At 42.7% G+C, this 126309-nt stretch overlaps 2 protein-coding genes across 3 annotated transcripts; one reads left to right on the top strand and one right to left on the bottom strand.

The window, feature by feature from the left end:
• The first annotated feature begins 65638 nt into the window (after positions 1-65638).
• On the top strand, positions 65639-98593 carry Nufip2 (nuclear FMR1 interacting protein 2). The gene is made up of 4 exons (XM_038326367.2): positions 65639-65977; positions 70927-72645; positions 87271-87303; positions 90568-98593. The coding sequence occupies exons 1-4, from the start codon at positions 65707-65709 to the stop codon at positions 90618-90620; spliced, it is 2076 nt and encodes a 691-aa protein (XP_038182295.1). The 5' UTR covers positions 65639-65706; the 3' UTR covers positions 90621-98593.
• A 1021-nt stretch (positions 98594-99614) lies between these two features.
• Cryba1 (crystallin beta A1) lies at positions 99615-106082 on the bottom strand. 2 transcript variants are annotated; one of them, XM_038328366.1, is made up of 6 exons: positions 106052-106082; positions 105188-105252; positions 104130-104248; positions 102425-102566; positions 100084-100226; positions 99615-99762 (listed from the first exon to the last, which is right to left on the bottom strand). In XM_038328366.1, the coding sequence occupies exons 1-6, from the start codon at positions 106080-106082 to the stop codon at positions 99615-99617; spliced, it is 648 nt and encodes a 215-aa protein (XP_038184294.1). The 2 variants fall into 2 exon arrangements, with proteins under 2 accessions (XP_038184294.1, XP_038184295.1); XM_038328367.1 differs by lacking the exons at positions 99615-99762; positions 102425-102566 and having other exon boundaries at positions 100100-100226.
• Positions 106083-126309: the final 20227 nt, after the last annotated feature.

The following is a 126309-nucleotide window of genomic DNA, read 5'->3' as shown; positions in this document are numbered from 1 at the left end:
TGCTACACAGGATTGAAACAGAAACAGCTGGCTATCAAAACATAGAAAAGCCAATGTTTTTAACACCCTGGAATTATTGTTGGGCTTTGTTTATTTGTTTGTTTAAGGTAGTTTCCTGTTGCCCAGGTTATCTTTGAGTTTGTTATGAACTCAAGGAGGACCTTAAAGAAAATTCTCGAACTTCTGACCCTCCTGCCTCCACTGCCCAAGTGCTTCAATTATAAACGTGTACTGGGAACCAAAACTGGGGACCAAAACTTAAGACTGTTTCCATGTTGGACAAGCACTCTACCAACTGAAATACATCCCCAGCCCCCACTCCAACTTCTGGTCCTCCTGCCTCCTCTGTTCCAGTGCTGAGATGACAGGAATGTTGCTGCCATGTTTGCCTTAGGATTATGTCATTGTTACTGCTTTTTAACTAAGTAGTAATACTGAACTAGTAAGAAATCTTTTTTTATTTTGATTGAAATTGGCAGTTCATCCAGGTATAGTAGCACAGCTATAATCCCAGGATTCTGGAGCTGGAGGCCAAAGAAGGATCAGGAGTTCAAAGTTTTGAGGGCAGCTTGGGTTACTTGAGCCCTGTCTCAAAAACGGAAAAAGGAAAAAAGTGGCAATTGGAATCAAATAAGGGGGTACATATTTATTCCACCATGAAAAGTCAGTCTCCGAAACTAAAAGTGTTATAGAGGTCAGGCATAGAGTACTGACCCAGCGTGGAGGAGGGCCTGGCTTTGGTCCCAGCATTTTGGAGGAGACGGAGAGGTGGAAAATTCTACTCATTTGTTCATTTGCTTATTTTTGCAATGCTGGGGATTCGTGCATACTAGTCGTCTGCCACTGTTACATCCCATCACTTCCTTTTCTCTTCATATACACTATATCTAGCTCCCAATACCTGGGTATGTTCCTCTATATATGGAATTTTGTTTAAAAGTTGTATATGTCCATGCTAAGAACAACGGTACCACTGATTCTTAGGTGTTTCCCACTCCCACCACTTGTGCCATGTTCTCCAATTCTGAATATTGTCATTGATACCATACACACGCAGGAAATGAATCTAAAAGATTTCCGGTATTAGTCTGCCTCCAGAGTGCTGGGATTAAAGGTGCGCACACAATTCCTGGTGGTGGTGGCACACGCCTTTACACTTGAAAAACAGAAACAGAAACAAAAAAGGCGTACACAATCCATTGTCTGATAGGGTGTATTTTTTTTATTTTATTTTAACTTTGTGTTTATGGGGGTTTGTCTGCATGTGTGTCTGTGAACCACCTGCAAGTAGTGCCCAGAGAGGCCAAAAGAGGACATCAGAGCCCCTTGCAACTAGAGTTACAGACAGTTGTGACCAGCCATGAGGATGTTGGGAATAAGACCCAAGTTCTCTGGAAGAGTGCTCAGTGCTCTTAATTGCTGAGCCACCTCTCCAGCTCCAGGATATACTTTTGAATATACAGTGAATGAATGTGCCTACTAGAAAATGCTTGGTTCATGTGACAGTTGTAGCTGTGGCATGGTCAGTCCATGGAGAAGCATTCCAAACATTCCTAATGCCTCAGACAACTCTGCAAACATCTGGCAAGAACCCAGAAACACCCCCAGGTCAAACACACAGTACCAAGGTAACAGCAGTTTTTGAGGACTGCAGTATGTGAGTCTGTCGTTGCCGGGAGCTCTCTATCCGCTCATTTCACAATAGCTTCTCTCTGTAGACTGTAGGTAAATGGCATCCATGCACTCAGTTTGAATCCTACTTTCTACACCTACCCAGCTTCTAGCACAGCCCAGAGAGCGTTGTGGAATGACTGAACTGGTAGATAGTACTCACTGAATGTCAGCTATGTACATTATGCCAGGCTCTGGATGTAGAGATGAGTCAGACAATACTCCTATCTTCAAGAGCATAGCCTCATGGGAAAGAACTCTTTGGTTATAAATGATGCAAAACCAGACACAAAGCAGCTTAGGAAAAACAAGAATATCTTGGCTTACATGTGATTTTAAATTATTTTTAGGTGGGAAGCAAATGGGTAAAATTACAGTAAAGCGCTGGCTGTACAAGCATCAGAGCCTGAGTCTGGATGCTCAGAACCCATGGAAAAGTCTAGCACTTGTAGGGAGAAAGCAAGAGAAGGAAGGAAGAAAGGGAGGGAGGGAGGGAGGGAGGGAGGGAGGGAGGGAGGGAGGGAGGAAAAATGGGAGGGAGGGAGGGAGGGAGGGAGGAAGGAAGGAAGGAAGGAAGGAAGGAAGGAAACAAGCTGGGCTCGGTGGCGCATGACTTTACTCTCTGAGTTCCAGACAGCCAAGCTATGTAGAGAGACACTGTCTCAAAAGACAAAACAAAAAACAAAAGAAGGTAGAGAGCAATTAAGGAAGATAGCAAACTTTGATCTCTGTTCTCTGTGCATACACCCATGTACACAGATACATACATGTACACACAGAACTGAGAACAACTCAGTGCTTGCCTATACAATGTCTTGGGTTTACCTCTCAGAGCTTTAGAAAACGCGGCACAGAAGAATATACCTGCAGTCGGAGATTCTGAAAAACAGTGACAAGAAGGCCAGGAGTTTGAGTTTAAGGCCAAGGTGGAATACAGGAGACTTCCTTAAGGAAAACAAAAAGAGGTCCAAGCTGAAGGCTGATTTAGGCAGTTCCAGAGTTTAAATAATCTGGTTTCAACCCCGGGACAAGTCTTCCAATGTGTTCACTTTGGCTTGGGACTTTACAGCAAGAGACAGCAAAAACTGAAGTCCTTACATTCCCTCATGCCTGTAAAAATACATTTGATAGCTAGCTGACAGCCGAGACCTTGGACAATTTAGTCAAGTTTTTTGTGCCAGGCTGGCAATGGAGTCCAATGGTGAGTTACACATTCAGCGTGCATGAGGCCCTGGGCTAGAGCTCTCTCTCTGCCTCAATTCCACCATTTATAAAAGGAATAATAATCATACATGCTTAATATGGTTATTGTGAACACAGTAAAATAAGTCCAGTGTTTCTAACTCTCCTTGATACAGAATTGAACACTCAATAAATGTTAACTATTTCATTAGTATTGTCACGTTACCAATGCTCAAGGAAAAGAAGAAATTATTTCTCTCAAATGCCAGAGAAAACCTTATGACATCCCTGGCACTGACTGAACCTGAAGGAATAGCTTGCCAGACACTGGTTTACTCTGCTAATGCATCCCATTCCCAGAACACACAAACTCAGCATTGCCATCCCCGGGTAGCCTATGAATAGAGGAGGGCTGTTTCCCAAGAAGAAACTAATGTACAGTGGCCAGAAAGAAAGACAATGGTTGCTAGCTAGCAAAGACAGACATGAGCAGCATGATCGGCTTTGTGGCACAGTCTGACTGGCACCATGATCAGGATAAGCATCAAAGCCAATCTGAGGAGCTCTGACCTAGACAGGGAAGAACTGAAGACCTGAGAACACACACACACACACACACACACACACACACCGCTGCTTGGGCTGACCTCAGAGCTCTCAGGCCCAAGCTATCCCACTTTGGCAGCTCCTAGTTTTTCCACATCCTTGTCCCTGGTCAGGTTTTATTTGAACTTTCTCTTCAGCTTTATCATTCAAAACAGCCAGAAGGGGCTGGCATTGCAGTGTGGAGGTAGAGCTCTGGCCTAGCCAGTGCAGTGCCCTGGCTCATCCCCAGCATTGAGAGAAAAGAAGCTCTATCAGCTAGCATGGCGGTTCAGCCTACAGCAACAGTACTCAAGAGGCGGAGCAGGATTACAGTGAGTTTAAGGCCAGCCTGGGCTACAGAAGCGAAAGGTCTGGAGAGACAGCTTAGTGAGCAAGGCACCTGCTGACGAGCCTGACAACCCGAGTTTAATCCCCAGGACCCGCATGGTAGAAAGAGAGAAATGATTCTGGCATTTGTCCTCTGATCTCCACACAAGACTGTAGCAGTTACATGTCCTGCAGGCACACACAATAAAAAATATATATTTAAAAAAAAACTTCAGGTAGGCAGAGGGCTGGGGAGATATAAAGTGCAAGGATGAGAACAACCTGTAATATAACTCTCAGATTCTGCTTAAAAGCTGGGTGTAGATCCCCGCGGTGGGGGCACGCCTTTAATCCCAGCACTTGGGAGGCAGAGACAGGTGAATCTCTGTGAGTTGGAGGCCAGCCTGGTATTAAAAGCGAATTCCAGGACAGCTAGGACTGTTACACAGAGAAATCCTGCCTCAATAAATAAATAGTTGGGTGTTAAGGTAGGAGTGAAGGTTCAACAGATGAGAGCACTTGTTATTCTTGCAGAGGACCAGGGCTTGATTCCCAGTACCCACATGGTGACTCACAATCATCCATAATAGCAATTCCAAGGGATCTGATGTCCTTGGAACTTCGACAGGCACCAGGCATGCATGCAGCACACATACACACAGGTAGACAAACACTCATACACATGAAATAAAAAGAAATAGATCTGCTGGGCGGTGGTGGCGCACGCCTTTAATCCCAGCACTCAGGAGGCAGAGGCAGGTGGATCTTGGAGTTTGAGGCCAGCCTGGTCTACAAGAGCTCCAGGATAGCCAGGGCAGACAGAGAAACCCTGTCTCAAAAAACAACAAACAAACAAACAAAGGCTGGGTGGTGAGGAAAGCCTGGAATGCCAGCACTAGGGAGGGGGGAACAGGAAGATTCTTGAGGCTTGCTAGCCAGTCTGTCTAAGTCTATCCAATTTGGCAAGCTCCAGATTTAGGAAAGACCTTGTCTCAAAAACTAAGGTCATTCAGAAAGACACCTCTGGCTGCCACATGCATGTATACACATACACACAAACATATAAGAATAAAATAAGAATTAAAAACAAAAATTCCAACAAACTCTATTGAAAAAATTGTTCTGGATTGGAAATATAGCTCATTTGGTAGAGTCCTTACCTAGCATGAATGAAGCTCTGGGATTAATCTCCAGATTTCTGTAAGCCAGACATGGTGGAAGATAGCTGTATCCTAGAATAGATGGAAGCAGGAGGACTGGAAGTTCAAGATCATCTTTGGCTACAAAGAAGTTTCAGGTCAGTCTGGGCTACATGAGACTGTCTCAAAAACAAAAACAAAACCAAAAAAAAAAAAAAAAGAAAGAAAGAAAAAAAAAGAAAAAAGAAAGAAAGGAAGGAAGAGGATGCTGTATTAAATCTCATATTCCCCTGCCATTTCTAGCTTTGATGACTCCGATTCATTACCAAGCCACAGAGTCAGCTCTCACGCACACAAATGCTAAGATTTCCCATGCCCTGTCTGCTTGGGATCTAGAAAGTGCATTGAGAAAGCTGGCCTTCCTCTCAGGTCCTGCTCCCCAAACAATGGGAAGAGTACAGGATTGAGACACTCTGGTTTCCTGGGAGGGAACATTCCAGCTGTGAAAAACCCAAAGTTGTAAATTGTCAGATGGTGACTGCCCGTGAAACCTGTCAAGATCCCTGACAGCTCAGCTGAGAACCTAATTACCGGTTACAAAGAAAGACAGGAAAAACGTGTTGCCAGAGAGCTCCTGGCCAGATAGAATGAGGTGCAGTGTCCTGGCCTCATCGCCAGCTCCTCCTGCTTCAACTGGAGCAACACACATTAGTATAATTGACACCGCACATGTTTACCGTCTGAACAAAGAAACCATGTCCAGCCACAGCCTGTGTCAGCTGAGCCTTTGGCAATCACATGAATTCAGCAGTGGCATTTGCACTGACAGCACAAACACTTCTGGTATTCTTGATGCCAAGGACAATACCATCCTATACTTAACTTTTCTCTGCGGTTCACAGACTTCAACCAATCCTCCTTGTTTCCTGGAGTGAAGAAGATGCTTCAAGAGGGATGACAACTTACTGAAGGTCACACAGCCAATCAGCAGCCCAGCATCTATCTTCCAAGGACTATGAAAGCATTACAAGTGAAGCACAGTGGGTAGAGACGGCTACGGCCAAGTTCGATAGCCTGAGTTTGAGCCCCAGGAGCTACCCGATGAAAACAGAGAGCACCCACTCCTACAAGTTGTCTTCTGATCTCTATACTATAAGCAGGCAGATCTCTGTGAGTTCGAGGCCAGCCTGGGCTACAAGAGCGAGTTCCAGGACAGGCTCCAAAGCTACAGAGAAACCCTGTCTCGAAAAACAAAAGAGAGAGAGAGAGAGAGAGAGAGAGAGAGAGAGAGAGAGAGAGAGAGAACAGATTCCCAAAAGTTGTCCTCTAACCTCTTCAGGACATGACATGGCATACATGTAGACACACACACACACACACACATGAATGAGATGAATAAATAAATATAATCAAAAAGAAAAGGTCAGTCAGGTAGTGGTGGCACAGGCCTTTAATCCTAGTGCTCAGGAGGCAGACACAGATGTATCTCTGTGAGTTCGAGGCCAGCCTGGTCTACAGAGGGAGTTCAAGGTCAGTCAGCTACAACACAGAGAAACCCTGTCTCGAAAAACTGAGAGAGAGAGAGAGAGAGAGAGAGGAGAGAGAGAGAGAGAGAGAGAGAGAGAGAGAGAGAGAGGGAGAGAGAGAGAGAGTCAAAAACCATCAGGACATCAGGAGGAGTGGAAGAGGAAAAAAAGGAGAAAGTCAGTCATCAACTTTGATCAAGAATCTTCAAGTTAGAGAAAAGCAATGTTAATCCTTCTCTACACAATTGCTTCAGCAGCCCTGGAACATAAATGATATCTTTCTTGGTAGGAAACATCTCCCCTTCCCACCCGAACACAGAGACCTGTCACTTACAGCAACGGGGAGCAAAGAAAATACTTATTAGTGACTTTCTGTGTTCCGTACCTAGATCTAATTTCATCTCTAAACCAATTGGTAAGGTATATCTTAGAGATGGTCAGATTCTTACCTACAGCCCAGGGAGGTGAGACGAAGTGCCTGAGCTCAAGTTCCTAGTGACTGGCACTGCAGTCATTTGTGGTAGCTCACACCTGTTGTCCCAGCTACCTGTGAGGCCGAGGTGGGAGGGTCACACGAGTCTAGTAGTACAAGGCCCTGCATTTGGCTTCCAGATAATTTTCTTTTAAATAGCCCAGTACACACATATGATTTTTTCCCCCAAAGACAGGGTTTCTCTGTAGCTTTGAAACCTGTCTTAACTTGCTCTGTAGACCAGGCTGGCCTCCAATTCACAGAGATCTGCCTGCCTCTGCCTACGCAGTGCTGGGATTAAAGGCGTGTGCCACCACTAACAGGCTATATGAAAAAAAATTAATGATAATAAAAATAACTAAATAAATAAGAAGTGACTGGTTCATCTAAAAGGCATTCGGGCATCTCTGAGAAGGTACTCCATCTGATTCAAAACCACAAAGAACAGGGAGCTGGGATGGAAAATAGGGAGAATGAAAGAGAAGGAGTGGTCAGGAGGAAGGGACCAGGAAGGGGATAGGGCTAGGAAATTTAACAGACGGTGAGAATCCTTCCCAGAGACCTCATACCGGGACCCAGGAACAAAGCTTGTAGACTCTGTAGAAGCTATGGTCTTTCCCCCCCCCCCCTTTCCGTTTACCACTTATTTTCTCTTCTGTAAAAGGATTAGCAGGATGAACTCAGTGGGAAAGGAGGCCCCTGTGGGATCCTGTTACCAGCCATCTGTGTTCTGTTCTTTACTTCTGAACAAGAAGGCTCCAAAACTCTGAACTGGAGAGGGAGTTGGAGCTGCATACAGATCAGCGGAGCTGTTGCTACCCGCTCTGATGCCTGCAGGATGACTCAATCCTCTGTGCCTGGAGGAGTCAGCTGTGGTCCCCTGGAGCCTCCTACTCTAGGGAGGAAAATCAGAGAAGTGGGATAGTGGCCTGGAAAAGGGAAGGAGGACCCTAGCTTTCGGGCAGAATTCGGGCTGGAAAGGTAGATGGAGACACCCTGAGACCTCGGTGAAGAGTTTCAGCGGATCGTGGGGGAGGGATTTAAGATACCAGCTAGCAGTCTTCTGTAGCTTTTAGCTGCTGCCCAAGAAGGGTATACATACAGTGTGGAGGATGGCAGTCGGTAAAAGCCATATGGTTGTGTCCCCAGGAACTCAGCTCAAACGCAAACCTCACTCACCTCCCGGGTGGGTTTTATCCAGGTACAGGCAGCTCCCGCTATTTCCTGGCTTTCAGAAGATCGCGCCGACTCCTCCTGTTCCTACTGGGCACCATTAATACTTTAGAATGTGTTTGTGCTGAACAGTTGCTAGCATCAGACCTCTCCCCTGGTCATTCACTCAGATCTCTGAGATACAGGCAATTAGGAAGAGAAACCATACCAGGAAGCCCCTAGGTAGCCTTCCTGTTTGCCCTGCTTTCAGCTGCTTGTGTATCCATAGTGCCAAGAGGCATCTGGATTTACCCTATGCTAATACATAAACACGCTGCTCCACCCCCACAACAACCCCAGGCTTCCCTCAAAGAACTGTCTTTTCTTTTGGCTCCTTATCACTCACCAATAAACAGTCCCCGTCCCGTCCCCCCACCCACCCTGGTTTGGCTTCCAGTTACCATGGCAACTCAAAAGCAACGGGTTGAAGCTGCCAATAAAGGCATCTGCAAGAGCTTTGTACAGCCAGACTCCTTTAAAAACAATAGTACAAAGTGGAATCTCCGCTACATCCACCCTCCTCTTCCACCCCACATACACTCTCCATTGTTGGGTTTATGGAGAAACTGGCAGTATTTGGAATATCCAGGAAAGTGGTTGCTTAGCCCCAGAGGAAAGGTTTTCATGCCGTATACAATGATTTCTTTAGATCCTAGCCTAGAAATCTGACCAACCTGCCAGGTGTTTGCAGCTGTACAAAGACCAAGATATTTACAAAATAAGTCTGTATGTGCTTTCTTTCTTTTCTTTTCTTTCTTTCTTTCTTTCTTTCTTTCTTTCTTTCTTTCTTTCTTTTTTCCTATGTTGTTGTTGTTGCTTTTCAAGACAGGGTTTCTCTGTGTAGCTCTGGCTGTCCTGGAACTCATAGATCCACCTGCCTCTGTCTCTCAAGTGCGGGGACTAAAGGCATGCGCCACCTTTTACTGTATTTCAACTTGCTGTGCTTACAGGGAAGCATCTGGATTTTCCTTATTTCAAGGTAGAACTGCTGGCTGGTTTCACACAAAGGATTGAGAGATGGCTTTGGGGTTAAAACACTGGCTGTTCTTCCAGAGGACCCAGGTTTGAGTTTCCCAGTTCCCACATGGAGGCTCACAATTGTCTATAACCTCGTTGGGTCACCAGGCAAACATGTGATGCACAGACAGATAAAACACTCACACACATAAACATAAAAATAAGAAAAGCATGAGTGAACTCTTGATAATACTCAGATAATATGTATGAAAATGCTCTGAACAAAAGGTCTCAAACAGGGCTGGAGAAACAGTTCAGTGGTCAAGAGCAATTGCTGCTCTTGCAAAGGACCTAGATTCAGTTACCAGCACTACACAGTGGCTCACAACCATCCATAACTCCAGTTCCAGGAGTATCAGATATCCTCTTCCAACCTCTGAGGGCACCACAAACCCACATGGCATACATACATACATGCCAGCAAAACACTCATACATAAAAGACTATGTGTGTGTGTGTGTGTGTGTGTTTGTGTGTGTGTTGTTTATTTGCTTTTTTGAGACAGGGTTTCTCTGCATAACAGTACTGGCTGTCCTGGAACTTGCTTGGTAGACCAGGCTGGCCTCGAACTCACTGAGCTCCACCTGCCTTTGCCTCCCAACTGCTGGGATTAAAGGTGTGTGCCACCACCACCCGGCCCATAAATATATTTTTTAAAGTACTCAATCATATTAACTACCACCCTTGTCCACACTCCCCTGCAGTTCAGGTTACATGACAAAAATTGCTAAGTTCCTATTGTCTGGCACCAACTCAAATCTCTTCTGCTTCTGTCCCCTTTGTTTTTCTTTTTTTTTTTTTTTTTTTGGTTTTTCGAGACAGGGTTTCCCTGTAGTTTCTAGAGCCTGTCCTGGAACTAGCTCTTGTAGACCAGGCTGCCCTTTGTTTTTCAAACCATTGGCAAGACTTTCTCTGCTGCACTTTCCCTGTCTGTAAGATGAGAAGTGTAACAGTATCTCTTCAGAGGACTTTTATGTAGATGAAATAAATCAGAATCTAGAAAGTTCTTGAGCAGTATCTGGCTCTATGTACCAAGTATCTCTGCTATGTCACAGTGCACTGCTGGGAACAGACAAGGTATCCTGTCCTCAAAGAACATACAGGCAAAATGGTGCACACCTTAATTCCCAGCACTCAGGAGGCAGAGGCAGGTGGATCTCTGGGAGTTCAAGGCCAGCTACATAGCAAGTAATGGGACAGCCAGAGTTACCAGTGAGACCTTGTCTGGAAAAAAAACACTAATAAAATAAAATTCCCAGTCTAATATTGTCGTGCTGGAGAAGACTAAGTGACAACGCTAGGTAATGTGACCAGGGTTCCTCCCCATGAAGCAAAACAACAGGGGAGGAGCCAGAAACTTTGCCTTGAAGGCCCTAAGTTTTCCCCAGTCAGACGAATGGCTCCTGTGTCAGTTAGGCATTCTAAGTTACAAAAACTGACTCACTCCATTTAGCTCAGCAATTTTACTCTAAGGATATACATCCCAGAAATTCAGGAGGCAACAGACCAGAGGAGCACAGCACAGCATTTTGGCATTTTTATCCTGATGTTTTATCGATTGAACCCAGAGTCTCACATATGGGAGGTAATATTCTACAGCTGAATTTATTTTATAGTCTTTCTTTCTTTTTCCTTTTTCTTCTTTTCTTTTCTTAAAAGATCCCCAGCTTACAATTTTTCTTTAACTAAACATCTTGTCTCTTGTCCTCATTCTTAACATTGTCTTTCTTGCTTGCTGCTCCGCATCCTTTCTTCCGGCAGAGCTAGGATGGAGCCTAGGTCCTCCAGTGCCAAGCAAGCACTTTCCCGCTGAGCTGTGCCCCATCCCCGTTCTCTTTCAATTCAAATTTTAGAGAGCAGAAGATAGAATGCTTGGGCATGGTGGTTCCTGACTATAATCCCAGAACTGGGAGGTTAAGGCAGGAGGATTGCACATTCAAGGCCAGCCTGTTATTACACCGTGTGTCTACACTGGCTAGTTTTTATGTCAACTTGACACAGCTGGAGTCCTCTCAGAAGAGAAAATCTCATCTGAGAAAACGCCCCACCATATTGGCCTATGGGCTAGCCTGTGGTGCATTTTGGGGGGGGGCTATATTTGTATTAATTTTTTGACCTTCTGAACAAGAATGTACATATATATGTAGTATATATACATATGTATATACATTTATAACATATCTATACATGCATATTTCAAGAAGTGATAGCTTTTAGACCTCGAGTCTACAAAGTTCCACTTGTTCTCCAGGTGGTCTAGTGTTTACCAAAAGGTAATCATCGAGACTCTTCATTAACAAACGATGATTAGCTGGGCAGCGGTGTGGTGCATTTCTTGATTGGGAGAGGGTCCAGCCCATGGTGGGTGGTACCTGGGGTGTATAAGGAAGCAGGCTGAGGAAGCGGTGAGAACCAAGCCAGTAAGCAGCACTGCTCCAAGTTCCTGCCTCGGTGTTCTTCAATGAGGGACCCTGTTATGGAAGTGTAAGCAAAACAAACCCTTCCCCACCCCAAGTTGCTTCTGGTTGTGATGTTTTATCACAGCAATGGGAACCTTAACTAAGACAGAGTTCCAGACCAGCCTGAGCCTCAAGAGACAAAACAAACAAAGCTTGTTGTGGCTCACACATTTCTCCCAGCACCTGGCAGGCAGACACTGGTAGATCTCTATGAAGCTGAGGCCAACCTGGTCTACAGAGTGAGTTCAAGGCTTGCCAAAGAGGTACATGGTGAGACCCTGTCTCAAAACAACAAAAACCAAGTGTGGCAGCACAAGCCTGTAATCCTGGTGCTTGGGAGGTGGAGGAAGGAAGATCAGGAATTCAAGGCTAGTTTTGCTTACAGGGTGAGTCTAAGGCCAGTCTAGGCTACCTGAAATCTATCTCAAGGAAATGGAGATAGGGTGGGGGTGGGAGGAGCAGCAGGATGGCTCAGCAGGTAAAGGTGCTTGCTGACAGGAAATGCCAGCCTAAAAGGATTATCTGACCTTCAGACACATGCCTTGCACACACACATGCACACACACTAAATGAAATTAGAGGAAATGAGGGGCCTGAAAGAGAGAATCTAGCCTACTCTTTCTATGCCAAGTATGTTGTAAGGCAGGTTCTTGATTGTCAGGGCCTAATAATTGTAGCCATCACTAAAGCAAGTCCAGTGCTAATCACTGTACACACATTAGCTCAGCGGTTCAAGACAGGGTTTCTCTGTGTAGTCCTGACTGTCCTGGAACTCACTCAGACTGGTCTTTAACTCAAGTGCTGGGATTAAAGGCATGTGTCACCACTGCCCAGCCTTCATTTAATCCTCCTCTTAATGACTATGAAGTAGAAATAATTTTTGTTCATGTTTTTGGTTTTGGTTCATATTTCCAGGACAGGCTCCAAAGCTACAGAGTTTTATATATTTAGTTACTACATGTGATACTAGGAATTGAAAACCAAGGCATGATGCATGCTAGTTAAGCACTCTACCACTGAGCTATATCTCCAGTCAGGGATTTAGTCATCAGTTTTTGTTTGTTTGTTTTTCTCTTTGTTTTCTCTAGACAGGGTCTATGTATCTCTGGAACTGTCCCGGAACTCACTCTATAGACCAGGATGGCCTCAAACTCACAGAGATCCACAGGCAGAGGCCATGGGTTCAATGTCATACACATAAATAAATCTATAAGCTTTCTTTTTTCTTCTCTCTCTCTCTCTCTCTCTCTCTCTCTCTCTCTCTCTCTCGACAGTGTTTCTCCGCGTAGCCCTGGTTGTCCTGGAACTCAACTCACTCTGTAGAGAAGGCTAGACTTGAAATTCACCTACCTCTGCCTCCCAAGTGCTTGTGCCCATGCCTGGATTAAAACATTTTTAAGAATAGCAGGATATTTGCTCTAAAAGTAATGGAGGGACTGGTAAAAGGGCTCACTTGCTGCCAAGCCTGAAAACCTGAGTTGGATTCTTCGAACCCACATAGTAGAAGGCAAGAACCAACTCCTGCAAATTGTCCTTTGACCTGTGTGTGCACACACACACACACAAACACACACACAAATAAATTAATTTTTTAAAATCTAAAAATAAGGCAATGGGAAACTATAAATTTTAAAGCATAGATTTTAAAGCAAATTTGTATTTTAGAAAAATACAAATATAAAATTCATTCCAGGAACCCAAAGGGCACATAGAGAGACAGCGTGAAATACTAACTCAGAGCAAGGACGAGAGGGAAGTAAGCTGGACCAGGAAGACAAATTCGATGTGGCTGCCATCACTCCCATGCTAGTATTGCTATTATTATTCAGGCAGGGTCTTGCTATGTGGCCTATGTTTCGCGGGCTGGCCTGTGCGTGTGACTTTCTTGCCTCCACTCCTCAGTAGCTGCGAGTGTGCTTGCAGCAGCAGCACACCTGGATTTGCCTATTATCTGCACCAATGAAGATGTCATAGCTTCCAGGAGAAGGGCTGTGCACCAAGGACAGTGAGCAATGTGGGATATGGCCCCTCCCCTCAGCAGAGCTTACTAAGGCGCAGACTAGAGAGGAATTACTGATGTGTACAGTGTGGTGGGGTGGGATGAGTCACTGGCTTCCGACTGGCTGGCCCCAACACCCAGGCTCTCTCAAGCATACTACTTCTGGAGCAGAGGGTAACGGGGTAGCATGAGGATGGAAGACCAAGGGCAGTTTGAAGAGGGTCTTGTATGCCATTCTGATTAGTTCAGGCTTTACTCTGGAGCCTTTAGGAAGCTACTGGAAATGTGTGAGCCAGAAATACCTTGTGCAGATACATTTGTTAGCAAATTCATGACTTCTCTTTAACACTCGGAATCCCTGCAGGGCTAATTAGCCCGGTGGAGGATGACAATGCTACAGTCTTCTTAGTGCTCCCTCTAGTGGTAAGAAGGGAGACAGCGATCGCAGGCGCCACCAGTTCCTAAGGGCTTTCTTTGTTTGCTGCTTTGTTTCGTAAATCTTGAGGCAAAGCGGCTGGAGAGTTGCTCAGCCATTCCCAGCACCTAACCTAACTGGTGGTTCACAACCATCTGTAATTCTAGTTATGGAGGATCGGAGGCCTTCTTATGACCTCCACAGGGACCAGGAAGGCATGTGATGCAGATGAAACATAAAATAAGCACATCATATGTAAATAAGTAATATGTATATGCTTACATACATATTTGTATATATGCATATATAGAGAGATAATACCAGGTTCCTTTACTCTCAACTTACAATCCATCAGTATTTGTCTACATTTTTACATTTATTTGTTCATTTAGTGTGTGTGTGTGTGTGTGTGTGTGTGTGTGTGTGTGTGTAGGTCAGAGGACAACTTGTAGGAGTTGGTTCTCTTTCCACCATGTGGTTTTGGGGATCAGACTTAGAGGGAGCCGGGCGTGGTAGTGCACGCCTTTAATCACAGCAGAAGCAGTCAGATCTCCGTGAGTTCAAGGCCATCCTGGTCTACGGCGTGAGTTCCAGGACAGCCAGAAGTGTTTCACAGAGAAACCCTTTGTCTTCAAAAACAAACAAGCTGACTTGGAGGGAAGTGGCATCTGAACCAACTCTCCAATCCTGCTTGTTTTTGAGACAATGTCTCATTTCGACAAAGTTGGCCTCAAACTCGATATGTAGCCAAGGCTAACCCTAAACTCCCGCTCCTCCTTGCCTTTTATATTCTAGGTGCTGATATAACAGGCATGAGCACCTTACCCAACTTTACACCAACTGATTTGCTCTGAATGTCAGTAACTCCTGTTTCTCTCAGATTCTCTCAGCTAGTTTTCAGCAGAGACCACAGATTCGTTCCAGGTTCTCCCATAGCTCCTAGGCACACACACACCAGCTGGATTTTTAACTGCTCAGTCCCACCCCACCCCACCCCATCTTCCCAATTTTGGATTCTTTTCCATTCCAGGCCTATGCAGAGCCGGAAGCCATGAGCAGTCAGCAAAGCGTAACTCTGCTGCCCCCAGGTGGTAATTTAGTGAAGTACATATTTTTCTTGGAACCATTCTTTAAACTTTGTTGTTTTAAGTGATTGTCATCTCTCTCCTTCCTCTAAATCTGAGTCGCAAAAGGATAGTGTTCTCCTTGGCTCAGATCTAAAGAATGAATGTGGAGGGAAAAAAAGCAAGAGCTGGACCTGGGTAGGTGACTCAGGAATTAAAAACATTGTCTGCGCTTGCAGAGGACCCGGCTTTCATTCCCAGTACCCACATAGTCACTCACAACCAGCTGTTACTCTAGTTCCAGAGGGCTGGATTCTCTCTTCTGGCCTCCGAAGACAACAGGCACACACGTGGTATACATACATATGTGCAAATACTCACAAAATAAAAATCTTTTTAAAAACCCACAAAATCGCGTCTCCCCGGCCCCGTATTCATCCTTATGGGCATTGCTGTTTTTCAGTTATGAGCAACAGGTTCACAGCAGCTTGGAGAAGCATTAGGTCTGCAGCAGCATCTTCCTGCCCCACATACCTTCACCTTCAGTCCCTAGCCCCACAGTCCCTGCGTTTCTAAGACAGAGCGCTGAGAATGCCCACTATGGTAGCAATAAGATTAATCTATGTATGTCAGAGCTGGCAAGATGGCTCAGGAGTAAAAGTACTTGCCATGCCAGCTTGACAGCCTGAGTTGGCTCCCTGGACGGACACTGGGAAGAGAGAGTTGATTCCTCGACCTTGTCCTCTGACCTCTACCTGCAAATTGAGGCACATGTTTGTACAACAGGCATGCTAATCATAAATAGAATAAATTTTAAAAAGGAATCTATGCTGTCTGGAAATAAACATTAAGGTCTTTTCTCAAACCCCAGCTGATTTCAACACTCAACGGCAATGCTCCTTTGGATCCTCACCAGTCTGAAGCACTCGAGCCTCTGTGTCCTTCATTCTGTGAGTCACTTCTCAGTGACACAGTGGCCGAGACTAGGATTTTACCCCACCTCTTCTGCCCCTAAAAGGGAGACTCTGAAGAAGCGCTAATGCGGTTTTCCTAATCCAGCGTATACACACCACCTACAGTGAGTTTACAACAGGATTCTCTCTAAAGCCAGAGGATTTAAGGTTTCTAGTAGGTCCCTTCCCCCATCCAAGCTCTCTGTTCACCCAGGAATTTGTGATGGAAATAATCCTGCCTGCTGGAGTGGAGCTGCATACCAGTGCTGCAGAGGGCAGAATGGCCGTTGCCATGGGCATGAGAGTGTTTTGTCTAGAACTGCCTGTACTGGGTGGTAGCCTCAAAGCTGCTTAGATTCAGAGCTGATGGGATTAGAGCTGAGTTAGTGACTTCATGTCACAGACGAGGAAACTAAGGCCCAAGACCGTTAAAGGATTTCATCAAGACCCTAGGGAGACGTGCAGTCAGAGTTGGATTCTTTGCAATGCATTTTGTACCCTTTGCAGTAAGATACCCACCCCATTAGGGGCTAAAGGCATAATTCAGTGGCAGAGTGCTTACCTAGCATTCCCTGAGGCCCTGGGTTCAGTCCAGGGCCACTATTGCCAGGATGTGATTCCAGGACTGTGAGCCATGGATAGAAGTCCTAGGAATCTCAGACTGGCAACAGTGGGCATGCAAATATGTTTATATGTATATTTCTGTTTGTTCAAATTTCATATGCATACCTGAAAGCAATTATACAGACTGGGTATTTGTATAGCTCTCTGATTTTTTGAAAATTCTTTAAATCTCAGTGCATCTTTTTTTTTGCAGGGAGGGTGGTTCAAGAAAATGTTCCTCTGCATGGCCTTGGCTGTCTTCGAACTGGCTCTGTAGACCAGGCTGGTCTTAAACCCAGAGATCAGCCTGCTGCCGCCTGAGTGCTGGTGTTAAAGGCTGTAAGCCACCACCTGGCTTTGCTTTTGTTTCTGTTTTGAGAAAAGGATTCTCTGTGTAGTCCTGGGTGCCCTGGAGCTCTCTCCCTAGTATAAGCTGGCCTCCAACTCAGATGTCTGCCTGCCTCTGCCTCCCGAGTGCTGGGACTAAAGGTGCAGGCCAGCACACCTGCATTCAGTGCATCTCAAAAGTGACCTTTCATTATAGTATCTGTATCTATCTCTTTGAGCATGGTGCCATAAACCTCCCAGCACTAGGGAGACCAAGGCAAGAGGATTGAAAGTCAAGGCCAGGCTGACTTACATGAGTCCCTGTCTCAGAAATGAAGGCATCTTGGTTATTTTTCTATGCTGTGAAGAGACACCATGACCAAAAAATTTTTTTTTAATTTTTTGAAACAGGGTTTTTCTGCGTATCTTTGGCTGTCCTGGAACTAGCTCTGTAGACCAGACTGGCCTCGAACTCAGGGATCAGCCTGCCTCTGCCTCCCAAATGCTGGGATTAAAGGCATGCACCATCACCACTAGGCCTGCTATAATTTTTTAACATTTAAAAATTTTACATACAACTAGGCAGTGGTAGCGCACACCTTTAATCCCAGCACTCATCAGTCAGAGGCAGGTGAGTCTTCGTGAGTTTGAGGCCAGCCTGGTCTACAGCGCAAGTTCTAGGAAAGCTAGGGCTATTAGACAAACCCTGTCTCAAAAAAAGTACATATATATTTATTGTTTATTGTGTGTGTGTGTGTGTGTGTGTGTGTGTGCGTGGGTGGGTGCACAAACACACATCATGTGTGTGGACATCTTTCAGGAGTCAGTTTTGTCCTTCCAACATGGGGTCTTTGGTATCAAACTCAGGTTGTTAACCTTGACAGCAAGTGCCTTTACCCACTGAGCCATGCCACTGATATCCCAGACCCATTTTGTAAATTTTTGAGGCAAAGTCTCACATAGCCCAGGCTAGCTTCAAATTTGCTATGTGCAGCTAATAACCTTGACCTCCAGTTTCTCCTGCCTCTGTCTCAGTAGTGTAGGATTGGAAAAGTATATTACCAAACAAAATTCATGTCTTTAATCTTTTTTTTTTTTTGAGACAGGGTTTCTCTGTAGCTTTGGAGCCTGTCCTGGAACTAGCTCTTGTAGACCAGAATAACCTCGAACTCGCAGAGATCCGCCTGCCTCTGCCTCCTGAGTGCTGGGATTAAAGGCATGCGCCACCACCACCCGGCTATGTCTTTAATCTTAATAGTTTATATGTCTTGATTACAGAAAAGAGAAGGGATAATTCATCTACTCTGGAGTATTTAGATTTTTGTTAGAATTCTAAATCCAAATATATTAGATAAACAGTGCATGTGCAGTGGGCTAGCCCATGCATGTAAATACTTGTTTGGTTTCATTTTTCTTTTTGAGGCCACATCTTGCATATCCCAGGTGGTCTCTATATAGCCAGTCTGGCCTTGAACTCCTGATTTTTCTATCTTTGCCTTGCAAGTACTGAAATTACCTCTGTGTGCCACCCCACTTAGTTTAATTATGGGGACTTTTGTGGGAGAGGTGGTTTATCTCTGTAACAGTCCTGGCTGTACTGGAACTCTTTGTGGACCAGGCTGGCTTTACTCAGCTCTGCCTCCCCAGCGCTGGGATTAAAGGGATGCACCACAGCCACTCAGCATTATGTTGGTTTTTTTAAGATTTATTTTCATTTATTTTTTAAAATTTATTTATTCTTATTTTATGTGCCTACAAGTATGTCTGTCTGAGGGTGCCAGATCTCCTGGAACTGGAGTTATAGACAGTTGTGAGCTTCCCTGAGTGTGCTGGGAATTGAACCCAGGACCTCTGGAAGAGCAGCCAGTGTTCCTAACCTCTGAGCCCTCTCTCCAGACCCAAGATTTATTTTTGTGTGTGTATGTGTGTGTGTGGTCTGTTTGTGTGTGTGGGGGGGTGTGCAGGTAGGTATATGGACATGAATACAGGTGCCCATGGAGGCCAGAAAAGACAGTCGGATCTGGAGCTGGAGTTCCATGTAGGTACTGGGAACAAAATTCTGGTCCTCTGTGAGAGTGGAATATTTTCTTAACTGTTGACCCGTCTCTCTAGCTCCTAATTACAGTTTGACTTTTTTTTAAAATAGGGATTCTACTTAGACATAATGTACAAGGGATAATTCTCTAATGACTGAAAGAAGTGTTTTCTTTTTCTTTTTTCTTTTCTTTCTTTCTTTCTTTCGTTCTTTCTTTCTTTCTTTCTTTTTATTTGTTTGTTTATTTTTTCAAGACAGGGTTTCTCTGTGTAGCTTTGGAGCCTGTCCTGGAAATTGCTCTGAAGACCAGGCTGGCCTTGAACTCACAGAGATCCACTTGCCTCTGCCCCACAAGAGCTGAGATCAAAGGCGTTCACCACCACCGCCGGCCTGAATGAAGTTTTAATCAATATCCTATTGCTTTAAAATCTGGGCATGGTGGTTCAAGCCTTCATCCCAGAACTCAGGAGACAGAGACAGGAGGATCTCTGTGGGTTCAAAACCAGTCTGGTCTACACAGTGAGCTCCAGTCCAGCCAGGGATGTTCAGAAATGCTACTTAGGAAGTATCTGTTCTCCCAGAACATCTTCAGACGTTAAGAGACAGACACTAAGCATCTTTTCTTAGGAGATAGTCTCCCATTCTAGTTAATACAACCAATTTAGTATCTTCCATAGTTTAACACAAATTATCTTTGGTTACTATATTTCTATTAGATTAATTTTATTTTTAAAAATTCTTTTTTAAAAAATTCTTATTTATTATTATAAGTAATAGTAGTGTGTATGTGTGAGAGAGAGAAAAGGTGACGAAGACTAAGAGGGAAGGAGGGAGGGAAGAAGAGAAGGAGCTATAACCCTGGCTTGTCTGCACTCTGTCATTCCTCAACAGGCCTTTCCATTATCTATCTGCAGCCTCTGAAAATATCTAAACCGACTCTATTATTATTATTATTATTATTATTATTCATCCAGTGCTCTGCCTGCACATGTCCCTGCAGGCCAGAAAAGACACCAGATCTTATTACAGGTAGTTGTGAGTCACCATGTAGGTGATGGGAATTGAACTCAGGACCTCTGGAAGAACAGTCAGTGCTCCCCACTGCTGAGCCATCTCTCCAGCCCCCAAAACTGACTCTTGTAGAGCTTTTTAGTCTCACTACAACTGGAAGTCACACCAGAAATAACCAGTGTTAGAACCTCACAGTCAAAAAGACCCCAAACACTTTCATCTTAGTACTCAGGAGGCAGAGGCAAGAGGATCCCTGTGAGTTCAAAACCAGCCTGGTTGGGGCTAGAGAGATGGCTGTATTTCCAGAGGCTCTGAGTTCAATTCCCGAAAACCACATGGTGGCTTACGACCATCTATAAAGGATGCAAAGACCTCTTCTGGGCTGCAGTCTCTGTCTGCAAATAGAGGACTCATGCATGTAAAATAAATAAATAAATAAATAAATAAATAAATAAATAAATAAATCTAAAAAAACAATAACAAAAAATGCAAACAGAATCCCAACCTGGTCTACATGGTGAGTTCCAGTTAAGCCGGGGCTACAAAGTGAGATCCTGTCTTTTAACTTGTTGCTGTTGTTTTTCCAGACAGGGTTTCTATGTGTAGTTTTGGAGCCTGTCCTGGAGCTCATAGAGATCCGCCTGCCTCTGCTTCCCAATTACTGAGATTAAAGGCGTGCGCCACCACTTCCCAGCCACTTTTAATTCTTAATAGAAGTAATATTTCTACTTCTATAAAAATTTCCCAGTCTTAGTCGGGTGGTGGTGGTGCACACCTTTAATCCCAGCACTAGAGAGGAATATAAGGTGGGATGAGACAGGAACTCACTCTCTTTCAGTCTGAAGATTTCATAGAGGTAAGAGCTCTCCAGTGGCTGGCTGCTTTGCTTCTCTGATCTTTAGGTTGAACCCCAGTATCTGTCTCTGGGTTTTTATTATTAGTCCTACATTTCCAGTCTGAGGGTGAGGCCAGCCTGGTCTACATACTGAGTTTCAGGACAGCCAGGGCTACACAGAGAAACCCTATCTTGAAAAAAACAAAAACAAAACAAAAAACCATGGTTCAGTACTCAAGAGGTAGAGGCAAAGGCAGATGAATCTCTGTGAGTTTGAGGCCAGTCTGGTCTATTATAGTAAGTTTCATACCAGCCAGGGCTACATAGTGTGAGACCCTGTCTCAAAAATCAATATAAATAAGCAAATAAATAAATAAATAAATTTCCTAAGCCTCCTTATTATCTTCTTAGCCTTCTTTCAACCCACTTGCCATTTAGTAACTACAATAATATTAAAACAAATACAGTATTTAGTAGCTACAATAATGTTTACAACATTTAGTAACTACAATAATGTTAAAACTTTCTGCCCAACATTCCAAAAATGGATGCTAGGGGGCTGGGGTGAAGCCCCCAACTAAACAATCCAGACTCTTTGTATAAAAGGGTGCCAGGGAGCCGAGGTGATGCTTTCGATCAAACAAGGGCAGCCAGGGCTACACAGAGAAAAAAGCAGAAGGAAACTTTCAGGGGGCTTTAAAAGTTGCAAAATTAGACAGCAAGACAAAATACATTAGAACAGTAGAGAAAGGGACTGTCAGGGTAGGAAAGACCGAAGAATGAGGGTGTCTCACAAACGACTCCATGAAGTTCAGGATCACTAAGGAAGACAGAAGAAAATTTTGCCAGCTGCTTGGCAATCAATAAAACGACAAGAAAGCGATCAGTTGCAACAAGATGTAGAGTTCAAAGCAAGAACAGCCTGGTTACTTGAGGAAAATCATCACCCTTCCTGAAGATAAGACTTGCAGCTTCCTGTCCTTTCCCTTAGAGAGCAAAGCTTAGGAACAATGTCACCTTCGACTACATATTCCTTATGGTAAACTAGAAGAGAAATTTAAAGGGGTGCTTTATACTGTGCCTCTATAAAACTCGAAAATAGTATAGCCAAATACAGTTCAATAAGACACAGGATTACTGTTAGGCTTTTGTGAAGACAGCTCTCCCCTGATTTCAGCTCTCTGGGATTTTTTTATTTAAAGAACTAGAGTAAAGTGGGGGATAGAGCCTCATGTTGTGGTGCCAGCGTGCCTGCAGGAAGTCAGGGCAGGGGGATTTCTGGTGGAGCAGTGGGTGGACAATCTGTAACCCTAGCCTCAAGGGAAAGGCAGAAGCAGAGATGGGTAACTCACTCCAGTTCACTGACCGGCCAGCAATACCAATGTCGGTCTCTGACCTCTCACCACACACATGCGCACATGCACACACACATACACACGCACGCACGCACGCATGCACGCGCGCATGCACACACACACATATCTTAATGCAAGAGAATAGCATTTTCAACATTCCAGTAACTGAAAGGATGCTAGGATGCTGGAGCATAATAGCAGCATAAAAAGTGAGTGGATGGCCAACAGTGGTGGCGCACACCTTTAATCCCAGCACTCGGGAGGCAGAGGAGCCAGAGTTCGAGGCCAGCCTGGTCTACATAGTCAGTTCCAGGACAGCCAGAGCTCCACAGGAAACCCTGTCTCAAAAACCAAACAAAATTTTTAAAAAAAGTGAGTGGACATGCAGGTAGAGGCCACAGCACTGGGGGTCTCTTCAAGGTCCTGGAAAGGAATTTGAACTTCATTCTTAGAATCATTCTTAGAATAATGGAGAGAGCTGGGCAGTGGTGGCACACGCCTTTAATCCCAGCACTCGGGAGGCAGAGGCAGGCGGATCTCTGTAAGTGAGTTTCAGGATAGCCAGAACTATTTATTTTATTTATTTCAGGTAAAATAAGGCAAGACTAAGGCGTGTAGTTCAGTGGTACAGCACGGATTCAGTATTCATGAGGCCGGCAGATCTCTGTGAGTTCGAGGCCAGTCTGGTCTGCAGAGATAGTTCCAAGACAAAGGCCTACTTCTCGTACAGGGCTGCACAAAGAAACCCTATCACACACAAAAAAAATAAAAAAGTTATGAATGACTCTAAAATCTTTATGTTCTTTGACACAGTAACTACACATCTAAAAATTTAATCCTAAGAAAGTATGGGGCCTGGAGAGATGGCTCAGTGGTTAAGTGCATCTGCTCTTGCAGAGGACCTGGATTCAATCCCTGGCACCCACATGGTGGCTCTCAACCACCTATATAGTTCCACTTTCAGAGGATCCCGCGACCTCTTCTGACCTCCGAGGACACTAGGCACACAAATGGTTCACAGATATTGTTGTAACTTAGAAAAAGCGGCACGCGAGAGAAAGACGCCATGTGACAGAGCTCAAGGGAAAAGGTTTTGTACTGGGGGAAACCGAATGGGAAAAGTGGGGAGGGGAGAGAGGAGACTGGCCTCTGGAATGGGAGTGGCAGAGAAGACACACACACACACACACACACACACGGACGGACGGACGGACGGACAGACGGACGGATGGACGGACGGACGGACGGACAGATGGATGAAGGAGGAAGACAGAAAGAAAGGGAGAGATGGGAGGTAGGCAGGGCCCTTTTAAAAGGGAACATAGTGAACGTGCACAGGAGGTGCTCTTAGTGGCTGCAGCTGAGGACGTACCCTGTCAGGACCCCAAGGTCAGGCCAGTACAGATGCCTGAATATCAACAGATATTCATGTAGGCAAAAAAAAAAAACCCAAAACATACAGATAAAATACAATTAATAAGAAAATTGTTTTTTTTTTTTTTTTTTTTGGTTTTTCGAGACAGGGTTTCCCTGTGGCTTTGAAGCCTGTCCTGGAACTAGCTCTTGTAGACCAGGCTGGTCTCGAACTCACAGAGATCCGCCTGCCTCTGCCTCCCAAGTGCTGGGATTAAAGGCGTGCGCCACCACCGCCCGGCCTAATTAATAAGAAAATTGTAACAGAAAAGAAAGCAAGTCCATATGTGATGATGCATTATACTGTAACAGTGAAAACAGGCTATTGAGCAGGGGCGCTAGACAGTAACTGCTGTCTCAGAGAAGTGTACCGCTTAAGTGAGGTGATGCTGTTATGCCTGTGTTATGGTCCCCCACGAGGCCACCAGGAGTCTGAGTCTTTGCAAAAGCAAAGAGCCTTTGTTGCAAACTCGAGCTTGGCTTTTCCGTCCGCCCTGACACAGTAGTTGGATCAAGCAGAGCCTGGGGCTCTGTTGAGGCAGAGTTTTTAAGGAGTATAGGGACGGGCAGTAGGGGAAGTCTGGATCCAGCCGGGGGTTGAGCACCTGATTGGGCAGGAGTGGGGCAACAGTAGTCTTGTCAAACAGGGATTGGTACTGGCCTTGCTGCAAGGAAACTGGCAACCTATATGCAAGTTATGTAAGGTATCCTTAATGTTCTGGAGCATCTCATACTTGTTTGTCTCAATTCTGATTGGTTCCCCACAGAGTACAGTTTGTGGTTTTTTTTCTGCTTATTGTAAGGGTGAGGCCCGGTTCCAGTATTATTAGCCTGCAGCCTGTCATGGCTGCACTGATGTTAAGTTAGGCCTCGTCAGATGCATGCAAATTTCTTAGCATATCACTCAATGTACAAAGTACATGCTCTTGATACACTGGCTGGTTGGTTTCAATGCTAGTAAACAAGCCATATCTCAGCAACACTGATCCCAAAGCACACCCTTTAATCCCAGCATCCAGAAAGCAGAGGTAGGCATATTTCTGAGTTTGAGGCCAGCCTGGTCTACAGAGTGAGTTCCGGGATAGCCAGGACTACATAGAGAAACCCTGTCTCAAAAGAAAAAGAAAAATGGAAAGGAGGAAGAAGGTTAAATAAAATTCTGTGCTGACCTATGACTGGCACTCCATTCAGCTGAAGTAACATTTACAAAGTATTTGCTCCTTGGCAAATACTGTTTGAAGTGTTGGAGGTATAAAATAAAGCAGAATAAAGTCCTTTATTTCTATTGGCCAGAAAGAATTTGGCAGGTAGAAGAAACAGGATATAATAGTCAGAGATCTTTCATCTACAACAAAAGGTCACTAGGTAGCTAAGAATCATGTGTAGGACTGGGGAACTAGGTTCACAGTTATGTGCTCCAGGACGACCCAAATCTAACGATCCACTGCCTCGCTAAGTACAGATATGTAGGCCATTAAACTGCCAATGCCATTGGAACAGACATCAGATACCAGTTTTCACTGCTGCCTCTGTCACCCAAGAATTCCTTCTTCCTGCAGACGTCTGTTCCACCAAATTTCGCTCCCTTGAATTGCTAGCTCCCAATAAAAAATAAACAGCCCCCCAAAAAACCTGCAAAAAAGCCATGTGTGGTTGTGCACCCATAACTACAACACTTAAGAAGCTGAAGCAGGGGGCTGGAGAGATGACTCAAAGGTTAAGAGCACAGGCAGCTCTTCCAGAGGTCCTGAGTTCAATTCCCAGCATCACATGGTGGCTCACTATCATATAATGATATCTGGTGCCCTGCAGGCACACATGTAGACAGAACACTGTATATATAATAAACAAGTAAAGAAGAAGAAGAAGAAAAAGAAGAAGAAGAAGAAGAAGAAGAAGAAGAAGAAGAAGAAGAAGAAGAAGAAGAAGAAGAAGAAGAAGGACCTTCTGCTACACAGTGAACTCCAGAACTCTGAATCAAATAAACAAGCACACAACTGGGCAATCTGCTGCTGCTGGGTCCACCCCTTACTTTGTGGGAAGCTGAAGAAGCATGTGGTACTCACAGTTTCTTACAAGTCTGCCTTTATGCAGGACTCTGGGCCTGGGAATTCAGGAAGAGGCTTCTCAAAATCACTTTTCCAAAGCAACAACAGAAGTCCACTAGAGAGGAAAGGCGTGGGATGATAAGAGGTTAGAGAAATAAGCAGAGGCCCTATAATTCAGGGTTTACAGGAGAAAATAAGGAAATGATTTTTACCTGAGGACTAGCATGATTGGATTTGTGGTTTTGTAAAAATATGATTGTAGTGACTGCTTCCATGGACAGTAAGAGGCAAAAGCAGAGGAAGAGAGACAAATTATGAGGCCATTGAAGAGTTCAAACTAGACTTCGTTATACCTGGTCTAATAGCCGGGAAGAGAGAATGGAAACATTGGACGTGGGGATCATCTTACAGATAGACCAGCAATGTTTGTAGAGGAGGTGAGGGAAACAAAACAGGCAAATGTTGCTACTTGGCTGCTGATCCTTGTCATCTGCCATGTTTCTTCCCCTCTCAGTTCTCAGGCTTCGTCTCTTCATCTCCACTGTCTTGGTGACTGTAGCTTCACAGGAAAGGTTTTTCTGGGAGAGGAGAGGTGCTGGGGATGGAGTCCAGGCTGCATAACCGACTCAGTGTTTAATCACTGAGCTAGACTCTCATCCACTCTGCTTGCTCTCACTTCAACCCAATGCATTGGCCACAGAAGAGTCATCTCAAATGTAAAGCAGATCATGTTCCGTTTCTTCTCTGTTTAAAAGCTCTTTTTTAAAATTGAGTTTTATTGAGCTCTACATTTTCCTCTGCTCCCCTCCCTGCCTCTCCCCTCCCCTTCAACCCTCTCCCAAGGTGTCCATGCTCCCAATTTACTCAGGAGATCTTGTCTTTTTCTACTACCCATGTAGATTAGAACTATGTATGTCTCTCTTAGGGTCTCTGCTTAAAAGCTTTAATGACCTCTGGGGGGGGTGGAGAGATGACTCAGTGGTTATGAGGTCCTGAGTTCAATTCCCAGCAGCCACATGGTGTGACTCACAACCGTCTCTAGTGGGATCTGATGCCCTCTTCTGGCATAAAGGCGTACATGAAGATATAGCATTCATACATAAATAAAATAAATCAATCTTAAAAAATAAATGACCTCTGTGGCATAAAACAAAATCCACCTATAACTTCAGATACCTTGACTGAGCCCTTCCCTTCTCCGGTCAGAGTCTCACGAGCAATTCATTACCTTCAGCCCTCGGGCTCTATTTGCTATGTTAGAGTCAACTTTTCCTTCAAAGTTTTCCTTTTGAACATTTTTTCCTAGGATACACCTCATGAGTTTGTTGTTTGCCTTATTGTTTTTTAATTTTAATATTATTATTACTGTTGGGTGCCTGTGTGGCTGTACATGTGAAGGTCAGAGGATGAACCATTTGTGAGTTTGGTTCTTTCCTTCGAATTTTACTTGGGCTGTGGGGGTAGAACTTGGGTTACAAACTGAGGGTAGCAAGTGCATTTACCCACTGAGCCATCTCTTTCATTTCCATGGTTGTTTTTTTTTTTTCATTTTTATTTTTTCTGAGACAGGGTTTCTCTGTAGCTTTGGAGCCTGTCCTGGAACTCACTCTGTAGACCAGGCTGGCCTCCAACTCACAAAGATCCTCCTGCCTCTGCCTCCCAAATGCTGGGATTAAAGGTGTGTGCCACCACCTGGTCCATGTTTTTTGTTTGTTTGTTTGTTTTGTTTTTAAGATTTGTTTATTTTTTACTTTATGGACACTGGTATTTTGCCTGCATGTATGTGTGTGTGAGGTGCCAGATCCCCTGGAACTGGAGTTACAGACAATTGTGAGCTCTGTGTGCGTCCTGAGAAATTAACCCTGGGTCCCCTAGAGTGTAGTCAGTGCTCTTAACCGCTGAGCCATCTCCTCAGTCACCTGGTTTTTATTTATTTCCTTTTTCTTGAGAAGAGAGTCTAGAACTCTTAGGCTCTTCTCTACCTCAGCCTCCTGGGTCCTGAGACTAGAGAGAGACATTTACAGAATCTTTGTTTGTTTACTCACTTTTGAGCCAGTGTCCCTGTAGTGGGGGGAGGGGCGGGGGACAGAACACACAAACAGGTAGTCAAGATGACCTTGAACTTCTAAATTTAAGGCCGTCCTTGGTGTTTAAGAGCAGAGGATGTGGGTTTGGTTCCCAGCCCTGGAATGGCAGTTCACAATCATATGTACCTCCAATTCCAGGAGATCTGACACTTTCTAACTTTGGGGGGCACCAGGCATGTGCATGGCACACATACACACACACGAGGGCAAAACACTCATACACATAAAATGAGTAAATAAACCTTTAAGACTCCTGACTGTCCATGCCTCCTCTTTCCTTCCATGCGCTTAGATTATGGGCATGCACCATGACACTCAGTTTTAGGTAGTGCTGAGGACCAAACCTGAGTTCCATGCATGCTGGGCAAGTACTCAGCTAACTCCACTACATCCTCAACCTTTGGAGGGTTATTTTTGTTCTGACTTTTAGGTTTCAGCTCCTATGACTCACTCAAAGAGGCAATCCTTTAACACAGTGGTTCCCAGCAGAGAATATGACTTTACTTCCTAGAGCTCTGGCAATTCAAAAAACTTTTTTCTGTGCTCATGATGGGAAGGATTGTAGGTTACTGGCAGACAGAAGTCAGGGATGTTACTAAACACTTAACAAGGCATCTCTGCACAAAAAAAAGAACTATCTGCAAGGCTAGAAAGATGGCTCATTGGGTAAAGGTACTTCCCACCAGACCTGATGACCTGAGCTCAGTCCCTGAAATCCACATGGCAGAAGGACACCTGTAATCGCACACACACAGACACACTCTAAAGTAATTCACATAATAAAACGGAAGAGGCCTCGTGCAGTGGTGCGTGTCTTTGATCCCAGCACTTAGGAGGCAGAGAATCCAGCCTGGTCTACATGGTGTGTTAGAAGCCAGCCAGAGACATGTTTCAAAATAGTAAAAGAAAGAGCGAACTATCCAGGGCGAAACATGAATCCTGCAGAGGTTGGAAACGCCGTAAACAAAGCTTTGATGAGCACCGCACTGAGAACCATCCTCTTTTATTGCTATATTTCCTTCAAAGTACTTGTCATAATCTGAATTTACCTTATTTTTTGACTTGCCAATTCTCTGCTTATCCTAGAAAAATATTTGTATGTGGTGTGTGTGTGTGCAGTCAAGTTTCTCTGTAATAGCCTGAAACCCAGGCAGGCTTTGAATTTGTGATCCTTCTGAGAAGCCAGGATTACAGAACTTTGTCACCAGATTGAGCTAAAGTCAAGATTATTTTTCTTAAGAATTTATTTTATGTACATTGGTATATTTCCTGCATGTATGTCTGAGTGAGGTTGTTGGATCCCCTGGAACAACTTTACAGACAGTTATGAGCTGCCATGTGGGTGCTGGGAATTGAATCCGGATCCTCTGGAAGAGCAGTCAGTGCTCTTAACCAACTGAGCCATCTCTCCAACTTCATAATGTCAAGATTCTTGTCTTGTTCACTGATAAATAAATAAATGAGTTGCATGTACTCATAACTGTTTAATATACTTTTCCTATCAAAGTTTTAAAAAATTAATGTAATCCATTTCTCGGCAAAGCATTTCTTTTTAATCATTACTTAAACCAATACTTTTGGAGCACCAGCTATGTGCCAATCAATGAGCTAGATGCTGGGAATATGATAAAGAACAAGAAATGATTTTTGAAGGCCAGTAAGATGGCTTAGAAGGCAGAGGAGTTTGCCACCAAAAAAGATGATCTGAGTTTGATCCCCAAAACTAAAACAGTGCAAAGAGTGAATGACTCCTGCAGCAGACCTTTGATCCCACACATGCAGCACGGGATAGAATGTGAGCATTGGCATACACACATGCACATGCACGCACACGCACGCGCACACACACACACACACACATATGCACTAAACAAACAAATAGACCGAATAAAAGAAAAAGGAAATGGAGGAAGAGCTGTCTCTTGATCTCAAAGTGCTTATAGGTCAAGGTTTGGTTGGGAAAATACACAGCCATTTCGACTCTGGAGAGCTGTAGAGAATAAGGGAGAAAACATGGTCCTGGCTTCATCTGTTCTAGGGGAAGGATGAGAAGGAAAGATGCAGGTAAACAACTACAGTTGCCAGAAGAGAAGCAAGACCTCTGCCAGGGCTGCAAAGCAAGAAGACTGTTGGAAGAGGGGCTGCTTGACTCAGACTGCACGGGGTGATAGGTGAGCGTTGGATACACTGCAAGGAGGACAGGAGAGGGCATCTGAGACAAAGGGAATGGTAAGAGCCAAGGCACAGAGTGTGTGTGCCAGGAACACGCAGCCTCGTTTGGCTAAGGCACAGGCGGCCAGTGAGAACCTAGACTGGGCCCAAATTGGGTCAGTTGAAGAATACAAATGACCCAGACCTTGTCCATCTTTCCTGTCACTTAGAGCGGCATTCCCGAAAAGTTTTGAGAAATCTAGCGATTTAGCAAATTGTTAGCAGGACAGTATTGTTTTGACTACCGGGACTTTGGAAGACATCCCTGGCCTACCATACTTCCCAGGAGCTCAATATGACAACACCCAAGGAAAGATGAGATCCTGTCACAATAGGAACACGTTCTTTCTCATTGTATAAACAATTCGTTTGTAAATTTTATTTTCAGTGGAAAAAAAAATCTCAGTGAACTCTTTCCCTTTGCTCCCATGTATGGAAGAAACAAGGGGACACCAGCAGAGAGAGCAGGGAGAAGGAGCAGGGAACTAGAGAACAGGAAGAATAGCCACTTTGTCTGAGGAACAGGCTATGCTGAAGAGCGCATTCACAAACTCAGGTTGACATAGCAATTGGTTGCTGCCCTTTTTATGTCCTCCCTTAAAAGAAATCTGTTCTAGGCTGAGCAGTGGCGTCACACACCTTTAAACCCAGCGCTAGGGAGGCAGCCGGAGGAAGATCTCTGAGTTTGAGGCCAGACTGGTCTACAGATAAAGTTCCAGAAGAGCTAAGGTCTCAAAACCAAACAAAAGAAGTTGTTTCCTACTTAGACATTGTTTTTGGCATTGACCTTGAAGAAGATTTGGGACTGTTCCTTTCTACTTCTTTTTCTCTTCCCTTTCTTTGGTTCAAATCCAGCAGCATATCTGTGGTTCCAGTGATTTCAGAAATGGGGCCTTGGGACAAAGGAGCAGCACCAAGCTTGATCTGACTTTAAATGCCCAGTTGCTGCTTTCTTTTGTTTGGGTTTTTTAAAACAGGGTTTCTCTGTGTATTTTTGTCTGTCCTGGAACTCGCTTTTTTAGACTAGTCTGGCCTCGAACTGACAGAGATTCACCTGTTGCTGCCTCCCGAGTGCTGGATTAATGACATGTGTCACCATGCCTGGCACCCAGTTGCTGCTTTCTAAGGCATCCTGGTGCTTATTTGAGTGAGGAGAATAGAGATAGTGAGATATGACACAGCTTAAAAATAAAACGGAAGTTGACTTTCAGGTTATGAACAAAACTCCCTGAAAGCCAGGCAGTGGTGGAGCATGCCTTTAATTACAGCACTTGGGAGGCAGAACCAGGCGAATTTCTGTGAGTCTGAGTGCAGCCTAGTCTACAAAGAGAATTCCAGGACAGCCAGGGCTACACAGAGAAACTCCTGTCCCAAAAAAAAAAAAAAACCCAAAGAACAAAGAAACAAAAACAAAAACATTAAACTATAACATTTACCTAAATTTGTTGTAGAATATTTTTTAAGATGTCATACATTTGTGCCAGGTGGTGTAGAAAGAAGCGGCAGGCTGTGTCCTGCCACCCAGCTAGCTTTACCCAAAATAATTACACGGAAACTGTATTCATTTAAAATACTGTCTGGCCCCTGGCCCATTATCTGTAGCTTCTTATTGGTTGATTCTCATATCTTGCTTTAACCCATATTTAGTAATTTATATAGCACCACGAGGGGTGCCTTACCAGGAGAGATCTTAACCTGCGTCCATCTCGGAGAGAAGCATGGAGACTCACTATGGCGACTGCCTGAAGTCTGGCCACTCCTGCTACCCAGCATTCTGTTCTGTCTACTCCACCTACCTAATTTTCTGTCTCTTAAAGGGCCAAGGCAGTTTTCTTTATTAATTAACCAATGAAAGTAACATAGACAGATAACTCTCCTCCATCAAGGTGGTGGTGGCCTTTAATCCCAGCACTCAGGAGGCAGAGGCAGGCCGATCTTTGTGAGTTTGAGGCCAGCCTGGTCTACAAGAGCTAGTTTCAGGACAGGGTCCAAGCTACAGAAAAACCCTGTCTCGGAAAAAAAAAAATCTACCCTTTATCCTATTATTCCTATATCTTCCTTTTTTCTTTTCAGAAAGAGATCCTTGAATCTCCCTTGCTTGCTTTCCTCCCTTACCATGACCAGTAATAATTTACAACCAATCCCCCTAAATGATGCCAAACATCCATAACCCATGGAATGACCAAAAACCACCCACTCTACCTCTTGGGAATGCGGGTGTCATTTCTTTATTTTTATTTTATTTATTTATTTGTTTGTTTGTTTGTTTGTTATTTTTTTATTTTCGAGACAGGGTTTCTCTGTAGTTATTGGTGCCTGTGGGATTAAAATGCTGGGATTAAAGGCATGTGCCACCACCTCCTGGCCATTTCTTTATTTTTAATGATTTATTTATTTATTATGTATACAGTATTCTGCCTGTGTGTATGTCTGCAGGCCAGAAAAGGGCACCAGATCCCATTATAGATGACTGTGAGCCTCCATGTGGTTGCTGGGAATTGAACTCAGGACCTCTGGAAGAGTAGCCTGTGCTCTTTACCTCTTAGCCATCTCTCCACCCCAGGGGGTATTATATTCTTAAAATATATCCTGCTGTTTGGGAAGTAACAACATCTTTAGGGGATCCTGAGAAAATTGAGATAATGGTCAAGTACAGGGAAAACTGGCTGTAACATTTGCTGTCCAGTCTCTGTGTAATGGGAAAGTGCAAGGGTTATTTATCTGAAGACCTGGCTGGAGTAGTCCATGAGGCTAGATCATCTTTGCTAATCACCATGATATTTTCCCAAGAAGTTTGCAGTCCAGAGTTGATCTTTGGGTGATGTTTGTCAGCTTAATGACGTTACCACAATCCAGGGTGGAATCATCATTGTTGGGCCCCATCATCCTTGTAGAGACTTCAAAAGTCACTGTTAGGAATAGTCCACTGCAGAAAACTTAAACATGTTAGATGTCACATGCAGCAGATATTGGATAGGCTAAAGGACCCCAATCTAGTAACTACAACCAGGGTACACAAACTTAGTTCCTAGTTACCCGTGTCAGACTCAGCCTGAAATCATTCATGTGCAGGAAGCTAGATGAGGTCTAGGCCTATTTCTGGGATTAGTTAGTACTTTATATGACCATTAGAATCACAACAGAAGATGTGTGTGTGTGTGTGTGTGTGTGTGTGTGTGTGTATGTTAACCTTATGAATTGAGATAATATTTATACCTTAAGAAAAGTTTTAAAGAGTCAAAATAAAATCAAAGAATTATGAGATTAGTGGCAATAGATTAGTTCCTTACTTTCGGTTTTTCTTCTGTCCCATACCAAGTGGCTCTTCTGACATGAGACAGATTTTGGATTTCCTTTAACAAGCTTGCTTGGGTTTAAAGAACTCCAAAGCAAGCTTTAATTTTTAATTGAATTGGGACTACAAGAAGACCATTCCTTTTATATGTCTGTAGACAACAGCAGAAACAAACAAATGCTAACACCATGTTAGCAGCAAAGGTGTGAAGAAATTAATGAGATTTTATCCTGTTGGAAGTGTACTATACTATTAGGCCAATTTACTCTTTTTCTTGTGGCATTTGCTCTGGATGATTCTCCCTTCTTAAGATTTCTCATTTCTCCAGTCATCTTCAGATTTATTTCTTTCTTTCTTTCTTTCTTTTAAATATTTATTTATTTACTAAGTATACAATATTTTGTCTGCATATATGCCTGCAGGCCAGAAGAGGGCACCAGATCTCATTCTAGATGGTTGTGAGCCACCATATGGTTGCTGAGAATTGAATTCAGGACTTCTGGAAGAGCAGCCAGTGCTCTTAACCTTTGAGCCATCTCTCCAGCCCAGGTTTCGTTTTTTTGAGACAGGGTTTCTCTATATAGCTTTGGAACCTGTCCTGGCACTTGCTCTGTAAACTAGGCTGGCCTCAGAGTCACAGAGATCCGCCTGCCCCTGCCTCCCAAGTGTTGGGATTAAAGGAATACACCACTACTGCCTGGCAATTGTGCATATCTTTTAAAGTGCGATTAAATCTTTCTATAACTGTTTGTCATATAAGATTTGTGGTATACCTGTAATATGCTTTATATTGTAACATGCAAAAACTGTTTCATTTTACTAGAGACATATGCTGGAACATTGTTAGTCTTAATTTGTACAGGAATCCCCATGATAGACGTAATTTCTAATAAATATGTAATTATAGAATCAGCCTTTTCAGAACTCAAAGCAGTTGCCCACCGAAATTCTGAATAAGTATCTATGGTATGGTGCATATACTTAAATTTTACAAACTCCACAAAATGAAACATATCCATTTGCCAAATTTTATTTCTTTGAGGACCTTTAGGGTTTCTTCCTGCAGAGAGTGGAGTTTGGTTGTGTAAGAACAAGTAGGATATTGTCTTATAATTTCGTTGGCTTGTTTCCAAGTGATAGAAAAATCTTTCTTCACACCTTTGCTGCTAACATGGTGTTTCTTATGAAATTCTGAGATGGATTCCAGCACATTTCCTACCAATAGCTGATTAACTTCATCATTACCTTGCTAGAGGACCTGGTAGACCTGATGAGATCTGATATAAGCTATGTACAAGATGATTTCTATTTCTTGTAATTGAATAAATAACAAAGTTAATTCTGAATCATATGGAATAAATTCAGTGGTTTCAATATTTAAAACAACTTTTTTGCCTATTGAGAGTCAGTAACTATATTAAGAGATTCTGGAAAATCTAGTAATACCATGAGAAGAGCGTACAATTCTGATTTTTGAACTAAATTATGAGGGTTTTTAGCCACTTTACATACTTTTCCTGACTTATAACCTGCCTTTCCTGATTTATTTGCATTAGTATAGAACATAAGGGCTCCAGAAATCAGTGTTCTCCTTACATTGTGAGGAAGGACCTGAATTGTTCTCTTTATAAACTGCAGTCTCTTGTTCTGGAGATATTTGTTGCTATCTCTCCCAAAAAATTACTGCAAGTTCTTTACCAATGTTTACAGAATTTTCTCTTTGTATTTTTTAGGAGCCTTTTAAAAAAGATTTGTTTGTTTGTTTGTTTGTTTGTTTAATGTGCTCTGTCTGCATGTACGCCTTTATGCCAGAAGAGGGCATCAGATCCCACCATAGATAGTTGTGAACCACCATGTGGTTGCTGGGAATTGAACTCATGACCTCTAGAAGAACAGCCGGTGCTCTTAAGCACTGAGTCATCTCTCCATCCCCTTTAGGAGCAATTTTTAATCTGCAAAATTCTCTTGCTTCATTAAAATTTTTTTTCTAAAATATCTGTGTCTGAATCAGTCAATAAGATATCATCCATATATTAGTAAATTATAGATTGCAGAAACTGTTTATAAATTAGTTCTAATGGCTGTTCTTCAAAATATTGACATAAGTAGGGCTGTCAATATTTTGTGGAAGAATTTTCCACTGATATCTTTTAACAAGCTGAGAATTATAAGTAGGCACTGTGAAGACAAATTTTTCTCTATCCTGTTTTTGTAAAGGAATAGTAAAAAAGCAGGATTCCAGGCTATAAAGAGCCCATTGGCTGAATCACCTTATTTATGGCTCTTTTTTTTTTTTTTTTTTTTTTTTTTTTTTTTTTTTTTTTTTGGTTTTTCGAGACAGGGTTTCTCTGTAACTTTGGAGCCTGTCCTGGAACTAGCTCTTGTAGACCAGGCTGGTCTCGAACTCACAGAGATCCGCCTGCCTCTGCCTCCCGAGTGCTGGGATTAAAGGCGTGCGCCACCGCCGCCCGGCCTATTTATGGCTCTTAAATCTGTTACCATTCTTCATTTTCCAGATTTCATTTTTTAAAGATTTATTTATTAAGTATACAGTGGTCTGCCTGCATATGTCCCTGCAGGCCAGAAGAGGGCACCATATCTCATTACAGATGGTTGTGAGCCACCATGTGGTTGCTGGGAATTGAACTCAGGACCTTTGGAAGTGCAGCTGGTGCTCTCAAACTCTGAGCCATCTCTCCAGCCTTCCAGATTTCATTTAATGGAAAATATAGGAGAATTCCAAGGACTGGTTGGTTTGATATGCTGAGCATGTTGTTGCTCCTGTACCAGCTGTTCTGGTGCCTGTAATTTTTCTGATGTCAAAGGTCATTCATTGTTCCACCCAGACAGGTTTGTTAAAGGTAGGGCCATTGGTATCTTTGAAAGATCAGCAGCTGTTGTGCCCTGTGTATACACAACCCTAGCAGTCTGTGACTGTTCTTGGTAATACCTTTTACTATTTCTCTCAGAAGAATGCTTTATCTTATGGTTTATTTCTGAGACTGGAGGAATGTTAATCTGTGTTTGCCACTGCTGCAACAAATTATGTTCCCATAAATTCATTGCTGTTAACCACATATAATCTGAATTTTCCTATCTTTCCTTCTGGCCCTGTACACTCAACCCATTTTGCACTTTGTTTTACCTGACATAAAATTCCAATCCCAAGAAGCTGACCATTTACCTTCTGAAGAGACCAATCTGGATGCCAAGATTTTGGTCTTGTTACATTTACATCTACCAAATCCTCAATTTTAATGCCATTTATATGTATTTTTTAGCTTTGGTCTCTGATCATTTATAACAGTTTGTCAATATATTTTTTTCTGGTATCTTCTGAACTTCTTTTTAAAGATCTATTTGAGTTTGTTTATGATGTATGCAGTGTTCTGCCTGCAGGCCAGAAGAGGGCACCAGACCCCATTATAGATGGTTATTAACCACCATGTGGTTGCTGAGAATTGAACTCAGGTTAAGATGTGCTCTTAACCTCTGAGCCATCTCTCCAGCCCTCTTCTGAACTTTTTATTGTGTATATAGAAGTTGTTCTGTCTTTGTTCATCTCCAGAGCAGTGTGGTTTTTAACAACAGGATTAAATCATTTAATTGCTCTGTGGATGAGTTTCTCTGATGTTGACAGGGAATGATGGAGCCAAAATTGATATTGGGGCCTGTGGGATGCCCCCCAGGGCTTTCCTGATGGCAAAGGATTACCTGTCTGTCTCTTGATGATCTGCACTCATAGTACAATGTTGTCCTTTACCATGACTGCATACTCCAGAAGATTGGGGCCATAGGTTTGGATTATCTCCAGAAAAATCTTGCTTCTAGGAATGCCTTGCCTACAATCCCTTTTCTAGTGACCTTGTTTACCACAATTAAAACACTTGACATTAGAAAAAAAGAAAAAGAAGAAGAAAAAAAAAACACTTGACATTTTGATTTCTCTTAAAATTTCTAATTTCTAGAAATTACTCCTGCTATCAATGTAGCACCATAAATGTGAGGTTCAATATCAGCTGTATTTCATACCCATTCATCTATGGATGCTGATATTGCTTTTAAAGGCCTAATTACCCTTTTGCATTCTGAATTAGTATTTTCAAAAGTAAAAGATTCAATTAATATTTGTCTAACTTCTGGCTGGGTGGTGTTGGTGTACGCCTTTAATCCCAGCACTTGGGAGGCAGAGGCAGGCAAATATGTGTGAGTCTGAGGCCAGCCTGGTCTACAGAGCAAGTTCCAGGACAGGCTCCAAAGCTACACAAAGAAACCCTGTCTCAAAAAACAAACAAACAAAAATTGTCTAACTTTTAGATCTGATGTCATCTATTTCAGCTGAAGTCAATCTTTGGAAAAAAAATCAGTGAAGGCTTCTTTTGGGCCTTGTATAATTTTAGTAAATGAGTCAGTCCTCTTTCCTGATTGTTCAACCCTGTCTCAAGAATTCAAAGCATAGAACCAATGTATGATCATCAAATGTAGACTGCAAATCAGCATACTGGCCCATACAGGCGGATCTCAGAGTTCAAGACCAGCCTGGTCTGCAGAGTGAGTTCCAGGACAGCTAGTGCTACCCAGAGAAACCCTGTCTCAAAAAACAAAAAATAAACAACAACAAAAAGAAAGGAAGGAAGGAAGGAAGGAAGGAAGGAAGGAAGGAAGGAAGGAAGGAGGAAGGAAGGGCTGGAGAGATGGCTCAGTGGTTAAGAGCACTGACTGCTCTTCCAGAGGTCCTGAGTTCAATTCCCAGCAACCACATGGTGGCTCACAACCATCTATAATGGATCTGGTGTCCTCTTCTGGCGTGTGGTCATACATGGAAGGAATGCTGTCTATATAATAAATAAATAGATCTTTAAAAAATGAAGAAAGAAAGAAAGAAAGAAAGAAAGAAAGAAAGAAAGAAAGAAAGAGGAAAAGAGAGTCAGTTGAATCCTTTAAGTGGGGCTTAATGGGCCATCCTAGTAGGAACGTGATCAATGGTGCTGAAGGGGCCTGGCTCAAGGGGTTTCAGAGGAGAATGTGAGTATGTGGCCTAGACTGTTTTGTCTGCACCGAAAGCATGCCTGCGGAGGCTAGCGGGCATTAGATCGCCTGGAACTGGGGTTGCAGATGGTCGTGAACTCCCATGCGAGTGTGTGCTCTTAACCACTAAGTCGTCTCTTCTCTCTAGCCCCAGTTTCTTTTTTGTTTGTTTGTTTGTTTGTTTGTAGTGCTAGAGGGTAAACCTATGGCTTCACACAGCCTAAGTAAGTACTCCACCACGAGGCTACATCTAGAGATTTCTTTTAATCCCAGAATTTGGGAGGCAGAGACAGGTGGATCTCAGTGAGGTGAGGTCGAAGCCAGTCTGGTCTACAAACCGAGCTCCAGGACAGCCAGGACTTTTACACAGAGAAACCCTGTCTCGAAAAAAAAAAACCAAGCAAACAAAAAACAACCAATAAAAGAGATTTCTTTTTTTTGTTTTTGTTTTTTTGTTTTTTTGTTTTTCGAGACAGGGTTTCTCTGCAGCTTTTTTAGAGCCTGTCCTGGAACTAGCTCTTGTAGACCAGGCTGGCCTCGAACTCACAGAGATCCGCCTGCCTCTGCCTCCCGAGTGCTGGGATTAAAGGCGTGCACCACCACCGCCCGGCTCTAAAAGAGATTTCTTTACAGTAAACGATGAGTGAAAAGAGCAGCATGGGTTGCGCCTCCCAGCACAGGTGAGCAAGAGTGTGGTGAGGAGGAGGGAGAGGGAGAGAAGTGGGGCGGCGGAGAGTCCGCTGTGGGGAGAGGGAGACACAGCAGTGAGCACCAGGAGGACATGAGTGACCTATGTTGCCATCTGAGCCCATGGTGATAACCAGATCTGTGCTGCTAATGAAGGCCACATCTGGGTCCGTGGTCTTACTGCAGCCTGGATCTGTGTTGATGCCCGTGGTCCGTGTTACCATCAAAGGCCGTGTGAATCTCTGCAGTTTGAAGCCATGATGATGTCCAAGGGTTGTGTTGTCTCGTGGGCCATGTTGACATGAGTGGCCTGCGCTGCCACCAGGTTGGTGTCCATGGGTCTGTGCTGCCTCTGGGGGCCTTGTTTGGGTCAGTGGTCCTACTGCAGACAGGGCCGTGGTCCTACTGCAGACAGGGCCGAGTTCATGGTTTGTGCTGTTGCCAGAAAACACACGGCATGCCAAAGCCCATGATCTGAGCTCCTGTTCACTGTGAAGAGCAGAGGAGCTACTTTTAAAGTGATATCAATGATTGCACATGCACAGCTGAGAAGGAGGGTCATAGAAGGCTTCTGTGGCAACCCCTCCTTCTCTATCCCCCCAAAATAACAGCCTAAACAGGAAGCCGTGAAAGAGAACTCTTTCAGGGTTGCTCTGTGTAACAGCCCTGGCTGTCCTGGAGCTCACTCTGTTGACCAAACTGACCAGGAACTCACATAGATGCACTTGCCTCTGACTCCCAACCGCTGGGATTGAAGGTATGCACCATCACTGCCTGGCCCAAAGAGAACTCTTTAAAAGGGTTGTGGGATGCTGAAGTTAGCTCTCCACAATTGATGGCTTTCCGGTGGGAGTGTGGAAAGGGACAGCCCAATTCTATTTAAGGGGCCGGCAATTGAGAGTTTGACCCTGCTCCTGTTAGTATACAGACACACAAACTGACTTGTTTTTTTTTTCTTTTTCTCTTCTTCTTTTGGTTTTTCGAGTCAGGGTTTCTCTGTGTAGCTGTGGCTGTTCTGGAACTCGCTCTGTAGACCAGGCTGCCCTTGAACTCACAGAGCTCCCAGCCTCTGCCTCCTGAGTGCTGGGATTAAAGGCACGAGCCACCACTGCTCTGCTCTTTCTTCTTTTTTTATTTAAAGTCTTTATTTTGGTGAGGGGAGGAGATCACAGGGGTTCAGGGAGGACAGGAAAGGATTGGAAATGAGTGTGATTGGGGTGCATAATATGAAATTTCCAATGAATCAATAAAAATATTTTTAAAATATAAATGAATAAATGCAAATAGAGTTCTGAGATTAGAAAAATCACTATTTGGAAACCATTATAGCAGTAGCTGAATCAGCCAAGAAACATTGCTAAGACCAGTAGGTGAAAACTGGATAAAGAACAGGATGTTTACATGTTCTCAAAATATCTTCCCATAAAATGCTTAATAATTATAAAATGAAAGAAGGCTAGTTTCAAAGTGGAGAAATCCGGCAGATGCCATTTAATCAACGACCAAAGTTAGCATCAGCAGCTAATGGCATGAACCAAAATCATGCATTATCTGATAAGAAGCAGTCAGAATAAAACGTGGTAATTCTCCAGAAATGCATTAGCTGACCAGTCGTGAGGAATCCTCAGATAGACCTAAGATGGGCAATGTTCTAAAATGTCTGGAATCTTCTAAAGCATAAGGAAAAGCCTGGAGTGAAGGCGTACACCTAAAATCCCAGTACTCGGGAATCTTTTTTTTTTTTTTTTTTTTTTTTTTTTTTTTTTTGGTTTTTTCGAGACAGGGTTTCCCTGTAGTTTCTAGAACCTGTCCTGGAACTAGCTCTTGTAGACCAGGCTGGCCTCGAACTCAGAGATCCGCCTGCCTCTGCCTCCCGAGTGCTGGGATTAAAGGCGTGCGCCACCACCGCCCGGCAACTCGGGAATCTAAAGTAAGTTTGAGACCAGGCTGGGTTATGTAGTGAGACCCTGTTTCAATATATAAATGAAATCAAAAGTCAAGAAAAGATTAAGGAAGAACTGTGCTAGATCTAAAGTCACAATTAAGGGGCTGGAATGGCAGTTAAGAACACTTACCGCAGGGTTGGAGAGAAGGCTCAGCAGTTAAGAACACTGGCTGCTGGGTTCAGTTCCCAGCACCCACGTGACAGCTCACAGCCACCTGCAACTTCAGTTCCAGTTAATCTGACACCCTCACACAGACATACATGTTGTCAAAACACCAATGCAGGTAAATTTTTTAAAATAATTAATTAATTTTAAAAAATGCCAGGGGGTGGTGACGCGTGCCTTTAATCCCAGCACTTGGGAGGCAGAGGCAGGTGGATATCTGTGAGTTTGAGGCATGCCTGGTCTACAGAGTGAGTTCTAGGACCCAGTGAAACCCTGTCTCGAAAACAAAAAATAAAACAAAACCCCCCCACTTACTGCTCTTTTAGAGGACCCAGGTTCAGTTGCCACACAACCATCAATAACTACAGTTCTGAGGGACCCAATGCCCTCTTCCGACCTCCCCAGGCATCAACACACACATAGTGCACAAACACACATTCAGGCAAAACACTTATTCACAAAAACATGTACATCTAAAAATAAACAAATAAAAGTTAAGGCACAAGCGAATGCAACAGGTGATCTGGGTTGACGCCTAGACGCGCAGACTTTATTGGGTCATTAGACAGCACTTGGCTAGACAGTAGCAGGTGGCAGAAACCTGCCAATGTTGGCTTCCTGATTTGGAGAGCTGTATTGTGGTTGTGTAGGATACCCATTGGGAGGCATTACATTCTAACCACTCGTGGGTAGTGGAGCACAGTGTTGTCAATCTCATGCATATGGTTCAGACTAGGAGATGTTATTTGTAACGTTCTTGCAAAGAAAGTAAAGGAACGGTGAAGAATGGGTGATGGATTCTGGACATTGTTAGTGATCAGTGTCTATTATGGATATAAGTACTAATGCCTGGGCAGTGTATTTTCTGATCCCGGCCTGTGGGCATGACAAACATCCAGTAATCACTAATTGTCAGTGTTGTAGACACCCTGTCAGTAGTTAACTCTTCCTGTCCTCCCATTCTCTCTTGCTAACACAATCCCAGTTTTATTGAGATGCAGCTACCTTGAGGTGCTTCCTATCTTTGGGAAATGAATTTGTTTCTCTAAGCCAGTTATGGCTTAGGAATGAGCATTTGCTGTGATTCCGACTCATGATACTGAATGCAGGTATGCTGGGGTGAGGTGGAATTTGGAGAAAGGTTGTCTCCTGCTATATAATGACACCCACAGACAAAAATTACTCCTCTTCTGCTAGATGTGATGGTGTCTACTTGTGATAGACCTAAACTGCCACAGCCTGTTTTGTAGGAGACAGTTCAGAGGGTAATTGCCAACCTACTGAAGGTGACAGAATAGAAATAGATAAGGGGGTGGAGCTTGTCCCTGATAATCTCATTTGCTGCTACATCTGCCAACCCAGTAACCAACCTATCTCCTACCTGTAGTTGATTCTCATCATTCACAACCTATATTTGCAAATTCCCTTAATGCGTAAATGTTCTGGCAACTATAAGACCAATACCCATAGGTCTTTGCACTCACTCACTGGTACATGCCCCTGATCAGCCATGTGTCTACACTGGGGGGGGGGGATTAGAGCTGCATCGAGTGGGGAAGAGAGTGAGACTCATTCTGGGTAAAGTCTTTGACTCTACTATCTAGGTACCATGTAGTTCAATGCAAGAGTATATCCAAGCAAAAGTCATGAAGATCTAGAAATGTCACAACAAAATCTTCCGGCTGAGCTATTGGATTTCCCTTGAGAAAGCTTCAAATAGACCATTTCTTTGCAAATAACAGTTTACTTTCACAAAAATAGATGACCTAGCTCATGATCATAATTAGCCTTCTGGAACTGAAAGGCAATCACAAACCACTGGCTCTCTTTCTCTTCACTTTCCTGATGTTGAGGAGTTCCTACTCTTCCCCAGAACATACATTTTAGTGTTAAATACACCGTGTTTGGTTAACCGTCACATTACATACGTATTATGTTACATCATTAAAAGGGCAAGTATTTTGCAAATAAAATAGAAGTTTTACAAAATGTTTAAGAAGGAAAAATCTTCTCTCTCACCCTCTCTTCCTCTCTCTCCCTCCTTCCCTTTCTCTCTCCTCCCTTCTTCTCTCTCTCTCTCTCTCTCTCTCTCTCTCTCTCTCTCTCTCTCTCTCTCTGTATGTGTGTGTGTTTTCCCCATTTGGGTACTGGAGATCAAATCCAGGATCTTTCACACGCTAGACAAGTGTACTGTCACTAAACTAACATCCTTGGTTCCTTTCCCCAACTATTTATTTGTTTATTTGGCCTTAAACTCCAGGTCTTTCTATTTCTATTTTCCAAGTGCTGGGATTATAGGCATGGACCATCACTCCTGGAACCTTTCCCTTAATTATTACCTTTTGGGGTCCCAGTTTACAGCATTTAACCAGAGAAAAGATGAGAGAGGTGGGAGGAGAGAGAGGGAGCATTGTAGTGGTTATTTTTTTGTTGTTAATTTGACTACTTGGAATTAACCCAAGTGGTTGGGTACACTTATGAGGAATTTTTTTCTTTTTCTTTTTCTTTTTTTGTTTTATGACACAGGGTTTCTCTATGTAACAGCCCTCGTTGTCCTGAAATGAAACTCTCTTTGTAGACCAGGCTGGCCTCAAACTCACAGAGATCTGCTTGCCTCTGCCTCCCAAGTATTGGGATTAAATATGTGAGCCACCACTGCCTGGCAGGGGAAGACCCAGTTTTTGTCCAGATATTTTGAGGTGGGAAGATCCACCTTCAATCTGGGCCACACCTTCTGGTGGCAGTCCAACTAAAGGCCATGGAAGAAAGAAGCTCTTCACTCTGCCTGCTTACTCTCAATGCCAAGTCTATTCCTTCACTGGCATTAGAGTCTACTTTAAAATTCCAATGGATGCTGAAGACCAACTGTGACATCCAGCTTCATGGACTGAACAACTACTGGATTCTTAGACCTTCATTTGGTAAACAGCCATTGTTGGACTAGCCGGACCTGTAAGGCATTCTAATAAATAAATACGCATTAGATAATAAGTATATATTCATCCTCTAGAGCACCTGACTAACAGAGTCCTCATACCCTAGCCCTCCACCACTCTCTTTCTTACACAGCATTTCCTTCGCAGCCTTCATCACCGCCTGCACTTACATGCCTCTTTGTTCTCTACTGTAAACCTAGCGCCTAAACCACTGCTACATGCGTAACCAGGTCCTAAATATTAATTGAAGGAGTAAACGAATGAGTGAAACGTGGCTGATCACTAGTCTTCCAGTAAAGAACAGCTTGGGGTGGAAGCAGGTGTTACTAACTTTAATATTCTGGTGGCTGGTGTTGGGTTTATTTTAGTTATTTACTTTTTGGTTGGGGATTCAATTCAGGAGGGCCTTGTACACATTCTACCACCAAGCTGCACCCTTATGTAGGACTTCAGCATCCTCTACCCTCTTAGTGTCTGCTCTCACCCTCAAGGAGCATTGGTTTAGTGAATCTCAGCTGGTAATGCCCAATTTGAAGACTAATTTTGAGAGTCCATTCATGTACTAAGGCTGACTGAATTCACAGGGTTTTAGGCTTTAAAGTTCTTACTGAAATAGGGTTGACTTCATACTATTCTGGAGTAACTCCAGGCATTCACTATTCAATGTGACTAATTCAATATCATTCTGGAGGAATTCCAGGGCATTCACTATTCAAGAAAAAGACATTTGTTTTGTTTTGCTAAAACTGGACTCAAGCTATATGAAAGATAGTGCTGCTTTTGCAGACATTTTTGTGCACTTTGGGCATCCAAGGATGAGCAAAGCTTTTGGATACTTATGTTCTTTCTAGTCTTGCTACAAACTTTGTACTACATATTTTATTGAATGATGTGTTTCTTGACAGTCTCTTTATGTAGCCCACTCTGACCTCCTGCCCCACCCTCCTGAGATTACAGACCTACATACCCAGCAATGACTTCTTTTACTAATTGCAAAAGCAAGCATGTTTGTTGTAGAAATCATGAAAAATATAGAAAACATAAAGGAGACACAAAAAAGCATAAAGAAGGGCTGGAGAGATGGCTCAGCAGTTAAGAGAACTTGACTGCTCTTATAGAGGTCCTGAGTTCAATTCCAACTACCACATGGTGACTCACAACTATCCATAATGGAATCAGATTCCTTCTGGTGTGCACGAAGACAGAGCACTCATATATACAAATAAATAAATCTTAAAAAACAAAGAAAAAAATTACTTAAAATTCCATAGCCATTCCTAAAACCTTGCAATTTTTGTTGTTTATTTCTGTTATTATCTCTATATCTTTTGAGTCAAGGTCTCATTTTGTAGCCTCCAACTCCCAAGCACAGTCCTCCTGACTCCTTCCCAAGGGCTGGGACTACGGGCCTGCACCACTCAGGCTCATTGTTAACACTTTGTTTCTCTCAGCCTTGTTTTTATGCTCATGAGGTAGGCACATGCGTTTTTATAACAGTTATCATGTGCATGCAGATGTGCAGCTATCATCCGTATACTACGGCAGGGACCTTAGTTTATTGTTCATTTGCCTATCAAACTTTGTGTAATTCTCTCAGTATAGTTGTATAAGATGAGGTCATCATTTTCGCTAGACAACTGAGTACACTGATTATGATTTATTTGTCTAAGGCTATATGATTGGCAAATGGGAGATCTAGGGGACATGTGTAGCTCTAATTCTAAACTCCCCAGGCTCAACTACTCTGCTATAGATGTCTCTGTTTTCAATTGAGTTGGAATCACCATAGAAATAGCGTGACTGCTCCTCTTGGAAAAAGTCTTTCTTTCCTTCCTTCTCCTTCCTTCCTTCCTGATGTTCTTACATTTATTTATTTTGTGCGTGTGTATGTGGTATCTTGAATGTGCACGCCACAGTGCATGTCTGGAGGTCAGAGGACAGCTTACAGGAATTGGTGCTTCCTTCCTCCATGTAGATGCCACGGCTCAAGCTCGGGTCATCAGACTTGGCAACAAGAACCTTTAACTGAAGAGCCATCTTGCTGGCCCAAGATTTTTATTTACTTATTGGTTTAATTTTTTGGGGAGGGGTCTTATGTAGTCCAGTTTAGCCTTGAACTCATGATCCTCATCTACCTCTCAAATACTTGTTTACTGAAATTCATAGAATTCCAGAAGAACCCTGTGGGTCACTTGGCTCCATTCCTTGGAGATAAACACATCTTTTGTGTGTGTGTGTGTGTGTGAGAGAGAGAGAGAGAGAGAGAGAGAGAGAGAGAGAGAGAGAGAGAGAGAGAGGATTTCTCTGTAGTTTTGGAGCCTGCATATTATTACAGGGCATGCGTGTGTGTGTGTGTGTGTGTGTGTGTGTGTGTGTGTGACAGGATTTCTCTGTAGTTTTGGAGCCAGTCCTGGAACTCCCTCTATAGACTGGGCTAACCTTGAGCTCACAGAGACCCACCTGCCTCTGCCTCCCGAGGGCTGAGATTAAAAAAAGGGTGTGCCACCACTGCCCAACTCCTCCTTTAGATTCTTGAATGTGTTTTTCTTTGTCTGTGATGCATTTTTAAAATGTCACTTGGTTGAATCTGACTATCAATTCTTTTTTATTGCCGGGCGGTGGTGGCGCACGCCTTTAATCCCAGCACTCGGGAGGCAGAGGCAGAGGCAGGCGGATCTCTGTGAGTTCGAGACCAGCCTGGTCTACAAGAGCTAGTTCCAGGACAGGCTCCAAAGCCACAGAGAAACTCTGTCTCGAAAAACCAAAAAAAAAAAAAAAAAACAATTCTTTTTTATTCACTGACCAGCAGACATAAATCTGCGGGATGGTTCTATTATTGCTATGCCTGTGCTGTGTCCTGGTGTGTCCACTCCACTCACTCAATAAGCTATCATTGAGCAACTATTCTAAAGCAGGCACTACTTTGGGTACTGGAGTTACATCATTAAGGAATAAAAATGATTGCATTTTTTGCTGATATGTTCTCATCTGCTCTCCATATCACCCATATTTTTATCCTCATTTTTCAAAGGAACCTTATTCCTATGGAACTATAATACCCCGTGATTTTTCTCCATTTTTTGTTTTGTTTTGGTTTGGTTTTTGGAGACAAGGTTTCTCTGTGTAACAGCCCTAGCTGTCCTGGAACTAGCTCTGTAGATCAGGCTGGCCTCGAACTCACAGAGATCTGCCTGCCTCTGCCTCCTGAGTGCTGGGATTAAAGGTGCCACCACCACCCGGCCCCATTCGTTCATTTGAACAGAGTGAGCTCTGTGCTTGATCAGCTTTGGTAAATACTAAAACAGGAAGTGTGATGAGTTGATTAGGTGCTGCAGCAGTGGGAGCGAAGCCTGTCCTCACCCGTCCTCTATCCTGAGCAAAAGCATGTTCCTATGACTCTATCAAGAAGATAAATAGTTTTTCAAAGAATAAAATCATGGAACCTGTAATTTTTTTAACTTAAGAAATTACATTTATTTGTGTGTGTGTGTGTGTGTGTGTGTGTGTGTGTGTGTGCATGCACACAGATGAGGTCAGATGAGAACTTACAGGGTCAGCTCTTTCCTTCCACCACTCTGATCGTGTCAGATTTGGCAGCGAGCACCCTCACCTGCTGAGGTGAGCCATCTTGCTAGTCCAAGATGACTAGATAAATTATAGAATTGGAATCTTGACCCAGTCCCTCCTTCTAATTGGGTCTTTCTATTCTAACTAGCAGAAATTCCTCAAAGTTTCTGGCATATGGAAGGTTTTCCCTCTATTTTTAGCCCTTTGATCACTTCAGTGTGGATTTAGGGATGAGTCAATCTAGAAGCCTGTCCCACGAAGACTTCTTATTTTAAGAACCACATAGTAATATTTTTTCCTCTATGTTAAGAAGGGTAGGAGAAAAGTGTTCCAGACTCATGATTATATGTAGTTTTACATTTTTTTCATAAAAGGTCTCCAATCCCTTGGGAAGTTCCATGGTGTAATGAGAGGAGAGAATGAAGTGTCATCGTGATATGTAATTTTCCTGTGGTTTTAAACAAGCTATTTGAACTTTATGTTCTTTAATCTCAGATCTTCTTATGTCATGGTGTGGCGGGGCAAAACAAATGTACATATGTATACGCACACACACGCATATATATAAACGTGTGTGCTTGTGTGTGTGTGTGTGTGTGTGTGTGCGCTCACCGAACTGCTGAAACACACACTGATGAAATCTGAGGTCTCTTGGTTATTGTCTGAATGCTATCATAGCTTTGAGTATTTCCACCCTGGCTCATAAAGAGTCTGCTGAAGAAATAGCCAATGAGGGCTGGGGCTGGGAAACTGGTATGCAAAGCAGTTCCAAAGTGCAGCTAGGGGACACTACTTTTGGACACTGCTGTGTTGCGTAAGGCTCAACAGAGTAGTGAATGAGTCCTGTTTTCCCATTAGGCCAGATTACTACCCAGGTTTATCTGATTAGTTTGCCTCCCCTATTCATGGAAGTAAAGGCCTCTGGGTAGGTTAATTATGGCGTCATAAACAGCTTTTGTATTTCTGGCAACACAGGCAGCAGATGTGGTCTATTTTTGTAGGAGGATCTGAAGTGTGCAAAAAGCAGACATAAATCTGCTATCTCTGCTATCTCTGAAGTTTAAAGAAAGCATCTTACTGCCTAGGAAAACTCTGTAGGCTCAGCCTATTAGGTATTTCTGTGTGGTACAATTCAACTTCTTTTATCTTTTTCCTTTTTTCTTCCTTCCTTCCTTTCTTTCTTTTCTTTTCTTTTTCTTTTTTTTCCCCTTGGGACAGGGTTTCTCTGTGCAACAGACCTAGCTGTCCTGGAACTCACTCTGGAAACCAAGCTGGCCTCCAACTCCACCTCCTCTGCCTCTTGAGTGCTGGGATTAAAGGTGTGTGCCACCACTGCCCAGGCAATATTGGCAATCTGAAACAAGTGAATATTTCTTTTTAATAATGGGATTGAGATGGGAAGAAAAGAGTTTGACAATGTGGAACAACTATATTTTACTGGAAGCCCCAAACTGAGGAGAATGCAATAGGAATACACACATACTGAGCACATGCCATGTGCCAGGTACTTTGGGGATATTTCAGAGGACAAGACAAGATTCAGAGCTTGGAAATTAGTTAGGAGATCTCTGTGAGTTCGAGGCCAGACTAGTCTACAGAGCGAGTTCCAGGATAGACTCTAAAGGTACAGAGAAACCCTGTCTCAAAAACACCAAATAAATAAATAATAAAATAAAAACCCAGGTAGTGGTGCACTCAGGAGGCAGAGGTGAATTGGAGGGCAGTCTGGTCTACAGGGAGAGTTCCAGGACAGGCTCCAAAGCTACAGAGAAACCCTGTCTTGAATAATCAAAAAAAAAAAAAAAAAAAGGGAACATGGGTGCTGGTAACAGAACTCAGGTCTTCTGGAAGAACAGGAAGTGCTCTTAGCCTCAAGCCATCGCTCCAGCACCCCGCTTTTCTGTTTTTCTTTCCTTCCTTCCCTCCTTTCTTTCTTTTTATGGGGGGGGGCAGGGTTGGGTTGAGAAAGGGTTTCTCTGTGTAATAGCTCTAGCTGTTCTGGAACTCACTATCCAGAGATCTGTCAGCCAGTGCCACCTTGTGCTGGGATTAAAGGCATGTGCCACCACCACCCAGTCTATGATTTCCTTTTTAATATGCAACAGTGACTTTGATCTAAGTTTTATTTCATTTTATAATTTTATATTAGTGTGTGAATATTGCTTTAATTCTTTCCTTTTAAGACTTTGTAGTTCTGCCAGGCACGGTAGTACACACTTTCAGTCCCAACAGCAGGGAGAGGAAGCAGAGGTGGGTTTCTGTGAGCTGGAGCCCAGCCTGGGTTACATAGTGAGTTCTAGGCCAGTCAGAGCTATAAACGAGATGAGAAGGAGGATGACTGAGAGTGAGGATGATTATATTTATCGTCAGGTGCGGGAGCACACACCTGCATTCCCAGGACCATAAATTTGCTAATTTAATAACTTGGAAACTTGAGGCTGGAGAGATGGATCAGTGGTTAAGAGCATTGGCTGCTCTTCCAGAGAATCTGGGTTCAATTCCCAGCACCCCCATGGCAGCTCACACTCTGTAATTCCAGTTCTAGGGCACAGAACACTCTCACACAGACATGCATGCAGGCAAAACACCAATGCACATAAAATAAATATAACTCAGTAAAAATTAATTAAGGAATAGATATAGAGACCCACAGCCAAACATCATGCAGAGATTGGGGAACCCCTCGGAAGAGGAGGAGGAAGGATTGTAGGAGCCAGAGGAGTCAAGAACACCATGAGAACATAACCTACAGAATCAACTAACCAGGGCTCACAGGGACTCACAGACACTGAATCGATAAATTACAGAGCCTGTATGGGTCTGAGCTAAGTCCTCTGCATACATGTTATGGTTGTGTAGCTTGGTGTTCTTGTGGGACTCCTAACAGTAAGATTGGGGGTTGTCTCTGACTCTTTCACCTGCTCTTGGGATCCTGTCCCTCTTACTGGGTTGCCTCATTCAGCCTTGATATGAGGGCTTATACCTAGTCTTTTTTATTTTTTATATTTCTTAAAAAGATTTATTTATTTATTATGTATACAACATTCTGCCTCCATGTACGCCAGCATGCCAGAGGAAGGCCTCCTCTGATCTCATTACAGATGGTTGTGAGCCACCAGGTGGTTGCTGGGAATTGAACTCAGGACCTCTGGAAGAGCAGCCAGTGCTCTTAACCACTGAGCCATCTCTCCAGCCCCCTATCTAGTCTTTTTTTAAAAAAATAATTTATTTTCATTTTATGTGCATTGGTGTTTTGCCTGTATGTATATCTCTGAGGGTGTCACATCTCCTAGAACAGTTGTGGGCTGCCATGTGGTTTCTGGGAATCAAACCCTGGTCCTCTGGAAGAGTAGCCAGTACTCTTAACTGCTGAGCCATCTGTCCAGCACATACCTAGCCTTATTGTAACTTGTTCTGTTGGTAACTGGGAGGCCTGTTATGTGAAAGAGGAGTGGCTCTGGAGAAGAGGGGAGGTAGTGGGGAAGACAGAGAAGAATGGAGGGAGGGAAACTGAGATGGGGATGTAACACGTGAGAGAAAAATACAAAAACAAAACAAAACAAAAAAAAAACAAAACAAAAAAATACAGTGGAAACTGGCAGGGGAGGACACTCCAGTGTTGGCCTCTCGCTTTCATATGTGGACAAGTGTACCCTCATGACGAATGACAACGTCATACAAAAGTACTAATTAAGGCCAGGTGGTGGCGGCGCACACCTTTAATCCCAGCACTTAGGAGGCAGAGGCAGGTGGATCTCTGTGAGTTCGAGGCCAGCCTGGTCTACAAGAACTAGTTCTAGGACAGCTAGGGCTATTAAGATTGTTGTACAGAGAAATCCTGTCTCAAAAAAAAAAACAAAAACAAAACTAGGAACAATGCTTTTAATCCCAGCACTCAGGAAGCAGAGGCAGGAGAATTAGAGGCCAGTCTGGTCTATGGAGTGAATTCCAGGACAGCCAGAGCTACACAAAGAAACACTGTCTTCAAAAACCAGAAAGAAAAAAAAAATGGGAACTTTACAATTTGTGTATTCTTTGACCACATATGAAATGAGATTATATTTGGATGTAGCTGGTTAGTGGTAATACAGAGTCTAAGTGTGTATTTTAAAAACATGTTAATATTTTATTATTTTTTATTGTGTTTGATTGCATTTATTTGTTCTGGGGAAGATGGGGTATGTACTGACCATGTGTGGTGGTCGGGGGACAACTTTGGGCAATCAGTTCTCCTCTTCTACCGTGTGGGTCCAGAGATTGAATTTAGGTTCATAGGGCAGAGGCTAGCATCTTTATCAGCTGAGTCATCTCAATGGCCTCTCAGAGTTTGCTTAGACAGGCAGTAGGGAGATGAGCCAGTGACTGCAGCCTCATCATAACCATAGCCTCCAGGTCTCTCCTTCTCATGTGTGCAACTCAGGCTGAATGACTCACTTATTTTTCTAGTTTAATAACTTTATTAGAAAGTGTAATTGATTACACGTAGGCATAAATGTAATTAAATTTTTTAGATTTTTTTAAATGCATATAAAGGAGTTTTACCCACATCTTTGTGCACCACATGAAGTGGCCATGGAGGCCAGAAGAGGGCATCCATCAGATCCTCTTGGACTAGAGTTAAGCGAGTTGTGAACAGCCATGTGGGTGCTGAGATTTGAACCCTGGTTCCTCTGGAAGAGCAACAACTGTTCTTAACTGCTTCATAGTCTCTGAAGTCCAAATGTATATAATATTTTGAATAGTAAAAATCTGATGCATATTATTACAGGGCATGTGTATGAGTGTGTGCATGCAGGCATGCATGTGTGTGTGCACATGCGTGTGTGCGTGTGTGTGTGTGCGCGTATGGAAATGGACATCCTTGTGGGAGGATTTGAGACAGGTGTAGCTCTCCTTGGGTAGCTCATATCAAAATCTTGGTCACCAGTGAGCTTCCTACCAATCTCCTGGATCTAGGAATAATCTTTCCTTCGTAATTCACATGCAAAGAAAGAAAGTACAAACAACTGCTGACAGTTTAGCAGCATTGTGTAGCCTAGTTTTTTCTTTCTTTATTATTGATTGATTGATTTTTGTGGTTTTTTTGGTTTTTCTCTGTAGCTTTGGAGCCTGTCCTGAAACTAGCTATTGTAGACCAGGCTGGCCTCGAACTCACGGAGATTCTTCTGCCTCTGCCTCCTGACCTTTTTGAAATTTCATTAGATATATTTGTTTTTTTGTGAATGAGAGTACACCATGTACATACCTTGTCCACAGAAGACAAGCTGCACTGAAGCCTGGGAGTCATCATGCAGACCCTAGCAACCCAACCTGAGTGCAAGCCCGACATCCAAGTTCAGGCTCTGGAACATACAGGGTGTACAGAAAACAACCAATTCCCACAAGGTGTCTCTGGGTCACCACCCTCACCCACAATACAGGCAAAGAAATATATGAAAATAAAAATATTAAAGTTAAGCTTTAAAAATTATTCACACCAGGTGGTGGTGGTGCATGCCTATAATCCCAGCACTCGGGAGGCAGAGGCAGATGGATCTCTGTGAGTTTGAGGCCAGCCTGGTCTACAGAGGGAGTCCAGGACAGGCTCTGTCTTGAAAAAAATTATTTACATTTTATTTTATTTTATTTTTATTTTTGAGATAGAGTCTCATTATATAGTCCTGGCTGGTCTAGAACTATCCATGTAGACCAAGCTGACCTCAAACTCAGAAATCCACCTGCTTCTGTCTCCTGAGTGCTAGGATTAAAAGCATGTACCAACATTATTTTTTTAATATTTATTTATTTATTATGTATACAATATTCTGTCTGTGTATATACCTGCAGGCCAGAAGAGAGCACCAGACCCCATTACAGATGGTTGTGAACCACCATGTGGTTGCTGGGAATTGAACTCAGGACCTTTGGAAGAGCAGGCAATGCTCTTAACCTCTGAGCCATCTCTCCAGCCCTGTACCAACATTCTTGCCCTCCCCCCAAAATTAATTATATTTCTATACCAACAACAAAAATTATTTTTGTAAAAAATATTTATTTAGCTGGGCGGTAGTGGCGCATGCCTTTAATCCCAGCACTTGGTAGGCAGAGGCAGGCAGATCTCTGTGAGTGTGAGACCAACCTGGTCTACAAAAGCTAGTTCCAGGACAGGCTCCGAAGCTACAGAGAAACCCTGTCTCAACCACGCCCCCCCAAAATTATTATTTTTATGTGTATGGGAGTTCTGCTGGCATATATGTGCACTACATCTGTGCAGTGCCCACAGAGGCCAGAAAAAGACACTGGATCCCCTTTGACTGAAGTTACAAGACAGATGTGAGCTGCCATGTGGGTACTTGGAATTGAATCCGAGTCTCTGCAAGAGCAGACAGGTACTCTCATCCACTGAGCCATCTCTCAAGTCCCAACAACAAAAATCCTTTAAAAAATTACAATGACCAAATTTATAGTACTATCAATTTAATAAAGTATTCGGGCTGGAGATGTGGCTCCATTGGTAGAATGCTTGCGCAGAACTTGTGATACCTGGGGTTCAACTGCTGGCGTTGTCCACAACCAAGTGTGGGGAGAATTCAGACGACCCCAGCCCCCAAGAGGTGGAAGCAGGAGGATCAGAAGTTCAGGGTCACATAGGTTACATAGAAAGTTTAAGGCCAGAGTGAGCAACAGGAGATTTAGTCTCAAGATGAATGAATAAACACACAAAATAGAAATGAATTTAACCAAAGAGGGCTGGAGGGCTCAGTGGTTAAGAGCAGTTGTTGCTCTTCCAGAGGACTCAGGCTCAGTTTCCAGCACCCACATGGAGGTTTCCAACCATCTATAACCCTTCCAGGAGATCAGAGTCTCTTCTAACGTCCATGGACACTAGGAATGTGTGTGGTACACACACGTAATACGTGTATGAGAAACATTCATATACATAAATATCAATAATTTCAAAAAAATTTAAGGATGGGGGTTGGAAAGATGGCTCAGAGGTTAAGAGCACTGGCTACTCTTCCAAAGGTTCCAACAGTCCTGAGTTCAATTCCCAGCACCCACAGGGTGGCTGGTGGCTCACAACTACTTGTAATGAGATCTAGTGCCCTCTTCTGACCTGCAGGTATACATGCAGGCAGAACACTGTAGACATAATAAATAAATCTTTAAAAAAGGCAGAGGCAGGCGGATCTCTGTGAGTTCGAGGCCAGCCTGGTCTACAAGAGCTAGTTCCAGGACAGGCTCTAAAAAAAAAGCTGCAGAGAAACCCTGTCTCAAGAAACCAAAAAAAAAATTTTTTTTAAGGAGTTCACAGTTTTGTACACGGAACACTATAAAACACTGCCAGAGACCTGTGAGGTGGCTCAGCCAGTAAAGGTCCTTGCCTCAGAATTTGATCCCAGAACCCACAAGTTAGAGGAAGAGAACTGACTCCCTCAAGCTGTCTTCCGATCTCTACAGTTGTGCTATGGCACATTGTTAAAGGCACTAAAGTGATTAGGTAAATTATTACAGCACAATCAATAATTAACAGTAGCAATCATATGACTTTTGAAATACTCGGAGAATGGAGAGAGGTAATAAAACCAATAGCTATAGCTTCCATGGTTACACTATTTCCTTGTAGCTTCTAAGACATTCTGACCACACTGACAAATTCTGTGTTGCTAATTTAAACCAGTTTAAGTTGTTTTACTCTCAGGCAAACCTTTAGGCCAATTTCTGTGTGCATCTAACTATAGACCCCAACATACTAAGTACACATTAGAAGCAAAAAGAAGGAATCAAAAGACGACAATTCTTTTTGGTCTTTGGATACAGGGTTTCTCTGTGTGGTCCTGGCTGTCCTGGAAAGCAGAGATCCGCCTGCCTCTGCCTCCCAAGTGCTGGGATTAAAGGGGTCTGCAACCATTGCCCAGCTCATTGTTCTTGAATTTCAATTGCAGCTTTTGCCTGCCCTTTTGAAACTTGGGAAAACACCAATCACACTTTGTCATTATTATGACAAACTGTCTAAGAGAAGCAATCTAAAGGGACTAAAGATTTCTTTAGATCACTGGTCTCTGGCAAGGGGAAACTGGAACCCGTCCTGGACCAGAGCTTCTCACTCCACGCAAATCAGGAAGTGAAGTGAGGGAGAGAAAGGTCAGTGGGCTCCACCCAATGGCTAGTTTTTTATGCTAACTTAACACTTGTCCTCAGCAGGCAAGCCTGAAGGGCATTTTCTTAATGAGTGATTGATGGGGGAGGGCCCAGCCCATTGTGGATAGATAGGGTCTCCCCTGGTAGGTGGTTCTGGATGCTTTTTTGTTTTGTTTTGTTTTTCTGAGACAGGGTTTCTCTGTGTAACAGCTCTGGCAGTCCTGGAACTCACTTTGTAGATTAGGCTGGCTTCAAATTCAGAGATCCACCTGCCTCAACCTCTGGAGTGCCGGGATTAAAAGTGTTCACCACCAACACCCAGCTCTCTGGGTGCTTTAAGAAAGCAGTGGTTGCACATGCCTTTAATTCCAGCATTGAGTTCAAGGCCAGCCTGGTCTAAGAAGTAAAATCCCAGACAGCCAGGGGTACCCAAAGAAATCATGTCTTGAAAACAAACAAACAAACAAACAAACAAACAAACAAACAAACAGAAAACAGTCTGAGCAAGTCAGTAGTAGCACTCCTCCACGGCCTCTGCTATACCTCCTGCCTCTCGGTTCCTGTGTCTGACTTTCTGCTTTGGCTTCCCTCACTGGACTGTAATTCAGGATTTGTAAGCCCTTTCCTCCCCAGATTGCTTTTGTTCCTGGTGTTTCATCACAACAGTAACTCTAAGACGACCTAACTTCCTTTCACTAGGCCCCAATGTAATGGAAAAAATTAAAAATGCTGCAGGATCCCTGGCAGCAGTAGGCAGCAGAAATGCTGTATGTCCCCAAGTGGTGTTAGCAGGCCATGTGGCCGCAGGTGGGGGGGGGGGGCTGAGAGCAGCCAGTCCCAGACAGAGTCCCGTGCAATGGCTGGTCCCAGGCAGGGAGACACGTGGGGCGGGCAAGAGACAGAGACATGGATAAGCACGACATGTAGAATGAGGTTGGATATTTATTCAAGGGGGTTATGGAGGGGGAGGAGGGGGAAGGGAAAGGGGAGAAGAGGAGAGAGAAAGAAAGAAAAAGAGAGAGAACGAGAGAGAGAGAGAGAGAGAGAGAGAGAGAGAGAGAGAGAGAGAGAGAGAGAAAAGCAGGGGAGGAGAAGAGGAGAAGAGGGGAGGAGAGAGGCAAAAGCAAAACTGCTTCTCCGAGAGGAAGATGGAAAAGAGACAGAGCTCAGGTCTTAAACTGAAGATCAGCCTGCCTCAGCAGATAGGGGAGGGAGTGGGCGTGGTTTGTCTCTTAAAGAGATGGAACAATCATTACACCCATGTCCCCAAGAGTCTACCTTCTCTCAGTGGTACCATGTGCTGGTAACTAACTTCCTTTCACTAGGCCCCATGTCCCCAAGAGTCTACTTGGCTCTCAGTGGTACCGCATGCTGGTAATTAACCTTAAGCACTGAGTCTGCAGGGCATTGTTAGGATCCAAACAGAGCCCAGCTATTCAATACCTGTGAGGATAAAACAGCAAGATTGCAAGACCCTTTCCTTGTATGGGGGTGGGGGTACAAACATATAATATTTAACCATCTCATGACATCAATATTTAAAACAGGATCAGCCTGGTGATGGTCACTTGCCTTTAATCCCAGCACTTGGCAGGCAGAGGCAGGTAGATCTCAGTGAGTTCAAGCCCAATCTGGTCTACAGAGTGAGTTCCAGGATAGCCAAGAATGTTACACAGAAAAAACCTGTCTCAAAAAAACAAAACAACAACAACAAAAAAGTTAAAACAGCATCATTTACATTAACAGACACTAGAACTATTTTTTCAGATGAGAAAACAGTTTGGAGCAGCTCAGTAATCTGCCCAATTGAGGTATAAATGAAGCAGATAAGGAAGGCTTCCATCTCAGTGCTGACAACAAAATTCATGTCCAGATCAAGCAGTCAGGGCTGCCAGGAACTGACCTTCCAGGAACCTGAGTCATGGACAGCTACTAGATACCAAGATGGATACCTAGTACAAAAATGGAGTTTCTTCAGCACTCGGGAGGCAGAGGCAGGCAGATCTCTGAGTTCGAGGCCAGCCTGGTCTACAAGAGCTAGTTCCAGGACAGACTCTAGAAACTACAGGGAAACCCTGGCTCGAAAAACCAAAAAAAAAAAAATGGAGTTTCTTGCCAGGCAGTGATGGCATACGCCTTTAATCCCAGAATTTGGGAGGCAGAGGTAGAGGGATCTCTTGAGTTCAAGGCCAGCCTTGTCTACAAGAGCTGGTTCCAGGTCAGCTAGGGCTGTTACACAGAGAAAGCCTGTCTCAAAAAAACAAAACAAAACAACAACAAAATGGACCTTCTTTAGCCATCATAGATGCATGGATAAAACTCTTTCCTGCTAAAATGAAACTGTGAATGTCACTAGTGAGTTGCCTTACTTTGCAACTGTAACTATCATTGAAAAGAAATTCTCCACCTGCATAAAAACTACTTAAACCTATTTCTGATTATCAAGTTAGAACTGGTCATTACATTTGTAAAGTAGAAAATTTCAGTAAAACTTCTTGCTATTTAGGATTTATTATAATAAAAGGGTGGTCTCTGGGAAGAAAGAGCAGAAACCATAGGATGTTAGAGTGGGAAGGAAGTTAGAGGCCATGCTACCTGTCCTACATAACTGAGAGATGAGCAAACTCAGTCAAAGCTCAGAGTAAAAAATTGCTGTACTTCCTAGGTTGCAATAGCATCCAAAGTAAGAGATTAAAGGCGCATGGAAAATAGGTGTTTGAGATGTGATTTTCTTTCTTTCTTTATTCTTTCTTTCTTTCTTTTTTTGTTTTTTTGTTGTTTGTTTGTTTCTTGTTTTTTGAGACTGGGTTTCTCTAAAGCTTTGGGGCCTGTCCTGGAACTAGCTCTTGGAGACCAGGCTGTCCTCGAACTCGCAGAGATCTGCCTGCCTCTGCCTCCTAAGTGCTGGGATTAAAAGCGTGCACCACCACCGCCTGGCTTCAACTCTACTTAATCTCTCAAACTGGGCAAAGAGAAATAACAAAATTCCAAATAAGTACATAATATCTGATAAAGAGAAGATGTTCAATAATTAGCTAGGTGTGATGAGTCATGCTGTAATACTAGCATTTGCGAGCCAGAGGCAGGGAAAAGAGTTCAGTGACAGCCTTGGTTACACAGTGAGCTCCAGGCTACTCGAAATTAACTCCAAGAACGAGTTTTAAAACACTGGGTGTGGTGGCACACGTCTTTAATCCTAGCACTTGGGAGGCAGAGATGGGCAGTGGAGCTCCTTGAGTTCAAGGTCAGCCTGGTCTACAAAGTGAGTTCCCAGGAGAGACTACATCGCTACAGAGAAAAGAGAAATCTTATTTCAAAAAACCCCCCAAAAAAACCCCAAAAACAAAAAACCAAAACTCCACCAAAAAATCAACAGATAGAAACTGTTCAATAAGCCGGGCGGTGGTGGCGCACGCCTTTAATCCCAGCACTCGGGAGGCAGAGGCAGGCGGATCTCTGAGTTCGAGGCCAGCCTGGTCTACAAGAGCTAGTTCCAGGACAGCCTCTAGGAACTACAGGGAAACCCTGTCTCGAAAAACCAAAAAAAAAAAAAAAAAAAAAAAAAAAAAAAAAAGAAACTGTTCAATAAATATTTGCAAATGTTTAAGTGAGTTAAAGATCTTATTGTTTCCATTTCTCAACTTTCCTTTGAATTTCTATTTTATATGCTATCCTACTCCATAGATAAAACTTGTTTCTTTGATTTTATTGTTGTTTTGCTTTTATTATTATTTTTTTTTTTTTTGGTTTTTCGAGACAGGGTTTCCCTGTGGTTTCTAGAGCCTGTCCTGGAACTAGCTCTTGTAGACCAGGCTGGCCTCGAACTCAGAGATCCGCCTGCCTCTGCCTCCCGAGTGCTGGGATTAAAGGCGTGTGCCACCACCGCCCGGCTATTATTATTTTTTTGTCCTTTGAGACAAGGTCTCACTGTGTAGCCATGGCTGGCCTGGATCTCACTATGTAATCCAGGCTGTCCGCAAAGTTTTAATAATCATCATATCTCAACCTTCTTAGTGCCGGGATGAAAAGCATAAACCCAGAATGAGGTTAATACTTCTAAGTCAAATTCCAAAATGTTATTCACATTTTAATAGGCATGAATTCAGACTTAAGATGGGGCTGGAGAGATCGGTCAGTAGTTAAGAGAGCATGGTCTGCTCTCCTAAAGGACCCAGGGTTTAGCGTTGGATTCCCAACATCCATACAGTATCTCACAATAGTTTGTAATTCCATCTGATGCCCTCTTATGGCCTCTGAGGAACCAGACACACATGTGGTGCAGACAGACCCAAAAGCAAGACATCCATAAGACATCATTTTTGTTTTTCAAGTATAAAAAATTAATAAAAATATTTATATTACCTTTTCAAATATTAAATAATAATGTAAATATCTTGTTCTTTCAAAATTTGTTTTAGGCTCGGAGTTGTAATATAGTTGATAGAGTTGTTGTTTAGCATGCACAAAGCTCTGTAGTTTATCTCCAACACCACATAAACTATGGTGGTACATAGCTTCTGCCTTTATTATTATTTTTCTTTTGAGATAGGGTCTCATTATATAAACCTTGCTGGCCTGGAACTCACTGTGTAGACCAGGCTGTTCTCAAACTCATAGAGATCCACCTGCTTTTATCTCCTGAACAATAGGATTAAAGGCATGTATCACAACATATAGCTCAAAATGGTTTTTTTAATTTAATTTAATTTTTTTTATTGAGACAGGACTTCTGTATAACATCCCTAGTTGTCCAGGAACTAGCCCTGTAGACCAGAATGGCTTCAAAATCACAGAGATCCACCTGCCTCTGCCTCCTGAGTGTTGAGATTAAAGGCACGTGCTATTCCCAGCACTGGGGAGGCAAAGACAGGCAGATCATTGTGAGTTCAAGAACAGCCTGGCCAGCTGGGCAGTGATGGTGCACTTCTTTAATCCCAGTACTTGGGAGGCAGAGGCAGGCAGATCTCTGTGAGTTTGAGGCCAGCCTGGTCTACAAGAGCTAGTTCCAGGACAGGCTCCAAAGCTACAGAGAAACCCTGTCTCGAAAAACAAACCAAACAAACAAACAAACCCAGCTTGGTCTACAAGAGCTAGTTTCAGGACAGCTAAGGCTGTTACACAGAGAAACCATATCTTGAAAAACCAAAAAAAATTTCTTTTCTTTTCTTTTGTTTTCTGAGATAAGGTTTCTCTGTGTAACAGCTCTGGCTGGCCACCACTGCCAGGAAAAACATTTTTAAAATTTTATTATATATGTGTGTGTGTGTGTGTGTGTGTGTGTATGTATGTATGTACACACTTGCCAAAAGACGGCACCAGATCTCATTACAGATGGTTGTCAGCCACCATGAGGTTACTGGGAATTGAACTCAGGACCTCTGGAAGAGCAGTCAGTGCTCTTAATCTCTAAGCCATCTCTCCAACCCTTGCAAAACAGTTTTTTAATAGAAATTCTGTCCTAGAGCAGGGAACACCTGTGGGTTAAGCTGAGGCTGCAGGGGAGTGGGAGAGAGTGCTGATTGAAAAAATACAGACCACCAAGGCACTGCTCCTCTTTCCAGCTCTGATCAGCTCCCCTACCAGGGATCTAATCTGGCCAGGGTCTGCCTCCCTCTTGAGTAGACCAGAGGCCTCATTTGGTAGCAGACTGGGGATCCAAACCGGTTTTTTTTCCCTGAGACACTGACACAGAGTTAGTCAAGTGCTAGAGCCACCACAGTAGGCATAGCCAATCAAGGACAGCCTCTGGGATGAAGCGGTGCAGGGGACTCTTGGCTATGCCAGAAGTCCACCTCTCAAGCTCTCTTCCTATACCATTCTGGACTTTGCCCTGTCTGAGGCCATGGGGCTCTTCTGTTCGACAGCCACCTTCCTCATCCTCTGTGGAGTCACCAGCCATCCATGCTGGTGTGGAGCGGAGCTTGCGAGGCTTCACCATCAAAAAGGCTTCTCAAAGAAAGAGAGAGAGGGAGTGAGAGAGGGAGGGAGTGAAGGAGAGAGGGAGGGAGGAGAAGGGAGGGAAGAAGGAAGAAAGAAAAAAAGGACAAAAGGAAAGAAGCCCCTTTGTCCTAACCACAAACTGGAATTCATTTAATGATTTTTTTTTTAAATAAACTCAGGGACCAGGCAGTGGAGGCACACGCTTTTAATCCCAGCATTTGGAGGCAGAGGCAGGTGGGAATCTGTGAGTTTGCGGCCAGCCTGGTCTACAGAGTGCTGGGATTAAAGGATTTTGCCACCATTACCTAGAAATTTTCTTGTAATTTATTATTAGCTTATATTTACTTGCTTTTTCACTTTTTTCTATTTTTTCAGACAGGGTTTTTCTGAGTAACCATCCTAGCTGTACTGGAACTAGCTCTGTAGACCAGGCTGGCCTCGAACTCACAGAGATCTGCCTGCCTCTGCCTCCCGAGTGCTGGGATTACAGGTGTGAGCCACCACTGCCATTGATGTTTATTTATTCAACTATTTTATTTTATTATTACGTTCAATTTTTATTTATTTATTTATTTATTTATTTACTTACTTGCTTACTTACTTACTTATTTTACTGAGGGTCAGGCTAATCTCAGACCAAGCTCCAGGGTAACTAAGGATGGCCTTGAGCTCCTGATATTCCTACCTCTCTCCAGGTCTTCCTTAGTCCCCTCCTTCTACCTGACCCTAGTGCCAGGAGGAGAGGTGTTTGTCACTATACTTGGCTAAAAGTTAAATTGTTTAAGTCAGTACAACTGTCTATGAGTGAATAAAGTAAGACAAGTGAAAGTGTAAGTCAGAAATTCATTGAGTGGGTTTTGTTTGTCTTGAACTAAAATACAGAAAAAAAGAGTCAGGAATGGGAATTCTACTTTCCAACTTAATGTCTAAGTCAAACAGGCACACGCGCACACGCTCCCTCTCTCTTGCTCCATAATGCTGAATTCTGTTTACATTTGAAGCATGTGGGAATAATAGAGACTAATCAAGATGATATTACTAGCACTCAGAATTGAGTAATCATGGGCTAGGGAGGTGGCTCAGTGGTGAAGAGCATTTCCTGTTCTGGGGAGGATCTGGATTTGGTTCCTAGCACCAAATAAGACAAATCACAGTAACTCTAGTTTCCCAGTTCTGGAGGATTCAAACCTTCTGGCCCTGAGGTCACTACATTCACATGCATGTACACACAAATAATTTTTTTTTCCCGAGGTAGAGTCTTACTGGATGGTCTTAACTTGGTAGGTAGACCAGACTGGCCTCAAACTCATAGACATCTGCCATCTCTACCTCTCATGTCACATTTTAAATAAAAAACTATAAACTTTACATACCTATTATCAGATAAATGGATACTACAAAATGCTGTATACACCTTCCCAAAGCACACACTCATGTGGAATATTAGTCATAAAAAGGAAAGACATTCTTTTTTTTAAAGATTTATTTATTATGTATACATTCTCCCTCCACGTATGCCCACATGCCAGAGAAGGGCGTCAGATCTCATTACAGATGGTTGTGAGCCACCATGTGTATGCTGGGAATTGAACTCAGGACCTCTGGAAGAGCAGCCAGTGCTCTCAACCACTGAGCCATCTCTCCAGCTGTTTTTTTTTTTTTTTTGTTTTTGTTTTTGAGACAGGGTTTCTCTGTAGGTTTGGAGCCTGTCCTGGAACTAGCTCTTGTAGATCAGGCTGGTGTCAAACTCCCAGAGATCTGCCTCCCTCTGCCTCCTGAGTGCTGGGATTAAAGGCATGCACCACCACTGCCCAGCTCAATCTTTTGTCTTTAAAAAAAAAGATATATTTGTGAATTTGTGGTGGCATATGCTTTTAATCCCAGCATGATCAGGAGGCAGAGACAGAGGATCTCTGTGAATTTCAGTGAGGCCAGCCTGGTCTACAGAGTAAGTTCCAGGACAGCCAGGGTGGTTACACAGAGAAACCCTGTATCAAAAACAGAACCAAAGGAAAAAAAATCTATTTTACGTGTATGAGTGTTTTGCCTGAATGTATGTATGTGCACCATGTGGGTGCCCTTGGAGGTTGAAGAGGGGTCAGACCCTCAGGAACTGGAGTTATGGATGATTATGAGAGCTACCATGCGAATGTTCAGAATCAAACTATGGTCCTCTGCAAGAGCAGAATATGCATGCTCTTAACAGCTGAGCCATCTCTCCAGCTTCAAGGGACTTATTTAATGGGCATGGAGTTTCAGTTTTACAAGATAGGTTCTAGAGATGCACTGGATTATAGCTGTACGACAGTGGGAATGTCCTAATACCCTGAACTATGTGCTCCAAACGGCTATTACAAGTAGAAGCTGGGTATGATGGTGCATGTCTGAAATGACAGTATTTGTGAGGTAGAGGCAGGGGGATTGCAACAAGTTGGAACCCAGCCTTGGCTACATAGTAAATAATACCAGGCCAATCAGAGACATATAGTAAGACCCTGTCTCAAACTAACAAAACAAAAACAAACAAAAAACCAGGTTAAGATGGTAAATTTCACATTTAAAAATTTCCTTGTGTTACATAGAGAAATATATATCCCATTTAACAAATTATAAAGCAAGTGTACATGTAATGTAGTCTTAAGAAATCACACACTGGCTAGGTGTGTGGTGTAGAACTTTAATCCCAGCACTCAGGAGGCAGAGGCAGGGGGATCTCTTAGTTGGAGGTCAGTTGTACTTTTGGAGCTCGAAGTCAATTAGGGTTGCATAGTTAGATTCTGTTTCAAAAACAAACCAACCGAAACCAAATGCCCCCCAAGCCCACAGAAATATATTTTGAGGGTACCCTGTGTCTGTCCTCATCACAATCCTCTTCCTTCCTACCATGACAAGATTAGTTGAATAAACCCCATAAGCCGGGCGGTGGTGGCGCACGCCTTTAATCCCAGCACTCGGGAGGCAGAGGCAGGTGGATCTCTGAGTTCGAGGCCAGCCTGGTCTACAAGAGCTAGTTCCAGGACAGGCTCTAGAAACTACAGGGAAACCCTGTCTCGAAAAAACCAAAAAAAAAAAAAAAAAAAAAACCCCATAAAATGCAAATACATCTTTAAATTTCAATGTTTTTTGTAAATGCAAAACAAAAAATGTGAAAAACAAAACGGTAAGAACTTTTAAAGGTGTCCCTTCTTCCTTTCTTCACTCTTGAAATTCTTATTCTGAACCTATTTTGGTCCCATAGTTGACCTCACCTGTAGTGTTTAATTAAAACAAAACAAAACAAAAAATTCAGCATAGATTTTTTTTCATCCCTCCCTCCCTCTCTCGCCTTCAACTACAAACAATGCTTTAAGCCCTTTGTGCCCTTTTAGAAAAATTACACAGATACCCCATTGTGGAACCCTATAATCCCACCGTGCAAAGGAAGAGATTAGCATATGAATACAAAGCAAAATGAATCCAGAATACAAAACGATCTATCGAGTTGTGAAGGTTTTGTATTCTTAAAAATGAATTTATTTCCTCTTTTGCATTGCCCCTTTCGTAGCCTAAGGGTTAAGGAAATTGAGTTTCCCCCTCCGTGCTGGCTACCCGGAAAAGGATTAAAAACACACACACACACACACCACAACAGATTCTAGGAGGTGCAAAACCAACAGATGGCTTCTAGCGCCAGTAATCGTCAGTGGAATCTGCTACACTCGAAATCAGCTTGCTTGCCTGTGAGGAGTGTAGAAAGTGCTGTTCGCTAACTGCGTGGTAAAGGAGAGAAAGCGATAGAAGAGAGCCATAATGCTGACGTTGAAGGCCCGGCCCAGTGAGGTTGCATAGGGTAAGTGGCGTTGGCCAGGCGGCGGTGGCGAAGGGGAAGGGAAGAGGATTTGGGCTAGGGGCGGGGCTTGAGGCGCAGCGTGGCTCCTGATTGCCGGAGAGCCGCTGCCAATCTTGCCGATCCGCTCGCTTAACCAGTGCGCTGGCGAGACGCGCTCAGATATACTGAGCGAGCGCTGAGAAGCAGCCTCAGATCCTGACGGTGCAGCAGCCCGCAGCCTCAGCCAGGGAGTCCCAGCCGCTTTCAATGGAGGAGAAGCCCGGCCAGCCACAGCCTCAGCACCATCACAGCCACCACCATCCGCACCATCACCCCCAGCAGCAGTCGCAGTCGCACCACCACCATTACTATTTCTACAACCACAGCCACAACCACCACCACCACCACCATCACCAGCAGCCTCACCAGTACCTGCAGCATGGAGCCGAGGGCAGCCCCAAGGCCCAGCCCAAGCCGCTGAAACATGAGCAGAAACACACCCTCCAGCAGCACCAGGAAACGCCGAAGAAGAAAACAGGTCCGGGAGGGAGGGCGGTGGGGGAAGGGGACCGGGCTGGGGGGGGGGCGGCGAGGGATGGGGGTGGGGCTAGCTGGGAAAAGCGCGGACCCGGTCGGGGTGTGCGTCCCGCGGGGCCGGGGATGCCCCCTTTCATTCTTCCCCGGGCGCGGGCCGCGAGGTGGGGATCGCAGCGCCCTCTCCTTCCCCCCAGCATGGGAGAGGCCCGCGCAGGCCAGCGTGACCTTCCCCGGCCCCCGCCCCGGCTGGAGGCAGACCTGGACGCTCGGCCTTGCAAGTCCAACCTTATTTTTATATTCATTTTTTTCCTCCTCTGCGGCCCCGGAGTTGCCTGAACGTGGGGGGCCCTAAGAAGGGGTGAAACTCGGCCGCCCTCAAAAAAAAAAAAATTCCCTCGAGGTGTATGTGATTCAGGCGGGCCTAGTGAATCCGGGCGCGGGTGGTGTCGCGAGACCCTCCCGCGGGCGGCGCGGAGCCGAGCTGAGCCGAGGCGAGGAAGCGTCCGCCCTCACCCGCCAGCCCTAGCCCACCTGTGGCCTTGGGGTTTGCTGTCTGGGGGGCGGCGGGGACCCCTTCGTCCCGGAGGTCATTTCCACCCCTAAACGCCCCTGTCGGGCGCCGGGCCCTGCTGTCTGTCCGCGAGGCTCCTCCGGAGGCCGGCGCCCCTGGCCCGCTCTCCTCAGAGCCGGCGAGGCTGGAATGTTCTCTCCTCCTCGCGGGGCCGCTTCCTGTCCGCCATGTTGGAAGCCGATTCCTGTCACCGACTCCGGCCGGCTGAGGAGCGGAGGGGGGGGGGAAGGGTGCGGAAGACCACACGGCACGCCGGGACCGACGGTCCGGGACCCTCGGCGGCCCCGGCCGGGTCCCCCGCAGTGCGGGCGGCCGGAGCCCGCCGCCCCTCCCCCCGCCCCGCGCCGGGTTGTGTAACCCGGTGGCGGCCGCGCGGCCCCGGGCGGGTCCCTGGGGTGAGGGGCGGGGGCGGTTGGGGTGGGGGAGGGAAGCGGCCACGAGGGGAGCGGCCTGCACCGTGGACCCGCGCGCCGACGGCCGCGTTTCCCGCTCCCGGGTGTGCGGCGGGAGGCGCGGGCGGGCCGGCGGCCGGGCGGGGAGCCGGCCTCGAAGACGAGCTTGAGAGGGAAGGAGGCCCGGGCGGCGGCCGCGGGCCTGTGAGGGGCGAGGGGTTCGTTTTCGGTAGAGGCGGTGCCTGAGGCCGGGTGGGGTACCCAGCGGGAACCGAGCTCCCGGGTCACGAGTTTCTCTGCCACAGGAATCTCATCTCCTGCCAGGTTCGCTCACGACTCCGCCTCAGAGGCTCTCACTTAGGCCTTTTTCTTTCCAGCAGCGCCTTTCCTACCGAGAAAAAAAAAAAAGAAAAAGAAAACAACCTCTTAAACCTTGTTCCATCCGTTTCCCACCCAGCAGCCAGACTTCTGGGTACGGGTAGTGACTGCAGGGAGGGATAAATCAAATGGATGGACAACAGGCACAGTTTGGGTCCCCTCTCTTACTAACGAAGACCTGAACGTGGCTTGGCCGTGAGGTTGTGTCAATACCTTCTTATCTTGGACAAGACTTTTTCGGTGGTATTAAAGGGAAAGGTAGTTTGTGCATTTCAGAACCGATATGGATCCCCAAGCTGAATTTTATTTAACATGCTAAACGCCAAAGTCTTGAGGAAATAACTCAAAGAAATAAGCATCAAAGTTTATATATTCGCAGATTAAAAATGTTTATAAACCGAAGAGAAATGAAGGGAAAACTTAGAAAAATGTTAAAGTCAGCCTGTCATTTAATACGAGCAGTTACTGCTGGAAAACTTACTGTTGGCAATGTAACTTTGAAGACAGCAGCTGGCTATCAGATTTTCCTTTGTAAGGGGTCACGGACTGATGACAGTGTGCACTGGAAGTTAGGTGCTTAATTGTGAGGATCTGGAGCAGCCTAGAAACTTAGGAATTATGTAACACGGCATTAATTTTGGTTTTCAGAAGGTGAGAAAGTATTAGGTTGTCAAATAATGGTACCTCTTAGATGTCAAATTTACACTTTATAAAGTTTGTGTGTTCCCCACAGGACTTCACCTCATAGAGATGCAGACCCTGAACCATTAAGTGGCACCCCTCAAAATGTCTTAAGTTGGGATAAAGAATAGGAGGGAAAGTGTGTTTGAAAATTTTAAGATAACATTAAGTTTTCCGTATGTGGTTTGGTCACGCAGTGCTGTTGCTTTATGTACAGTGCTAAGAAAAGAATGTTTTTGGGCCATCACCATCACTCCCAAACCTTTTGAGAAACTGGTTCTCAGAACCCAGAAGAGGCACAAGACCAGATGTGTTGTGATTGCAGCTTCACATCCAGAAGCTAGGCTGAGTCCCTTTGAAGTGGAATTAGCATGGCAGCCCTAAATAATAAGTGCTAGGAATTCTTTAATTTCTTTCTTTTTTTTAATATTTAGGCTTTAAAAGATGCCTTCCATACTTTGTGCATACCAAAGCCACAGGGGAGAAGTATTATGTAGTTAAGTGCAAAAAAAAATTTTGTCATTAAAACAAGTATTATTTTGTAAACTGAGGACTGAGCCTAGGACACCGGGTGTGCTAGGCAGGAGTTGTGTATCACTCAGCTACCCTTTATAGTTGAAGTTGTAATTCTGGTGTCTCACTCTCCTGTGTAGCTTGAGTTAGTGTGGGCCACCATTTCCTACTGAACTGTTCTTTCCATGAGTGATTTCTGGTATCTGAACCGTTAAGTACTCTTAGGTAGTATTGTTATGGTTTACTTACAAGACTGTACTTTGGTTCAACTTGATTTGAACATCAACTTTATTTTTTTTCCATGTAACATTGCCCACCTTTAGTTGAAATAAAAAAATTATGGCTAGTGATCCAGAAGATACAGATTGTTTAACCTATTGAGTTAATAAACTTTGAGGTAATTCTTTGATCTAGTTTCAGGAGGGTAAATTTAATGATACGATCTGATTCTACCCTGCCCCTAATTTTTGTTTTTGTTTTAGATAGGATTGCATGATGCACCACTGTGCTTGGCTCAACTTTGTGCTTTTGGGGTTTATTTATTTATTTGAGACGAGGTTTAACTCCAGCTCTGACCTGGAACTCATTTTGTAGACCAAGCGGTTGGCCTCCAACTCAGATTCTCCTGCCACTGCCTCTGCCTCCTGAGTGCTGTGATTAAAGGTGTGCGCCACCATTGCCGTAGCTTTCAACATTTTTTAAAAAACATTTTACAGAAAAAAAAACCCAAATAGTGTTGACTCTTGTTTCATAGTTAGACTGTATGAAGGAGAAATATATTTGAGACAGGGTCTTGATATGTATTCCTGACTGGCCTGGAATTTATGTAATTAGCCTGCCTTCAAACTCAGATTCCCCTGCTTCTGCCTCCTCAGTGCTATGATTGAAGGTTTGGCCATCACATCTCCATGAGAGCTTTTATTTGGGAACTGGAGATAGAGTCTAGTGGTAGAGTGTCTGCTAGGAGTACTCAGTCCTCACCACAGGAAGTCTGACTGGCTGGCTATCAGATTTTTTTTTTTTTTAATGAAAAGTAGTACTTTAACATTGGAAATTAAGAATTTATTTTTTTCTTCTAACGGGGTTGAGCCTTGGACTTAATGCTTGCCAGTCAGGAAGTTAAGAACTTCTTTAAAATGTATTTTCTGATGTAGGGTGATAGTGGCACATGTCTTTAATCCCAGCACTTGGGAGGCTGAGGCAGATCTCTGCGTTTAAAGATAGCCTGGTCTACAAAGTTTCAGGATGCCAGGGCTACAGAGAAACCCTTTATCAAAAAACAAACAAAAGTTTTCTGTAGTTACTAAGATTACTTTTAGAATTGAGGATTTCTCCTAAGGACTTTATACAATTGATAGCTAATCACCATTTTACTAGCAAGTAGGAATTGTGTCCCAGTAGATCTCTTGTAATCTTTAAATGTAAACAGCAAAGTCTTTACATTGAAATACTTGACAGATTTAAAAAATTAGATTTCTTTTATTGTGTAGTTTTGTGAGCAAGCAAGTGTTGCATGAGGGTAGAAAGCAGTGACCACAGTTTAGTTTAGATTTCTAGTTCTGCCACTTCGTGACCTGGGTATTATTTTATCTAAGTCTTTTAACCCAAGTATAAGAAAACAAGTCTTTGCTTAGAAATATTGGTATAAATTTTTGCTTCATGTGTTATGGTATGATCTGATGCCAAGTTCATAGGATTTAGAGCTTTGTTAGATGCATTGTAACAAGCCACTTACAGTCTTCAATTTCCTAGCTTTTGGTGGGGTGGTTAGTGCAAGGGATTGAATTCAATGGTCATGCATGCTAGGCAAAGGTCACAGCTTTATTTCTTTTCCTTTTTTTTTTTTTTTTTTTTTTTTCAGTTTACTGTATCTGAACTCTTGGGATTTTTGCCCAGAGGGTAACTCTGGTCCTATGTGTGTGTGCTTGTTTTGAGACAAGGTTCAACCCTATAGTTCAGGGTGGCTTCAATCATGCAATCATCTTGCCTCAGTTTTCAGTGTGCTTGCTGAAATTACAAGCCGTTACCACACCTGCCTGGATTGTATTGCATTTAATTAATTGTGAGGAAATTTTTTATTTTATAACAGCTTCATGGCCATAATGTGTAGGCTTATTCTGTTTAGATAAATCTAGACTATTATGGGCATGCTGCTTGAAGAGGTCCTGTTCTTTCTAGTTAATTCTGACTACTGGCCCTGTACATGGACCTGGTGTGAATTGTGTCCCAGTTCTGCCTAGCAGTGAACTCAATGTTTTAATCTATGAAATAGGGCCGACAAGTCTCTTCATAGAGATGTGAAGTAACAAACCTTACACCATAGTATCAGGGCATTCAATAAACAGCTTTGAGTTTTTAGTACTATTGTGATTTAAATGGCTTTTGTTTTGTTTTGTTTTTGTTTTCTTTCTTTAGGCTATGGTGAAATAAATGGTAATGCTGGAGAAAGAGAAATATCTTTAAAGAACCTCAGTTCTGATGAAGCTACTAACCCTATTTCTAGGGTCGTCAATGGCAACCAGCAAGTTGTAGACACTAGCCTGAAGCAGACTGTAAAGACCAGCACCTTTGGAAAAACAGGAATTAAAACCAAGAATTTTATTCAGAAAAACAGTATGGACAAAAAGAATGGGAAGTCTTACGAAAATAAATCTGGAGAGAACCAGGCGGTAGACAAGACCGACACTGTAGCAATTCCAAATGGTGTTATAACAAATAATTCAGGCTATATTACTAATGGTTATATGAGCAAAGGAGCAGATAATGATGGTAGTGGATCTGAGAGTGGATATACAACTCCTAAAAAAAGGAAAGCTAGGCGCAATAGTGCCAAGGGTTGTGAAAACCTTAATTTAGTGCAGGACAAAATAATGCAAGAGACTAGTGTCCCAGCATTAAAACAGGGACTTGAAAGTTTAAAGCCTGACTACAGTGAACAAAAGGGAACTCGGGCAGATGGTTCAAAGCCTATTTGGAAGTATGAAACTGGACCTGGAGGAACAAGTCGTGGAAAACCTGCTGTGAGTGATATACTTCGTAAAAGCTCAGATATTAAACCTGGTTTGAGCAGCAAAAAGTTTGATGATCGGCCTAAAGGAAAGCATGCCTCAACTTCTGCCTCCAAAGAGGACTCGTGGACTTTGTTTAAACCACCCCCAGTTTTTCCAGTGGACAATAGCAGTGCTAAAATAGTTCCTAAAATAAGTTATGCAAGCAAAGTTAAGGAGAACCTCAACAAAACTGTACAGAACTCTTCTGTGTCACCATCCTCATCTTCGTCCTCTTCATTATCTACTGGGGAAACTCAGACTCAACCTTCAAGTCGATTATCCCAGGTCCCCATGTCAGCTCTGAAATCTGTTACTTCTGCCAACTTTTCTAATGGGCCTGTTTTAGCAGGAACTGATGGAAATGTGTATCCATCAGGGGGTCAGCCACTGCTAACTACTGCTGCTAATACTTTAACACCCATCTCTTCTGGGACTGATTCAGTTCTTCAGGACATGAGTCTGACATCAGCAGCTGTTGAACAAATTAAGTCTAGCCTTTTTATCTACCCTTCAAATATGCAAACGGTGCTGTTAAGCACTGCACAAGTAGATCTGCCCTCTCAGACAGATCAGCAAAATCTGGGGGATATCTTCCAGAATCAATGGGGTTTATCATTTATAAATGAACCCAGTGCTGGCCCAGAGACTGTTATTGGAAAGTCATCAGATCATAAAGTAATGGAAGTGACATTTCAAGGAGAATATCCTGCCACTTTGGTTTCACAGGGTGCTGAAATAATTCCCTCAGGAACTGAGCATCCTGTGTTCCCCAAGGCTTATGAGCTGGAAAAACGGACTAGTCCTCAAGTTCTGGGTAACATTCTAAAACCTGGGACTGCTGAGAGTGGAGCCTTATCCTTGGAACCCAGTCATTTAGGTGACCTGCAAAAAGCAGACACCAGTAGTCAAGGTGCTTTAGTGTTTCTCTCAAAGGACTACGAAATAGAAAATCAAAATCCTCTGGCCTCTCCTACGAACACTTTGTTAGGCTCCGCCAAAGAACAGAGATACCAGAGAGGCCTAGAAAGGAATGATAGCTGGGGTTCTTTTGACCTGAGGGCTGCTATTGTATATCACACTAAAGGTAACTCTTCTTTATTTCCCCAAAGATCTTGCTGGGCTGATTGTGTGTGTGTGTGTGTGTGTGTGTGTGTGTGTACATATACAAGTATATTTGAGAGTCTATGATAAGTGATTGAATAAGTAGTATAAATTTTTTGATTTAAGGTCTTTGGAGACAATATAGTTTATAAGAATGTAGTTTTCCAATACAAAATAATCAAGAAAAGAATAATTGATCACATAGTTACAGAGGTTTTATGTGGAAATGAAGCACTTACTTAAAGGAATAATTATTAATTTTTTAGCTTTTTGAAACAGGGCTTCATAGTTAGGCTGACCTTAAATTCTTGATCCTTCTGTATCCCAGGTGCTGGGATTTTAAGTGCATGCTACCTACTGTGCATTGCTCAGTATTTCTAAGGCTAATGATGTTTTGTATGTTTTTGTTTTAAAGTGATGGCCTTAAGTCCTAATCCTCCATGTCTCAGGTTCTGCTGGGATTGCAGGTCTTTGCCATGAAATGTGGCCTTCTTACCAGCACTCGAGGCAGAGGCAGGCAAATTCCTGAGCTTGAGGCCAGTCTGGCCTACAGAGCAAGTTTCAGGACAGCCAGAAAAAATTAATGTCTCAAACCTGAGAAAACAAAAAAGTCTTGGGCCCCAGAGATGTCTCAATGGATAAAAAGCACCTGTTTCCCCAAGCCTTATGTGAATTCGATCCCTGGTTTCCAAATGGTGGAAAAAACTTCTACAAGTTGTCCTTTGACCTCCACACTTGTGCCATGGCAGATCCCTCCACCTGCAAAATATAATAAAAAATTGTTTTTCTTTTTGCTGAATAGCATAACTTATTTTTGGTTTTTCGAGACAAGGTTTCTCTGTAGCTTTGGAGCCTGTCCTGGAACTAGATCTTGTCAACCAGATTGGCCCTGAACTCAAAGAGATCCGCCAAGTTCTGGGATTAAAGCCGACTGCCACCACCACCCGGCTAACTTTTTGTTTTGTATTTTTGAGGCAGGGTTTCTCTGACTCTGACTGTCCTGCAACTCTGTAGAGCTGGCCAGCTTCTAACTCACAGATCCACCTGCCTCTGCCTCCTGAGTGCTGGGATTAAAGGCGTGCATCACCACCACTGCCTAACTTACCTTCTCTCTTTACTTCTTTTGGTCTAAGTCTCTGAATTTCTATTCATAATTCCCTAACCATTTTTCACAAAAGAGGTGGAATAATCTTAGAAAGGAGGGGTTTATTTGGTCTTTAGGTTAAGGGCAAGAGTTCAAGACTGGAGCCTGAAGCCAGGAACTGAATCAGCAACCAGAGAGGAATGCTGCTTACTGTCTTCCGTGGCTTTCTTAGTTACCTTTCTTATACACCCAGGACCACCTGCTTAAAGATGGCACCATTCACAGTGTACAGGGCCCTTCTGTATTAATTAGCAGTCAAAAATGCCCTATAGAAGCCGGGCGGTGGTGGTGCACGCCTTTAATCCCAGCACTCGGGAGGCAGAGGCAGGCGGATCTCTGTGAGTTCGAGGCCAGCCTGGTCTACAAGAGCTAGTTCCAGGACAGGCTCTAAAAAAGCTGCAGAGAAACCCTGTCTCGAAAAACCAAAAAGAAAAAAGAAAAAAAATGCCCCATAGATGTACTCACAGGCCAATTTTATGGAGGCAGTTCCTCAATTTATGGAATTTCTTGTTCCAGGTATGTTTAGGTTTGTTTCAAGCTGAATATGAAATTAAACACACCTAGCATCTCTGTGAAAGACTGGTCCAGCTCCTAGTATCACCAAGATTTTATTTATTTAATCATTCATTTATAAATTAAGTCTTGTCATTCCTTTCCAAATTCCTTTATTTTTTATTGATTTGGTTGAGATAATACATTTTTCTATGCTCCCCTCCCTGCCTCACACTTCCCCACCAAATTTCTTTTATATCACTCTCAATTACTATATTACACCATTCATTGTAAGTCCTTTGCATAAATCAAGAAGCAGTGCGATCTACTTGATCTATTAGCCTAAAGTGTGACATTATGCTCATCACTTTAGAATTCACTGCTTTTTATAGGAGTTTGATTGCCAGCACCCACAATCTATAACTCTAGCCTCAAAGGAGATCTGATGACCTCTATTGGCCTCTGCAAGCACTGTACTCACGTCCACATTTTCACACCTTATTCCATGCAATACATATAATTAAAATTTTTAGAAAATAGCCAGGCAGTGGTGGTGCACGCCTTTAATCCCAGCTCTCAGGAGGCAGAGGCAGGTAGATCTGAGTTCAAAACCAGCCTCGTTTTATGAGAGTTCCAGGACAGCGAAGGCTACACAGAGAAACTTGGCTTGAAACGTCCTTCCCAAACAAAAAAACAGAATAAAAATTTGTTTCATGTAGCCCTGGCTGTCCTGGAACTAGCTAGTCTTGAACGCAAATAACTGCCCACCTCTCTGTCTTCTGAGAGTTAGGATTAAAGGCATTTAGGTAGGGATTTGTAGGAATAAGGGTAGGAGTGAAGGAATTATCACATTCTTCTTGGTATAAGCCATTGCCTTAGAGAAGAATAAGAAGCTGTGTATGATGTCTTTCTTTTTTTGGAAGATGAATTTGTGTATTTGAATATTTAACCTGTTAGTATGTCCTTGCAACACACCAGTGCCTAGAGCCTAGAGCATTGGATCCTCCAGATTTACAGATAGTTGTGAGCCATTATGTGGATTCTGGGAATGAAACATTTGGAAGAGCAGCAAGTGTCCTTAACCACTGAGGCATATCTCCTGCCCAGTTTTTTTTTAATGGTTTTGTGTGTTTCATACCTATCCATGTTGGTATAAGAGCTTTTGGGTACCAAAAGAGAATGTCAGATTTGAAGGTGGCGGAATTAGAGGCAGTTGTGAATTGTCTGGTGTGAGTTCTGGGAATTGAGCTTGAGACCTCTGAAAGGGAGATGTTCATAACGGCTGAGTCATCACTACAGCCAGCCTTTTTTAAATTGGAAAAACTTAATACGTGAAGTTTTATACCTGAAAGTTTCATATGTAAATACAAAATCATTTTTATCTCACCCCTCTTCCTCCTTAAACTTACCCTGTTTCCTTCCCAAATTGACTATCTCTCTTGGTTTTTTAAGACATGGTTTCTCTGTAGCTTTGGAGCATGTCCAGGAGCTAGTAGCTCTTGTAGACCAGGCTGGCCTCGAACTCACAGAGATCTGCCTGCCTTTGCCTCCCGAGTGCTGGGATTAAAGGTGTGCGCCACCACCGCCCGGCCTCTTTTATCGTTTTTTACACATATACACATGTAAGAATACAGCATGCTGAGTTCATTTAATGTTGCTTAAATGTTCATTTAAGGTTCTGCTTGGGATTAGGGTGCTCATCCTAGAAAAGACTGATTTTTTTTTTTTTTTTCTTTTCCTTTTAGTATCAATTTCCTGAAGCTCTTCATCAGGTTTAGGACCTTGGTGAAGTTTTCACTGCTAGTTTGGCCTTTCTTGATTTGCAAAATGAAAGACGTGCTTTTTATAATATATGCTAGGGGTGGTGGCAGGTTAGTCTCTGGATTCCTGCACAGCTAAGACTATGGAGAGACCCTGTCTCAAAAAACTATGGAGAATGGGAGTGGAAAGGCTTGATATTGACTAGCAGCTTGTAGTTTGGAAGTAGGAGTACAGGTAAAGATTGACTTACTCTCCAGATCTTTTTGAAAATAAAAGTTTAGAAGCTGAAAGTAGAACAAAAAAGCAATGCTTATTAAGTTTCTTATAGTGTGTTTAATTATATATGTAAAAATTACACCAATATAGTTGGGTAGTTTTGGTGTCATTTTCTGTGTCATCTGCTCTCCAGGGCCTATTTATAGAAAACCAGTGTCTTATAGTTTGTGATAATTATGTGAGCCTAGAAGACATTTTTCTCCTGCAACCTCAAAAGCAGTGAGATGATGTTCCCTTGGCGGTTTGTTGGTAGCTTTGTGTGTGTTTATTTCTTAGGGCCAGGGATTTTATATTGCCTAGACTAGCTGTGCAAAAAAGTTCTTGACTTTTTTGGTCTGTATCTTCCATAATTTTTGTTTTTGAGACATGATCTCTCTATGCTATGTTAACCAGACTAGCCTCACAGAGGTATCTGCCTCCCAAGTGCTGGAGAACACCAAGGGCTGAGAGTGCTGAGCCATCCTTTGAGCTGACTTTTTTTTTCCAGACAGGGATTCTCTGGGTAACAGCCTTTTTATAGGCTGGTCTCAAACTCAAAGAGATCCACCTGCCTCTGCCTCCTGAGTGCTGGGATTAAAGGCATGCAGCTGAGTTTTTAAGAGGCATGTGCCCCACTACTCCCAGCTTTGTGTGTGTTTTTTTTTTGGGGGTGTGTGTGTGTGTGTGTGTGTTTTGGATTTTCCAGACAGGCTCTGTTTGGATACCTGTTCTGAAGCTCTGAAGACCAGGTTGTCCATCATCCTAGTACTGAGTGCTGGGATTAAAGTTGTGAAGAATCATCACTGGCTTTTTTTTCCTTAAGTGTAGAACTGATTAAGTAAACTAAATGCCATTTTATAATGTTGCAGTTTTAATTGAATTTAGTGAAGTGCATCAGCTTGAATTTTGCAGTTGAGCATTAATAAAATTAATCAAACGAATATTGTTTTCCCCCTAAACAGAATAGAACTCTAAGCAGATAATAAATAGTTCATTTAGGTCCCAGAAGGACAAGTTCTTTGAAACCCTACTAAATATTGGTTGGTTCAGTAGTGGTTTATTGGCCTACTGATATTTCTGTCTGAATTTATTTTGAAAGTATGGAGTTGCAGATGGTTGTGAGCTATCCCTTTATGGATGCTGATAACCAAGCTAAACCCTATTGGAAGAGCAGCAAGTATTGACCACTGAGTCATCTCTAGTCTTTTTTTTTTTATTTTTTTTTTTTATTTTAAACTTTAAAGGAGAGAATCATTTGAACTTTACTCGAGTTACCCTTGTTTATAGTGTTAGTGTTCTGGTCCTTTTAGTGTTGAGTAATAGTAAGTTAGGCTTATAATTGGAAGTTCTGTGCTCTTATCTCAAGTAGGCCATTCACCAGTTTAATTTAGAAGTATTGGGGTATGTGATGGCATTTTAATAGGAATGGTACATATTTTAGGTTTAACATTAATTACTTGCAGTGTCAGACGTACTACTGATTTTTAATGTAAATGCTCAGTGCGATTAAAGATATAAAGATTGAAGGCTAACTTGGTCTACAGAGGGAGTTTAAGGACAGCCAGAATTGTTGGCACAGAGACCCCCTCGAAAAACAAAAAAAGGTGGTGCACACCTTTAATCCCCAAGAGGCAGAGGCAGGCAGATCTCTGAGTTCCAGGACAGGTCCCATAAAGCTGCAGAGAAAAATCCTGTCTCAGACCAAAATAAATAAAAAGAAAGTTATGACTTTGAAAGGACTTTTATTCAGTTCCCAACACTCCCATTAGGCAAGCAGCTCATAACAGTTTGTAATTCCAGCTCCAGGGGATCTGACATCCTCTTCTGGCCTCTCAGAATACCCAGACACATGTGCTATATATGTACTCACATACTCATAATTAAAAGAAATCTTTAGAAAATGCACATAAATTTACTTATCAATTATTCATTGGGAGTTCTGTAGAAATAGTAGCATATGATGCAACATAGTCTTTCATTGTTACCTTTGGTAAAAGAAAAAAGGAACAAAAAAACTCCAAAAGATGTAAAATGATAACACATAAGGGATTGGTAATTATAGTCTAGTTTTGGCATTTTTCTCATAGCTCCTCATGTATATATTGTGCCATGAACTTTGCTTAAAAAATGACCATATGCCATGATGATGGAAATCACTCCCTTAATCTTAGCATTTTCCCAGCCTGGTCTACATAGTATGTTCCAGGTCCTATCTCCGAAAACAAAGATTGAAAACCCACTTTGGGCTAGGTGGTGGTTATGCACACCTTTAATTCCAGCATGCTGGAGGAATAGGCAGGCTGATTAAGAGTTCTGAGCCAGCCCAGTCTACAGAGATCCAGGACAGCCAAGGCTGCACAAAAAGACATGTCTAGAAAGCAAAGAAAGAAAACCTAGTTTTATGTTTGCCTATAATCCCAGCACTTGGGATAGGGAGGTACTATCAGGAGTTTAGAGTTCAAGGCTGCCTTGGGATATACAAAATCCTTTTTGAAAAAGAGAGAAATAAGGCTTGTATGTAGAACTCAGTGGTAGAATGCTTGCTTGCATACATGGGTAAGGCCCTCCATTCCTAGCACCACAAATTTTATCCTTGTGTACTGTTGTAGAGCAGTATCAACTATTTCAAGTGAAGTGTAAGTTTTAATGTCATGATAAAGTACTAATTAATGCCTTTTCTGGAGTTTTGTTTTTGAGACAAAATCTTGCAGCGTACAATAGGCTAACAAATCCACTTGTCTCTGCATGTATCACGATTCCTGACTCATGTCTCAAGCATTAAAATATTGGGGAGTCACCTTATTTTAACATGGTAGAATCAAATCAATCTTTTTTTTCTGTTTGTTTTCTGTGTATGGAGACAGTCAGGACCATAAACATGCTAGGAAGGAAAAGCCTTCATTCATTTGAAGCTTGGCGTGTGTGTGACATTTTTCTTCTGTGTTTTGTGATAGACACCTGAGTTGCTTCCACACTGAGCATAGCTGTAGAAATATCTTAACAAGACCCCACTTCCAATTCTTGATTCTTTGAGAAATACTATACCAGTTTCAACAGCAGTTTTACATTATACTAACAAGAGTGCACAAAGACTTGGGTTGCTCCACATCTTCCTTGGCCGATTTATATTTTCTGTTTAATCCTATTGGGTATGAAAAGTAGATGGTATCTGTAATGTAATTTATACTTGTGTGACAGCTCTTCATGCACTTTTTTGTGTATCTTGCATCTTTGGAGAAATTTCTAAGTACTTGACACAGTTTCTCAAGATAGGGTTTCTTGGCTGTCCTAAAACTTTCCTTGTAGACCAGACTGGTCTTAAACACCCAGTTTAAGAGATACACCAGTTTTTGCCTGGAGTGTTGGGATTAAAAGCATAGATTGCCCAGCAGTTAAGAGCACTGTCTACTCTTCAAAGATCCTGAGTTCAATTCATAGCAGCCACTTGGTGGCTCACAACCATCTGTAATGAGATCTGGTGCCCTCTTGAGGAAGAGACTTGTTCAGTCTCATCAGCTTAGACCTTAAAACCCAATATGGAGAAGTTCAAACACCAACAGAACCGCCGTAATACGGGCTGCCTGTGCGTGTTTCAACATTGCCAGGGCATAAATTTCTTTTATTCATTGATTGATTATTCATTCCAAGCCCAGCTGGGGTTTTTTGTTTGTTTGTTTGTTTTCTTTTGGAGGCCAAATCTCACTTTGTAGCTCTGTTGGAAATCACTATGTAGGTCAGGCTGACTTGAAGAACTCAGATACAACTTCTGCCATTAAAGGCATGTGCCACCACCCTGTCCTCTGTTGTATAATTGCTGTGATTTAGTGGTTGTCTTTATATTCTATTCTGGATATTGGGTTTTTTTTTTTGTTTTTTTGTTTTTTGTTTTTGTTTTTTTTTTTTTTTTGGTTTTTCGAGACAGGGTTTCCCTGTAGTTTCTAGAGCCTGTCCTAGAACTAGCTCTTGTAGACCAGGATGGCCTCGAACTCAGAGATCCTCCTGCCTCTGCCTCCCGAGTGCTGGGATTAAAGGCATGTGCCACCACCGCCCGGCCTGGATATTTGATATAAGACCTATTCTTCTAGTCCATGCCTGTTTTTTTTATTCTTTTGAACTTTTGAATCCAGTTTGCTGTGTCTTTAAAAGTTATTCTGTATTCTTTATCTCCCTTACCCCTTCATTTATTTATTTGTTTGTTTTTGGTTTTTTGAGATAGGGTTTCTCTGTAACAGCTCTGTCCCAGAACTTGTTGACCACCAGGCTGGCCTCAAGCTCACAAGATCTGCTTGCCTCTCTCTCCCAAGTGTTAAGATAAAGAAGTGCACCACCACCACCCAGTTTCAAGACTTTTCTAATTGTATTCCCAATAAAAGGAGGTAAACTGAGGGCTGCATATTTGATTGAAAGCTGATTTAAAACTTTCCTGGCTCATAATGACACTGAAGCATGTCATACATTCAAAATCCTGGTATTTTAGAATATTTTTTAAAAAATGACTGTAGTAACTCAGGCCTTTACTAGTATTTTGGAAGCAAAGACAGAAGGATTAGAGTTCAAAGCTACACAGTGAGTTCTATGCCAGTCTAAGTTTGTGATAGAAACTCCGCTTCAAAAGCCAATATAGTGAAAGATAGCACAGTGTATTAAAGACATCCACTCCAAAGCTTTAAAACCTGAATTCTATACCTGGGACCCACATGGCAGACTGAGAAGACCAACTCCTGTGGGTTGTCTTCCGACCTCATCATAGAGGTTGCATATACCCACACACAGTACACATGTATATAAAATAAACACGAATGTCGTAAGATAACAATAGATACTTGGGCTGTTGGACACAGGTCTGGCCCCAGCTTGGCTGAGTCAGTATAAACCAGTTTTAGCGACAGAAAAAATTTGAGGCTAGTCTGAACAACAGACTTTAAAACATGGCATGCGATTAAGTGCTTTAGAGTGCCACTGCTCTTAAGAGTGTCTTAACGGCTGGGCGGTGGTGGCGCACACCTTTAATCCCAGCACTCGGGAGGCAGAGGCAGGCGGATCTCTGTGAGTTCGAGACCAGCCTGGTCTACAAGAGCTAGTTCCAGGACAGGCTCCAAAGCAACAGAGAAACCCTGTCTCAAAAAACCAAAAATAAAAAATAAAAAGATGTTTTGACACCATAACCAGGGGACCCAGTGTCTCTGGCTTCCTCAGGTACTAGATAGGTAGGCAAAACACCTATATACAAAATCTATTTTTTTTTTTTTTTTTAAGACTGGGTTTCTCTGTATAACAGCACTGACTGTCCTGGAGCTCTTTGTAGACCAGGCTGGCCTTGAACTCAAAAAGATCTACCAGCCTCTTTCTAAGGTGTGTCTCCATAGTACAATATAAAAAAGTTAAAAAGATTGGCTCTTTAAAGGAACAGTTGCCTCATAGGTGTGGTCAGTATTCAAACACCAGTGCCACAAAATAATTCAGATGATCAATTTTAGATCATATACTTAGTGGCAATATAGATGAATTATAATTTATACTTAATAGTTGGGATAACTGAGACAACTTGAAAGATAAAATCAGTCAATTAAAACTATGTAAGGAAAGATCCTATTGAGGGTAGGTCCCAGAGACCAGGCTTAAGTGTGTAGGCTTGGCAGCGAGTGTCTTTACCTTCTTAATAAAATTACAATAATTGCAGTGCGCACACACAATTTTAAAGTAACAATATAAATGGCTCTTAACAGCTAATTTAGAGTAACAGTTCTGATCTTTTGTTTTTTATTGTATGAGCATTTGTGTTTGCCTTCGTGTACGCCTGTGTGGAAGTGTCAGATCTGGAGTTACACATAGTTGTAAACTACCATGTACATGCTGGGATTTGAGCCTAGGTCCTTTGGAAGAACAGTCAGTAATCTTTAACTGCTGAGCCATCTCTTCTAGTCCTAGTTGTGATCTGTTAAATCACCTGAAGTTAATGGTCTATGGAGAAACAACTAGTATTAAAATATATTTCAGACAACTGAAGGCTGTTAAGTCAGTTTGTGGCAGGTTATTATTAACAGTTTGGTTCTCCAGTTTGTGATGCGTCAGGGCAGAGAACTTGTTATGCCAGCAACATCACCCAGTCTTGCAGGCATGCAAGCGATGAAGTTCTAATTTAGTGGTTCATTTGAAAATATAAGTTTAACCTGGCTGTGGTGGTGCACACCTTTAATCCCAGCACTCATGGAGTCAAGCGAATGTTTGAGTCTTTCTACAAAGCCAGTTCCAAGACAGCCAGCAGTGTTATGTGAGAAACCCTGTCCTGAAAAACCGAAAAAAAAAAGAAAAGAAAGAAACTGTTGGTCTATAATCTTTTTGGCTTGATTTTTTTTTTTCCTCCCCTCTTTGCCACAGCTTGTATTTTTAAGGAGTATAGTGCTAATTTGGAGTTTTTTTTCCTTGCGAAATACCTGCCGTGGGCTGGAGAGATGGCTCAGTGGTTAAGAGCATTGCCTGCTCTTCCAAAGGTCCTGAGTTCAATTCCTGGCAACCACATGGTGGCTCACAACCATCTGTAATGAGTTCTGGTGCCTTCTTCTGGCCTGCAGGCATACATGTAGACAGAATATTGTATACATAATAAATAAATATTAAAAAAAAAAGAAATACCTGCCGTTGACTAAAAGTACTTGGTTTGTGAGAAAATTACTTTGGAAGGATGAATCTTTTCCCTTAAAAATACTTAAAAGGCACCGAGGCTGGGATCTATTTTAGTTCGTAATGTACTTGCCTAGAAACACGCAAACCAAGCATTTAGGATCTAAAAGAGGAGACTAAAAGAGTCAGGTCATCTTATACATAGAGTTTGAGGTCAGTGTGATACATGAGATCCTTCCTTTAAAACATTTAGGCGAGGGAGAAAAACACAAGATTTTAAATGTGAGGACACTAAAAAGTAGGGAAAATCAGTAGAGATAAAAGGATTTCCAGTAGAGAAAGGATAGAAAAGAATTAGTATAACAGTTGTATTTCATGGAACATTTGAACTGGATTTTGATGAGGACCTTTTCTCATTGTTGTTTGGAAAAGGTCTCACTTTGTTGCCTTGAATGTGTAGATCAGCTGAAACTCAGATCCACCTGCTTCTGCCTCCTGAGTGCTGGGATTAAAGGTGTGTGTTACCACACCTGGTGATCTTTTTAAATTATTATTTACTTTTTAGTTATTTAAGTATGTGTCTATGTACTTAAGAGTTAAGAGTTTATGAACATAATGGTCTTTGGAGGCCAGAAGAAGACATCAGATTCCTTGGAACTGGATGTGGAGGTAGAATGGCTACTTCAAGGCAAGTTCAGGATATATGGTAAGAGGTAATACTGTCAAACAAAGACAACCAAAAAAGGCGTGGTAGTAGCCTGTAATAATAGCCATTTATGTTTACAAACACAAGGCCTACCTAGGTAACAAGAATGTGTTTGCAAACAAAAGTAAAAAGAAGACTGGTCATTTAGCTTGACTAATAAACATAAAAGACCTAGGTTTAATCTCTAGTACAAAAAAAAAATAAAAACAAGGAAGAATAAGAGCAGTGGGGAAGAATCATCAGGTGGCCAGATATTTCTGAGGAAATATTATTATATTATTATTATTAACGTTCACTATAATTGTATAATATGATTAGTGCCACGATTGATAGTAAATGCCTCTAATCCCAGTACTTAGGAGATAGAGAGGGGTTCAAAATCATCCTTAGTGATGTCAAGTTAGTCTAGACTGCATGTCTCAAATACCCAGAGAAAATGGATTAACTATGGCTTCCACCTAATAGTACCAAACACATAAAGGCCCACTCAGATTTTGATTTCTAAATAAATAGTGCATTTACCATTAGCAGGAAAGAACCAACACTCCCTAGATAAATGAATAAGAATGGGGAGTGTCTCATTCAGAAAAGAAGCTACTTCTCTAACAATGATGGTTACATGTTCAAAGTCACAGAATAGCACTAAAGAGATGACTCAGTAGTTAACTCCTGACTCTCCCACATGAGTTCTGGGGTTATTTCAAAGTGGACACAGACATCATTAACTTAAGCAGAAATTCAGGGACACAATATTACAGACTGTAGAAATGAACTGTAGTGGTGCAGTAATGTAAAAATTTAATAGCTATCTGTTGGGAGTCAGAATTATGTATGTCTTATGTATGGGTTTAACTCAGTGGTAGAAAACCAAGGCATTGTTTTCAGTCTCTAGCACCAAAGGGAGTAGAGTATCTACTCACTGAGTAACCTTAAGAATAGGATCCTATACTTCTGACCTCATTGCTCAAGGGTCAACTTTATATAGTTTCTGTTCTTTGTTAATTTCTATTTGGGATGTTCCATGAATGCCTTTGACAAATTTATAGGGATCTTATTAATATAAGCCTCAATTTGACAGATTATTTTAAAAATAGGTACTTTAGCTTTATCCTTTAATTGGATTTCCTGTATTTGGAGATTTTGTGCTTTTCTGTATAGTGAAAACCCCCAACGACTTGTCTGTTTAGCCCAGTGATAATAACTTCATGGTAGTATTGGTTTGAATGGTCACTTAGAAAGAATTTGTTGCAAGTGGAGTTTCATTTTGGGGGGGTAGACGATCATACTGTGTAGCCTTTGCTGAAGTATATTCATAGAAAAGAAATAAAAATACTCTATTGTGTATGTGTAGGTGACCTAAGACTGTAGCACACAAAAACAAAACAAGCCAGCCACTGGCTCTTAACTCTAACTCAGTTAGAATGGCAAGCATGCCTCCAGGAATCTCAGAATAAGACTGTGTGAGAATTGTCTCCTCCCGTCTTATATTCCTCTCTAGCGCTGGGATTCAAGGTGTGCACCGTATAGCAAACTAGTGTAGCTACTGGGATTAAAGGTGTGTGCCATCACTACCTGGTTTGTAAAGACTGATTGTGTGGCTGTTTTACTTTCTGATCATTAGGCAAGCTTTATTTATTAAAATACAAATTAAACATCACTACACTAGGCAATTAGGTTTATTTTGGTTTATTGTAGTTTTAAATTAGTAAATACAAAGCTCTAAATACAGTTGAGCTGAATTCATATTTTTTCCCTCAGTTCAACCAAGACAAGCTTTTCTATGGATGTATTAAAATAAGTCAAGATTCAGAGACCAAAGATAACAATTCTAAAAGAAGTCATTTCTTTTCTGATGTTTTAAATAATATTGGGGTAGTAAATGTGATCTCCATCAGTAGGTAACAGTTCCTCTACTGGACTGCTGTGATCAGATTATTATAATTCTCTGCCCTTGGTAGTACCCCAAGGAGAAGGAAATTTTTGTCATATTTGGTATCAATAAAGTTGACTCAGGACCTCTTTTTGGTGGTGGAGAGGTGTTGAAGACAGGCCTTGTTGTGTACTTAGGCTGGTCTCAAATTGTTATTCTGTTGCCTAAACCATGCTTGGATATATAGTTTCTTGCTATACCAGATGAGTATCTGCCAGGGACTTGAAGGCTATAAACATACAGTTAAATTCAAACACTTGTAATTTATCTTTTAGATTTCTTGCTAATAACTGGTTGTGGTGAAGCACATCTTTTATTCCATGATTCTTGAGGTTCAAGGCCTGCCTGGTTTGCATAGTGAATTTCAGGACAACCAGGGCTACACAGTGAGACCCTGTCCTCTTGTATCCCTCTCAAAAATCTTTTATTTTATATGTTTATTTTAACAGCTTTGATTGTATCTTTGATCTTGTGGGGAGAATGTAGTCTAAAGTTCTTTCTTCTAAATGTGGAGGGATATTTTTGTACTATGAGTCCAACATTAACAGACTATGCTTAATACATAATGAATGAAACTAAGAAGATCTAGTCCTATAGTGCAAAATAGCCTTTTGTGTAGGCACGAGAAAAGTGTACTATCTTGCTTTTGTGCCAGTTCATTCCTTTTTATGAATAGTTTGGTGACCTCTGTCTTCAGGGACTAATTCTTAGGGTTTTGTATCATAAGCTATTCTTACTCATTTAGGTGTTCATTTCGAAGCACTGCAAAGATGGTCACTCTGTCTTGTTAGACATGCCCTTGTAAGATGTCAAACAAAGTAAACATAAAGCAAGTTTGATAGAAATTAGAGCAAATGGTGATTGTGCTAACAAATGAGATGTGGGTTAGCATTCTGGCCTATCGATTTGGGTGTGATTTGAACTACTTTTCCTAGATGTTTAATATGTTTAATCAAGCTTAATAAAATATGGTTCTGTTCAGGAGACTTGAATACTCCACTAAGTATAGGCTGCCCAGTAAATACGTACTTGGGTAGTGACAGTGAGGTGAGAAGTAACATTTAGAAATGCAGATTTTTGCTGTCTTTGATATTTGTAAACAGACTATTGTTCCACATAATTGGCTTTTATTCTTTAGCACATGTATGTGTGTCTATCTGTGTATACACATGCACACATATGTGTCCCACCAGTGTGGAGGTCAAAGACAAACCAACCAGCATCCTTCTACCAAGGATTGAATTTACGTCATTAGGCTGGGCAGGAAGCCATCCTGCCAGTCCCAAGATTGATTTTACATAATCTGGATGATGCTTAAAAATTATTTGAAGGGGCTGGAGAGATGGCTCATAGGTTAAGAGCATTGCCTGCTCTTCCAAAGGTCCTGAGTTCAATTCCCAACAACCACATGGTGGCTCACAACTATCTGTAATGAGGTCTGGTGCCTTCTTCTGGCCTGCAGATGCACACCAAATAAATAAATAAATAAATAAATAAATAAATAAATAAATAGAAAATTTCAGTGCCTTGTGCTGCATAGAGCTATACTATTGTTTGTTAGCCCTACCTTTATCCCAGCAGTAATCAGTCCATACTTTTCAGATGTGGTAGAAGCATAACATTATTGTAAGTGATAAAAGTAGAGCTTTATACTGCATTCATTAAAGGTGTGTAAAATAATTTTTTCTCTTTCTTACAGAAATGGAATCTATATGGAATTTGCAGAAGCAAGGTAAGAATGGTTGACTATTTGAAATGTTAATACTAATCAAAAATCATGACATTTGTTTTAATGAGAATAATTGGAATCAGCCTACCAAATGAACAGGCTTTGTATTTTGTATTGACTTAACTGATTGTAGTCAAAGGGCAATAGTTGCCATATCAATACTGCTAAGGCATTGTGTTTCACCTATATGGCTGAGGCTTTAAAATCCAAGGCTATTCTGGGCTACAGTGGAAGGCTCTATACCAGGGAAGGTGGAAATACTCTACTTGTTGAAGTGTTTATTCTAGTCTGGTGTGAATTAGAAGAGGCTAAGAATTTGAGACAGTTTCTCTATGTAGCCCTGACTGTCCTGGAACTTCGCAGAATAGGCTGCCTTTATCTGCCTGCCTCTGCCATCTGAGTGCTGGGATTAAAGGTGTATATCACCACACTTGTCAAAGACTAAGGTTTATACTCAGAGTTTATGATATATTAATATATAATTGATAGTCTAAGAATTGAAATTCATAGTTTGATTTTTCAGTGTTAAAGGGACTTTGTCTGGAATCACGTTTGGTCATATAAACAATAGCAAATTTACTCTTATCCTCTTCACATAATCAAGATTTGACAAGGATGGGGACAGTGTACAATCTTCTTTGGGAGTTTGACTGGAAAAGTGATCACTGACATTAGATTTGGATATTTAGAATCCTGTTGTAAGGGCGTGGAGAGATGGCTCAGTGGTTAAGAGCACTGAGTTCAATTCCCAGCAAACCACGTTGGCTCAACCATCCGTAGTGGAATCTGTTGTCCTTTTCTGGCATAAAGTCAATAGGGCACTCATTCTACATGTTAGGAAGTTTTAGCTCACAGACAGGGAGTGACGAAATTATTGGTTTCTGACATTGTTCTCTCTATCTCTCCCTTGTTTTCTTTTTCTCTTTGTTTTGAGACTATAATTAACATCATTTTTCCCATTCTTCCCTCTAAACATTACTTATGCCTCTCCTTGGTTGCTTTCAAATTTGGTCTCTTTTTGTTATTTTGTACACTCATACACTCATGTATATATGCATTCCTGGATATATAAATAACTACCCACTTAGTTTGTATAGTGTTACTATATGTATATGTTTTCCAGAATGACTGTTTTGGTTTGGATGATCAGTTGGTGTTCTCTTCCCTGGGGAAGACTATTTCTCAGTGCTCAGGTGATTTTAGCTGTCTGTAGTTCTTTGTGTAGGGTTGAGCCTCCTGGGCTTTCCTTGTTCACTTTAGCATGTCTGTTTTTGTTAAGCTCATGTTTAGGCAGCCATGCTAGTGAGACTACAGGTGTACCTTTTGACATTTCTAGCAAATTTCCTGATCCTTTCCTCCCTTTCTTCTGCAATGTTCCCTGGCCTTAAATGCAGGAGTTGTTTTGTATGTGCATCTGTTGGGATTGGGCTCTACAACTCTTTTTTTTTTTTTTTTTTTTTTTTTTCTCCCTTCTTCCCTGAGATAGGGTTTCTCTGTATAACAGCTCTGGCTGTCCTAGACCTTGCTTTGTTGACCAGGCTGACCTCGAACTCAGAAGCCTGTCTCTGTCTCCTGAGTGCTGGGATTAGGGCATATGCCACTACTAACTGGCACAACTCTGTATTTTGATTGGTTTTAGTTTTCTGTAATGGTCTCCATTTGTTGCAAAGAAAAGTTTCCTTGATGTGGGGTGAGAACTAGGCTTACCTGTCAATATAAGAACAAATACTATTCAGTGTAGTTAGGGTTATGGTGGATTAGTAAAGTGGTGGTTGTGCTTTCTCATCCCGAATACATGATTTTACTAGTCAGAGATAATTGGTTAGGTTTCTAGTACCAGGAATTTTTCCCTCTTGTTGAGTGCTTCAATCGCATTAGAGACTTGGTTACTGCCATGGTATGCGAGCCTCTGCTGCATCCTTAGGGTTATCTGGTGGGTATGGCTTGCAAATACCATAGCTACTCTTTTTGTTTCTTATAATAGCCATCGCCTAATGATTAATAATGTCCTTATGATCTCCTTAAAATAAACCTACCTAATTGTATTATAAAATGGCTACTGGCTATAGAAATGAACGTTGTCTTCATGCCAGGTTGCCTTTGGAGTTCCAGAAAAGACTTTTGTTTTTCGAGACAGGGTTTCTCTGTAGCTTTGGAGCCTGTCCTGGAACTAGCTCTTGTAGACCAGGCTGGAGAGAAAAGACATTTTTATATTATCTCCTTGTTAAAGCTAGATTAATTCTTTTGGGGGAGTTTTTGTTTGTTTTTTGGTTGTTCTTTTCCTCAACACCAGGGTTTGTCCATGTAGTCCTGGCTATCCTTAAACTCAGGTGTACACCAACACTGCCCAGTTTAAGCTAGGTTAATTCTTTTGGGGAAGGGGACTCAAGACAGTTTCTCTGTAGCCTTAGCTATCCTGGAACTCTAGACCAGGCTGGCCTCACAGAGATCCACCTGCCTCTATCTGAGTGCTGGAATTAAAGGCATGTGCTACCACCACCCTACAATAGGTTACTTCTTTTTTTGTTTGTTGGTTTTGGTTTTTGGAGACAGGGTTTCTCTAGCTTTGGAGCCTGTCCTGGAACTAGCTCTTGTAGACCAGGCTGGCCTTGAACTCACAAAGATTGCCTGCCTCTGCTTCCCGAGTGCTGAGATTAAAGGTGTGTGCCACCACTGCCCATCTGATAGCTTAATTCTTAAACTAAGGAAAATTTAAGGTTTTTTGTTTTGTTTTGTTTTGTTTTTTTCTGAGACAAGGTTTCCCTGTAGTTTCTAGAACTTGTCCTGGAACTAGGTCTTGTAGACCAGGCTGGCCTCGAACCCAGAGATCCGCCTGCCTCTGCCTCCCGAGTGCTGGGATTAAAGGTGTGCGCCTATTTTTATACCTCTACCTTTGTATTAAATAAAGAATTAGAGCTTCACATGCCTTACTTGGAGTATGGGGAAGGAATAAAGAACCCAGGACCTCGAGCGTGTTAGGAAAGTACTGTGCGCCGGGCACACAGTGGTGAAGTTTGTCCAAAAAATTGTTCTCTGCCCTTACTTCCTGGTAGGGACAATGTTGTTGGGAATTGGTTGGTTGTGTTGAACAGCGACATTTTAAATGAGAAGAAACACTTAGGATAATACCAAAGAGAAATGGCCTTTAAATTTTATTTTTATCAGACATGTAGCAGTTTAAATGGTGATTGCTTATGATTTGTTTCCTGGTTAATTCCAGAATTTTATTTTTATTAATTTACTTTTTTTCCCCATTTTTGCCTCTAGATCCCAAAAGGATAATCACTTACAATGAAGCCATGGATAGTCCAGATCAATGAAGGACCAGACTGCCTATTTGTAACCTTTCTGCAGCATTAGAGCCACCGTTCATGGGGGACACAAGGCTTTTATGCTCCTAGATCTTCAACGCAGCAGAGGAACCATAAGTAGAATCACAGGATAATATATACAAATATATATATATACATATATATATATATATATATAGTTATTTAAAAAAAGGCAACTGAGAGTAATTAGACTTCTTAAGGAATCAAATTTATTTCAAGAGACTACACATGGTTATTTAATCTCCGGTACCGAATAGTCTTTCCTTTATTTTGTTAGTTTTTGTTTTTAAGTGTGAATGCAAGTGATTAATGAATACAGACTTAACAAGCGTGGTTCTAAAGTTCCTGCTGTCATCGACTTGGGCAACAAATGACCCACTGGAAAGGCAAATCCACTTACTCTAGGTATCCGTATCTTGTTGTGACTAAAGTGATACACTAATCACGGGGAGCCCAGAGTGATGCAGCATTTCCCCTTCTCCGCCCTTGATCTTCTAGTTTTATTTTGAGCCCTGCGAGAATGCTGGATAAATGCCTTGAAGTTTGCAGGGGTGTTTTTTGTTGTTTGTTTTTTTGTTGTTGGTTTTTAAAATCTGATTTGCATGTCTTGCCAGGAGTTGTGCAGCCTCTGTGGGGTGTTGGGGAAATAGTTCCTTCCTTTCCTTTATTTTTTTGTGGGGGTGGGGTCGGGGGAGGGCATTGAAGTTCTACAATCCTGGAATAGTTGGTGGGTACATAGTTAACTTTGGTTATGTGTGTGACTTTTAACAGCTGACAAATCCAAGAGTGTCATTTAAAGAAAGGTTGCAGAACAAGGAATTGGCTGATAATTATTCATCATAATTGTGTAACTGGGAGCAAAAATATATTCTGCTTTTTGCTGTAGGTGCTCAGACTTGCTCTCTGTCACTAACACTAAGTGTGTACTCTTGTTTTTCATCAAACATCTAAGCGAAACATGTATTTTTTGTAAATTCTTTTAATTTCAGTTTCTCAGCAAAATCTAAAGGAAAAAAGTTCTTAAAAAAATGTTTTTAGCCAGTGAGGAGGTAATAAACACTGCTTGTAGAAGGCGTGTTTTCATGCAAATTCTACTTCTGAGCTTACTAGCTACTAATTATATCTTAATATATTTTATCATTAGAGCAAGATTTTTTTTTTTTTTTAAGGAAAATAATGTGAAAATCTGGAAATTTTGTTTGGGGCAGAAAAGAGCATTAGCCCTGTCTTACCATCACATTACCATCCTGTTGCGCTGCAGCTTGTGTATAGCATGCTAAAATAAGTGAGTGTGTGTGTTGTGTGTATGTGTTGTGTGTGTGTAGAAACTAAGGGTCCAATTTAAGACTGGGTGATGTTAGTGGCATAATAACAAGTTCTCTGGCCTGATGCATCACATCACACACAAACACATACAGAGAAATTAGTGTATCCATGTTTGTCAAATACAAGTTAAAATAGCAGGGCATTTATAGAGTTGCAGTCTTCTAACAGGCATACTGGATCCCCTAGTCATGTTTGGGGGAGAAAGTACTTTTTACTCTATTTGTTTTTTAAGAAATGTCCAGTTTTGAGCGATTGTAGTATGGATGGATTTTCTGGTTTTGTTAATTTCAGATTTTTAACAAATACTTCACGAAACAAGCTATTTGATTTACTGCAGAGAAAAATACTTTTTAGTCTGGATTTCTGCCCTGCTTAGATTTTTAAAAAGTATCAGCATGGATTGCCAATTCCACTTGATGTAAACAAAACTTTTTATACATAATATATATAATAACTTATTGTATCAGTCCAGGTTCAGAAACTTGTGGTAGGCCAGTTTCAGATAGTTTCATTTCACCTGTAAACTGTATCACTTTTACTGATATTGTAATTTTCAAATGTATAATATGTTTACAGATGTGCCCTGCATTTAGTGCTTTGTTCTATTTTGAATTTTTTTTTTCATTTTTTTGTTGTTGAGTCTCCTGCCTGCTTGCCAAAAGCTAGGATGCTTCAGGCCCGTGTACAATTCAAAGTGTGGCATCCTTGAGCTTTAAAGCATTGAACAAACTGGAAAATGCAACACGCCACATACTGAACTGAAAAAAGTCTGTGTTTGTTTTTTTTTTTTTTTAATAAAAATTTTCAAAAAGTTTTTTTAAAAAAGTTGATTAAAGAAAAAAGAGGCTCCAGTTTGTTTTATAGGTTTTAAAGTTCTGCTGTGTGTTTAATTGCCTTGTGTAACCACTTGTCGCCTTAGGGCCAAATCCTTACCCCAGTCTTTTTTTTTAATGTCATTTTGCTTGCCTGGAATTTTAAAGTTCTTCTGTTTCACAAATTACAAAACAACTTCCTTGGTTTGTGGCATACAAGGTTGAACATAATCATAATGGAAAGAAAAATTCCGATTTCCTGAATTTGGCTTTTAAACTTAGAAAGTAATACTTGCTACCTTTAAAAGCCTTCTCTTTCATAATTTCCTTTCCATATCTTTCAGGCCTCTGTTCAGAGTTCAGAGAAGCTAAAGAGAATGTATCCCTTCTCTGTTTGTCCAAAGGTTGAGAATCTCATTTCTAAATGAAACAATGCAACATTTCACTTTGATTTCTCCACTGAAATTTTCTTGATTGATATGATTAAGAGGTATATACAGTAATTATTAAATGGCTTTCACCTTTCTGGGATCCCTAGTGGCCCATCATATTAACTGTCAGTATTTTTTGGACATTGGGTTAATGGACTTAATTGCCTCAGTACAAGCAGGACTTTGGGACAGATCTCCTTTGTGCTGTTTGATACTTGTCTCAATATTTCTCCTTAGGTCCTCACACAATTCCTTACAGAGCACTTATTAAAAAAAAAAGTCTTACAAGTTCATCTGTTTTCTGATTATTTTTGTGTAAGCTTCTAAAGAAACATCAGCTGTGATTCATTTAGCACATTTAAATAACAGTATGTTGTTGGTATAAAGAATTTTCTTTCAACTCAGAGTATTAGTACTGTAGCATAAACCAAATACAGTCTAGAGGGGATTTTTAATATCCCTCCATTTAAAAGACTGAAAAGTTGTGTGTGTGGATGTATGTATGTTGGGGTGCTTGTGTGAGGGAAAGATGAAGATACTAAATTAGTAAATGAATGTGTAAGACATTATATTAGTATTCAGAGAATGAAACTTGTATTTATTTTGTGCCATTTGTTTTCATTACACGGAATAAAGTCGGGTGGTTCAAATCCTTAAAGGGTAGTACTAGAAAAAATGGCACTAAGGATGAAATCATGACCTATTTTTTTATTAGCTAGGAAACTAATTATGGGTGATGATTTCTTTTTCAGTTTGTCTTGATTGTGGGTTTTGCGTCACATACCACTCACTTTGTGTGAAATGTCTTGAATAATCTCCCTTCCCAACAAAAGACAGGGTGTATTTATCTTTTCTCTATTCACCCCCACTTCAACAACCTGAAGTTAATTGCATAGTGTTTCCTCTAACCTTAGTAATGAACCTTCACATCAATAAAGTGTGTTTATGGTGTCTGTAGTAGCCTGCCCTTCTCTACTTTCTAGGAGGGATAGCCAATATCTAGAGACTCGTTAGTGAGAGCTTTCTGCCGTCCTCCGTCTACTTTGTTGGTTACCACTCAGAATCTGCAAGTTGTTCATAAATCAAACAAGTGCTGTGATTTCTTTTTCTTTAATGACAGTTTTTAGAGAAAATAGGTGTAGTGGTTCATTCGCAACTAGGACACAGCAGCAGCAGTTTCACAGTTGGTTGTTAGGCTGTTTCCAATCCTCACCAAAAGCCTTTTTGTTTTGTTTTTGTTTGGTTGGTTTTTTGTTTGTTTTGGTGTGTAATGTGAACTTTTACCAGTTAAGACTCGGCTCAATTTAAAAGGCTGTCCAATGGGGTATGTAATGGTACCTCTCAAATCACTTCTTGCTCAAATTGCTAAGGGTTTAATGCCACTCGACCATGTCTTCAAATGACACAATTCCTCTGTTTAACCAGCTATTACAGTGTAATGAATCAAATACATGTAAAGGACACTATCCTGTTGATGTATGCCTGCCAGGGTGGGGTTTGCTTATTTTCCCCATACCCCAGTAGTTTGGAAAGTGTGCACAGGACAAAGCCTAGAAGCATGAGTAGCTCCTTAAAGATGGCCAGAAGTACACAGGAGATTAGTTCTAAAAATCAGTGTTTAGAAACACTTAGATGTGTTAGAAGCAAGGTCGTCTGTGTTGGTGTAAAAGAGTGATAAATCATTAATTCCACTCAAGTGCTAATTTACTGAGTATAGAAATAAAGGTCCTGGAAGCAATTTTTGGATGCCAGCAGTGGTGTGAGAGTTTGGAGCTCTCTGTCAATAAAATAAATGCCCAACAAACCATCAGTAGTTTGTTACTTTTGTGTTACAAGGACTATCAAATAGTAAAGACCTGGAAACTTAACAGACACCCTGAGCTGTAGTGGGATTGCTGGTTGAGACTATTTAGAAAACTTCTGTCCAGGGTTCTGAAGCCTTTTTTTTTTTTAACATTGTAGTGTCTTTTTTAGTAGCCTTGTTATAAAAGCTACAAGTGGTTTCCCCTAGTCTTTTGCTTTTGCTGTAAATCAGTTGTAATCTACAGACCAAACCAGCTTACATCAACATTACAATAGCTTTCCACATATATCCCTTTTCCTCAGGTGCTAAACAAAGGCTCCAAAATGGATACTGCTTTAGTGACATCTGTTTTATTCTTAAAATGCACATTTCTTTTGCTAATTGTAAAGATTTGGTGTTAACAAAGTGGTTTTAATATGTAAATATGAACGAATACCTTAAGTTCTATTTGTCTATTGGGTCTTTGCATTTATCTTTTGTAGATACTTTTTCACAATCTTGAATACATTTCATTAGGTATTGTTGCATCTTTAGAATGAAAACAACTGTTTTGTCTTAGATTACGCCTGCTGCTGCTGCTGCTGCTATGGGAAACTGAAAATCAAGAATGTGATGCACTTTTTAACATTACTATATACCATAGGTTGCTTTAATACCTTTTCTCTGTAGCACAGCCACTAACAAGTGATGAGCAGAGTTTATAATTCTCTTCAGGAGTGAGTCAGTCTGTAGTTTGTGTTAACCTATGAAGGGGACAGTAACTTAGGAAATAAATTTTTGGTTTAATATTATACTTTTTGGCCTTAAAGTGTCTTCTACTACTGAATTGTTTAAACCTTAGCTTTGTTTCTATTATTCCCTCTCGAAAGAATTGGGAAGGATTAAAGGAAGTAATTTTTCTTTTTTGTCAGTAAGCTGGCTTTTTTTTTTTTTGCATCAGAAAAGTAATGCTGCCCTGAACCAATCATATTTAGTCTTAAGCTCCCAACTATTCTGCTTCTCTAGTGTATATTTCACTTAACAAAGGTAAACAAAGTATAAGAATGCTACTTGACAAAGGAAAAATCTTCTCAAGCACATAGTCAAACATGAAGGAGAAAAAAAACCCCCAAAAAGTCTGTAGGGGAGGGACACCAAATGAGGTGGAGGAATATGAGAAAGATGTGTGGTCCAAAGCTATCTGGTTATATTTTGATGTTGCCAATATTACAGAGCCAAAATTTTAATTTGCTTACTTAATATATTTGTTGGCCAGAGATCTATTTTTCTATCGGTGTGCCTTGCATGTATATTAACTTTGGAAAGGCCATGTAGTAATGCCTGAGATGCTGATGGTTCTTACCACCTCACTGATTTTTATGCAGTTGAAATGCTCATTCTATTTCCCAACTGGTGCTCTCTGTTTAAAGTCATAGATCTTGTCAAACTGGAACTCTTTTATAAACTGGGGAAGTGGCTTGTTTTTCACTAGTTTCTCTTCCCTCACTCCCCACCCTCCCCCCCTTTTTTTAAGTCTGTTAGTGGCTGGTCTGTAGTGGGAAATAGTAAAAAGGATTCTTCACTACCTACCCCACCCCCAGCACCACCTTCAAGTAATGTGATGACACCATTTCTTTGTGCTCTTTGAAAGTTTCAGCTTGCTGTCTCCTTAGTGTTATGAAAGGTGTTATTAAAAGCATTGTTTGCAAAATACAGGAAGATAGATGATGGGAGTCCACATTAATTGGGGATTCTTTGTGAGCTTTGATCCAAAACTTTTGGCTCTTTTCAACAACAAAAATTATTATTGTTAAAGCACCTTGCTTAGAAAAATTTAGATATTCATGTCTGCAACAATTGTCTCAATAATAAACTGTGCAATTCTTGTCATTAAAAAACAAAAACAGATCTGAAGTCTCCCTAATGTGACTTGTTAGTTTCTGTATTTCCTGCCAGTGTAAATGTGAAAAGCTTTGCTTGCATTACGTTTTAGAAATGCATTTTGCACACTCAGTTTTGCCGAAGCTCCGTGAAAAGGTTAGATCTAAGTAGATGAATAAAGCTATGCACATGTTTTGAAAGTTTAATTTGTGTGTCATTACCAAAAGTCATTATTTTGCTGTTCTTAGCTTTACCATCTTTGGAAACATGTTCAGAGTTCTGGACTAGCTCATCAATTCTGGACTAGTTCGTCAGTGGAAGTAAAGGGAGGAAAACTGGCACCCGTTGAATAAAGTTCAGTTGAAATGAGAGCTTGACTTGCATCTATTAAAGGGCTTTTCTTGAAACAGGGCAGTTGTATCGGCTTTATAAACCATTGGATCCAGTGCTCTTCTCAGTGAAATTTTGAATATGAAAAAGAAATGGAAAGTCAATCAAGCTGAAATGAAGGAAAAAACTTTGCCATACGAAGCTCTGTGACAATGTTATATTTTAAAGCTGGTTTAAAGGTAGGATAGCCCCCCTCTTTAACCTTTATTGTTCTAGCATAAATTTGACTGGATAGTTTATCAAAATTATTCAGTTAAAGGTCCAGTTTTTTTTTTTTTTTTTTTTAATGCCAAGCTGATGAGAACAAGTTTAGGAATTGGGCACGTTAGGTTCATTCCAGTGCATTTGCATGTACTAAGTAGCTTCACTTGACAGGAAGTGTGCACTTAATAAGGTTGTATAGATGTGCTGGCCAGACCTAGTTATTCTCTTTTAACAGATAATTTCTATAATTTCCTTAGGGCATTTGTAGGAGAGTTGGGTAGAAGATACTGTCAATGATGTTTTCCCCAGGCTCCTACATATGAGATACTTCATTTCATAGCTTTGTCTATATCTAGAAGAGGATTTACTTCTCTTCTTGGTGTGTGTTGTTGACTTTGAAAAGACAGCAAAACTTCTGCTCATAGTGGAAGTTAATAACTAGTAAGATGTCCAAAATGTGGTCTATAATGCATAGCCTTATAAACACAGGTAGTAGCAAACAGCATGGATGGCTTTCAGTACTCTTTAGCATCTGTCAATAGTTCATTTAAATCCAGTCTTAGAACATACTGGTAGCTAGGTTTTGTGGTGCACACATGTGATCCTGACGACCAGAATGCTGAAGCAGGACAATTATGAGTTCAAAGCCAGATTGGCCTGCATGGCGGCAAATGTATTGGAGAAGTATCATCTCTGTATTGTGTGCACAGACATTTACTTAGGAGCTGGGTTGCCTTTAATTTTGGGAAAGAATAATTAGTAAATGACAGTTATGTTAGATGTTTGCCCTTCTCCCTCTGAAAATTTTTTCAGTATTTTGCCCAGTTTAAAAAGTAAAAGTAGGTATTTTCTAGATAGATGAACAGTGGCCAGAAATTTACTGTTTTGCTAAATAACTAACTGCTTAGGTATTTACTAAAGCTGTTGCTGATGTTATGGATTTCAAGGAAGTATCAGTTACATGATGATCTTCCTTTATCAATGTCTTACTTAATGTTCAGTGTTTTAAAAAAACAAAATTACACTCTACAACCATACTCAGATTTACTTATTTTATCAGAAAAACTTGAGAGATTTGTAGATCAAATAAGACAATAAGTGTACATTGTTGAATAAAAAAATTCAAGTTTTTGAGGTGTTTGTGTTGTTTTTTGTGTGTACTTTAATTTTTTAATTCTTCACTGGAAGCTTAAGGTGACATTGACTACTTTCAAAGGTTGATTGTGCAAAGAACACAGTATGTCTCTTTTCTTGTGGCATAGTCTTGCTATGTAGCTCTGGATGTCCTGGAACTCACTATGTAGACCAGGCTGGCCTCAAGCTCACAGATGATCTCTGCCTCCCAAGAGCTCAGATTTAAGGTGTGACCTTCCCCATCTTTTTCTCTGAATAATCTTTGAGGTGTCTTCTTGCCTTCCAGAGAGTGTTTGTTTTTTATCACTTTAAAGGATTTTTAATGGGCGGGGTGAGGTGTATATATAGGTGCCTGCGGAGACCAGAGACATAGATCCCTGGATCTGGATTTAAGTCTGAATCACCTCAAGTGGGTGCTGGAAACCAAGGGTCCTCTGCAAAAGCAATACAGCACTCTTAACCAAAATTTCTTAATTCTTACAATTTCTCAATTGTAAATTGGAAAAATTCTTAGATTATTAGAATGGTGGAGATTGGGAGAAAATATGCATAATCAGTCAGAGTGATAGTATTTGGATTATTTGATATAGGAATATTGTCCTTGTCCTGGCAAATAATTGACAAGAACATACAAGGGTATTTTGAGTTGTTTGTTTTCCAAGATGGTTTTTCTGTGTAGCTCTCTTACCATAAAACAAGCCCTGTAGACCAGGCTGACTTAAATTGAACTCAAGAATCCTCTTTCCTCTGCCTTTAGAGTGCTGGGACTAAAGTTGTGCACCACCACTACCTGGGCTGGGAATTTAGGGTTTTATTAAGACTATCTTTAAAATGTCAGTCACAAGAGGGATTTGTGTGTGGTAGTTGATTCAGTCTCTCCAAGGCTAGTTTTTTATTTTTTTAAATGACATTTATTATGGATTTTAGCAGCTAACATTTGGAAGCAGTTTCTGAGTAGAACATAAAGCCTAGAGTGCTTAGCAAGGTTTCATACTTGAGGAAATCTGGAACTTTTAATCCACTATTGTTGGATACGGCGAATTGACTGGATCTGGAAAGTCTGGGCATGAGATCCCCATTCTCTCCAGTGTTTGTAGTCTCCTCCATGATGGTCACATTCCAAGATGTACTGGTAACCACGATATCCAGGATACTGGTAGCAAACCCAGCTAGAAAATTTTAAAGCATATCACATTATTAAATGTGGTTAAGAACCTGACATAGACCCCCCAAACTTGAGTGGTTCTGGGTTGCGGGGTGGGGGTATTAGAAAACATGTCATTTTTGTTTACTGAGTGTAGTATGATTACAAAGGATTGGCCTTAATTGTGAAAAATTTAGTTGTCTAAAAGCTTTTACAGAGGTACTTAGAAGAAAGCAGAACAAGCAGTAGCTGGGGAAAGAATTCCAACAGTATTATGCCAGTTGTTAGGGTGCCAGTGTATGGAATCTAGTAAACCCTTGGCATCTTAATGTTCACACGTACTTACGCCCCACATTGTATCTTCATGGAACCAACTTCATTGTTAAACCAACCCATGGCTTGCAAGGAAGGGTAGTCATCACAGATCTCCCACTGGCGTCCAATAAAATTCTCTTTCTCAAAGATGGTAATCTTAGACTCTTTATGATTCTATAACCCAGAAGGTAAAACCTTAGTGGTTATTGCATTGCTATTATTTTCCAAAAATTGAAACACTTTCTTGCCTACTGGCAAGATCTACTGGTATGATCTTTGAACTTAACCAATATAAGACAGTGTAAAATAGCCAGTTCTGGTGGTGAATGCTAGTAGTAGTTGCTGAAGGAGGAAGAGGCAGGAGGATCACGAGTTTGAGGCCAGCTTGGGCTACACATTAAAAAAGTGTAAAATAAGGATGCATTAAAAAATAATACATAGTCACCTGTTTTTTGGTACTGCTGTCCATAATCTAATCCAGGGTGTCACCCATGCTGTACAATTATTACCTACAGCCCCAGCAAGATTTCACTGTATAAAACACTTCAGTACCTGTGTGCTTGCATTTTTGTTTCTAGTAACCTTCCCAATAAAGTACATGATTTAGGTTCAGAGGTATTCATATCTAACTTCATGAGAAGAATCAAGAGAATGTTTTTAAAAGCTAGCCCAGACAAGTGTCACTCCCAATATCAGGACCATTTTCTGCCCTTAGAAATCTAATTGCCTGAGAGGTTTTGGTGCACGCCTTTAATCCCAGCATTCAAGTGGCCAGCCTGCTCTACAGGAGCTAGTTCCAGGACAGAACTATTACACAAACCCTGTCTCAAAGAAAAAATCTAATTGTTGGTCTGTTTCTGTTTAAACTTAACAAAAACTTAATATTCAAGATTGCCTTCAAGTTTTCTGGGTGCTAGAAGTATGTACACCACCATGCCCAGCTCTCTGAGACTAAGTGCAGCCTGATGGAGGCATTCACTTCCAGCTGGGGTCACCATGTTGGAGGGGGAAGCATGTGGAGACTGGGCACTAAAGCAGGCAGTAGCTTGACTGCACACCTTATTCCTGTACTAAAATGTAATTTTTTTTAGACAGCTGCTGTAATCTGCCTTTGACATTTCCAAATACATATTTCTGCCACTTTGTTCTCTATCTGGCTTGATCTGCCTTACCTCAGCCCCTAAATTAGTTACTGAAAACAAACTAAAACCAAGAGCTGAAAGAAAACTGCATTTAAGTCATGTCAGATACTAATGTCAATACCGAGAAAATGGCAACAGAAAAGTATTTTCAAAATTAAAAAAGATGACCAAGTTTGGTCAGTTCAACTATATCCTAAATGAGAACTTAATGGAAAATTGGATATTTAAGGAACTGAAAGGATGAGTTGGTGCCTATGTTTAAAGATGGAAATTACTCATTTTAAATGTAGTGTAAGAAATAATTAGAGTCCTCAGAAACAGATTAGGAGTGTTTCTTCCCCATTTGCACATAGTATATCTCACAAGAATGTTGTTACATCGTTTTAAAAATAGACAAGTTTTATTTTCAGATTCAATTTAGAATGCAGCCTGATCCGTTGTTAAATAGTGCCTGGTGTTAAAAATTTACTTATCACCAGGTGGCGCACGCCTTTAATCCCAGCACTCTTGGGAGGCAGAGGCAGGCGGATCTCTGAGTTTGAGGCCAGCCTGGTCTACAGAGCGAGTTCCAAGACAGGCTCCAAAACTACAGAGAAACCCTGTCTCGAAAAACAAAACAACAAAAAAACAAAATTTACTTACCAATGCAGATAAGCAATACTAGAAGATCCGCCTATTCAGTTTCTACTTGTTCAGGATGTACTTAAGCATCACCGTGGATTTTTTTTGTTTTGTTAATTTTATTTTTTTTCTCTCCCCTCCCATTCGCTCCACTTACCTCCCCTCACCCCACTCCCCCATCTACTCTACAGCTTAAGGCACATTTCTTTGGGGAAAGTCCAAGGCCCTCCCTACTGTGTCTAGGCTGAGCAAGGTATCCATCCAAAGAGAATAGGTTCCCAAAAGGCCAGTACTAGCACTAGAGATAAATCAGCCTGTTTCTTTAGTGAAATCTTAACACATTGCAATTTAACTGGTCATAAATTTACTTTGTAGTACAGGGTAAGTGGTTTCTCACTGGTTGTCCTATAGAATTCTATAAGTAGTCCCTTTTTAGCATAAGGGGGAAATCAAGTCAGATTTAAAGGAAGGGAACAGTGTTGTTACTCGTTATTTTCATCCTTCCTGTTTCATTCAACATAATCAACAGAAGCAAACAAATGTCAGTCTGACCTCATCTTTTACCCCACTCACATGCAAAAAAAAAAAAAGTCAAAATTTGACACTCACTGCTGAACAGATAGGGCGGAAGGACATGAGACGCTCAATATGGTAGGCATTGCTCCCACTCCAGGCCTCCCATCGAGGGTATTCTCCTCTCTCCAGGATAAACTGTTGTCCACAGAAGCTGGTATGTTCATAACCAATCCAGCTGCCAAAGACAGGTAACGGTATATGGCCTTGAAGAGAAGGTCTCTCTTGTTTAAGATGAGTTCATAGTGGGATAACATCAAGTCAGTCACAAAGCCCTAGGTAATGAATGCTCATAACTTTGATCAAACAGTTTTGTAAATGTATTTTGAAATTACTGAAGATTCTCTTTACCTAGCAATGTGTATTAACAAAGCTGTTTCCATTCTAGTGACCTGGACTTAAGATTGATGATGACTCATTGACCATTTCTTTGGCTCTAGATCTTTTTTTTTGTTTGTTTTGCTTTGTTTTGTTTTGTTTTTCGAGACAGGGTTTCCCTGTAGTTTCTAGAGCCTGTCCTGGAACTAGCTCTTGTAGACCAGGCTGGCCTCAAACTCAGAGATCCACCTGCCTCTGCCTCCCGAGTGCTGGAATTAAAGGCATGTGCCACCACCGCCCGGCTGGCTCTAGATCTTGTAAGCCTTTTCCTAAGAGCAAAAGCATGATGGGTTGGGTATCTATACTTGTTTGTTACTTTAAGGGTTCTTCCTTTTGCTTTCCATACTTTTACCTGAATGGAGCATTCTAGCTAAGTTGTTAACCACTGAATCTTATATATTGAAGATGTCTTAAAGTGTTTTCTGTTTTAAAGGACTGTGAAGCTCTGTTTTGGTATAGAGCGGCTTGTGGAAGCTTGGTCACATGCAAAGCCACTTAGACTAGTATGGGTTCACACCTAGGCCTGCTAGAGAATCCCTCACCAAGATTGACAAGAAATTTCTGGAACACTGAGAACTAATGTGTTTCTAGATCCTTGGGATTTCATTCCTCTAATAGAGAAATTAACCAACAGTGTCTGTTCTGGGACAATACATCTGTGTCATAAAATCTCTCAGTCAGGTGGTGGTGGCAGCGCTCACCTTTAATCCCAGCATTTGGGAGGCAGAGGCAGGTGGATCTCTGAGTTCAAGGCCATCCTGTCTACAAGAGCTAGTTCTAGGACAGGCTCCAAAGCTACAGAGAAACCCTATCTCAAAAAAAAAAAAAAAACAAACATAAAAAAAAACAAAAAAACAAACATACAAAAAACCCTCTGTCATTCACAAGAATATCCCTTCAAATCAGGTGGTGGTGGTACATGCCTTTAATCCTAGTACTCTGGAGGCAGAGGTAGGCAGAGGCCAGAGCTAGTTCCAGGACAGTCAAGAGTACACAAAGAAACCCTGTCTCAAAAAAATCAAAAGGACGAAAGAATAATTCCCTTCTCCCTATTTTCTATGGGCAAGATAAACAGGCTTCTGTGCCTGTTCTGAAGGAATCGAAAGGCGTGGCCTGTGCACTTCCAAAGCACAGATTCAATTACTGTCATTGTCCTGCCCTGATGCACATATATTACCAAGATATGAACATCATCATTTCTAGTTTTTGAGTTACTTAATTAATCATGGAACCATTTCCTTTAGGAAATAAGATGCCTCTAAGAAGTGATTAACTTCTGGGGAACAATGTCCTATATCCTTACGGTACCATGTCTAAAGAGACTTGAAAAAGGCCTGTCAGCTCTGTTGGTGTTCATACTCACGCGCCACACTCCACCTTGAGGGATCGGACATTATCAAAACTACGCTCAGAGACATTTGGGCAGGAACTGGTGAACTCCATCCTCTTGCCCTGGAAGTTTTCCTGATCATAGATGGTTATCTGAAATGGATTGAAATGGGACAAGAAAGAGAACCAGGTACACTAATAAGAAAAGAGGTGCAAGTTAAGAGCTTGTATTTATCCTGTAATTCTTTTTTCTTTCGGTTTTTCGAGACAGGGTTTCTCTGTAGCTTTGGGGCCTGTCCTGAAACTAGCTCTTGTACACCAGGCTGACCTCAGACTCACAGATCCGCTTGCCTCTGCCTCCCGAGTGCTGGGATTAAAGGTGTGCGCCACCACCCAGCTATCCTGTACTTTTTTTTCATCACTAGCCACAGTCTAGGATGCCTGATAAGGTCTCTTCCAGAATAAACATGGCAAAAAGGGTTTCAAATAAGCCCCGCTGCTCAGTGACATGTTCAAGCATTTTGTGATAAGAATGGTCTTTCAGGGATAATGGAGAGCTCAATTGACCAGACCAAGGCCTTGTGAACTCTTGATTCCCCCTCTTGTCCTGCACTCTTATGACCCAGAGACCAGGATTCTGGGACTCCTAAAAGTACCCTGAGGATTATTTCTTTGCTTCTAAAGTATAAATCTTTTGTCTTTTCAACTAGAACTTGCTTCCTTACCTGGCAAGCTCCCAAAACTGTGAACTTGCCCCAGAGCTTGAGGAAAGGCTTAAGTATTAGGGAAACAGTGAAAGGCCTGGGATCTGGCACTTCAGCTCAACCTCAGACTGAGTAGGGAGGCCTGGATCCCATGGCTTGTTTGGGATCTAACGGCAAGTCTGAATTGGCCAAGACAAGTACCATCTCCCACCCATCATGGAAGCCTTCCAACAGAGTCTGGGTGTTGAGTGGGCCTTCCTCCTCCAGGACAGCTTTTTGTTGGATGGGCACTGTCAGGGAGCAAGTGCGATCTTGTAGCTACTGTGCGGCAGCACCTCAGCCCTGCCTGTTGGATCTTTCCATTTTCCATGTTATTGGATCAGCTTACCTTCCATGGCCCCAAGGACCCTGGCATGGGGTTGGTCTGAGCCATCTTGGTGGTTGGAAGAGTTTCTGGAAGATATAACATCAATGATAAGACTTTCAGGATGGGGGTAGTGAGGTAAGAAGGCACAAGAAAAAGGAAAAGAGGCTTGAAATCCCAGATTTTTTTTAGGATTCTGGCTCTGGTGCTATTACCCAAACCTCAGATTTTCCAACAATAAACCTTTTACATGTAGTCACTGTACCTTCTGACCTTCTGCTTGCCTTCAGAAACAACATTGCCTGGGTCTAACGTACCCTAATATCAACTTTCTGACAAATGTCTAGACTCCATGTATCTAGTCATTCAGGCAGTAGGGTCAGAATTCCCCACCTTACCTGCCCCAATTAAAAGGCAACCTCTACTTGAATCTTCTGTGGTCTTCCAAGCCCCAAAATTGACCTGTTTTTCTGCATGTCCATACTACCACCCTGTCTTCTCCAGTCTGCAGATTTTGACTTCTCCCTCCCTTCCCTCACTTCTCACAATACTCATCTGTGTTGCTATTGACTCTATACTGGGTGAGCATCTCAATAGCAGGGCTGGCAATTCCTGGGTGATTGATATAGCACCACGCCAAAGCTGTGGAGCCTCCAAATAAGCAGCATCTCCTACCCATTACACCTCCCTGTGCCCAAAGGGAAGCAGTTATTGCCAGATAGGTGACTCCTCAAGGTAGCAAATGAAGCTGTCCACTGACCAAAGTTCCCCACTTTCCCTACCTTCAAAGGCTCTAACCTCTAGGCAGGAGACAACTGGTTCTTCCTTTCCATTTGTCTCTTGGGTGAAAGAAAGTAAAGGCAAAGATTCCGTCAGAGCCTTACTCACCCAGCTCCCTCTGCACAGTCTGGGTCTCCATCTGTTGCCGCATCCTCTATGAATCCCTCTTTATAGTCCTGCAGCTGACGTCCAATGGCTCTGTCAGCACTCTGTTTTCCCTCTCTCTTTGTTTCTCCTGATCCTCAGAGCTTTAGTGGCTCAGTCTACTGGGTGGGGGTGTGTCCCTCTGAGCTTTGTTTAGGGTTACAGAAGTGCAGAGGCCCTACTGTTGGGCAGAACTGGCTGTCCAGGGAGGTCTTCTCTGAGCAGTTGGGAGCTGAGGACAGAAGCACTCTGTAGTGAATGTTTGTACCTATCCTATCCTGCCTAGGTTCTCCCTAAAATCTTGATAGGTTCTACCAAACACACAAAAATGGACCACATATATTTTTCCATAAATATGAAAGTAAAGCTGGATATGGTGGTACACATCTTTAATCCCAGCACTTGGGAGGCAGAGGCAGGCGGATCTCTGAGTTCGAGGCTAGGCTGGTTTACAGGGGGAGTTCCAGAACAATCAGGGCTGCATAGTGAGACCCTGTCTCAAAAAATAAGATAAAATAAATAAGGTGAAAGTATTCTTACAAAACTAAACATTGAAGCCAGATGGTGGTGGCGCACGCCTTTAATCCCGACACTTGGGAGGCAGAGGCAGACAGATCTGAGTTTGAGGCCAGCCTGGTCTACAAGAGCTAGTTAGGACTGTTACACAGTGAAAGTCTATCTTAAAAGAAAGGAAGAGCCGGGCGGTGGTGGCGCACGCCTTTAATCCCAGCACTCGGGAGGCAGAGGCAGGCGGATCTCTGAGTTCGAGGCCAGCCTGGTCTACAGAGCTAGTTCCAGGACAGGCTCTAGAAACTACAGGGAAACCCTGTCTCGAAAAACAACAACAAAAAAAAAAAAAAAAAAAGAAAGGAAGGAAGGAAGGAAGGAAGGAGGAAAGAAGGAAAGAAAAACTCAGCACATGAACAACTATTGCATGAAAGATCGTGGGGTGGGGTCGGTTAGCAAGCAAGCCATTGCCTTGTCCACCAAGTGTTCCTAGTGCTACAGGCAGCCTCAGCTGCTACCCTCAACCTGAGCACACACATTTTCTTCCACCACCTTATGTCCCAGAAACTTGAGGATTTTGAGGCCTCTTGTGATAATTACCAAGCTTTCAAAATAAACTAATATGGGGGTTTGAGAAGCTGTTGTTTCTTTTACAGTGCTAGGAATCAAACCCAGGGCCTTTACATGTCAGACCAGCACATGACCCTGAGTCACACCTCCCGCCTCCCTATGTGACGCTTCACAGAGATTTGGCACATTCCTTCTTCTCCCTCCTTGTTTGAGACTCTGCTTTGCCTGTTTTGCTTCAGGCACGACCTCGAAGCTCCAGGTCCCAGTCCCATTTCTCTCTGGGGAAGTTTGAGCACAGGCTATCCAAGGAGTAGAAACATATGAAACCAGCTTGCAGTCCTGTCCCAGACCGAGCATCATAATTTCCTGTCTATCCTTAGTGACTATGGTATATATAACGTTGACCGTCCCAGGCTGGGAAGCACAATTTCCTGTTCATCCTTAGTGACTATAGCATATATATATATATCATTGACCGTGAATCAGACCATTCATTCTCCATCCTCAGACAGCTCCATGAAGAGGTCAGCGCTGCAATCATTTCACGGGTGAGTAGACTGAGGAACGGGAAGACTAGATTGTAAGCAAAGTCACCTCCCTTGTTCCTCTCTGGTCTGGGTGCCTGGCATTGAATGATCATTGCTGGCCACCTACAGCTGTCAGATAAGGAAGGTAAAGGGATCAAGGCAGTGTTAGGTACTCAGGACTCACCAAATCGTAACTGTTTCATTAATTGTCTCAAATAAGATTCCACCTTATGCGAGGGTCTCATAGAGACAAGTAGAAGCAGGCAACAGACTTTAGAAAAAAAAATGTGTCAGATAAATGCTTACTTTGGGCTGGGAAAGACCACATTTATTCAGTTTCTATTTCCCAGAAGTTTTCTTTATTATCTGTAGTGCATTCTATCACACACCCCAGTGTCTTTGATCAGCTTTTCCCTACGCCCTTCTCTCTCTGTGTGTGTATGTATGTGTTCATGTGCATTAGGGATGGAACCCAAGAGACCCGAGCATGCTCCATCCCCAGCACTTGCTAGGCTGGTTTTCTAACACTAACCCTAACCCCTACTCCTAATCCTATCTATCAAAGACATGGATCTTGAAATGTCTTCTGAGCCCACACGCTCATTGCACAAGCAAGCAAGACAACTGTTCAGTGAGATGAACTATTAGATGTAGGGATGATGGTTGACATAGGGCAAATACAACAATCCTCCCTCTCCAAAGTGTAAGCTGGACAGTTTAAAACTTGGACCTCTTGACACTTTGGCCACATGCTAGGAATGGTTGGTGTTCAACTGAATTTTGTGGTTGGTTTGTCGCCCTGGCCTTGCCTCTGGGCCCAGGGGTAGGGGAGTGAGGCCATGGGGCCAGGGAAGCCCTTGGACTCAGCACATTGTGGAGAGGACAATGGGGCTAGCCAGCAGCTGAGCCGCACTTCTGTTGGACACAGCAGGAAAGGTACAAAGCAAAGGGCCCGTCAGCACTCAGTCAGCACCTCCCCCACAAGAGCCTGCTCTGGGGGACCTTTTCTCCCCTGTCCCTTTCTACCTCTTTAAACAGGAAGGTGAGCGGGGGCCTGGCTGATTCTGAAAAGGCTAAGAGGCCCAGGCAGTAGCGGGTATCAAATCCCCTGGAACTGGAGTTGGAGTTACAGATGATTGTGAGCCACCGTGTGGATGCTGGGAACTGAAGCCAGAACCTCGAGAAAAGTAGCCAACACTCTGAAGCCCTGAGCCATCTCCTTACCATCCCATCCCCCACAAATCAGTCTCCCTGTTGAGAATGGAAGCCTCAAAGCTCACTCACCCAGAGCCTTATGGGAAAGTGCCCAGCTCCTGGGGCAGCCTCTTCTCACGTTTCCATTTGCATGTGTTCATAGTTTATTTCCGTTGTCAACTTGATAGGAATTCAGGAACATCTAGGGCATTAATAAGCACATCTTTGGTGGAACTGTGAGGGCTTTTGCAGAAAGGAATAAGCAAGGGGAAGAGAGATCCACCTGCTTCTGACTCCTGAGTGCTGGGATTAAAGGCAGGTGCCACCACTACCCAGCTGAGAGACCTCATTGTTAAACTGCAGGCATTGTGGCACATGCCTATGTCAGTACCACTAGGGGCAGAAACACAAGGTAAAAATTGTATAGGTGAGCAAACTGTTGCAAAGAGCTTAAATGTCAGGTGTGGTGGCACAGGGCCTTAATGCCAGCACTCAGGAGGCAGAGGCAGACAGATCTCTGTAAGTTTGGGCCAGCCTGGTCTACAAAGAGAGTTCCAGACAATCCAGGCCTACACAGTAAGACACTGTCTCAAAAAAATGCAAATAGCTTAAGAGAATGAACTCAGGGAACTTGACTAGTTCTAGAACAACCGCTGGTTCTGCATAGCCATTCATTCATATTTTATGGTAAAATCAGATCATAATATTTATGAATGACACAAATCACTTACAGAATAAAGTACAAAAAGATTCTGTTAGCTTCCTAGTCACATTTTCCCCTTCCAGTCTGTCTGCTTTCGGTCTCCTATTCTAACCTTGTGTCGTCCTTAACGTGCCTTGCATCACGATCCCTGACCGCCATCCCGACTCAGGCTTCTACTCTGCCTGCTTTGAACACTCCTAATAGCTTTTAACTGGTCCCTCGGCTTTCTGTTTCTTCCCATTCCAATTCACCTATCACATCATAGAAAGATTTGCGTAAATACAATACAGCTCTGTCTGGGCCCTTGTCAGGCTCAAAGCTCACCAGAGCTCATTTCTACAAGCTTTCTCGGACCGCCGCTATACCAGCCTCTCCAGTGTTAACCTGACTTGTACTCTTTGAGTCAATACACTTTGACTGAGCCCAAGGTCTATTGGTAAGCTCTGGGAATTCAAAACTGAAGGGGCATCGTCTCCTTCTTCAAATTGCTTATCTCAGTGAGAGCATAGACTTATGGTACAAGGCAAAATAGAAAGATAATAGAAGATTTGAGCTGGTCGGAAGTGGTTTGAACCGGATGGAACCAGTCTGAACTGGTTTGATCAGGTTTGAACTGGTTTGATCCAGCTAGAACCGGCTTGAACCCGTCGGAACTGGTCTGAATCAGTCCGATCCGGCTAGAACCGGTTTTAACTGGTCTGAACCCGTCTGAACCAGTTTGAGCCAGTCTGAAATGGTCGGAACTGGGTTGAACTGGCCTGAAGCGGATTGAACCGGTTTGATCAGGCTCGAACCAGTCTGAACCGGTTCGATCCAGCTAGAACTGGCTTTGAACCTGTTGGAACTGGTCTGAGCCGGTTTGATCCGGCTAGAACCGGTTTTAACCAGTCCAAACCGGTTCGAGCCAGTCTGAACTGGTTTGAACCAGTTGCTGCTGGTTTGATCTGGCTGGAGCCGGTTTGAACTAGTCAGAACCGGCCTGAACCGGATTGATCCGGCTTAAACCGCTCTGGACTGGTTTGATCTGGCTCAAACCAGTCTGAACCGGCTGTGACCGGTTTGAGCCGGTTTGATCTTGTTCGAGCCAGTATGAACTGGTTTGATCCAGCTTGAACCGGTTTGAACTGGTCGTGTCCAGTTTGATCTGGTCTGAACCAGTCATGACCACTTCCGGCTCAAACCTGTCTGAACCAGTTTGATCCAACTAGAACCAGCTTGAACCCGTTGGAACTGGTCTGAACCAGTTTTATCTGGCTAGAACCGGTTTTAACTGGTCTGAACCGGTCTGAACCAGTCAGAACCGTTCTGAGCCAGTCGGAGCCAGTTGGAACATGTCTGAGCCAGTTTGATCCGGTTTGAGCTGGTCGGAACCGGTTTGAACCAGTTGGAACCAGTCTGGACCAGTTTTGAGCTGGTCAGAACTGGCTTGATCCGGTTGGAACCGGACTAAACCAGTTCTATCCGGTTTGAACTGGTCTGAACTGGTCATGACCGGTCTGAGCCGGTTGAGACCAGTCTGAGCCGGTCAAGACCAGTCTGAACTGGTTTGTGTCTTTCGGTATGTATCCTGGCTCCTCCAAAACTTTTATGGCTAATTCTGGTTAGCTAGTCCCTAGTTTCACCTAGTTTCGCCCTCTGATTCAAAGTAAACTTTATTGGTCGTCTTAGAGTGTCAGTGTAAACAAATATAGTGCAACATTTCCCTCTTTTTGTCTAAATAAAAGGAGAGATTTTTCACTCTAATATATTAAAACAATTTACAATAAGAACAATTATAAGCTATTGTCTAAATAAAAAGGAAAAGTTTTAATTTAACAAAGTAAAACTATATACGATAAGAATAATTGTCAGGTAAGAATTACAGTCACAGCCAGGCAGTGATGGTGCATGCCTTTAATCCCAACACTCAGGAGGCAGAGGCAGGTGGATCTCTGTGAGTTCAAGGCCAGCCAGGTCTACAAGACCTACTTCTAAGACAAGTTCCAAAGCTACAGAGAAACCCTATCTCAAAAAAACAAACAAACAAAAATACATTCACAATGTCTAATCCATTTGTATTTGGCAAACTCACAGAAAATACTCCATTATCTATCCTATCTTGGTGAGTCCAAAGTTTTGTACCTAATTTACTTTCTATTATAACCTATATTACCAACCTAGAAATACCTTTGTAGACCTTAAAACATTTTCTTAGATAAACAACTTACGTTCTTATGTCTCTCAATCTTATAAATCTTACAACTCCTTTGTGAGTTTATCTTCTGAATTTAGTAACAAGGAAAGCTGTAATTATAACTGTCGGATCTTCAACCCCATTACCTGAGTGAACAGGAAGTGCAGAGCCAACACTTTCCAAACTATAGAAATGACAGAGACATCGTATTGCCTGGACAGTCACCTAAAGATTTCTCTGTAACATTTGTGCATCCACTTTCAGCCTAGAGGCCTAGAATATCTGACAGACTTTTCTGTGAAGCAGGAACTTTAAAGGACTGAACTACTTTATCTTAGTAAAGTCTGGCAGTTGCCTTCTTTTGTGTCCTGCAAGTCCAGTTTGGACAGCATAATGTCAGCAGCTGAGGCAAGGGCAGTTTCTTGCCCAGTATCTAGCTTTGCCACAAATAAAAGCAAACTTTATATGGAGGTTCTTCAATGCCCATCATCCTTTTTGAAGTAATTGAAGTTCTAGCTAGAGCAATAAGATATGATAGTATACATAAGTGACCCAGAAGTTCTACCAGGGAACTCCTACAGCTGGTAATCACCTTTGGTAAGTCGCAGGATACGAGGTTAACTCAAAAACATCAGTAGCCCTCCTAAACAAATGATAAACCAGTTGAGAAATAACACCCTTTACAATAGTCGCAAATAATGTAAAGTATCTTGGGGTAACTCTAACCAAACAAGTGAAAGACTTAATTGATAAGAGCTTTAAGTCTTTGAAGAAAGAAGTTGAAAAAGATATCAGAAAGTTGAAATATCTTCCATGCTCTTGGATAGGTAGGATCAACATAATAAAAATGGCAATCTTACCAAAAGCAATTTACGTATTCAATGCAATCCCTGTCAAAATCCCAACACAATTCTTCACAGACCTCAAAAGAACAATACTCGACTTCATATGGAAAAAAAAAAACCCAGGATAGCCAATGTAGTCCTCTACAATAAAGGAACTGTTGGAGGTATCATCATCCCTCACTTCAAGCTCTACTATAGAGCTATAGTCATAAAAAAACAGCTTGGGGCCGGGAGGTGGTGGCGCACACCTTTAATCCCAGCACTCGGGAGGCAGACGGATCTCTGTGGGTTCAAGTCCAGTTTGGTCTACAACAGCTAGTTCCAGTACAGGTTCCAAAGCTACAGAGAAACCCTGTCTCGAAAAACCAAAAAAAAAAAAAAAAAAACCAACCTGCCCCCCAAAAAAACCCCAAACAACTTGGTATTCATATACAAACAGACACATGGACCAATGGAATTGCATTCAAGATTGACATTAACCCACACACCAATGTGTATGGTCTGTCCTGTTCCTTTAAGAGACAAGCCCTGCCCACTCCCCAGGCAAGCTGATCTTCAGTTTTCAGCCTGAGCCCCTTCCTTTTTCTATATCTCTCTCCTGAAGAGGCAGCTTCTGCCTCTCTCTCTCTTCTCCCCACTTCTCACTTCTTCCCTCCTCCTTCCGCCTCTCTGGTTCTCTCTCTCTCTCTCTCTCTCTCTCTCTCTCTCTCTCTCTCTCTCTCTCTTTCTTTCTGCCTCTCTGTGCCTCTCTCTGCTCTTCCCCCTTCTCCCCTTCCCCCCTTTCCCTTTCCCCTCCATTGTCTCCATCTCCTCTCTCAGCAAAGAGTGTCCCCATTTAAGTTCACTCCCCACCTCTGCCTCCCGGTTCCCACACTGTCCCACAGCTGTTGGTGCCTGTCACCCTATCTCCTGCTCTGGCCCCGTTTCTCCCATGAACAGAGGCTTCCAAGCCGACTCAGGATTCTACACTCATCTCAGTCTCCAGCGGCCCAGAGTATCCATGGAAGGCTGTTTGTACAACATGAGCCGGCTCGAATAGTAATTGAAGCCCTGAGCTTGGTGCACAGAGGGGGACGGCAGCGTGAGTTGACCTGAGCAAGGATGATACAGACAAGCAGATCTTTGATCACCAGGGTGCATGGTGAGGGCCCTGGGCATGGGGAGCAGAAGGAGGTGTGAGTATTGGAGAAGGAGAGTTTGTGTGTCTGCCGCTCCTTCTGTCATGTGGGCTGCATGCACGCGTCTTGGGAGGATATCTGTGTACATATGTGTGTGAGGTAGGACAGGAGAGACAGATAAGACAACCAAGAAATCAATGGTGAAACCAGTTCAAAGGTTTTTTTTTTTCTCTTAATTAAAGTCCCATCTGCTGTTGCTTGTTTAGTTGGCTAATTGTTTTGTTTGTTTGGTTTGGTTTTTTTTTTTTTTTTTTGGTTTTTCGAGACAGGGTTTCTCTGTAGCTTTGGAGCCTGTCCTGGAACTAGCTCTTGTAGACTAGGCTGGCCTCGAACTCACAGAGATCCGCCTGCCTCTGCCTCCTGAGTGCTGGGATTAAAGGTGTGCGCCACCGCCGCCCAGCTGATTAGGTTTTTTGGGAGGGGGTTGGTATTCAGAAACGAGCAAACAGGACTGGAGTGCTGACTCAGGGGTTAAGAGCACTTGCTGCTTTGGCCAAGGACTTGGGTTTGGTTCTGAGAATGTATAGGTGGTTCACAACTATCTCTAACTCCATTTCCAGGAGATCTGACACCCTCTTCAGCCTTCGTGGCACCATATGCAGACAGAGCCTTCATATACATGCCGGCATATTTTTAACCATTTAGTGTGTTGGTGTTTTACCTGCATGTCTGTGTGAGGGAGGGTGTCAGATCCCCTGAACTGGAGCTACAGACAGTTGTGAGCTGCCCTGTGGGTGCTGGGAGTTGAACCTGGGCCCTCCGGAAGAGCAGCCAGTGCTCTTAACCTCTGAGCCATCTCTCCAGCCCTTAACATTCATTTTTATTTTATGTGTATGAGTGTTTTGCCTGCATGTATATGTGTGTGTGCCTGGTACCTGCCCCAGTTATAAAAGGATGTGGGATCCCTTGGAACTGGAGTTACAAATGGTTGTGAGCCTCCATGTGGGTGCTAGGAAGTGAACCTGAGACTTCTGCAGGAGCAGCAAGTGCTCTTAACCATTGAGCCACCTCTCCAGCCCAAAAGACCCATACACATAAAATAAAAATAAATAAATCTTAGAACTAAAACCAAGTCATGGATTAAAGAGGTGACTCAGTGGGTAAATCACTTGCTACCCAGGTGTGAGGACCTGGGCTTGAATCCCTGGGACTCACAGAGAAGCTGGAGTTGATGCAGCTGTGACGTCAGTGTTCCAGTACAGCAAGATCAGAGAGAGAGACAGAATATTCCCCCAGAAACTCGAGGTCCAGCCAGACTGGTGTGTGTGACAGAGAACAAAGAGACCCTGACTCAAGCAAGGTGATGGTGGGGACCAACACCTCCACAGGTGGATTGTGCCCGGGCTGTGATACTCATGTTGTCCCCCCCACCCCCACGAGTGTGTATATGCACACAAATAATACACAACTCCGGAGAGGCATGGAGGGAGGAGAGAGAGAAACACAAGATTTTGAAAAATGGATTGTAGTGATATTTTGTTTGTGTTTTAACAAGCCCTGAGTTTTATTTATTAAGACCAATTAGAACTCGTGCTACAATGGATTGCAAGTTATTTGCCAGTGCCCTTTTTGAGTTGACGGGGTGTTGGGACAACCTTGACCAGTAGAGTAAGTCAAGCAGAGTAGGCAGAAGTGGTACCAAGCTCAGAGGCAAATGTGCCCAATTCCTTTCCTAGTCCGGAGCATCCGGGGAAGAAGGCTGTGTTTCCGTGGCTGTCGTGCTGGAGAGGTAGCTGTGGTATTTCAGCTGACACGTCCGGTAGACTCTTTCAGCTGTTCCTGCAGGGATGCCAGACGCGTGAATGGAGCTGCTTTACAGCCCTAGACAAATGCCACTGAGTGACCTCAGCCAATGGCACAAGGAGCAAATAAATCATCCAGCTGAGCCTGCCTGGAAATTGCTGAATCATGATCATGTATACCAGCATTCAACAGAGTGTAGGTCACATGACCACAGCCAGCTGAAAAGCAAGCTGGGAAATGGGTCTTTATCTGAGTGAACAAAGCGTAGCTGTAAATAAAGGTTGTCCTATTACTATAGAAGAAAAGCAGTTTATCATCAGGAAAAGATAAGCAGTCTTTGCCACTCTGTGTGTGTGTGTGTGTGAGAGGGGGGGGGGAAGAGAGAGAGAGAGAAAGGTATTGCGTGTACATGTGTGATGTGTCTATGTATGTATTTGTGATGTGATGTGTATATATAGGATAGTGTTCATGGGAGATGTGTGTGTGCATGTAGTATATGTGTGTGATGTATATGTGGTGTGTGATGTGTGTATGTGATGTAACACGCATGTGTGTAGTGTGAGCTGTGTATGTATGTAGGGTATGTGTATGTGAGTATGAGTTGTGTCTATGTGTGTATGATGTGCTGTGCATTTATGATGTGTGTGCATGTGATGTAGTATGTGTGTTTGTGTGTATGAGGTATGTGTGTAAAGTGTGTGTATATATTTGTGTGCGTGTGTGTGATGTGGTGTGTGCACGATGTGCTGTACATGTATGATATGTGTATGTGATGTAGTATGTGTGTTTGTGTACATGTGATGCAGTATGTGTTTGTGTGTACATGATTTGTGTGCATGTGATTAGTATGTGTATGTATGTGTGCATGTGATGTAGTATTGTTTGTGTGTATGTGATTGTGTGTCCATGTGATGCAGTGTTTGTGTGTATGATTGTGTGTGTGCACCTAGGGAGTGGTTAGGCTTGCGCTGCTGCTTCTGGTCCCAGCCCTGATCCCTCACTTCTTGAGTTGTGCTGCCCCACTGAGCAGCTCGCTTCCTTGTGGATGAGATCAGACAGTGTTTTTCCAGCAGAGGAAGGACAGACAGGGTTTCCAGCCTGGGTTCTGGGAACACCTAGAGAGCCCCTGGCCAGGTGGACTCACCTGGATAAAGGACACATGATATGGATTTGGGGTTCTTGGGAGTGACCTCCCTCCTGTCCTGCTTGTGGTTCTGCATGGTGAAATCAGTTCACACCAGTGTTCCATAACATCAGCATCTGGGGAGGTACCCTTCTGACCAGAGTGAGCTTGATAGCTCTTGATGCTGGCAGGGCAGCCTCACTGACGCGGGAGAGCTTTTGGTACTTCTGGAGGATGTGGCTCCAGTAAGTGTGTGTCAGCTTGTTCTCTGACTATCAGTGCCCTTCTGTGTAAAATGGGGACAATAGGAAGCGTCTCAGGCTGGAGATTTAGCCGGAACTCGGTGGGTAGGGTGTCCTCCTAGATTTCATAAACCTTGGTCTTGGTGCCCAGCACCACATTCACAGAGCATGGTGCCACACACCTGTAATCCCAACACGCGAGAGATGGAGGTGGGGGGATCAGGAGTTCAAGGTCATAGTTGAGTATCAAGTTTGATGCCAGCCTCGGCATGAGACCTGGTCTTTGCGGGGGGAAGTGCCTCCTAGGAGTTTTATGATTATGAAATAAAGTAGTGAAACACTGCTCACTGTGTCTGACCCATCCAAGAATGAGCTACATGTGGTGTCGATGGTGATGACGATGAGGGATACAGCACCCAACACCACCCGAGAGTGAAAGAGCAATGGATGAACATCTGGAATCCAGCACTCAAAAGACCGGGACAGGAAGACTGCAAGTTCAGAGTTACATAGCAGAACCCTTTTCAAAAATGGAGTAGGGGGCTGGAGAGATGGCTCCGAGGTTAAGAGCATTGACTGCTCTTCCAGAGGTCCTGAGTTCAATTCCCAGCAACCACATGGTGGCTCACAACCATCTATAATGAGATCTGGTGCCCTCTTCTTGCCTGCAGGGATACATGCAGGCAGAACACAGTATATATAATTAATAAAATAAAATCTTTAACAAAAAATGGAGTAGGAGGTAGAGATATTGAGAAGCAACTAGAAGAAATAATCATCATAAATTTAGGGATAGAGAGATGACTCAGTGACTAAGAACTTTCACTAACCTTCCAGAGCACCTGAGTTTGCTTCCCAACACCAAAATTGGTGGTTCACAGTTGTCTGCAATCACACACTTCTGTTAGCACCCATTAATTCTGGGATTAGAGGTGTGCACCACCACCACTCTGCTCTTACTGGTGTGTGTGTGTGTGTGTGTGTGTGTGTGTGTGAGAGAGAGAGAGAGAGAGAGAGAGAGAGAGAGAGAGAGAGGTGCACACATGACTGCAGATGCATTTTGTATCCAGAAGAGGTTATTGTATCCCCTGGAGCTGGAGTTCTAGGGGGTCATGAGCCATCTACACAGGTGCTGGGAGCCAAACTCAGGTCCTCAGGTCCTCTGTGAGAGCAGTGCATGCCTGGATCATAGAGCCAGCTTTCCAGCCAGTATACCACCGTCACCTGGTCTGTCCTGTGCTCACTGCCTCAGAGATTAGGCTCAAGAATCAAGTCAGAAACGAAACGCATGTCAGAAACCGGTCGGAACCGGTTTGATCCGGCTGGAACCAGCCTGAACCAGTTTGATCCAGCGAGAACCGGCTGGAACTGGTTTGAACCGGTTTAATCTGGCTAGAACTGGCCTGGCCCGGCTTGAACCGGTTGGACCCGGTTTGAACCAGTCAAAACTGGCTTGATCCAGCTAGAAACGGTTTGAACTGGTCTGAATAGGTTGGAACCGGGTTTGAACTGGTCTGAACCAGCCAGAACCGGTCTGAACCAGTTTGATCTGGCCAGATCCAGTCTGGCCTGGCTTGAACCGGTTTGAGCGGGTCTTAACCGGCTAGAACCGGTCTGAACCGGTTTCATCCAGCTCAAACTGGCCTGAACCAGTCTAAATCGGTCTGAACCAGTTTAAACTGGTCAGAACCAGTTTGATTCGGCTTAAACCGATCTGAGCTGGTTGGAGCCGGTTTGATCCGGTTCGATCTGGCTAGGACCGGTTTGAACCCGTCTGATCCGGCTTAAACCGGTCTGAACTTGGCTTGATCTGGTCGGAACCGGTTTGAACCAGCCCGAACCGGTTTGATCCGGCTAGAACCGGTTTGAATCGGTCTGATCCAGCTTGAACCGGTCTTAACTGGTTTGATCCGGCTTGAACAGATCTGAGCCGGTTTGAACCGGTTGGAACTGGTTATGTGGCCCTGGGAAATCCCCATCTCCATACTTCTTTAGCAAAGTGCTGGCAAGAAAGCATCGATGGGGGGCTGGAGAGATGGCTCAGTGGTTAAGAGCATTGCCTGCTCTTCCAAAGGTTCTGAGTTCAATTCCCCACAACCACATGGTGGCTCACAACCATCTGTAATGGGGTCTGGTGCCCTCTTCTGGCAAACAAACAAACAAACAAACAAGAAAGCATCGATGGCTTCGTCTATGTGAAAAGGTCGCAGTTCTGTGAGTCCTATGTGCTCATATGAAGGGTAGGCTTGGCTCGGAAGCCCCTTGAGGAAGTCTCTTTTGGAAGAGAGTTTCTGTCTCCCGTCTGCCAGCCAGTATGGAAAATAGTGTGAGTGCCCACAACCATTCATACTTTCGTCAGAAGGACATTAGCAAATTTCCTTTTACAAATTCATGTCAGAACAGAACAAGACCCACTGTTTGGTAGTGTGCACACAACTGCAGAGCCAAGAAATTTTAGGGAATTGGGGCTTTTGCTGCCCAGTGATACATCTCTAGTGTTGGTTATTTTTCTCATCTCTCCTACAAAATGCTTCACAAAAGCAACTGAAGGAAGGCCTCAAACTCAGAGATCTGCCTGTCTCAGCCCCCCGAGTGCTGAGATTAAAGGCATGCGCCACCACCACCCAGCCCACTTCAGTTTCCTAAATTTGTTTTTTCTTTTCTTTTTGAGACAGAGTCTCACTATATAGCTCTGGCTGACTTGGAACTTGCTATGTAGACCAAGCTGGCCTCAAACTCACTACCAGCCTCTATCTCCTGAATGCTGGAGAAGGTGCATCACTACAGCTGGCACGTCCTTTTTTTTGACACTCTCTTGCATGAAATGTGGAACTCATTAATTTGGCTAGCTGGTTGGCCAATGAGCTCTAGGGATCCCCCTGTCTCCGTCTCCCACCTCCCGCGCACACACTGGTGCTGGATTTACAGACACCCATTGAAATGCTCAGTTTTGATTTTTTAAACATAGGTGGTAGGTATTTGAACTTAAGTCCTTATGTTGGGGTCCAACCCCAACACAAACTATCCTTCGTGAGAATAATTGAGACACGGTTCACGCAGCAATATCGGAAAGGAGTCTCAGGGTACATTCAAATCCAAGATCACCCACGTTTATTCTCCAAACAGCTTTTATCTCCAAAGGTAAACTGAGGGCGAAGTTCATTAGCATTCTGTTTCGGGGTAGCCGGACTAAAGTCATGCCTGCAGCTCTGTCACTAGCTTGGATTAACACCTCTTTCCAGGCGATCCCCATAATTACAAAAAAGGGAGCAGAACATCAGCATATTCTGACCTAAGCGGCAGCCAGTCTGTAAGTGGCTTAGTGCCTGGCCACCAATACAATGCAGAAATATGTGGCCTGTCTAATATTACCCCACAGTACAAAAGGCAAGCACTCCATTGACTGAGCATCTCCCCAGTTCCCTAGGTTTTTTTTTCTAGATACATCTATTCCTCCATAACATCTCATTATTATTCAGATTCAATTCCTTCTTTCACATATTCTGGTCATTTAAAATAATCTATCTGTCTATCATGGATTACTCTGTCATCTTTCCATTGGGATCAGTTTGCAGGGTCTACAAATGAACATCTTCCCATTTGTTCTCACTAGCCCTCAGCATTATTTTAAATTCACCTCCATTTGGAAACATCTTTTATGCTAGTCCTAATGACTGTCGCAGCTGGGCTATGAACTTTCTCATTCACTGCATGTCGCTCTCCCTGTCATGACATTTGTGCCATTTGTGAGGGAGGATTTTACCGGGTAGCTTAGGAGGATGATTTCAGACTCACGGGAATCCCCCTGCTTCAGCATCTTGAGTGTTAAGGTTCAGGCTTGAACTACCAGGACCAAATGGCATTTGCTTCTTTGCTGACTTGGTTTTGTAGCAGGTCGGTCTTGAGCATCGTGAGGTTTTAGAGAGCTTCCTGTGGTGTCTATCTGGGGCTTCTCGCTTTGATTGCTCTGTATCACAGCCGAACAGTTCTGATTAACTAACCTCTTGACCAGGCATTCTCTGCAGGACTAGTGTGTGCTCAGTGTGCCCACCTCTGACACTGGTGTGATGTTAGCGCCCTGGCTTTTCTTCCCACAGACTCTGGGCAGATGCCGTGCTCTCCTGCTGTGTTCCACAGCCCAGTGTGGTAGTGTTTCTGGAATCAGTTATCTTCAGGACAGCCCTTTTGTGGTTGGCTCTGAGCAGGAAATCTGGATCCAGCTCCCAGATCTGAGGCAACACCTTTTCTCCCCCAAGGGGTATCCCATTCCTGATTCTGATGCCCCATGGGACCCTGGACTTTAACTGATGTAAGTGGATCCTGAGCATCGTCCTATACAGAGTTTTTGTTTGTTTGCTTGACTTGGTGGTGGATATTTGAGACAGGATCTCCCAGTGTAGCCAGTTGACTTCGAACTCACAATCCTCCTGCCTCTGTATCCTAAGTGTTGGGATTACAGATGTGTACCACCACACCCACCTCCCACCAAGACATTTTAGATGTACTTTTTATTTTAAATATAACACAAATGGGCTGGAGAGATGGCTCAGAGGTTAAGAGCACAGGCTGCTCTTCCGAAGGTCCTGAGTTTAATTCCCAGAAACCACATGGTGGCTCACAGTCATCTGTAATGAGATCTGGTGCCCTCCTCTAGTGTGCAAGCAGAACACTGTACACATATTAAATAAATACATCTTTTTTAAAAAAATAAACATTTATTTAAAAAATATAACACAACCATAAAAGTTCACCAATTATGAACAAATAATCCGATGAGATTTTTTATGAACTATTCTGAGATCAGTTCATGGAGCTTACCCAGCATCCCCTGCTGAGCCCTCTGAGGTACACCCAGTCTGTCCACTCACAGCCAGCTCCTAGTCCGTTCTGGCCTTGTAGATTCATTTTAGTTGTTGGTATTTTACATGCCTGTCACACACAGATTGACTCTTCAGCTTTGGCCTCGTTTCTCTCACAGCCATGTGCGCGAGCTTTGCCACGTTGCGTGAAGCTGGGCTGTGTTTACTCTCCTTGCTGGCCGGTCCCCTGCTCTCTGTGAAAGTGCTCTTCTAGTGCATTAATCACTTCGGCCAGTGCTTCTGACCTTCCTAATGCTTCTGCCCTTTAATACAGTTCCTTATGTTGTGGTACTCCCAACCATAAAATTATTCCATTGCTACTTTATAACTGTAATGTTATGAATTGTAGTACACACACGCAGGGCAGTTGACATGTGACCCCTATGAAAGGGTCACTCGATCCCCCACATGTGAGAACCACTGACTTGGGCACTCCCCACTTGGCATCTGTCATCATTCACAGCATTGGTAGAAACGGTCTCCTCTGAGTTTCAGGTTCACAGGGGTAACCATAGCTTTTGGGAGAAGCACAGGAATGGGATCACTGGGTGAATTTCAGCAGGCACTGTAGACAGATTTTCTGCATTGCTGACTTATATTTGCACTCACAGTGTGGTGTGGCTTGGAGGTCCGCAGGTCACAGAGGACTCAGAGCTAGTCCATGTCTTGTTCCTCGACTTCATTGACATTTGTCACTATTTCTTTTCACAGTGAATGATTTAAGACTGCTGTGAAGGGCTGGAGAGATGGCTCAGAGGTTAAGAACACTGACTGCTCTTCCAGAGGTCCTGAGTTCAATTCCCAGCAACCACATGGTGGCTCACAACCATCTATAATGAGATCTGGCGCCCTCTTCTGGCTTTCAGGCATACATGGAGGCAGAAACAAAAATCTATGTGGGGTGAGGTGGTACAGGCTTGTAATCCGAGCCTGGAAGTGGAGGTCAGCTCAGCTACATGAGACCTTGTCACAAAGACAAAACAAAAGAAAAATTCTTTGCAGCCTGGAAGGTCTGAGAATCTAGAGCTACCTGTTGTAAGATACAAATAACTGGGTCATATACAATTTGTCCAGCTGCCCCTTGGAATGAATATATCTGTGGGTTAAAAACAGGTAGACAGTCACCTGGAAGACCTGCCATATGAAGCCTTGTTTCTGTTAGGTATATTGTGTGTGACACTGACTTACTGCTGGCAGGGGATCACTGCTGAATGGAATTCTAAAATATTGGAATTTGTCCTGTTGACTAAGGATCCTGCTGGTCTCTGACCACCAGGGGGCATACGTCTGGCCTGAGAGCACAAGCCAGCCCATTCGGAAAGCAAGTTTCTTGGGGAAAAGGGATCAGAGGCACAAGAAAGACTTGGCTAGAAGAAAAGATGGGAGTTTTCAAAGTGTGGTCCACAGGATATGCAATTAAAATGCATGCCTGCTTGTTATTTGAGGCCTAGAGAGTCAGACTCTGTGAGGATGGAGTCTGGGAACTCTATGTTAAGCAATAGCCAATAGCCACCCTGGGGTAGGACTGACTGTATTCAGACAACTTGGGCTCAACACTGACTTTGGGCACGTTAACTCTGTGATCTCCAGTAATTTAGTTAACCTAGAATTCACTATTATCTTCCAGGCTGACACAAAAACACAGCTAGTTCTTAGAACTGCTATGAACAGTAAAGGAATCAATTTGCATAAAAAGTAGTACCCGGAAGCACCTATCTCCATAACACACACACACACACACACACACACACACACACACCATCCAGTTAAGAGCAGTGGCTGCTCCTCTGGAAGACCAGGAGTGGATCCCAGCACCACTCCTAGTGGCTCACACCGCCTCTAACTCCAGCTCCAGGGAGACTGGTGCTTTCTGCTTCCTCAGGTGTAACATGAAGGGGCCAGACCTGCTTGTTTGGGTTTCTGTCCTGCCCGGTACCCCACAGCCAGCAAGTCCCAAAGAAATAACACAGAGATCTCTATAAGTTATAAAGCTGATTGGCCCATTAGCTCTAGCCTCTCACTGGCTAACTCTCACAACTTGATTAACCCATTTTTCTGATCTATGTTAGCCATGTGACTCTACCTTTTTTTAGTGGGGCAGATCACATCCTGCTGCTTCGGTGGTCTGGGCAGGAGTGGGAGGAATCAACTTCTTCCTTCCCAGAATTCTCCTGCTCTCATTACATCATTTCTACTTCCCGTCTGGTTTTCCCACCTTTACCTCCTGCCTGCCAATCAGCGTTTATTTAAAACATGATTGACAGAATACAAACAATTCTCCCGCACCACTCAGGCACCAGGCAGGCGAGTGTTATACAGACAGGCATGCAGGAAAAACACTCACAGATATATTTTTAAAGTTCTTAAATTATAATCATAGTTTGAATCTAAGGGGTAGAAGAGAAGAGGAGGGCCTGCGGTGTCCTTCTTCTCATTTGAAAAAAAACAGAAAAGTGGGAGGCCAGACGGAGTGCCTTCCAGTCACCACACATTGGGAAGAGGTTGCTGAGGATGTGGGTCTGCTCCTTCCAGCCCAGACACCCTGGAGGCTGATTCCTTCTGTACTTTGAAAAAGGAGAAAAGGTGAGACTTGTAGTTGTTTTTGTTTGCTTGATTGTTTTTTCTCCTTACTTTTTTTTCGGAGGGCCCTCCATCCAGCTCCCAAATAATCACACTCAGAGGTTTATTCTTTTTTATGAATGCCTGGCCTTAGCTTAGCTGATTTCTAGCCAGTTTTTCTTAAATTATCCTGTCTACCTTTTGCCTCTGGCTTTGATCTGTCTCTATTCTACATGCCCTTCTTTACTTCTTCATGACTTGCTGTGCAGCTGGCTCTGGAATCCTCCTCTCTTCCTCTCTCGCTCCTCAATCCTCTCTTCACAGATTTCTCCTTCTATCTATTCTGCCTGCCAGCCCTGCCTATCCTTTCTCCTGCCTCACTATTGGCCATTCAGCTCCTTATTAGACCAATCAGATGTTTTAGGCAGGCAAAGTAACACAGCTTCACAGAGTTAAACAAATGCAACATAAAAGAATGCATACAATACAGGGCTGGAGAGATGGTTCAGCGGTTAAGAGCATTGCCTGCTCTTCCAAAGGTCCTGAGTTCAATTCCCAGCAACCACATGGTGGCTCACAACCATATGTAATGAGATCTGGTGCCCTCTTCTGGCCTTCAGGTATACACGCAGAAAGAATATTGTATACATAATAAATAAATTTAAAAAAAAGAATGCAAAACATCTTGGCATCATTAAACAAACATTCCACAGCATAAATAAATGTAACACATCTTTTTTTTGTTTTGTTTTGTTTTTCGAGACAGGGTTTCTCTGCAGTTCTTTTAGAGCCATTCCTGGAACTAGCTCTTGTAGACCAGGCTGGCCTCGAACTCACAGAGATCCGCCTGCCTCTGCCTCCCGAGTGCTGGGATTAAAGGCGTGCGCCACCACCGCCCGGCTGTAACACATCTTAAAATATTATTCCACAACAGAGCATCTACTTCAGGGTTTCTGTTTCATGAAAGGGTCTGTCAGACATTCTGCAGGATACAGAAGAAAGTGACTGACAAACTGCCCATATAGGTGGAACTATCTTTGAAATTTCCTGCTTCATGGAAAAGTCTTCTGGATATTATGGGCCTGTAGGCTGAAGATAGATGCCCCAACAGTGCAGAAGAACCTTGGGTGACTGTCCAGGCAGTGAGATGTCTCTGTCAATTCTAGAATTTTGGAAGTTGCTTACAATGCAAATCCTGTTTACTTAGGTAATATTATATCCTTCTGGAGTCTTTGACGGAGTTGAAGAATAGATAGACAGTTATAGTTTTTCTTAGTTATGATAAAAGATAAATTAGATATAAATATAAATATAATACAATATAAATCTTGTAACTGTAATTCTTGCTTGATATCTGTCTTGTTATATGTAATTTTACTATGTTAAAGTTAAAACCTTTCTTTTTATTTAAACAGAAAAGGAGAAATGGTGTGGGAAGTCCTGTATATGTCTTACTTTTATTGATTAATAAGTAAAGAAACTGCATCGGCTTGTGATAGAGCAGAGTAGAGCTAGGCAGGAAAAACTAAACTGAATGCTGGGAGAAAAAAGGCAGAGTCAGTGAGAAGCCATGGAGCAGCCAGCTGGAACCTTCTCAGTAGGCCATGATCCTCATGATAAAATATAAAATAATGGAAATGGGTTAATTCTAGATGTAAGAGCTAGCTAGTAATATGCTTACGTGATTGGCCAAACAGTGATTTAATTAATACAGTTTCTGTGTGGTTATTTTGAGTCTGGGCAGCCGGGAACAAACAAATGACCTTCTACTACAGTTATGGAGCACTGATCTATCCTGCCACAAAGGTAAGTCTCAAAAAAGAAATTGCTCAGGAATCTGGGCAACAGCTGAATGTGGTCACTTGCCTGAGGAAGCTGAGGAGAACCTTGATTACATCCCAGGGCACCAGGCAGGGCCCATAGAAGGAGCTTAAAATGGAAGGTGAAGACACTTGGTGTCTCAGAAAAGAGTGCTGCTGTTTCTTCCAGTGCTTCCAGA

Source organism: Arvicola amphibius, chromosome 4, assembly GCF_903992535.2.
Source record: "Arvicola amphibius chromosome 4, mArvAmp1.2, whole genome shotgun sequence".
In the NCBI taxonomy this organism is placed as follows: Eukaryota; Metazoa; Chordata; class Mammalia; order Rodentia; family Cricetidae; genus Arvicola; species Arvicola amphibius.
This window is presented reverse-complemented; position numbering and strand designations above follow the sequence as displayed.

Excerpts from the sequence above, each read along its gene's own strand:
- Nufip2 (XM_038326367.2), top strand. The coding sequence starts at position 65,707 with ATGGAGGAGAAGCCCGGCCAGCCACAGCCTCAGCACCATCACAGCCAC. Across the intron at positions 72,646-87,270 it reads TATTGTATATCACACTAAAG|AAATGGAATCTATATGGAAT; the intron begins GTAACTCTTCTT and ends TCTTTCTTACAG. Across the intron at positions 87,304-90,567 it reads ATGGAATTTGCAGAAGCAAG|ATCCCAAAAGGATAATCACT; the intron begins GTAAGAATGGTT and ends TTTTGCCTCTAG.
- Cryba1 (XM_038328366.1), bottom strand. The coding sequence starts at position 106,082 with ATGGAGACCCAGACTGTGCAGAGGGAGCTGG. Across the intron at positions 104,249-105,187 it reads GGTCCTTGGGGCCATGGAAG|ATAACCATCTATGATCAGGA; the intron begins GTAAGCTGATCC and ends AATCCATTTCAG. Across the intron at positions 99,763-100,083 it reads ATGAAGATACAATGTGGGGC|CTGGGTTTGCTACCAGTATC; the intron begins GTAAGTACGTGT and ends AAAATTTTCTAG.